Genomic DNA, 107,551 nt, shown 5'->3' on the forward strand with positions numbered 1-107,551 from the left:
ACCTCAATGTAAGTCTCTACCTTGAAGTATTAAGTTAAAACCAGTGGCTATTTCTTCTTGAGAGAAGCTTCAAACCAATCCAGCAGGGAATCAACCAGACCACCTCAGGTTAATCTCACTACGACCTAAAATGCCCATGAAGGATTAAGTCCAGTGTACACCTGCCGCTGATTTTTAGCACACAATGTCACTTAAAGTGACTGCGTTATTTTAAAATCACAAATTATAAACATAACTCTTAAGAGCTGATTAATTACCCGCGTTATTCAACTATAAATAAATCTCTGATGCAGGACTGCTTAGAGTTTAGCTACAGAAGTGATGACCCTTAACTTGTCCATATTTGCAGAGCACATTTTTTATTGTCTTAACATGCTTTTTTCCTTGTAAAATTGGAATGATTTTATATGATCTGATTTACGTCCACCTCTAAAAATAAAGTTTTACTTACAGAACTAGAATTAGGACTGAAAATGCACTCTAACATCTAGCAGAGTCTATGCGTGTCCAGCTATTATTGTAGCAGATATAATCTGTGTGAAGAGTTGTGTAGCTGTCAAGGTGTGTATGTGTGTTTTTAAAAAAAGCTTCACACCAAGATGAACTCTCTGACACTCAAGTACAGTTCACATTAGAATGGACACAGAACCCCAGGAATTGGAGAGAGTGGATAGATTCTGTCCATGCAATTCACACCTCCTCTGACCATTATTACAGCCAAGTTTGGTTGTCTTAAGAACTAGCTGCCCTGTCAGTAGCTGCTGGGGTAAAATGACCAGTCTAAACTGAGGAATCTGTCTTCAAAACATACCTTTATGCGTTTGTTTTTTAAAAAAATTTCTCTCTCACAAAACTGACTCTGGCTTCAATAAGACCCAACATATGGGAAGTACCAGTGAAAATCTGGTCTGATTAGATATCACTTTTCACCTTATTTTTTGTGTTTCTGACAACTCTCATGTGACTACCATGTGCATGTGGCCTTAATGACTCATGGTGAAACATCATCATGTGCATGAGGCAAAAGGTTCCAATGCCTTGCCTCTCTGTCAAAAAAAGGGGAAAAAAAGCGAGAAAGCTGGCGGTGGATGTCATCTTAAAGTAAAGAACTTTAAACTAAGACGAATTACTGAGAAGAATACACTGGTGTCTACCACAAAGCAGACTGCGTTTTGTATATACACTTTGATGAACAAGATATTTTTGTCTCTTAAATGACCCCTTATGACCCCTTGCCAAAACATTACCTTTATTTAACCATATTCGGACACTACAGGATTTTTTCGGTTTTTTTTAAAAGTGCGGAAATGCAGGTGTAGTCTTTAAAATTACTAGTTTGCTTTAAAACTTAACATAAGTGACTTACTCAACTTCTGCCTCATGATCTCAGCTCCTGCGTGTCGACAGAAATCAGCGTTTGAACACTAAACATTTCACGCCGTACCGTGGAGCCTGCAGTACTATCCTGCTGCCTAGTGGCGCAATTAGGAACCACAAGCTGCGATGTAAATTTTCCAGCAGCATTAAAACCGTTGCAATTTGTAATATTTTTAATGTCTTTGTTTAGTGTCACTGTCGCTCTCGCATTGTTTGTTGTTGTTTTTGTTCATTTTTTTCTTCCTATATATGTGTGTGTGTATTTATATATATACATGTCTTACTTGTAATTCTTTTAAGATCTCTTATTTTGCTTACTGTCATTTAGATAGCTATAACTCAGTCTTCTATTCTGTGTATCTGTTACTGTTTTTTGTTTTGAGAATCAGAGAGCAATAAAACAAATTATTATAATAAAATTCCCAGCTGCGCGCCCATGCTCGCTGCGCGACGGGTTGTAAGTCCCTCGGCGGCACCCGTAGACTGACGGTAAAGTCAGACGTGTATCTAAACGGGAAGTTCATCCCTAAACAGCCGCTTGATCAACAGTGGTATGATCGCGCTTTGTTACAGTGTGATAATATACTAATGAATTCAAAAGAGGATGTCATCCGACTTAACGTTAGACTTCGAAAATCATCGGCAATACCCTGTGATGGATAGTGAGGCAGGCATCATCTCCATCGATCAAGAGGGAGAGTGGGGTAAGCAACAGCGGAGCTCACATATTCTAGAAAGACCCATAGAGAGAAGCAGTGTAGCTGACCCAGGATATCAACAGAGACAACACGTATAAAAGAGGAGTTTTTATAAGCCGGTTGTTTTAAAGACACAAGTAGGAGGTTTATGTGTTGTGCTTGTTGTCACATTCCTAAGTCTAAGTTAGCCATTTAGCATTAGCCATGATGCTGTGATGATGTAACAGCAAGTAATTGGAGTTATAACCAGCACTGTAACTGGAGACAGGGCACACTTCACACTGCATTGTCTGATTATTATTACAGATATGTAATACTAAATATTGATAATATATAAAGTGCACAACTTAACCTAAAAAAACAAAAACACGAAGAATGTAGATTTTTTTCCTCATTTTTACTGATTTATTTTAATAATCGCTTTTAAGGTCTCGAAAAGTAAAACTTGTTAACAATTTATATATTTAATGTTATCTATTATTATCATTGTTAATGCTATTTTGTATTAGGTTACTAATAATAGACTTGCTGTTTGCACTTACTTGTGTTTTATGCTGAATTGTGTAATAACCCGAGGAAGAAAATGTAGAAGAAACAAATCAGATGTTAAAAATGAAAGTGAAACAGATTTGTTAAAGTGTGACCATAATAATCTTGTTTGGCCTGTTAGAGTTTATGCTTTGAAAAAGACAAAAAACAAAGATACATTTTTAAGGGTACATTTTTTGGTGTTAGTAGTTTTGTCTGTAATTGTGTTGTGCATGCATGTTTTTGTGGCACAGTCTGAACTGTATTGATAGCATTTCCAAATTACACATTGCCTGTATGGGCTATTTACTGAATATGGCAGAACTAACTAAATACAGTAAATTTGATCATACCAGCTTGTCTCTTTTACTGGTAGTTAACCGCAAGAAAAAAGCAAAAGCCAAATGTGGCACTTACTTATTTTTAAGATATTTTTTGTAATTGTTTTGTATTCATTTCTTCAATAATCTCATGATAAAGATTTCTAATGGAAAGCAATTGTCTGTGTTCTGTTCTCATTGACATACAGACTTAAGCCTGTTCGATGAGCTGGAGAAACTAGGCGATGAGCTGCGGGATGCAGATGAGCTGCTTGAGGCTCTTGATAATGCTGTCTATGTGAGTAACTCATCCTCTTAATATGCAAATAATGGGGAAGTGAAAGATCTGCCCAGTGGAAATCTGAAAAAAATTGACTGTGTGGTGCTGAAGGTAGAGCCTAAGATGGCTACAGCCACATTTTGTTATGCAAGGATAGATCATGCACCAAAAAAAATAAAAAATTCCACCTACATCGTGCATGCAAAAAAAATACTGTAGACTCAAATAAATGCCCCAGAATTCAAACGTGTTTAATTTTATCAGCTATAAATGATACATTTATTGGATTTTCCTACATGCATTTGCTTCCATTCTGATTTCTCAGGAAGTCCATTTTTTTCAAAACCATATGTTTGATTTCTCAGGCCAATGGTGTTCCAGATCTGGACTTTGACATCAACATTCCTCCATGGAATGAATTGGATACATGCAGCATTTCCACAGGTACGTTGTGTCACACTGCAGCACAAAATAAGGACTATATAAATAAATCTAAAAGGGATATTATTCAGGGATAATATAGCTGTTTTACTACATGCATGTAACATTGGTGCGTCATTATTTTTCAAACTCGTCCACCATGCAGTAGGTTTAATGGTCCAACAATACAAAAGTATTGAATGGTTCAATACTTGAGAGACGCATTGGCTTATGCTGAATAAGACTCGCACATATTGCCCATTGTTTCCATGTCCTTGTGCATCCAGATGGTGAGGTGAGCGTGGACTCTCTGTCACCTGCCCACACTCTGAGCTCGGTGCCCTCTCCTGCCTCAGTGGAAGTTTTGTCTCCGTGTTCCTTGCAGGTAAGACACGGTTTTCAACTCTTTGTCCTTCCTGGTTTTTCTGCATTTGAATTGCATTTCCAATGCAAATTGCACTTTGTTTCACAATGTGATTATTTACATGCTTGCCCCTCCTTTGAGCAGTTGCAGCAACAAAAATTTTCATCCAGATGGCGTTCAAACAATGACAGCTGCTCTTTCCTTTTGGATGGTGATGCGCACACTTGAGACACTTATTACCAAAAGCCTTAAACACCTTGTCAGATTAATAATTTGCCATCCATCTGAAATGTGCTCCAACGTCTCGTTAAAAACAGAAAAAAAGGTGCTGACAGCTTCAAGCATATTAGCATAATTTAGCAGGCAGATGTTTTCACAGCGTGTCAAAACAAGGACAAGGGTTACATCTTTTTCTGGCCCCAACACAGTCTGCACGCATTTGTCTGCTAAAGGAATCGTCCTGACTTCTCCAAGGACACATTTGTCTGCTGGAGTTTTTGAGTACTGATAAGGACACTCTATCTGTTTTTATCTGGCGTGCCTTGAGCACACATAGAGTACAAATGGCTTCACAAATTAATTTATAGTGTCACGGGTGAAACGTATTTAAACAGTGATGTGACTACACTGATCATGTCCTCGAAGATACACGATCTAAATCTCATTTGTTTCTTCATTCAGGATGAGGCCCCGTCTCCACAATCGCAGCCGTCTCCTCTTTCAGTCTGCTCAGAGTCCAGTGGCTTTTCTGAAATCTCTTCCCCACCTAGAAAAGCTGCAAAGAGGACCAATCAGGTTGTACGAGGTGAGGCAGCTTCTGCCACCACACGTCTGCTAGCTATTCAGCTTTTCTCAATATTTAGACATTTGATTACTAAAACAGGGAAGATTTGCTATTTTTGCACCACAATATGGGTTTGCAAAACTCTGGGATGTCGTGTCCTGAAAAAAAAAAAGTCCTTTAAGAATAACTTATAACTGTAAATGCATATTTGTTTTCCTGAGCTTAGGATATTTATATGAATACCGTTTCCTTGTCTAACTACTTCCATCCCTGTCCTTTGACATATGCACACATGCACACCAGCCAAGCCAGTTCAGCCGGTCAAGAAGCCGATTCAGATTGGCCCAAAGGTTTCCATCCAGCCCAAACCACTGATTACAGCTGTGCCATTGGCTCAAGCAGCAGCTCCCATGCAGGCCAAGACAATCATCATCCAGCCCCTGCAGACCACTGTGCTCCCTGTGGTAAAACCAGCTCCAGTCAACATCAAACCAGCACCCCCTGCAGGTCAGGGCTCACACTGCAACACATCAAAACATGCTTCTCCCTGCACTGTATTGCATCAGACCAATGCATTAGTCATATTAACTGGCAATTTGATATGTCTTACTCATAATACTTTGTAACTCATAATTTAGAGATGATATTATATCAGGATTATGTTGTCAGTGTTACTGAATCTTTTGTAAGTAATAATTTAATTGTTGTATCTTTGCCAGTAGGTGGTGCTTTAACCACAGTTTTTGCTCTGTGTGAGGCTGTTTCTCACTATTTTGCTTGATGATCAATGCATAAGAATGAAATTAGACAGTAGATTATCTTAATCAAAATATGTCCATATTTGCCTAACATTTGAAAAAAATATGCTCTTTTTAAATCATTATTTTTTAATAAATAGCCGAACAAGCTTGCTTTCTAACCAAAAAGTGAGACTGTTTATGGGCTGCTATGTGTTTCGTGCATTAGAGTCATTATTACTGTTGTTTCTTTCTGGTTTAGCCTTTCTGGGTGACCAGTCAGGCCCTCTGTGTTTGTTACATCAGCAGCATCTAAGCCAATGTAAATACTTATGTCATTGCTTGGGTCCCAAATGGGTGGAGCATCTGACCTCTCTCGAAGTGAATTTGAACTTGGCTCCGCTGTCTGCCTTGTAACGGCCAAGATGGCAGATGGTTAAGGCCAAGACATTCAAATGCAAAGCCCCAGATGGAAATTTATTCAAGCGTGCTCAGTGCTATGAAGGGTATTGTTTTATGAGCTCATCAACATTCACAGCTGAGGAGTAAACCTCCTCAGCAACGGGACGATTTGAAAAAGGAAAGAAAGGAAATGAAACTGTTTATTGATTATTTTCCAACAAACAAACATGCTGAACCAAATGTTTGACTTTTTTTTAGGCCTATGAATTCTTACACATGGTGGCGCAGGACTTCATTAGCAGAACTGGCAAACACTTGCACAATTAGCATTGACAGGTTTAGCATTAAAGGGGAAGGTGGCGGGGTCAGCTTGATGAGTGGTTCCTGGCACACTGCTCTGGGAGGCTTCCTTAATTTATAGTGACAGTCTTGCATTATGTTTTCCTTGTTTATTTCATTTGAGCTATGTTGTACTTCAAGTGTGGGGACACGTGCACATTTATGTCTGTTTAAGCTCATAAACATCACAAACCTATCACGGTGGAATGTGCGAGTTTAAGACCATGGGTCAAGATGGCAAACATCTTCTCCACCTGTAATTTAACAAAAAAGTCCTGTTAAAGAGAAGGAGGTGTATGTGGGTCACCAGAGGCAGGGAGGAGTTTGGAGGAACTGGAGTGTACCACCTGCATCTTTCTTTTGTGTATTGTCACTGTACAAGACGAAGGCTGGATGAAAAAATAAATGCAAAAGCAAAGTAATCTTCATTAGTCGATGTTAATCACACAATAAAAATATGATTAGCATGGTTAAGACCTTTAATTTGAAAAGCCTGTGTGTCTCTCTCTCTCAGGTCACCCTCTTTTGCTGTCTCAGCCAAGCCAGCTACTGCAGATCCAAACACCACAGGCCATCTCTGGGAGTGTGGTCACTATGCCAGCACTCAGCCAGGACTGGTCTGTACCCGTCGCTGCTCCACCAGTGGTTTCAGGCACACTTTTGACCCCATCCTCAGAGGATGATGTGAGTTCTGAGCATTCTCTAAGAATCTTCTTTTATGAGAGTTTCTATATAATCACCCAACACTGAGATGTTACCACTTCTGGTTTAAAAGCTCTTATCCATAAAATATACAGGAAAAAAAAAATCTTTCTTATTTTGTGTGTCATGATTATTCATCTTTCTCTGTATGCTGACTGTTAACTTGTTTTTGTGGGGATTTGTTGGGTGTTTACTCTAAAATCAGGTGCATTAAATGCAGGCACATGTGGTGGTATAAGTATAAGTAGTATAATTCTTGTTTGTTCCACTTTTCATAGACAGGTTACAAAGTGCTTTACAAACTAACTCCAGAGTTGGAGTTAAAAGTAAATATAAAATTAAAAGAAATATATATATAAAATTAAAAAATGAAACTACATTCCTACATAAAACTACATAAAATTAAAAATATATCTGATTATCGTTCAGAGCAAGTTTACTAAAATAAATAAATAAATTACATGCTTGTAAAACATTTTTATTTTTACCCTGTGTGTTTTAGAAGCATGCAGGCCTTTAATGAGTATTTCAACGACAGTGGAGGAGTATCTTAAGGATAGGTAGGATTTTTAAGCTCACGAAACGCTGTGATGGTCGTAGTCTTTAATTTGCTACCTAACTTCAATGTGCCCAAGTAATTCACAGGAATAAATGGTGCCTTCAACACCTGTGTTTGTGTGCGCGTGTGTGTATCGACATGCAAGTACTTGCCTGTGTGCGCTTGCATGGAGCAGCATTGTTATGCATCGTGAGTGTGCGTGCAGTTGCTCACTTTGTGATGCTGTGCTCCGGGTGTTTACGCTTGAACTGGATCCTGTCCAACCTAAACTCCCCCATTTAAACCTTTTTTTTTTTAGTATTAATTTTAATCTCACAAACCATTAACTTTGATCTTTGGCTAAAATGGTGGAAATGAAAAAGCATTTATAGCTATTATTTATAATAATGAATCCATTTTTCCACACTGAGAGAAAAGTTATTACTCTGCATGGACCATGCCAGTCACTGAAGACACAAATTGCTGCTTTTTTTTGCATAGAGAGTGAGTACCAGGCACGTTCATTTACTTTATACCAGGGGCACTCAAAGTGCCAGTGTAGGGAGCCAGTTTATGATGGAGGGCTATAGAAATCCACACGTGAAACACTTACTTTGCAATGTCACTGCTCAGAGGGTGGTTTGTCTTGGTGGTTGTCATTTTTGTGCGAGTTTTGTAGTTTTTGGGAGGTTTTGTTTTGTTTTGGGTTTTTTTTTAAACCACTGATGGCATTTCTTGAAACCAACTCTGTTTCTCAAGACTTATGGTGGCTAGAGCAGAACTGAAAGTTACATGAACTTGTTCTTATGCAGCTTCTTTCTACTCTACATGAGCATTCGAAGTACTTTGTGGTATGAAATGTAGAGAATCACATTCTTTCTTTGTTGTGCGCAGAGGCCAAATAAAATGTTAACAACGGCCACCATTTGTGACCACAGACCACACTTTGAGAACCGTGGCTTGAGACCACGTTATGATCTGAAATGAATGATTTTCACTTTGTAATCAGAGATAAATCTTAAGGAATGCTGCAGAGCACTGAGACGACACAAACATGTAAAAATGCAAATAGATGATGAGTGGTTTTTTTTAAAATTTGCTACAGTAGAACAGATTAGTTTGAAAAGGACAGGACATTGCTTTCAGTATTAATGGCAGAGGGTGTATTCTTTCGTGTGATGCGTTCAGGGGTGATGCCAGGACAGCTGCGGCGATTCATAAATGGTTGGTTCTCCCTGGTTGATTTTTACGACAGCGTATACATGCAACCACGGCCCCGTTAACTGCAGCAGAGACTGCCCCAGCAATTTAAAAGACATAAAGTAAACTTGTAGTATTTTTTTATTGTTTATGGCACATTTTTTGGTCTCTTCATAAAGGGTCACCAACTTTTACAAGTGCTTGTCTTATTTTGTGTGGGCGTGTTTGTCGTGGTCTTTTAAAGACCTGAGGCTAGCGACTCGCTGTGACTTTTAGCAAATTCGCTGTTGTTTCGGGCTTTGGCCTCCAGCACAGCAGTTACTCATGTCTTCTTCTCATCTGACCTTTATTGGGTTGAGAAACATGTTCTCACTCTGTCTCCTCTTTCAGACTTGTTTGTTTTGTTAGCAGGACTTCCACATTCACAGCACGTCTCCTTAGCATTAGGCTGAACAGCAAAGTTGCAAAAATGAAAAGTTAACATATTTTGAACCTTTGTTAATTATGGAAAACCATGTGTCACATTTGTGGAATGTCTCTAAAACCATGTGTAGTGATTTCTGTGGTGACAGTGGGAAAATGTATCCAGATTTCTGCTGTTATTATCTCATGGGGCAGTGATATATGTGAACATGAAAAACAGTTCACATCATCTTAATTAATATTAACCTGGTTAATCGGGTAAATTAAAAAAAAAAAATTCTGAAAAGCGTCTGGGTTTGTTGTGTTTTTTTAAATGAAATTTAATGGTTGACCTCTAGCTGTAAAAGCCGTCCACCCCTAAAAGGGCGTAGAGGAACTTGTCCAATTATCACGGGCGTAATTCAGTCGAGAGAAGCACTTTTTGTGCCAGACATCGAGAGAAATGTCGAGGAATTCCAAACCTCAGAGGCCAAAACAAATACTCCTCTCAGCCATTTGTAAAGCCAACCAAGTCAATAAAGTTTATAATAGGTGATTAAAAGAAAGGGTCTGTAAACATTTAATTGTTAGCAGGACAAAGAGATCCAAAGTTTTGAAGTTCACCTTATTTACCGAGAGAAAAAGGTAGTGGAAGTTTAAAAAGCTCACCTGAAGAGCCTTTTAAAGGACAACTGGGGCAGTTTTTACACATTTTTGTTAAGGATGGAATGTTTTTATATTTAGAGCAATTTCAATGGAGTTAGTTGTTTCTGTGGCACAACAAGGAGAATGTAAGAGGCTCGACTCTTCGTGAGAGAGCCCTGCAGCTGTGTTCACTCATTGTGGTTTGGCTGCAGCAGAGTGGTGGACTTGATAGGCTTGTGGCTGTGTAAAATACCTGTTAAAGATGGCATGCTTGTGCCAGGTGTTGCTGCATGTTGTATCTACAGTAAGTCTGTGTGTGTCGCTGATTCTGGTCTCCACAGTACTGTATTTTGGCCTGCGTAAGCCTGGATGTTAAACGGCTGCAAAGGATTACATGCTTCTGACAGGTGTTGTGCAGTGCGACAGCTGTAAATAGCCATCAGGGATTGGGTCCGTGTAGTGTAATGGGCTCCCAAATGGCAAGGGATTTAGATGTATGTGTGTGTGAGTGTGTGTTTGTGTGCATGTGCATGCATGCAAGGGAAACCAATCCCGTCTGAAATTGCAGGCCTCAACAAAGGTTCCCATTAGTAGGATGGAAGGATTTATAGGCGTGGGCCCCAGGAAGGCCTGGTGGTCCCTGCGTACAGCTAACTCAGATATTTATGCATGTTTAACTTTTTTTCATCAGAAATATTTCTTAAGCTGGACAGCTGAGACTGAGCTTGATTAAAAACATTGAATCCACTTACTGGCCACTTTTTTTAGGCATACCTTTCTAGTACTTGGACCCCTTTTTCCTTCAGAATGGCCTTAATTCTTCATGACATGGATTCAACAAGATGCTTGGACCTATTCCTCTGAGGTTTTGCAGCAACATCACACAGTTGCTGCAGATTTGCTGGCTGCACTTCAATGTTGCAAATCTCTTGTTCCAATACTTTACGTCTCAGACTTACCCGTTAGATTGAGATCGGGTGACTGTGGAGGCTTTTTGAGTAAACTGAGCTCATTGTCATGTTGAAGAGCCTTGTACCTAATTCTGTTGGAAGCAGCCATTGTAAGATGCATACACTGTGGTAAAAACATGTTCAGTAACAATAGTGTGGTAGGCTTTGGCATTCACACTTGGTACTAACAGGCCCACAGTGTGCCTCTGGCCTCTGGCATTAACAGGGCATTTCCACCCAGAGAACTGGCACTCACTGTTTTTTGGACCAATCTCTAAAAACTCTAGAAATGGTTGTGTGGGAAAATTCCAGTAGGTCAGCAGTTTGTGAAATACTCAGAAGTCACTTAAATCACCTTTCTTTGCCATTAGCAGTTGAAGAAAGTAGGCAGTGAGTAAATAACACATGAACACTTAACTTAAGACCCCTTTTTGTAGTCTCACCGTACAAGCACTGTGCACGTCACACTGCATACTGCTGATGGGGAAAAATAGTAGTAGCTGTTGTATTTTTTTCAGAAGCACAGCACGGTTAATCGCTCACTGTTTATATATAATTCCGAAATTCTGTCCTTAAACTGCCAGAACTCTGATCCAGGATTATTATAGTTAACTAAAATTGATGTGTTCATTGAGAGTCAACTGATTTCCAAAAGTTCTACTGCCTGTACTAATTTTCCTAAATCTTGCCTCTGGCTCATGCCCTCCATACAATAATCATTACTAACTAAATTAAAACTAAACATTTTTAAACAACAAAAATTCAACTGAAACAACCAAACACACTCTGGAAACGAACTGAAACTAAACTGAATTAATAGACTTAAAGAATAAACAAAAATCACATTAGAAAATACACGACTATAATAACTCTGCTCTGATCCACTCGCACCCTATTAGCAAACTTTATGGCTGAAGTAGGTTCATCATTCTGCTTGCTCTTTGCTCAACATATTGCAACCACATTGGCTGCGACAGATCTGTAACTCATCACCTCTCTCTCCCGGCTTCCTCCTGCATTAGCAAAGATGTTTTCTTTGTTGGTACTGTGCACATCCTTTCGACTGTTGGGGGACTTGTGATCTCGGCGACTGTCTGCGTCACGCTCGACTGAAATGTCACCTATAGAAACCATTTCACAGTTATGAGGGTTTATGACTCCCAGTAAAATCATGAAACATTTACGCCCTGACCCGTTAGAGGAAGCCACTATCATCTGGATAGATTAATGGTTAATCACAAACTTCCTTTTGGAATAATCCTTGAACTGTTGAACTGAATGAGGGGTTCCTCACTTGCATTGTGGCGATCAGACTCCTGTATGCTTTTCTCTCGTCACCCATATTCATCTGTTGAAGTGCTGTTGACCAGGAGTTGGGATGATCATGCAATTAGATGCATTCACACGGCGCTGATCAGTAAACCAACAGCTGTCTGCAGCTGTTGCTGTATGAGCTGTGCTGTGCTAATGGGCATTTTCCCCCCTTGTTTGCATTTCCCACTGGCATTCAAATAGTTTGAGTGTGAACGAGTATCACTGTTAGCCTCTCAACCCGCCAAGCTTCTTGAGAAATGCCACTCAGCCCCCTTTTTTTTTGCCCCTTGCCCCACATCTTCCTCCCCAGCCTCATTGTGGACGCGACGTGAAGTTCCCCGTGCTCTTCACTCCCTGGTAACTGCTTACTTGCAGTGTTCCCAGGCTCGGGCTAGTGGCACGGCTCCCAGAGCTCGGCTGGGAGACAGAAGAGTTTCTCAGGAGACAGAACACAAATACAGGGATCCAAATAACTTAATCACCAGCGGGGCTATTAGACCCTGGATCTTAGAGACTTACCCTTAGGAGGACGTTCGTGTTTGGAGAAGAGGGGCGGCGAGATAGCTGGGGAGTGAGTGGACAATGAAGGTGTTTGGGTAATCTGTGCCACTGGTTCTGTTAATTTGAGAGAGGTCATGTTAACATATGCACTATTTGGGTTAGCATGCGAGACTTTGATTTCAGTTCTCATCTTACTGACGTCAAGTGGAAAGAATCTAACTACTTGAGCGTGTCTTTATTTATTTATTAATTTGTTTATGTTGATATTTTTTAAGTCTTGAGTCACACAAACGCCTCAGATAAACAAATCTAAACTGGAAAAAAAAATGCCAGAATTGTATTTATTTATTTATAGTTTACCTTGAGAGTTAAAGCAATAGATGCTGGCTGTAGCCGTTCTTATGTTTCCACATTTAGACCACTAACATATAAACTGTTTCTGTGTTTATGTGCCTGATGTGAACCCATTTATCAATGAGTGACACCTTTTCTAAACACACATATAGAATAGAAGCATTGCAGGTGACCTTTTATGCCCCTAGAGGATCCTGGTGTAAATATTTTACTTAAAGCATACACTTAAGGGCTCTTTGGAGCGATGTTAATGCCAGGATTTGCTGAAGAATTGTCATTAACCTTACAATACATCCTTAATGTGTCTGTTTATTATTCTATCACTGAAGTAAACTAGAGCACCAGCAACAGAGGGAGTCTCTGGGTGAGAATAACACAGTCGGCACTGGCTTTTATGTTGGGTTTATCTTTCCTGGTTCCATTTATTTTCTGCGTTCATGCCAATCTCTGCAATTCAAACCTCTGCCTTCTCCCACCTCTCCTTCCTCAGTATTTTTCAATATACCTCATGTGTTCCAAGTGTTAATGAATGAGTGTTGGTTCAAGAAATCGACAGAGCAGATGTCGGAGCACATGTATGTGAAATGAAATGGCAGTAAATACAAATGAATATAACGTACGTCTTTAGAATTGAGTGTAAAATGATGTTTAGTTTCCCAGAGACGCTGTGGTCAGAGTAATTATGTTTATGGGCAGTCCCATCTGTTTGTTTTGTTTTGTTTTGTTTTTATTTTGTGTGTTTTTTGTTTCTTTTTTTGTTAATCCCATCCTCGGTTCTTGTTTGGACTTGATGGTCGACGGTCAAAGTCACTGTGAAATCACAAAGCACACGTTCACACGCTTATTTCCCATAATTATCAAAAAAATACACTCGAGAGATTAAAGATCAACTACTCTGGGAAATAATAATGTTTTGCCAGCAGTATTCAGCACGATTACTCTGGAACAGAAAGTAAGTTCTGTACCAGTGGTGACTCAGTAGAGATGTAGTGATTGAGTAAATCTCCTCTGATGCTGTATTTATGATGTCTGTAATGCATATTGGATGAGACAGCTGTAACCTAACTTTTTGGAAGCACGAGATGTTTCTAGTTTTCTCCTCATTCCCAAGACACTTTTGGATCATTTTACTAAAAAGAACTGCTCATGTGATTCAAAAGACTTTTTATTTAAGTCAACTATCACACAAGTCAGAAGAACCTGTGGTCTGCAGTCCAACAGGTGGCTTAGGAAGTAACTGCTTCTCTTTCCTGTTTGGATATGTGCTGAGTCGAGGAAGGATAAAATATTGGCGTAACTTCAATAATAAATGATGTCCTTGTTTCTGTTTTTTCTCACATTCCCACTGTAGTCCAAGTTGTCCCAGAGACAGCAGCGCATGATAAAAAACCGCGAGTCAGCATCCCTGTCTCGGAAAAAGAAGAAAGAGTATTTGCTCTCGCTGGAAGCTCGCCTGAAGGTGGCGCTGTCTGAGAACGAGGTGCTCAAGAGTGAGAACGGCAACCTAAAGAAACAGCTGGAGGGCCTTCTGAGCAAGGTGAGATACGACCAGCGCTTCCCTCACAGTACAGGCACATGTGCACATGTTGGAAGTAGTTTTTACTACAATGGGCTTCCTCGCTTTCTCTGCAGAATACAGTGCTGAAAGCAACAGCACCCAAAAGGAGAGCGGTGTGCCTCATGGTGGTCGTGGTGTTCCTCGTTCTTAATGTTGCACCAATGAGGTGAGCGTGGGACACTGAACAGATGAATGCTTTCACTTGCCATAAAAAGTAATTTGATACAGTGTTCGATGGCTGAAATTTAATTCAAACCAAATGAGTGCTGATGACGGCTGATATTGTCAGGCTGCATGAATATTTCTGCCATGATTATTGACTGAATAGAAATGGGAAGCCCCATGACTCACAGTGGGAAGCACGCCCTACATGTAAGATATTATGCAAAAAACGTTTTCCTTTTCAGACGATGTCTTCAACTTTTTAACCGCCCCACTCCCTCAAAACGAAGAAAAATCTCTTTTATCAAGTATATTGAACAAAAAGTAAAAGGAAATAAAAGGTGATTATCGGTTGAGCTAATATTTGTGTATATTAAAATCATTGACTTTGCATGATAATACTTTTGGGGGTTTCCCCGTAAGACTTTACTACTATCCTCTGGAGCCAAGCACCAGAGCATAGTACTGAGTAGTATGTAGTCCATTAATGCACATGCTGTAGCCCACCTTTATCCTGACCAAAGCCAATCTCTTGGAAAAGAAAGTGACGATTAATAGTTCATATGTGCCGTATTGTTCTTGTGTGTACAGTTCAGTCCTCTGATGTTGCTGCCAGAGTTTATAGGACTTCTTGACTAATGGATGAATAACTCTCAAAACACTGCGATGGGCTGGGGCAAAAGTAAACTGTTACCACTTGTGAAAGTAAAATAAAATCATTCTGGCTTCAAACATAAGAAAGAAATGTAAAAAGCATTTGCTCATGGTCATTTTTCTTATCTCTACTTGTAATATTAACAATTGGGACAAATTGTAATGAGTTATATAAAACTACACCAAGGGGGGGGGACTTGATTCCTCTCAGCTAGCAGATGGAGGGGTTGTGTAACTCAAGAGCGCAGTTCACCTCCAAGTGTATTGAAAAATTTTCTGTTCTCATTTTATAAAAATGTTTATTTCCTACTGGGAATAGCATTCTCCACGAGGATCCAAGCATATCTTTTCTGGATCTGAAACTTCTCTTTACTAAAATCCACTTTCTTTTTTCCTTTTTATCTAGAGGTTAAACATGGATAAGTTTCCTGGGACTGCGAATGAGTTTGCTTTTGCGGTTGTATTCACAGTATCTGAAGTGTGTGTGAGCCTCTACCTGTGCTCACATCTGTGGCTTTTTGTGTTTGGGCTCTCCTCTGGAATGTAAAAAATGCCCGCTTTGAGGTTAGATCCCTTTGAAATGAAAATGCCACACAGCGTAGTAATACCACTCAAAGTAACTGTGTGTATTTTTGCTTGTGTGCATGCGCCCTTTGGGTTGTGCAGTCGAGATCAGAGTTCAGATTCTGCTCGTGGCTAAAAACAAAAATCCCTCCTGTGCACAGGATGTGGGTCACGTGCATTTCAGCGGTCATCTAAGTCCAGCACCAAGTTCTTTTTTTTTTTACATTTCTTTTCTTTTCTAACTCAAGTGTCCTGATTTTACCTCACCTGCGGGTTTTTTGTTTTCCTTAACTGACTTTTTTCTTTGTCATCAGTCTGTTTCAGGGTGGCCCGGGCTCTTCGCTCGAAGTTGCTTCCATGCAGCACAGTGGCAGACACCTGTTGGGTTTCTCACCAGAGGCAGAAATTGAACGCCTGATGGGTCCTGACGCTCTTGGCAGCAGGCCGTCTGAGATGGGCGACAGGTAATGAGCTAAACCCCCTAACTGCCTTCACAACAGCATGTTTATCCAGTATGTAAGTAGACCAGGATGCACCTGTGCTCAGTCTGAACCGGTGAAGCTCATTAAGGCCCATGTAAACACAAGTGGCAGCTGATCACCTACCTTGTCCAAACAGCCGTTTGAATGCCTCCAGCGTCCTTGCTGTAGTCTAGTAGTTGCGCTTTGAATTGCAAGGTGAGAAATTGGGGTCAGTTCTTGTTTGACAGAAAGCTGTATATTGTTAATAGTTTATTTTTCTATGTGCTTATGTATATATTCTTTGTTTTTTCTAAATGCACTCCAGATCCTGCAGTTTGTAAATTGCATGAATAACATTCCTGTTTGGTACCATACCTGACTCCCCATGTCATGAAAATTATGTTTTGCAAGGTGGTCAAACATCTAACGTCTCCAAGGCATCCTGCGTTGTGTGTTAGATCTCTGCCTAGGCTTTGTCACATGTTAATGCAGACTGTTCTTGTGTAGTATCAAGTTTCTCAGCAGCATTAAACACAGCGCAGGCAGGAAGGAACACATTAGCCTTTGCAAAAGGGGTGACAGCACCTAACCCAGCAGTGAGAAGAATGATTGGGGAGATATGTGATCTAATCTTAGGGTCCCAGTGAACAGGAAGCTGCTCATGTGCGTGAAGGTTAAAACGGGCCCCTCTTACTATCAGGCCTCTTTGGTCTGACATGTTGTCTCATGGAACCATTTCCAGGACATTAAGAGACGGGAAAATGAGGCATAGTCAACAAATTGGCTCACATTGGTGAGGCCCAGGGGAGGGATTACGTCACTGACTTACATTTTTCTTAACAAGCCCCGCACAGGTGGGCACTTTCTTTGGGTAGTCTACATCGGCACCTCGAGCAATATAATCATTCACTCTCTGTAACTCTAACCAGAGTCAGGGAGTAAAATCTGCAGGGTAAAGTCAGGAGGTGCTGTGTGGTGCTAATCATTTCAACTTAAATGTGGTAACGTTTGATTGTTTTCATCTGTCTGTGTTCAGAGTCAGACTATATGTGACCATTTGGGTGGCAATGCTCAACTCTGTAGCATGTTTATGATAATTGTGCGCAGGATTTACAGCAGCATGCGTCGCTGCACTCGCCCCTTTGATGCAAGTATATGTCTTCATGCATGCATTCAGCAATTGGATCACTGCCACCTCTGCACATGTTGAGCAAAAAGAACCAAAAAATTTTTTTATTAGTTCCTAGTGTAATTATCACCACATTAAAGCCATGATGAATTCCAATTTGGTGCCACTTTGTTCTCTGTTACTTATTCCACCATGGGTACTTTGCCTGCAGTGAACTGCATGCAGCCGTATTAGTTCTTGCTCTTTATTCACAATATTTTTAGCAGGTTGACATAGATTTTTGAGATCTTAGTGGCTGTGCAAAGTTTTGTCCCTTTCGTTATTTCACATCTCTGTGCTTTTTATTCTGTTTTAGATCTGAAGATAAAGCCCTGATGGTGGTAAAGGATCCCATCTTTGTCAGACCGTCTCCGCCCTGCCAGCCTTCTGTCAACAGGACCAAGTGCATTGAGTAAGTAACTTAATTTCATATACAGCTTACTGTCCATATGTTTCCCCTCATGCTAAAATGCAAAGACGCACTGTGTTATTTTGGCAGGTTGGCCCATGAGTTGAGGGGTTGGGTCCACCGTCACGAAGTTCAGCAGACCAAATCGAGACGAGAGAATAACAGCAACCACAAACCCACCAGGACGATTCTGGTAAGTCACAGCAGCGTGTTTTGCAAAACAGTAAAACACACGTAATGGTCCGTGCACAAATTTACGTGATATTTGTTGCTGGCAATACATATTGCAAACTAAACCTCATTTGGATTTCAAGCCATTCCACTTTAAAAGTCTCTTGGCAACCCAAAGCCTGTCTTTCACCACTGTTTCACCTCCAGTCACACCTACCCCTTTTTCTGCCTCTCGTTTCTCTTTATTGGGCTGAATTTAATCCGGCAGCCCTGAGAAAGTAAACATAACACTTAGAGGGGAGCTATGGGATTAGTGCCCCCTGCTCCTTTTTTCCATATTTTTTCTTTTTTTTCCAAAATCTGTCACAGCAGGTCCAGTCTACTAAAGCCGACCATCTGCCCACTTCGTATATACACACATTGTTCTTATCTGCATTAACAGAAAAGGTGGAGGTGTTTATTGCCTGTCTGTATTCAGCTGTTTTACCCTTTCGGCCTTTGGAGTTGAACAGTAAATCTGCTCACTCTGATGTAACATGTGCCTGTGGATCACCACCTGAGTCTTTATTTCTTCATGACAGCTGTAAAATTTCTGAATGAGATGTAATTTATCAGGAGAAAACCTTGACACGTGTGTGTGGATCTCTAGGAGTTTTGAAAGGATAGTCTGCTTTTATGTAAGCAATATTGTTTATTTTTACTGCTCTCTTTCATGGGCATTGATGTGGTTGCACAGATTCTAGCTAATTGTCTGGTTTTTCCCTGACAGAAAACAGGAAATAAGGAGGACGAAGGCAGCCAGATTGTGACGGTTCAATACACAGAAACTACTGCGGAAAAGTAAGTAAAGGCCGGCTACAGAAAATTTCAGGTGTTTGTGTTTTGTTTTAATGAAGTTTGATTAGTTGATGCACCTGTAGACATAATAACCTGCCATGTTTTGGTGTTTTAGTAGAATTTGACCAAAGCGTTGCTTTAAATAGAAACTGGAGCATTTTTGGCATTTGTCCCCTTTTTTTTTTATGTTTTACAGTTTTATAATATTCGATTTATGATGCAGTGATTTTTAAAGGATGGCCCTTGCACACCGCTTTAGAAGTTTGGCGATGAACGAGAAACTTTTCTGCTGCACAGTTTAGATCACACAGATGGTGTCAATGGCTTTTTGGCGCTTTTAAATCTGGCTACAAAATATCTGAGTTCATAGGAAAATGAAAGAAAATCACTTTCAGAAGTTAACCTCTGTAAAGCCAGATGAAAAAAAAATAACACCAAAAATAGGAGGAAGTACTCAAAAGTAATTTGCCAGGTATGTCGTTTTGTACCCATGCTGCAGTGAGATAGCGAAGTAGCAGTTTTTAGGCTTTACTTTGTGCTCCAGCAGCAAATTACTGGGCAAGTCTGTTATACTGAGGCACAGACCACTGTGATGTTTTAGTAGTTGCTGTTTGAGTTGATGGTGTTTGAACAAGCAGAAATCAAATAGGACACTGTGATATAAATCATATAGTTGAAATTTTCATGGAAAGTGGCCAGATATATTACAGATTATCCTACATTTACTATCTGCAGTTAATTACAAGTATGCATGCTTGAATGTTTGTAGGTTTCATTGCTACCATATTTCTCTGACGAGTGTTTTCATATTTATCTGCGTTTCTTCCACAGGAGTCCTGGCAGTGAGCTGCAGGTGTACTACGCCCCTCGTCACACGTACACCGACTTCTTTGATGAGCTGAACCGCCGCGGCGACACCTTCTATGTCGTGTCTTTCCGTAGGGTAAGTTTGGACTTGTTTCTAGCTGAGGTGAATTAGGCACATGAAGCAAAATACAGCTGGAAGTTTTTACACATCAACACTAAACCGATTTCATTCTGTCTGAATCTGGTCAGATTGTGATTTGTGATTAAACCAAAATTAAGCAAGGGATTCAAATTTAGTGCAATGTCTCTTTTCTTCAGCAGAGAGGTTTCTTTTGAACCAAAGGCCAGTTTCCAATTTGCAATATTTGTTTATACTCAAATATTGCTGTCAGTTATCTTGATCTTTATTAATTTTTGCGCATTTGAGACTAAGTGCCAGGGGGGGTACTGGTTATTACTGTTACCTCAGCTCTGCTCAAACCATTCTGTGTGGAGTTTGCCGGGCTTCCATCGGCCATTCCAGTTTTCTGGAAAGCGTGCTTGTTTGGTTTTATTTATTTTAAATTGGCCTGCAAGTTCATAGAACAAAGCACTATATAAATGTATGGTTAAATGTGGCTTGTAGTCTTATCTTGATGATATTCATATCTGCCTTTCATCCCTTCATTCTAACCAGGAAAAAGGGAAATTAGTTTGGTTCACGGTAAACTTTTTGCTTTGAGTTTTACAGGAGTTTCATTCTTTGCCATCTCACTGAACAACAAAAACGCACAGCAGCTTCCAAAGTGATAGCACTGAGATATTGGTTATCAAAAACTCTTTTGAAGCTGGAAAACACCTTTTTGTTCTCTCTTTTCATTTTTTTCTTTTTTCTGTGGTTGGTGATAATTAAGCTGGACTGAGTTTAACTGGAAAGGCTAAGAATGTTCCTGCTCTAGACTGCTGGATAATCTCGGTGAAGGTAAGATCAGGGTTAGTCAGGGCGGTGAGAATTTTGACATATGTATCCAAAGATCGAGACACAAAGGTTCGGCTTTAGGTTGGCATAGTGACGACAAGGACAAAGGGAACAATGGTGTACCCGAGGTGAAGGTCTTTGCAGGTCAAGTAGCCAGCCTTTAGTTTGTAGCAGCTTTGTGATGCAGGGGGAGGAGAGTGGTCTGCTTTCTCCAAGTGAAAAGTAAAATACAACTTTGTGTCAGAAACCATTAACATTACAGGTAATAATCTCTCTCCCTCTCTCTCTCTTTTTTAAACTTTCATTCACAAAAGTTTTTTGGCAAAAGGAAACTTTGTGGATATTTTACAAACAATTGAATAGTTTAAACGTAAATTTAGGGCAGCTGTTTAGTTTGCTTAACCAGTCATTCCTTACAAAAAAAAGGCATTAAAAAGACAGAAAATAACAATAATGAAGCGCTTCAGTGGATTTGTTAGATTTAGGAATTTGTTTCTTAGATTTTGAACTCTTTAAAGGTGAATTGCACTTTATTCAGGTGTTTCTCTTACACTTGCATTTTCCACATTTTAGCCCATTCCTCTTTTTTCTGTGTGTTTTCTGATCTTATCTTGATTTTATTCAACTGGAAATAGCATTCAAAAATACTGTTTTTTAATGAATATGACAAAAACATAAGGACGAAATGATAAATAGACACTTCATGTAAAGTGTTTTAGTTACAGGCCAGTCATTCACTGTGACCGTCTTTTAATTCTCACAGACCTTGTTAGCTTTTCTCTCTCAGTTTATTTGCCTGTATTTGGTTTCCTGGGTTTCGGGGTGTGTGTGTCTGACAAAGCAGGAATGCTTTTGCTTTTTTTTGTTCCAGTTGGTATGATGTTATTACACGACTGCCAAAGTTCTGGATTAAATTGTTTATATTTTAAAGCCAGTCACAAAAAAATTTGAGTTTTGTCCCTTGAGACAAAAGTATTCTTTCATTATGGTCTGTTCTTGCACCTTCCAGCAGTTGAAGTCACTCTGTGCAGTAACGGTCACGTTTCGGTCAAGGCAGCTTAAGGCCGTGCAGATGCGTTACCACCTGTGTCTTAATTTAGGTAGTAAATGAGGTAAGACGATGGAAAACACAACTCTCAGCGAGCTAAAGAAAGAATGGTCCTGGCGTGTCTTACTCTGCCGTCGTTGTGTGGCCCTGTGTCACTTCTGATGCTGTTGTGGCGCCTGTGGCTTTATGTAAGTGTGCTTTGGGGCGACGTGATGGAAACACTGCCAGCTTTCAGCCATTGCTATGGCAGCATCAGCTGTCATGTGGACTTGTCAAGCCCCTGATGAGGAGCAGTAATGTGGCTGGTGTTTTCTGTTTTTCCTTCCACTCTCCAATCACAGACACGCCGTCATTTTAACACATAATTTCACCTTTTCAGCTTACATTTAGTTCCCATGAGCATAGATCACAACATACACTAAACCGAAACAAAATTCTTTATGAATTTTTGCACCATTTTGATGAAACGTTACAGAAACTACGAAGCACATTCTCGTATTCACTGTTATGAAAAAGAAACTATCCTATTTATTTTCTGTAATCCATCTCCTGGACCCATATTCCTGTCTACCGTCACCTTAGCAACCGTCATGTCACTCATGCAGAGTTTTGCAAGCCCAGCATGATGACGGTAACCTGTTTACATTTGGTCTCTGGGTGGCTGGTAAGCCACCAGAACCTCACAGTTACCTGCTGAGGTTCACTGTTGTTAACGTTACACCGGTCACATGATATTGTCTTTAGCAGGCGTCGATGTAGCTGTTTAGGTTTTCTCAGCCTCTATGGGTTCACAAATATGTTTTTGCCTCACAAACTGGGAAAAGAATAAGAACCATCTTTTGTCATCCTGTTTCATTCTTAATCTCCTCATTTTCTTTGTTTTTGTTATCATTATTATTAATATTAATTAATTAATTTGCTTTGCTAGTTTTACTCATCTGTTAAAATGTGCACTGGATATAGATTAGTTTTAGACAGCAGTGGTTCTAATAGCTTTAAAAGTTTCAGCTTGGAGTCATTTTGTTGAACAAACGGCTTCATGCTCTGATAAATAATACAAGCAACTTGTAACGTCTTCCAGCTTCTTCCACCTATTATCTTGCCCGTGATGACAGAAGCCTCGTTAAGCTGCTGAAGCTGATCGTGTGTATTCTTTAAGAAAAGGCTCTAAACTCATTGTAAAAAGCATCTTTATCATTAAACACATACAAGCCAAATGTTTTGTTTGCTTTGAGTTTGTTGCGTTCTCCAATTTCCAACCTTCTCTTCTTTGTTCTCAGGATCATCTCCTACTTCCTGCCACCAGCCACAATAAAGGAAGTCCACCGAAGATGTCTGTCGTGTTGCCAGCCATGAACATAAATGGTAAGAAGTGCAGCACAGACACAACAGTTTGGACGTGCAGCGTGATGTAACAGATAAAAGGCAGCCCAGGTTCACATTCTCAATCACGTTTGCCCACAAGAATGCATTACTTGTGACCTCAGACATTTACAGAAAAAAAGGGTTAGAAATTCTATTAGAACAAGAGTTTTGTGTTTTAGTTCTGTGGTTGTGTTTTTAAGGTTTTAGTTTAGAAGCAAATTAAACAACAGTTCAGCAAAGAAATAATTGAAGAACATTGGTTTCTTGCCTGGAGAGCATCAGTTGACTATTAAACCTACTTGAAAGTCTAAGCACTTTGCTCAGAGTACACTGGTCAATTCATTCATTGTTACTGAGTCACATAATAACTTGTCATTTAATAATCAAATAACTTAAAGCAAATTTCATGTCCGCTTCAGATGGGAGAGCAGAGACACAGCTCATCTGACTCAATTTACTCTTGAAAACGCTCTTGCGGTCCACAACTGTGGACAAAGTGGGTGGCAATCAGAGCGCGCTTGGTTGCGTTCTGGGGGCTGCTTTCCACCAACCCGTTTGGCTTGTAGTCGCTCATTTTTTTTCACCACCTGCCTTCAAAAACAAACACTGGATCAGCAGAAAGCGTAGACTTGCACTTGTGCATATTCTCAAATTATTGACAATTGGTGTATGCGTGTTTTTGACATCCATGACGTCATCGAGACTTTCCTTCACGGCTGTCAGATCTGCAGGATTATCAGTGCATTCTATCAAAGTCAGGTCATTAGATGCTTCAGTAACAGGTGGCCTGATTTTCACAAAGCACGTGTAGAAGTGAGCTGAGAGAGAAACGCGCTCAAGAGGGGCTGTGTTTATGTCTGATGTAAGCAAATAGGAAGACACCACACTGTTGTTAACAGTTGAACTGTCATTTTTATTTGAGAACCTTTTTGTTTTCCTGTTAACTTCATACTTGTGAGTGGAGAAGCATCCAATTTGGTTAATGTTTCAGCTAACACTGGGAGGAGTGAGTGGGTGAAATGTGAGCCGCTCACTCAGCAGGAGAGACGAAGCCATTTCGATTTTTTTTTTCTGTGAGATGGGTGTTAGGTGAAGATAGATGAAGGTAAACATTGTTCTTGGTTGGTCTTGTCAGGGAGGAATGTTAAGGTCCAGGCCAGTCAAATGAAACCATTGAAATAAGCAGTAAATAGTGAAATCCAAGATGTGCTTGTGAGCTAATTGTTGAAATGGCCAAACAAAGGTGGCATTTATAAAGAAACGTCAGGTCTGGAAAGATTCTCGATTGCTCAACAAAGGTCTCAAATTTGCATGATCTGTCATGGACGCTTGAATTGAGTTACAAATTCAAAACAGCGGGTTAATGCCTGTCTGTTCGTGTCTTTGCGTGTAATAAGTTGGCTCGATGATGTGGTAGTTCCTAGGGAGAGGGCTAACACCCGTTTTATGTTCAGAAATAACACAACTGCTCCTGCCTTGTGACTGAAAAGTTAGGACTAATGCAAAACCAAGACAGGGAAGGCTGACAAAGCAAAGGATGCAGTAATTCTCCTGAAGCACAATCTCCACACGGTCCTCTTTCCTTTTAGATATGGAGCCCCATGTGCTGCACAGATAGCAGCCTTCAAGTAGCATTTTAGATTTATGCTGTCCTTGTTTGGACCTTTGAAGTGATTAAGTGCAAATGTATGCATATTTAGTTGGGTGAGACCCTTAGAGAAGGAGAAACACTGTCCTCTTACTGGAGAGTAATACTGTACTGGAAGATAATTCTTTCCAGCTCCCTGGTGCTGCTCTGCTTTAAGAATGCCTTCCTTCTCTAGTCACTAAATAGTTTTCATCTGGAGGAGATGGAGAGGCTTGGCTAATCTGGAGTGATCATTTAGTCTGTCTTGGTCAATAACTGAACATTAAAGATGGAGTTTTTGATCTAACGTCCACACTTCATAGAGTTATTTAACCTAGACATATTTGATTTTCTCTAAAAATGTATCAGCCACAGCAGTGGCTCCTTATAAGGGCTGCGGGGTGTGTTTATTCAGTAATCCTCTGAGTTTGAAAGGAGCTCAATCAATTGAAAGCGACGTGTTTGAAAGAGGAGAATTTTTCAGGGTTGACATCACTTACAGGTGGATGGACGTATGAGACGCACTGCAGTCTATTTTTACTTCTGTGAGATTATACATGTGCACTGTAGCCAACAGGCTGCCTTTCACTGGGGGTTCAATGTACAGCTCTACACTGCTGATTGACTTGAGGGTCAGATTTTCCTACTTCCCTAATCTAAACAGCAGGGCTCAGAAATGGAGTTCACTCTCACCAAACCGAATGTTTAACTCAAGCCACTCCAGAAAAATAAGACTCCAGTGACTATAGTGATTATGTGTCTTTAGAAATGAGTTGTTTGGTCCATCATTGAGCGCTGCGGTTCAGATGAATCTTAACCACTTGTTGGTTGAATTCAGTAAGGCTTCAGTCATAGAGACCAGTCAGTGATCCCCCTGGAAACCTCTGGTTGCTAGGGAAAAATGTGGATTCCCCAACTTGAAAACTTGAAATATTAGGAAATGGAGAACATTTCCCTTCAAAATAAAGGTTTTGCTGTCCCATAGCAGCCAACGCATTTTGAAAGGTGCAGCTTTTTTACTTTGAATGCAGACAGACTCTGTATCCAGAACGGTTGGCACAAATGGCATTTTCTATGGAAATGACCGCAGCAACCTGCTAGCGGGTTAAAAAGGAGGATTTCGCTGCAGCAGCACCACAGCACTACCAGCAACCACTCACAAACCAGTTGCAGAATATAAACGTTTCCTTAGTGATCAACAATGGCCAAGTTCTCACAGACTGCAGGTCTCCGCCAGACAGTTTTTCCCCCTCACAACTCGCAGTTACTAAGTCAAATCTAAGCGCATTATTCTTTATTTCTAATGGTGAGCATTACTTTTTTTGCTTCTAATTGGCTCTTACATTCTACTGTAGAATGATAGCTTGTAGTTTAGCAAGTTAAAGCCGAACATACTGGAAAAGTTCATTAAAACTGGACTGATGGTTTGTGTGAATGTGACCCTCCATTTATTTTCATTGTCCTAAATCACATTATTTAGTTTGGGACCATACTTACTGATGAATAATGCTTCCTTTTGATGTAAACAAAATAAAAGGCCTTCCTTCATGAACATATCCTTAGAGTTTGTTCCAATCTGGCAGCCAACGTCCTCCTGAGATGCACTCTCAGGTTTCCTCAGATGCACCGCTGCCAGACATCGGGCCTTTATCGGCGTAGACCAGCTCGCTGTGACGCTGAAGGTTTCTGAAACAGATCCAGATGGTACCAGTATAAGGAGGAAATGAGACCACGCAGAGCAGGATGGCAGATCTGGCAGCCTCTTCAAAGACTTGCTATTTGAAAGCTGTGTGTTTGTGTGTTTCCTCTTTCACTGTTCAGGCCTCACAAGCTGTTAGTTAAAAAGAAGTTACACAGTTTGGCATTCTGGTGAAAGACTGATGTAAACAGAGTCGAGTATTACATGTAAGTCCTCAATTTGGATAATGATTTAGGGAGTAGCCCAGAAATGACAGGGTCATTGCTGTACACTTAAAAAGTATGGATTTCATTAAGGAATAACAAAGTGCGACTGAAATAGTGAGTATTTGTATTTACAGGAGCACTATTTGGCAAATAGAACTAAAATGACTAAAATCACAGCATGTTAGCAGGCTGTTTTTAGCATTAAGTAACCGCTTGGCTGAACAAAAACAGTATTTATTCATCTAATGTCTGCTAACCGTTCCCAGTTTATTCAACTAAGATCATTCTGCTCTCGTCTATTCCCCGTCACCTCTGGTGTACCCCAAGGCTCAGTTTTAGGCCCTCTTCTCTTTATAATATACATCCTCCCTCTAGGTACCATCTTCCGCAAATTTGATCTTCAGTTTCACTGTTTTGCTGATGACACCCAGTTATATCTCTCTTGCAAACCTGATTCCTCCTTCCCACCTTCTTCCCTTACGGAATGTTTATTTGAGTTAAAATCCTGGTTTACCTCTAATTTTCTAAAGCTCAATGAGGATAAAACTGAGATCCTCCTTATTGGCACCAAATCCAACCTTTTGAAGGCAAACCATTTCTCACTCACCATCGATAACTCCACAGTTTTCCCTTCTCCTCAGGTTAAGAGCCTTGGTGTCATCCTAGACAGTTCACTTTCCTATAAATCTCACATCAATAATCTCACCCGTTCTGCCTACTTCCATCTACGTAACATTAACAGATTGCTTCCTTCTCTTTCCACCCAGTCTACGTCCATTCTTGTACACAGTCTTGTTACCTCCCATATTGACTACTGCAATTCTCTTTTGCATGGTCTCCCCCAAAAATCCCTCCATAAGCTTCAACTGGTTCAGAACTCTGCTGCTCGCATTATCACCAGAACCCCCTCCTACCAGCACATCACCCCTGTTCTTCAGGAACTTCACTGGCTCCCTGTGAAATTCCGGATAATTTTCAAACTTCTTCTGCTCACCTTCAAGGCCATTCATAACCTCGCTCCTTCTTACCTTTCTGACCTGTTAACCACCACTTGTTCTGCCCGTTCACTTCGTTCTTCTTCTTCTATCCAGCTTACTGTACCTTCCTTCCGCCTCACCACCGTGGGAAGCAGAGCTTTCAGCTGCTCTGCTCCCAGGCTGTGGAGCTCTCTGCCCCCAGAAATAAGAAACATTGGTTCTCTCCCCCAGTTTAAATCTCAACTCAAAACTCATCTGTTCAAATCTGCATATTCACTGTGAATCCACTGTTTGTTCATTTTATCTTGTGCTTTTATTTTATTGTTCTTATTCTGCCATTGTTTTACTAAGTGTTTTATCCTATTGTAAAGTGTCCTTGGGTGACTTGAAAGGCGCTCATAAATAAAATTTATTATTATAACAGCAGCTGAACTCTGCAAGCAAGTGGGCACATAAGTCCAAGTGTAGCAGCAAAAGCCGCGTTCCTTGCCATGGGTGGATTTTATTGCTTTTGAACGTAAAAGGCGAAAAATGTGTAAACTCACTGTGATAAGTCCAGCCTCTCAGAGGCACGGGACCTTGAACTGATCCAGCTGCAATATACATGATTCATTTTTCCAGTCTCCTTCAGACCTAAATTGAGAGGGTCATAAAGCGACAAATCCAGATGCAGAGAATGACTTCCAGAGATGTCTGCTGAAACACTGAAGCTATTGGAAAAGCTCTGGTTTCAGTGCAGGTGCAAAATCTGAGTTTTATCAGCAGATGAAGTCATGCTCAGAATTACCGGTACTAGCTGTCTAATGATATGAGCATCAGTGGAATCTTCCATCTTGAGAAGGAACTATTTTATAGCCTCTGTACAATCAGATGAACTCCCACTGCCTCCAAATGTATGTCCTGATGAACGATTAGGAAGCTGATGGCTTACACAGGTATCTGGAAAAATGACCAAAGCTTTTTAAAAGATCTTTGCAGGCTGCTTGGATTGGGTGTGATGCATATGGGGAATTTTATCTCAACCCCCACACAAAAGAAGCCGCAAGTTATTTGAGTTGTTTGTTAGTGTGAATATATAAGCGATCCTTCAACATGTTTTAATTCCCATTTCTTCCCAGAAGAAGTTTATAAGAATGTCCAAAAAGGGTGTTTTTTCCGCCCCAGGCTGAGTGTAGATATCTTGCTGAATACCACAAACCATGAACCACTTGTATGAAGTCCAGTATCTTTTTCCAAGTTTAAATTTCCCAAAAAAAAAAGCAGATTGCTTGTTTGTAAGTCAAGCTTTCAGATGACTCTGTGAAACATACAGTATTTAACGTTGTCTGCACTGTACACCATCTGCTTTCCCCGGGTTTCTTCAAACACAGTAGCCTGACTCATCAGCGGCAAAAACTTTCTGACTTTTCAGCTTTGCCAAACTTTCTCTTCGTCTCTCAGCCCAGCAAGAAGCATCCTGACTCATCATCTGCAATCACTCTTTCTTTCTCCCACACTCTCGCCAGACTTTTCTTCTTTCCAGTTCGCATGTCCTGCTCTTGTTTAGAGATGTTTTGTTTATCTCCACGATGGAGAAATCCAGCGTGTGACTCACCTCTGGACTCCATCTGTGTAGCCCAGCCTCCACCCAAACTCCCTGCAGTTATCCCCCCTACCTAATGTCAACTGTCTCAAACGATACTCAGTACACTTCCACTCGCTCCACTCGAGCAAACACAAAAATGAAGGTACGCTAACTTTATTTGCAGATTTATTTCACAACCTTCTTCTCCCTTTCTTGCCTTACAGACAGCATTATAAGGGACAAAGACTTTGAGGTGATGATGCAGATTGACTGTGTAGTAACAGACACCAGGATCCTCCACATCAGATCTTCCAGCATCCCGCCTCTGCTCCGGGTGAACCGCTCTGACACGTTTTACCAGAACTCCCCAGCAGAGAACAAGGTTGCGCCTCCTGTCGGCGTGCTAATGGGGTCTGCGTAAGATCATCAGCGACTCCTGCGTTCTTTACACCTCCTCATTAAAACTCATAAACGGAAGCACAAGATAACACCTCAGTTAATAATTTTTCTCATTTTTATTTGTATGAATGTGCTCTGCAGGAAACTAGTCATTGGAGGTTACAGAGGAAGCTCAATTTGTCCTCACCGTTCAGCCCCTTTCTGGCTGATTTCTGGAGCTGGACTGTAATAGGGTCCAAGCAGCAGCAGACTAGCTCCTTGTGTGGCAACACTGACTTACCCGTGTAACCCCAGATGCTTTATGTAAGGGTAATTGTTTAGCGGCAGGGGGCAGAGCATTGAACCTTGAGTTACCCCATCATAACACAAATACTTTTACCCCTTACAGCTTACTTTCAGTCGGCTCTTTTTTTCTGCACAAGCTCCAAAGCTCTGTGTGCGTGTATGTGTGTGTGTGTGTGTGTGTGTGTGTGTGTGTGTGTGTGTGTGTGTGTGTGCTTAAAAAACATTAAATACATTTTAAAAATGCATTTTTATTTAAAATGACCTGTTTGTTTGTATCTGATTGCTACAAAATGGAGTGCTATAATCATTTCTTTCTGTCTCTGAATAAAGCAAATCTGATCAGTGATGTATCAGACATGACAGATGAGTTATCTGCAGCAACAGAGGCACAAACTCAGGAAGTTAAGTGATCTTTGAACCCTATCTGGCTAATTGCTCTGTTATCTGCTGGTTTCTATTGCTGTTGATGAAGATTTTCACTAGTTAATTTTTTCGGGTCTTCGCTGTGTTTCTATATTCATGGACAGGTTTGGATACTGTACATATTTATTGCTGTTATTATGTAACAGCACACATCTGTGGTTTAATCCAATTCCCTCATTTTTTTTCCTTTGAAAAATTCAGTAGTCAAGTTTTTTTTTTTTCTTTCATTTTTATTTTGGTGATTTTTTTTTTTTTATGGTTTTTTTTTTGTTATTCCTGTTGACTCCAAAAAACATGTTTTATATATGAAATAAAAAACGGCAGAAAATCTATTTATGCATAAAAACTAGTTTCTATTCATCTTGAAATTTTATCCCAGAGCATAAAGAAAGCTTCATCATATCTTATAAAAGCTCGTTTTTGCCACTGAATTAAAAAACATTCAACAAGTTTCAGTTTTCTGTATCAAAATTTCAACTTACTAACTCGAACTTATGAGACGATAAATCCTAATTGATATAATGGCAAAAAATGCCCTTTTCAGTTGCATAAACACTTAATAGTTACACTAAAAGGCCTGATGTTTAACCTCTGGTTTCAAAAAACAAACTGTGAGTACTTCTCCGTCCACACAGCTCCTGCTTTTATTTACTGCGTTTGAGAACAGTTGCATTTTTGTGCAGAATTATGATGGTCTATGATCTGTTTTGCTAATTTGAGGGTAAAATTTGCACTATTAATGCAGAACATTGGATGTACTGTTCTGGCTTTTAATTTCTTATTTGTTTTTTTGTCGAGCTATGAATAGAGACAGATCTTATATAATAAATCACATATAATAAATATAGCGATAAAGCGAAGTCGTCTCTGTATCGCTGTGCGTTTCTTGTCGTTGCAGGATTGTGCTGTGCTTCTTTTCTTTCTTTCTTTGCCAACAAAGGCCTTCTCTTTGTCTGTAAATTCCTTTCTGCTTACAGAAATACATTTGGGTCACCACAGTGTTTTCGCTGCATCTCTGCTGTATATGGGGGCAAAGGAAAAAGTACAATGAAAAAAACTTGTTTTATTTTTATTTTTTGTATGTGCAGAAACCAAAATAAACACTGGATTTTCTGTAGCCGTGTGTTCGTATCTGTTGAGCTGTTAGGGGAAACCCTAAACAGAATACGATTGATTTTTTTTCCTCAGGTAGAAAAGCTGTTCCAGGGTATTTTCTCCCACAATAACTTTACAACCAGTAACAGTGGTTTAAATTACAGGTTTGAACAGTCATTCATTTTATGTCTGTATTTATGTTCTTTTCTTTTTAGTCCTTTCCTGCCTGGTTTCCTTCTATCCTCATAGCATTTGAGTTTAATTAATACTTGCAAGCTATGATTAGAGCCACTTAGGTGTTATCCGTGTTTAGCCAGACAATGAAGACATTTTCTGTTAGCATCTCAAAACTTTATTGCAGTCTCCTCAAAGCAGTCTGATATGGAGGGAGTAAGCGCTTTCATGTGAGGAAGGATGTGTGGCGTATAAGGCTGAAAGTTCAAAAAGGATACAAAACTGTGTATGAATTCTGTTTCTTTGAACAGAGCTGTCGATCAGAAACATTTCGACATTATTCAGCTACTCTTTTATAACATTCCAATGTTCATTCACCGGCCACTTTGTTAGGTACACCTGTTCAGCTGCTTATTAATGCAGCTGATCAAACTGCAGAAACTGAGTGCATTTAGGCATTGGGGAAACGACCCTATCCAACTGAAACTGAACATTACAATGGGGAAAGGTGATTTAGGAGACTTTGCAGAACTTGGCGTGGTTGTTGTTGCCAGGTTGGCTGGTCTGTATATTTTTGCTGAACTACTGGGGTTTTCCCACATAGGCATATGTAGGCTTTATAGAGAATGCTCCAAAAAAAAGAGGAAATATCCTGTTTGCAGCAGTTCTAAATGCCTTGGCGATACCAGAGATCAGAGAACTGTATGAGCTGTTGGACGGCATCAGTAACTCAAACAAACACTCATTAAAACCGAGCTATGCAGAAGAGCATGTCTGATTGCACATGTTGTACTTTGAAGCAGATGGACTACGACAACAGAAGACCATGCTGGGTGCTGTCACCAAAGAACAAGAAACTGAGGCTACAGTCCCCACAGACTAATCGACATTTCACTATAGAAGATTGAAAAGAACATTTCTTAGTCTGAGCCTCCATTTCTGCTGGAACTTTCAGATGATTGGGTCAAAATGTGGTGTAAACAACATGAAGGAGCCATGCAGGCTGGTGGGAGCCAAAAGGCTCTCTTCCACAGCTCTCTTCCAATTTTGTGCCCCTGAGTATTATTGCTCACCATATCCATCCCTTTATGACGACACTGTACCCATCCTTTGGTGGCTGCTTCCTGTCACAAAGTTCAGATGAACTCAAAGTAGTTTCTTAAACATGACAATGAGTTCACTGTTACTTCACTGTTCACTTGTTAACTTAAAATGGCAGCAACAGCCACCAGATCGCAATCCAATAGAGTGCCTTTGAGATGTGGTTGAATGGGAGATGCATGCAGGTACAGCTAATAAATGTGCAGCAAGTGTGTGTTGCTACCCTGTCAATATGGACCAAAATCTGAGGAATGTTTCCAGCATCTTCTTGAGTCTGTGCCATGAAGAATTAAAGCAGCAGTGTATACCTAATAAAGTGGCTGATGAGAGTATAGAGTGCAACTTGATGTGTCGACTGAGGAGTAAGTCTTATTAATTTATTTTAAGTAGAAATACAAAAAAAATCTTAATAAGAACAATTTTGAACACAATATATTGAATTTTATACATTTGGCCCCTCGCTTCTCTCCATACATGAAGCCATGTGGACTGATCTACAATCCATAAACCATAGTATTAACAATTACACTTAGAACAGATCCTTACTGAGCATCAACATAGGCAAACTTTATGTTGTATGTGACTTGGTGTCCATTGTCCCATGCGTACAAAACACCCTCCTTAGGATTGTAGTCAATCTGTGTGGTGAGGGTGTAGTTGTTGATGAAGGGCATTCTGGGAATCATTTGAGTGTTTGTGTGTGTGTCGAAGGCATATTCCAGGTTGGCGTCTCTTTGGTTATAGCTGTCAACAGCATACAGGACGCCACACACAACGAAGCAGTTCCCGAAGTGGTTTCGCTTGAGCCCCGTTCTCCAAGTGGTCTCCCTTTGCATGCTGAGGTCTGAGGGGTCCAGTCGACTTAGGACAACCACTTCCTGTAAGAAGCCCTCATCATCCAGTGCCGGGTAGATGATCCACAGGCCGCTCTCGTCCACAGCAAAGTCGATGTCCGAGTGGCTACGCCAATCCCAAGGCGACGATGAGTCTTCATACAGGGCATCGTGCAGCATGGTCCAGGCAGCCACGTAACGCTGTCGTAGGTCAAACTTGATGATGTCACGGGAGAAGGCGCGATTGTAATAGAAGGCCCCACCATAGACCACATGGCCTGTGCCAATCCAGTTGTAAGGAAGCTTGTAGGAGTTACTGAAACGGCCTTGAAAAGATACGTAGACGATGAGATTTATTACATCTTATCAAAAAATGTAAAATTAAAGCTAGTTCTAACTCCAAAAAGCACACATTCTTACCTTGCTTGAAAACTTCCAGGTTGCGGAATTCCAGAAGGTTGTTTCCGTAATAGAAGTTTGTCACATAAATTTTGCCATTATCAGATTTTGGATCCTTCATCCATGCTCCCTCATTTCTGCCATAGGTGTTGTGAGTGACTGGCTCGGAGATTGTTGCCAAAGTGTCCTTGCACTCCTCTGTAAAGAAGACAGAGAGCTCTGAGGTAAGTTTTAAAGGCACTTTAACATCATCCAGACCTACGTCAAAGGGTCTGAAAACAATTAAAGGCTTTTGTTTTAACCAGCTTGAATCACGGAAAGGGGAGGGGTAACACAGAGAAGAGAGCCCTATCTTGTAAAGTTCGGTCATTCACAAACAAAGATCAGTTTCTGTTTCTCTAAATGAAAATGTGAGGTGAGTCCGTACTTTTGAAGTGACATATGCTGACAATAATTTCTGGCTATACACTGGCTCTGGCTGCAGGTGGACACAGATGGCACAAAGTTCTTTATTATTTACCGGGTTTCTTTGGCCTGGATTCCTCATGCCTCTGCATCGGTTCGTCTAGTTCCATGTGTCCTTCCTCTTCCCAGCTGATTTTGTATCTCTGTTTGACCTGAGCAGCCTGTTTGGTAGTGGTGGTAGTGGTGGTAGTTGTGGTGGTGGTGGTTGAAGACGAGGTAGTTAATGCTGCAGGAAGCAAAGCTGTTGGTGTCTGTGGCAAATCTGAGCCTGAAAAGTCAGTGGATGTTGTTTCTTCTGGTTGTTTTGTAGTAGCAGCCTGTGTGGAGGTAGCAGTTGTGGCAGCTGTTGTGGGATGTACTGGTGCTGTGGTCGGGTCAGCGTGGGTTGTGAGGGTCATAGTAGACTCCAGGCTGGTAGTTAAAGGCTTTGTTGTTGGATTTAGTTCAACAGAGCCTGGATTAGCTGAAGTACTGTCAGCTATGGTTTGCAATTGGTCTTTTAGCTCCAGACCAGAGGGTTCCTTCACACTGGTGGGTGTATTTGTTGTTGTGAATGCTTGTGCATTTTCCTCCGTCGCTGTATTTTCAGAGGCTTGGACTGAGGTTTTGTTCTTTTTCTGCTGACTAATACTTAAAGAAATGTTTGCTGCTTCAGTCAGCGAAGGGACTGGTCTGTTGGTGATTGCAGCAGTGACTGTTTGAGTGGTCTGAGGCACGAAGTTTGTGGTCCTTTGTTTGTTTTCTGCAATAGGTGGTCCAAGGCTGATGCTTCTCACCGTGGATGTGTCACTCTGTGCAACTGAAGACACATCCACTGATGTGGTTCCCATGGCACTGATAAACCTTTGATGAGTTTTTAAGGGCTCAGTTTCTTTTGTGTTTTTTGATTGGCTGGTCTTCTTAGGTGTGTGCAAAGGACCTGTTGTTTTTGGTCGAAACAATCTCAGTCCTGCTCTGGTCCAGGGCCGAGGAGATCTGGGTTGAAGCAGATTCTCTTCGATAAAGAGGTTATCTGGACCGTCACCGCTCAAACCATGATACTCAAAAACTAAAAGAAAGAGAGGAAAAAGATTTGAGCACCACAAGAAAATGTTAGAAGCAGAGTTGAAATACAATCAGAGTTGTGCTGTTTGTTAGCTGAGAGCCAGCAAAGCTTCTGTGACCATCTCTCACTGCTACGACACATCCTGAACTGTACAAATGAATATAATTATACATCCAGAATAAACACTTCTCTCTAGTCTTCGTTGCTTTAATGCCACTTAAGGTAACAGACAGATTGCACTCACGGTTCTCTCCAGGCTCCCCATCATCTGCCACCATCGGATCAGGCTCAGATTTATAAAAAGTCATTCCTCTGATAATCATTCCAGATGATCCAGCCTTTGACACCTGAGAAGCCTCCTTATTAGCGCTATTTTTGAGGGTCACCTGAGGTCTGACCTCAATGATCTGACCAGAGCCGTCTGTGTGTAAGAAGGGTTGATTTTCCGCAATGAGCTTCCCGTCAAACTTTTCCTGTTAGACAACAAGGCACACACAACTTCTGAGGAAATCATTCACTCTATATTAAGAAGAGATCAGTTACGACCCTTTGGCTATAAACTGTACAAACAGCTGTCAAGAATTTGGATTGGTGTAACAAAGAGATTTGTGAAATCTTGAATCATAACATGTTATTCAAAAAGTATGTTATGTTTTTTATTTTTCACTACCATCAAAAGAGAATTTGGAGTTGTGTAAATAATGAGTCAGTGTGTGGCAAAAAAACTGTGTTCAGATCTAGTGAGAAGAACAGCATGGACAAGCTGAAACTCCAACAAGTTACAATGATCCCAAATTATCCCAAAGTGCAGAGGAAAGCTTTAATCAAAAACCTAATCTAAAACATTTGCCTTGTTTTACTGTCACTTTAATAACCTTGTTGGATGTTTCCTGTAAATTTTCTAGTGAATCAACTGTGTTTAAAGTCCAAGACCATGCAATCCTCCTGGATGGGCTCTCAAGTTTATACTCAAGCTGTCAGGGACCAGGACCCAGCGGTACGCTCTGTGGTCTGAGGTCTGCTATCGTCCTGCCAATCCTTTCAATTACATCAATAACTTTCTTTTACACATTTCTGGGCCTTAATCATGGAGACAATGATTTTTATGAAGGACTTTGTGGAAAGAACACGTAATTGTTCCTTTTGCTTTGGAGGAATGTTAGCAGGCTAAACAGAAACATCTGACTGTGATCACTTCTTTGATACGTGTTTCCTTCAGTCAAAGCCTTGCATTCAATATGAAATATCAGTGGTGCAAATTAAAAGTGACTCCTGATACAATGTTATCTTAGTATATTACCCATGATGGCATGATATACTGCAATCATGCAGTACTTGATGCAATACTTACTGAACAATGTAGGTATTCTCATTTTTAGTAACAAACATTTGCAGTTGAAAAGAATTTTATTGTAGCTGTATTTAAATAGTTAATAAGCAAACAGTTATTTCACTAAATACAGGGAAATAATTACCTGTGGAACCCGGTAATTGTTTAGTTGCTACTATGTTATTACAGCGTCTCCATAGATTAAGCCTGTGATATCAGTATTGTCACACTTACCTCTGGGTCTTGATTGGCTGCTGCCCTGCTGACCTCACCAACTGTCTTCCCATCCTTATGCTGATTTGGAAGAGGAGTAGGTGGGCTTTCAGTCACACTTCCTTGAACAGAAGTACTTTCCCAAAACTTCACCTCATCCACAGATGGATTCAGAGACACCAACTGCATGCAAACATGATGAAAGGTAAACAGACTGGTTCTTATAGAGCGCTTTACTCTCGAGTATTCAAAAGACTTTATACAATTTGCCTCATTCACTTTTCTCTATTTTCTAACATTTACACCCCCCCCTCCCCCATGGATGTATCAGAGAGAAACTTGGGTTTAGTATCTTGCCCAAAGATATTGGCATGCACACTGAAGCAGCTGGGGATTGAACCCCAGCCTTCGAAGTTGTAGATCAGGGGTGTCAAACTCGAATACACAGTGGGCCAAAATTCAAAACTGGAACAAAGTCGCGGGCTAACATTAATATTTATTGAAAAAAAAAAATCTTCCTCCAGATATAAGAATGAATCTTTTCTTATGGACTCAAACAAGTTTTGCTGAAAAACTGAATATGGAACAAGCAAAGCTTAATACTAAACAATATATATATTAGCTGTATAATACCAGTAGGCCAGCTCTAATAGTAATTTGGTATGGCTTCGCGGGCCAGAGTTTGACACCTATGTTGTAGATGAAGCTATGCCCTCTGAGCTACAACCATCCCGACCTTGGGTATGCTAATCCTAGCAGAGGAAGAAAAACTTAGGGTGTCAAAGACCTCAGGTCATCAGTAGGACTTTCAATTCAGAGACTGCAACTGGAAGTCCTGACAATAAACAATCATGAAACCAACACAGCTCAACAGAATTCAGTCATCATTCATTTGAGTATTTTTACTGCTGTGATGTGTCCAAATCTTTGTCCTTATTTATGAAAAGGACAAGTGCTAAAACAGTTTAAGAGCTCCCTTTCAAGAAATCAGCGTGATCAGCATCTTTGTTCACTATTTATGGCATTACCACACATCTCTACAAGTGACCTATTCATTTGCTATAAATGAAAATAATTGCTATGAATATAACATTAGATGTGCCTGAGTATAAGCCATCAGGCGAGTAAGCTGTTTGGGGCTGTATTTCTGGAGGTAGAGCAGGTCATCTAATTAAAAGGTTGGTGGTTTGATCCCTGGCTGCTCCAGTCTGCATGCCAAAGTATTCTTGAGCAAGATACTGTACCCCAAGTTTCTCTTCGATGGGTTCATTAAAGTGTGAATATTAGACAGAAAAAAGCGCTTGTGTGAATGAAGCACATCGTATAAAATGCTTAAGTGGAGTAAAAAGTGTTAGTTAGAGATGAATGTACTTTATGTAGGCAAAATTTGTTGTCTAATTTGATGACAAAAACTAAAAACTTTCTTGGTTTGTGAAATGAATAGGGAATAGTTAGTTACAGTATTTTACTTTCCCTTTGATAATATTCACATTTTGCACCAATTGTTACCAAGCAAAGACAGAGTTTGCTATGGTGCTAAAGACAGGCAAATAATTATCTGTGGAACTCAGAAGTTATGTAGTTACTATGTTATTACAGTGTCTCAATAGGTTAAGGCTGTGATATATCCATGTTATGATGTTACACTTACCTCTGGGTCTTGATATGCTGCAGCTCTGCTAAGCTCTCCAACTATCTTTCCATCCTGAGGCTGATGGGGAAGCGGAGTCGGGCTTTCAGTTAAACCTGTTTGACTAGTAGGACCTTCCCTGGGCTTCACCTCATCCAAAGATGGATTCAGAGACACCGCCTAAATGCAAACATGGATACATCAAGCTACTAACATAAGTGTTATATTTTTGTTAACGATCAGCAATCATAACACTGGCAGAGGAAGATAAAGTATTTTGTTAATATATTAATATGAATTAAATCAGGAAACCAGTCAAAGTTTTAAAGCAGCAAAAACAATGACACACATAAAAAAAAACATCTTGTAGCCAGTTGTAGACCTCGTTTCAACTCTGTGGTTCAACTTTGGTAGGTGCAGGCTCCTATCTTTATTTTTTGGCTAACAGACTGACAGCACACTCTGACAGGTGTTTTCAGTTATGAGAGTTATACTCTCGTCTGCATAAGCATGCAACCCTCTGGTTCATTTTGCTGCACCTGTTCGAGGGGAAAAAACTTGATGGTTTATGTTGCTATTGGCTCATTTCAGTATATGGAGTTTAGTGAGTTCAGCAAACTCCCAACTGCTTCACTTGAAGTCCATGTGAGAAGAGCATAAACATTCAGGTAATGTATTAAATGTGCTGCTTTTAGGTAATTTGGAACTTCTATATGTTCGTGCTGTAATTACAGTTTTGCTCTTGTGTAAGTTTATAGATTAAAGCCCAACAAACACGTACTGTATAAATATCTCTGGTAATTTACTGACTAAGAAAAAGGATCCAAAGATCCAAAGAAAAGCTCTGGCAGATAAAGTTCCACATGTAACAGAAATTCTGAGCACTGCTTCCTGGTCAAGCTGAAATCTGAAAACAGCACCTAAGGGAGTCTTTAACAGGACCTCCAGAAGCCACCACTACAAGCACACCTGTTAGGGAGAGTTAGCATGTGTTTCCTGTTGCGCTACCTTTTCGATGTGATCCACGCGATCAATGAGCTTGTTGGTAACGGAGTGCAGCTTCAGTAGATCCATGCCATAGAAGGATCCCTCCAGCAGCTCAAGTATGGTGGACAGCTAAAACAACAACAACAAAAATGATCAAGTGAATTCCGTCAAAGTTAAAGAATTCAAAACATAGAATGCATGAAGTAGGTACATCCCCAGTCCATTCAAACTCTGGTTGTGGTAAAATATTGATTATCCTTTTCGGAAATTGATAAATATCAGACATCCATGCCACCAGGGGTCCAGGTCCATCTACAAATCAACAGTCAGTCGCTGGAGCATGAACACCTGTGGATACCGGAGGCTCTGGCATGATAAATGGTCAGGAGGAAACTTCACCTTGACATTTTCGTTCCCAGCTTCCCTAAGCTTTTTTAGCCTGTACTCTCCCTCGCAGGGGTTGACCGCTGATGGTGGGGCGATGCAGGCGCACTTGCACTCCGGTCCAGAAGTGATGGTCTCCACGGTGTAGAAGTCCTGCGCAGACGCGCTCCCTTCTTCTATCCGTCGACAGGCGCTCCTGCTCAGGGGTCTGACAACACATTTACACCGACAGTCAGAGCCTTCCGACAGGGCTTTCACTTTGTCATAATCACCCAGCAGCTATAAAGAGAAGAGGACGGATGTATTTTCCACCAGCAATCAGGAACTTTTCAATTTTTGCGCACAAAGTGTAAAATGCAGGATATAAGGAAACAAATTAAATGAGCTATTTATCCTACCTTGGAGAGAATGTTCTGTCGGCCTTCTATCTCCTCTTGCAGTCTGTCATTTTGCTCTGCACTGCTCTCAAGTTGGGACCTGGGATTTTCAGCCAGGGGCTTTGGCGCTCCAGATCCCCATGGAAAAAACGCGCAGCTTATCACGATGACAAAGCCTAACTTGTACATTATGTGAGGCTCGTAGTGCGCAGATAAAAGAAATAACAAATAGCCCGTCACCAATAGATTCAGGTGCACGAAAAAGTCATAGCCTACCTCTGATTTTAGAAATCAGAGAGTGCGTGAAAAAATGACATCAAATATCCGGATTAGGCTTCATGGGTCATCTTTTTCAGTCACAATGAACGCAGACTGATGAGACTGAAGAAAGAGTGCACCCTGTGGGAGAGCAGCCGGCATCTGGTGCTGGAGCAACGCTGACAGGAGGCGGGCCTGATCAAACTGGCGAGGAGGAGTTGAACTGCTTCAAAAGACTTCAGAGACATGATGTGCAGCTTGTTAGTGTTAGTCATGATTAAAACGCAACTCCCAAACTCGGATTTTATTTCAGGTTCAATTTAATTTGCAGTTCCAGATTAAAGAAGATGTAGTTTGACTTCATATGCAAACTTTATGCTGCTTTTCAAAATGCCACCAAGCCTTTTCACAGACGCTGGAGAAAAGTTTCAGATGTAGATTTGCTGCCCTCTGGTGGCAACAGTGTTCATTCCAGTCACAAAAGACATTTAAAATTCTTCAGCGTTTATTTTTTACTTTAAGGCACATATAATTTATGTACTTATCTTCATTCTTTATCCCGTAGTGTAACGCGTACATGTACATATAGACAAAAAGGACTTTGTATGTTCAGTTAAGGCATGTCGGTGCCATGCAAGTTTCCGAATCACAGAAGACATTTGCAATAACAATTAAAAACCCCATTGCCGTGATACCAAAAGAATTGTTCTTCCTTCTATCTTGTGACTCCAAGTATTTATTAAAACGCAGAAATTACCTTCAAAATTTTAAATATAATGCAGAGACCAAATAAACTTACAATTATCTGTTCATAATTACATCTGATCAGAGAAATTACTTTAAATCCCATACCATAATGATTCTCATTCATTCTGGAAGTCCACATCTGTATATTCAATATCCTTGAGGTCTACTACCTCCCAAATGATCAATTACCCAGCTTAGTGCCCAGATTAAAAGTTCAGACTAGAATGAATGCTTCTGCTCTCTAGCACCCTTCAAGCTCTATTCTCTGCTCTGCTGCCACGGGGAGGATAAGGTGAGAAATACGACTCCACAGTCCACCATATTTGTCCAGGTCCATCATGTCAAAAGACACTGGGTGGCCATGAGTGAGGAATTTTTTTTGAAGGTGGTCATCCACCATCTCCTCAACAGCACACAAGCTAATCTTAGCAGGAATCTCGTCTTCTTCCCCCAGCAGTACAGTGAAGATCAGAAAAGTGTTCTTGTATGCGGCATTCTCGTGATCGCAATAACGATAAAAAATTAGCGTGGAGCCCGGAGGTAGCTCTTCAAAGCGATGAATGACGGCTACAGGTTTGTCTCCTTCAAAAGCTCCCTGCAACTTCCTGTCAATGTCCAGTTTGACGTGGTCACTGTCCTGGCTGGCTTTGCTGGCTCCATCTATGTGGAGGACGGAGGCGTTCAGGGCAGAAGAGTAGGCGGAGGCCAGGTCCCGAGCTAGGCAGTTCAGCGTCTTCTCAGCTCTGAGGCCTGCAGTGAGAATCAGACTCACGGGCTCTGTGGGCTGTGTGGTCTGAAGGTGTCTCTTAAGGTGGATCCTGCCCCTATTCCAGAGCTCAGCACGCTGGTTAGGAAACCGAGTGTTTACTTTTTCCAGCTGCCTGAGGAAGACGTCTATCTGCCGTACATCATTCGTCGGAGGCGGAGATTCTGGCTGAAGAAAATGCTGCAGCGCGATAGCAACAATTGCAACTATAGCCACTGCTAGCAAGTATTTTCCACTTCCTACGGAGAAAAGGCCTGTGTTATTTAAACATCTACTTCACAATAAAAAAAAACTATTAAAAAAAAAAAGAACAAATGTACGAAGATTACCGCTAGTAACTTGTGGATCTTCAGTTTGACTAGCCTCTGGGGTGGTAGGACCGATGTTTTCAACATCATTACTGCGGTCATCTAACTGCTGCTTGTCCTGTGTTGGGCTCTCAGGTTCTTTCCGTCTTTCTTCTGAAGCAGAAAAATTGTTCACGGGGAAAAAACAAGTTTACACAAATAAAACATGGTAAAGAAAAGAAAAAACAACTTACACACTTCCAGTTTCCTCGTGGAGTCATAGAAAGTTAGCAGACTGAAGCAAAAAGTTTAAGGAACAAATTCTAGTCAGTGATGTTCCAAAAAGTTCTGACTCACCATCTCCAAATTGATAATCTGAGTTGTTCGTGGCTGAGATGTTTTCATTAAGCTCAGGTTCTGGTTCATCGCCCTGGTCATTCGCTTTGTCATTCGGGATTTCTGAAGTGGTTAATTCTGATGGTTCGTTCGTTGTGACGCAACTTTCATCTAACGAAATAAAAACAGTTTAACTTTCACAACATCCTAAGACTTTGGATCTCTAAACATTTCTAAACATTTCTGATTCTTGTGTCCCAGAGGATTAAGCAAGTGCTTCATCTTTAAATATGACTAGAAAACTTTTATTACAGCAGTAGTTTCTTTTTTAATGTTAGAACAACGAGGCTAAATGTATGTTTTAAACCAAATTAAATATAGACTTTGTCTTTCAAATAAATCCATAATAATATCTGAATCAGCTGTTACAGTACTCTGACAGGAACACTAACCTGATTTTGGCGCTATCGTGACTTGTTTCTCATTTTTTGGTAACAACTGTTTGCCATCAGTTTGACTAGGATTGCTTTTCTTCTCTGTCTGTGTGCTGTCCTTACAGCAGTAACGAAACTTACAAATGACTAAAAACTAAGACAAACAATGCTGGTTGATGATGTTCCAAAGTGGGGTATATAATATAACTGATTGTTGACTAATATCTGAATTATGTGCTGTAACACTTGGACAGAAACACTGACCTGAAGCAGTCTCTTCTGTTGTGGCTGATTCCTTGTTGTTTTTTGTCTCTTTTTTGCAGTCACCACCATTTTTAACAACAGCTTGGATTGGTGGAACAGTTGTTACAGATTCCTCTTGTGTCTTGGTTGGATTTGTGTCTGATGAAATAAAAATAGTTTAACTTCCATAGCAACCTAGGACTTCTGATTCTTAATATTATTGTGCCCCAAAAATCATCTTGGATCAGGCATCTGCAGCATCCTTAATGGAGATTTCTTTTAACAAAGCCCAGGGCAACAGTAATTCCCCTTTCAAACTTAGAACAATAAGACTGACAATAGGTGAGATATGGAACATTTTCAGAAAACTTGACCTCCGACCTTGACCTTAAGTTGAGGTTTTATTAGATGCACCTATGGTATGAATTCCAAAATCCTATGTCGCCTCATTCTCGACTTATCACATTCAAAAACTTGGGTGCTGGCCCCGCCCACCCGGCAGGGTGAGGATGATACCCCATTAGCTTTTTATGGCTGGGGGATAAAAATCATCCTGATCATTGAAAATCTGTTCTAAGTCCAGCAGCAACAAAAAGAAAAGCTGCGATCTGTTGGAACACAGGAAGACAGAGTCCTGCTTTTTCTTCCACTTCTTCACCTTCCTCTGTTTTTTAAGAACACACTACACACCATGCTGAGTATGCCAAGTTTGATCTCAACAGTTCTTTGGGAATCACCTGTTTTAGTGCAAAATGCCCATCTTTAGCATTTTTTTAGAGCTCTGGGGGAAAAAATTATATGTTTTTAGCAAAGTAACAAAGGTCCTGAAAATACGATTCAAAATCAGTTCTTTGTTGTCTGTTACAACAGCGGCTCATCCCTTGAAAATGAGTGAAAAAGCACTCAGTGTCCAAAGAAACGTTTTAAAACTCCTTCAGAAAGCCCGGAGAGCTCTGTCATTGCTATTTAACAAGAAAGTCTGCCTCCTTGGAGGAAAAAAGAGAGGAGGAAAAATGAGGGGTGGCTCAAGACTTATGTCTATAACAAGACTTGTAAAATGAATATGGCCATTTTAGGAGCACAGCAGTAACAAAACTTACAAATGACTAATAACTAAGACAAACAATGCTGGTTGATGATGTTCCAAAGTGGGGTATATAATATAACTGATTGTTGACTAATATCTGAATTATGTGCTGTAACACTTGGACAGAAACACTGACCTGAAGCAGTCCCTTCTGTTGTGGCTGATTCCTTGTTGTTTTTTGTCTCTTTTTTGCAGTCACCACCATTTTTAACAACAGCTTGGATTGGTGGAACAGTTGTTACAGATTCCTCTTGTGTCTTGGTTGGATTTGTGTCTGATGAAATAAAAATAGTTTAACTTCCATAGAAACCTAGGACTTCTGATTCTTAATATTATTGTGCCCCAAAAATCATCTTGGATCAGGCATCTGCAGCATCCTTAATGGAGATTTCTTTTAACAAAGCCCAGGGCAACAGTAATTCCCCTTTCAAACTTAGAACAATAAGACTGACAATAGGTGAGATATGGAACATTTTCAGAAAACTTGACCTCCGACCTTGACCTTAAGTTGAGGTTTTATTAGATGCACCTATGGTATGAATTCCAAAATCCTATGTCGCCTCATTCTCGACTTATCATATTCAAAAACTTGGGTGCTGGCCCCGCCCACCCGGCAGGGTGAGGATGATACCCCGTTAGCTTTTTATGGCTGGGGGATAAAAATCATCCTGATCATTGAAAATCTGTTCTAAGTCCAGCAGCAACAAAAAGAAAAGCTGCGATCTGTTGGAACACAGGAAGACAGAGTCCTGCTTTTTCTTCCACTTCTTCACCTTCCTCTGTTTTTTAAGAACACACTACACACCATGCTGAGTATGCCAAGTTTGATCTCAACAGTTCTTTGGGAATCACCTGTTTTAGTGCAAAATGCCCATCTTTAGCATTTTTTTAGAGCTCTGGGGGAAAAAATTATATGTTTTTAGCAAAGTAACAAAGGTCCTGAAAATACGATTCAAAATCAGTTCTTTGTTGTCTGTTACAACAGCGGCTCATCCCTTGAAAATGAGTGAAAAAGCACTCAGTGTCCAAAGAAACGTTTTAAAACTCCTTCAGAAAGCCCGGAGAGCTCTGTCATTGCTATTTAACAAGAAAGTCTGCCTCCTTGGAGGAAAAAAGAGAGGAGGAAAAATGAGGGGTGGCTCAAGACTTATGTCTATAACAAGACTTGTAAAATGAATATGGCCATTTTAGGAGCACAGCAGTAACAAAACTTACAAATGACTAATAACTAAGACAAACAATGCTGGTTGATGATGTTCCAAAGTGGGGTATATAATATAACTGATTGTTGACTAATATCTGAATTATGTGCTGTAACACTTGGACAGAAACACTGACCTGAAGCAGTCCCTTCTGTTGTGGCTGATTCCTTGGTTTTTTTTGTCTCTTTTTTGCAGTCACCACGATTTATAACAACAGCTTCACTATCTTTGCTTTTCTCCTCCATCGGTGCGCTGTCCTCACCAGGAACATGTTCTTTATTACAACATTGTACCTTATTTTGCACCCTTTCTGCAAAAAACACATGTTTGAATTTTCATTAATTATTTTACATTGGTGCAATAAATATATGTGCTATCCTTACAATGCTTACTCTCTCTCTCTCTCTCTCTCTCTCAATCTTTTCAAAAGGTTCAAAAAAGTAAAACTTAATAGTGATAAACATGTTCAAGATAAACATATTTGTTCTATACAGATCTTGGTTATAACTGATTTTTTTGTATTTATTTACATTTCATCACGAGAAACAAATAACATTTTAGTTCAGAAACATGCTATAACTGAAGTAAATGCCAAATATTAACCGTATATGTGTTCAGTATTTCTTGAAATAGAGATAAACATTAGTTATGTCTGTACTGCTTTAATAATGCAGCGAGTCGACCACCAAACAGCAAACACTGGCTGAGCAACAAAGAAATATTAGAATTTTACCTGCTGCGTTCTTACTGGGGACTTCCTTTTCCATGTCTTTAGATAGATGATCTTCCTTTTCTTCACTCAGGGTTCACTGGATGGTTCAAGCGTGAATAAAACAAATAAACATTACTTTTTTTTTTTTTCGTTTTTATGCGAAGCCACGAGTTACAGTTTGTCGTCACATGTTCAAAGGTCCAAACAAATATTGTAAATCTGCTTACGTGCATGTCAACAGAGCCAAGCTCAAAGGCAGTCTCGCTAAAGTTAAAGAAGAACAAGAACAACCATTACGCTCCTCAACTTTTCAAACTGTCACTAAATAAAAAGGAAATATGAACATTGCAATTTGGAAGTATTAATTTGTGGCTGTGCTTTCGTGGATTTGCTAAATAATGTTTTGCTGCTAAATCGAAACTGAACTTGCTGCGAGGTGACAGTAAGCAAGCCGAAGAAAAGCTAGTATAAGTTATTACGAGAGAAATAACTACTCGCCGGGAACTAAGCTCTAATGACATGCACGAAACGTAAATTGTTGGTAACCTTAATTAAATAGAGCTAGTTATTTAAGTGACAAAAGATAACTAAGCTAGCCCAGCCAGAGAGATGCTAATTTAGCCAACAATTACCAAAGCATTACTTGGGTGTTACTGTAACAAAAAAGGCCTTCGTGTAACTCAAAAGTCATAACGATACGTGGGCTTTTCTGATTACTGCTCCATACCAAATATGTCACGGATCATATCGCCGTAGATCATACGCTTCCTTAGCTTTCAGTTAGCATATGTGACACTCATAGCAGACTAAAATTCTGAAGCGGAACGTTTATTAGTGCTTTTGTTTCTGTCGAGATAACTAAACGTTGCACTATTTTCCGGACGGCAACGGTGTCCTGTCAAGAAATGTCCCCCCAGCTACAGGGAAGTCCAGTAATTGTAGCTTGTTTGTGCGCGCGATGTTACGTCGCATTGTTTAGTTGAAGTTGTTTGGCATCGCTCAATTGAATTTGAGTTACAAATGGATACCAGAGACTCTGAAGATAAGCGCTCTCGTCCCATGACTAGATCGACACGACGGATGTCAGGTAAAGGTTAGCACTGTTCGAGTGATATGTCAATTAACTAGCTTAGCCGTCGTAATTAGCTCCCTCATACTCACAAGTTTAAAAGAAAATCAGATTTGGATCGGTGCTTTGGCTAATGTTAGCAGGCTTCACCGGTGTAAATGATCCTCAGATAGGAATCTGTATTAAAATTAACTTAATGTTTCAGTTCCTGGTACGAGTTCAGGCACAACTTTAAAACCAATGAGTTATCTCGTTACTTTGAAATGCTTTGCTATATATTAGCCATTATCTATGTGAGGGTTTTTGTTGTTGTTGTTGTTTGTTTGTGTTTTGTTTTTTAGCGCTGTGTCTCGAAACAGTTTACAGCAGCAGCGAAATTAAAATCACAAACTGACTTTCGCTTTTAGCACTGGCGGTCAGTGACAGGGATCAACGTTTCATTAAGCCGCTAAACACACTGATATATGGGCAAACTGTGAAAAGCAAAGTTGGACTGACTTGATATTGAGTGCAACTAGTCTGTGGAAATATGAGTTTTCCTTTTAAGAGCATTCTGAAGTCAATGACAGAGTAGTTCAAAAATGAAAATTCACAGGCTTTTACTGTGAAATCCAAAATAAGATGGCATTGACGGGGCGCTACTAGAGTACAAGGGTGTGTCATTTGGATGTAACATTAGACTGTGTAAACAAGACTAAATAATATTTGTTATTATGTACTTAACATATCTGCAAATTAACTCGAAGCTTTTATTTTGCAATTAGGTTTCGAATGCTTTTATTTTGAAATGAGGGTTGATGTTGAAGCTACATTTACTTGAAGGTGGTTTTTATTTTGAAATCAGGTTTCCGCGTCTCTTGCCGTAATACTAGAATACATAGGGAACACAAAGCAAAATGGAGGCTGGCTGGACACCAGTTCTGTTTCAGGGTTTTTTCTTCTTTTGGCTGCTCCCGTCAGCGGTCCCCACAAGGGATCATCTCCGTCTTTTTCACCCTGTCCCTAGCTCTGCATGTCCTCCTTCACATCATCCAGGAATCTCTTCTTTTGTGTTCCTCTTTTCCTCCTGCCTGGCATTTGCATTTTCAACCTCCTTTGCCCAGTATATTCACTATCCTTCCTCTGCACTTGTCCAAACTATCTCAGCCTTGCCTCTCTATTTCTCTAAATAACTTATCCTGAGCTGTCCATGTGATATACTCATTTCTAATCCTGTCTTCCAAAGGGTCGAGTTTTGAGGCAACTCCTAGGCAGCCTATAAGGAGGACCAAAAGAAAAAAAGCACAAGCTGACGCTGCTGATGCTCCTACATCAGTTAATGGTACCAAAGATGTGGAGCCTGACTTTGAAGATGGAGGTTAGTTGCTGGAATTAAGTATTTGCCTAATTTTAATGGCTGATTACCCTTAGTTACCCTCACTGTTCAAGGCACTGTTAAAAAACAAACAATCCGTGTCTATTATTTATTACCTAACAGAGTCCCCTAGCAAGAAGAGCCGACTGGATGCTGAAGAAGCAGTGTTTGACGAGAGCGCTGAAAGTAAGATGGATGTTGAGGAATCATCTGGAGACATTCAGAAAAATGAAGACCAGGAAATGGATATTGAACAGGATTCCTTTAAAGTCACTGATCTGCCAAACATACACAAAGGTTTGTACTACAACTAGTGAATATTCATTATGAAATAAATCATAGAGATTAGATAATATTCCCTTTTAATTTATTTTTATTAAATGTAAAGAACAAATGGATAATACAGTAACTTAAAACATAGGGAGGCTGTATAAAGTGTAAATAAAACAGGACTGAATTAAGTTATCAAAACCCCACATTTAAATGTCCAAAGATTGATTCTGTTCATCAACCTGTTCCAAAATCTTATACACAGTACATTTGCTAAATGACTGAAACTATGACTATGCAAATGTACTGTTTATAAGGTTGGGGAAACCTGCAGTCAGCTGAGATTGAAGAAGTCACTTGGATGAGTGACAAAACGTTTCTCCCTCTGAAAACGCTACGTCCAGATGAACAGAATCAGACTCTGGAGATTTACTTACCTGGATGATTAAGAATGCATCACATTTAAATTAAAAAAATTAAAATAAAAACAAAGGCAAACATCTTGTACCAATACTTTATTTTCACTATATAAGCCATATAATAATATACAAATACACTTTGTGTTAAGTTACTTTTCTTTTATGACTTTAATAGGATTTTATCTTAAAAATCTTCTGCTTAACACAGATGCTCTCGGAGATAGGAACTTAAATCCCCGTGTAGTGCTTGATGAGCTCTACAGACCCAGTCTTAAGACTGAGGATCCCAACTTGATGAAAGCCAAGAAAGGTAGAAAAATGCTCCATCTTCCTTGACATTCAGAGTGTTAAATTATAGTTTAAGTTATTTGACCTAACCTATTTTGTTTAGTTTCAGCAACACCAGCACCTAAAGCACCTGCACCCCCCACCAAGCCTGTCGCACAGATCAGCACGACAGTGAACAGACATGATTCACCGGCTCTCAAGCAGTCCAGCATGGCAGACTACAAGAGGACGATGATGCTCAAAGGCCAGAACGCTGGTATTGTGCTGCTCATATTCTGTATAGAAAGGTTGAGCGTCTGCGTGATGAATTTTGATCTTTGAAAAGATGTTTTCTTTTCTAAATTCAGCCTCATCTTCAGATTTATCCAAAGTTAACCACCTTACCCCAAGTGTGCATCCAAGACGTGTGAATAACGTTCCAAGAAAAGAGACTATTCATTCCAAAGAATCTGGTATTGCTGCTTTATCTCAGTATTCTCTCTCTGCAACACCTGCTATAGTGGTGACACCTGTGCATCAATATAATCATGTTTTCTTTTATTATAAGACAAACAGAAACCTGTTGCTACCAAGACATGCCCCAGAAATTCCTCTAGAGGTAAGTAAGTAATTTTAATTATTATCTTTAGACCTGATGATGCTTTTTAAACATTATTTATTAACTTTGTGTGTTCTTTTGTTTCTGTGTTATTAAAGGGTTCACATGGTGTTTGTGGGGTTTAGTTCGCCTGGTAGTTCTCCTGGTACTATTTGTGATTGGGACATTGCTGATATACAAGATCGTCCCTTTACTCCAAGACATGACACGTGGTGGAGGGCAGTCATCCAGGGCTGTGAAGCCAGAAAGGTTTGCTGATCAATTGTCTGATCTTCAGACTCACTTCCCCAGTCAGCGCCCTGAGTTGTGGAAGATGAGCAAAATCCACCTGGAGAAGCACCTTAAATCAGCCCATCCCTCTGAGCCAGTCAGTCTGATTTTCACTGCAGGACAGAAAGCTGAGAGGACACTGCAGTGCCTTGCTCGGGGTCTGGCTGCTTCCTTCTCATCTGCCCTCAATGCCTCTTTCCTTGACATTGATGGAAAAAGCAAAGCAGGCCAGGACAGTGATAAGGTGAAGTTAGACATTGACAGTCAGCTGCAAGCAGCGTTTGAGGGAGAAAAACCTGTGGCCATCATTCATCGTTTGGAAGAGCTGCCACCAGGCTCCACTCTCATTTTTTATCGCTACTGCGACCACGAGAATGCTGCATATAAGCGGGTTTTCTTGTTGTTTTCTGTGCTGCTGCCTCAAGATGAGATCCCGAAGGAAAAGAGTGTAAAAGAGGTGGAAGAGATGGTGCAAGACTATCTTAAGGAGAGGCTGGTGGACACCGGTGGCAAAACTTCCTTCAATATAATGAATAATGATAAGTTTGGTGGTCTGTGGAGTCGCATCTCCCATCTTGTCCTGCCTGTGGTGTCTGAGGTGGAGAAGAAAGGATGCTAAAAAAACCAAGCTGCCTGATTCTTCTTTGCACTGTACGAGGAGCTACGAGAAAGGAGAAATGAAGTATAATGTGTGCTGTGATAATTCATTTACAGCATTCGATAATTGTGTTATTCTCTTTCTCTCAGAGATTACATTGTACTTAAATTGAAGTCAAACGCATATGATTTGGTTCGACTGCACAAAAGTTTAAACAGTTTTTACTCATGCATGCATGTTAAAAGAGGTTACAGTGTTACACCATCATTCCACTTCACAAGTGTGGCGATAATCTTTTCTCATGTGCATGCAATCTACGACACACAGACTGACTGAGCTGTTTAATTTTTTGTTGCCTGTTAAAGCGTGCATCGTTTCTCAGCAGCTTTTAATGACCATCTCATTTTTTTCATCATCCTCAGCTTTTCTTTACTGGAACAAAAGAAAAAACAAGCTTTGTTTTCAGTGAAAATTCATATTTCATCTTTTATTCTGCTGTCCAAGACAACCAGGTAACTTCATTTAATTGTTTATTTTTTGTGTGTGTGCTGGAAATGCTTGGTTTTGACTTAAGTGTCCATCTTTTTGAGTAACAGCTTTTTAAGGTGAATATTTTATATTCTTTGCTTTTTTCTAAATATGTATATTTGTGTCATGTTTCCTGGATTGAGGTATTTTTTAAAGCTGTGTATATATGTGGATTTGATATTAAATGGTCTTTTGAACATGTTGTCACTTCACATTGTGAGCTACTCGCAATGTGGTTTATATTTGTAAAAAATATTTTGGATAAATACTGATTAGCTCGTCCCAGACTGTGCCTTAAACACATATGAAGAATACACTGTATTTAATTAGAGTAAAAACTTTCTCCAGTCATTTATACTAGCGCACATGACAACATGTGAACTTGTTTGTGCTGTTTCCTGTCATACATCTCATTCCTCTTGTTATTCTGAGCACTCATAAACACCTGAATATTATCAATAAAGATAATTTTGATACATAGAGGAGTGAATTGTCTAATTGTTTATGTTAATAATGAGCTAGGCTACTACTGTTAGCTACAAATATGAAACTGAGGCTACAGTTCTTACTGGCTCAGCAAAACCAGACAACTAGACTGTAAAAATGGTGCCTGGTCTGATGAGTCTATTGTAATGTTGCGACAGTAGGGTCAGAATTTGGTATAGACAACGTGCGAGCATGGATCCATCCTTCTTTCTCTCAACGGTCAAGGTGTTGGTGGCGATATAATTCTTGGCATATTTTAGTCTTAACACTTGTTGAGCATTGTTTAAATGCCACAGTCTGCCTGAGTATTGTAACTGTTTATGACCACAATGTAGCAACCTGCATTAAAAAACATAACACACCATGTAACAAAGCTCAGTTAACCTCAAACTTGTTTACTGTACTCAGATTGCCTCCACAGTTACCAAATCCTGATCCAGTCCAGGACTTTGTGAAGGTAAAAATGTTCTAAATGGAAGAATGTGTGGGGAAAAAAGTGAACTTTATTTTTAAAATTTCACTTTCAGTTTTCATCTTCACACACTTGTGTTTTAAATTTACAGCTACAGAAAACACATTCACAAATGTTTAGATTGATATCTACACAAATATACCGAAAGCTGCAAACTTGTAATTCAAATTAAATTTTTGGGGGGATGTGATGAAATGAAATTTAGATCATGATAAATGTGTAGCAACTGCGTGAGGCTATGATGTTAATATGGCCCAAAATCACAAAGAATTAAGACAGCAAGGTCTCTAATAAAGCATCCACTGGGTGTAACTTATCTTTACTAAAACTTTAAGTCTCCAGCTGTGAAACGAGGACTTGACATCTATTCAGCACATGAAGAAGTCAAACATTTACTAAGCAGGAGTTACGACTCACTTCTTAAGAAACCTGACAGTTCAAAAGTCCATTTCAAGATTATGTTTACAGACACTATGTTTTGTATAGATAACATTAAAATTAGGTTTGACACAAAGTATGAATATGTTTTTACATTTATTTAAATGTGTCCAAATGAAGATATACACAGGGGTGGGACTCGATTAAAAAAAATATGTAATTAATTAGAGGCTTTGTAATTAATTAATCTTGATTAATCGCATTTAATCGCACAAGAAAATTTACCCCAAGTGGACAATAGAATAAAATAATAGACATGAACATGAATATTGTAAACTCAAGCTTTTTTAATTTCTGGGGGGGCATTTAAACTGCATTTCAATTCAAAACAGAGGAATAAAAATAATATTTCTAACCAAAATTGAGCAGACTTAAAAATAAAGTGCTATTTTAAGTACTTTAAGTGCATTTTCATGATTTTTCATTAAAATAATTACACAAATTTCAACATAAAGTGCAGTTTAAAAAATATCCCAGAAACATAAAAGGTTATTTGACCAGGAGGGCCTCACCGCTGATCCAAACTTCTCCTCACTCTCCCCTTGCAAGACTCTTTAAATCCTTAAAGCGTGGGTCAAGCACAGTAGCTATCTTGAGCCACTGATGGTTTAGTGTAGCTACACATTGGGATAGGTCCTTTGTGAGGGCAGTCTTACATTTCACTGTGTAGTTTGAGTCATTATCGGATACCTCCATGCTGTGATGCAGGTGGCAGAAAGCAGGTAAGACCACTGAACATGAGACATATAGCTAACCTCCAAGAAGCTCTGTCACAAACCTGTGGTAGACCGTTCAAGACAATATTTATTACACAATAACTGTCAAGTACAGAGCTTTTTGAAGAAACCGTAACAATAAGTTAAAAAATAGTTTTATTTACCTGCATGGCTCAAGGACAGTCGTCAGCTTTTGGAGTTTACCAGCTCTGATGGAGTTAAAATGACTAGCTTGTGCTTTTGTTTGTCTAAAGCAGCAAAAAAAGCCTCTTGATTCTTAGTAGATGAGAAACCATATCCAGCGTGGAAACATCCTGTACGAGTGGCTCTTTCTGTTGCCCCAGTCTTGTTTGCGCCTGGTGTAGTTCCTCCATAGACAGCAGGGCTGTCTGTAATGCATCTAATTTTGCTTGCTTTTCATTGTCATAAAGCTGTTTAATTTGACTTGAAATAGTCTTTTGGCATGGCATTTGGAAAGTTGGATCACCTGAACCTAACTGTAGCACATTTTCTAACCCCCTGTCTTCTACCACTGATAGTGGTCTACAGTCCAGAGCAATCCATTTTGTGAGAATTTGCAAGTTTGTCTGATGTTGACTTACTAATTTTGGTCCTGAAGCCAGTCATTTCATCAACTTTTGTTGGTGAACTGGGACTGCTAGTGCTAACAGCTCCCATAGTTTCTGTGTTTGCTGCAACATGTTTTGCATTTAGGTGGTACCATAAGGTTGAAGTGCTTCGGTGGTATGCAAACTTCTTTTTGCATAGTTTGCACAACACGTTTTTATCAAGGCTTTCATCGGATAGTCTTTGAAATGAAATTTGCCTCCAATCAGTTCTAGCAACACGTTTTCTTCTGATTCTTGTCGTGTCCAAATTCATAGGCTGCATCCTCGTGAGGACCAGGTCTTCGTGGTTTATGTGGGTCGGGTCCTCTGAAGGCTGGGTAGCCTGGAAGTGAGTGGCTGTGAAATTGGATGGTCAGCCTTCAGTTTTGGCGTTACCAGCTGTTTCGGTGGATTTTAATAAACTTAGCCGTCTGCTCCTTGCTCACTAAAATATAACAGGACACTAGCCTCGAGATGTTGGTGTAACAGACGTCTCTGAAAACGTTGGAGCACTTTTGCTAATATGTGATGTCTTGATGAAAAGAGCAGATATTTGAAGTTTACACAGCTACATTCTGCCCTGAAAATATCGTAAGAGGTTTTTTTTGTGATCCAGAAAGAGTAATATTAAAACTAAGTAGCTGCCGCCATTGTTGGAAACTGGAATTGGCTGAGCCGCGCTATGAATTCTGGGATATGGTGGACCACGAAGGATACACCCGACCCCTCCTTCAAATCTGGGGAAAAGGAGGACGCATTTATTATTATAATTAATTAACCGTAATTAACGCGTTAAATTCCCACCCCTATGAATTAACACTTGAGTTATAAGCAATTATCAAAGCAGAATGAATATAGTTTATCAGATGACTACCATTAGATGTGATTGATCCCAGTTTCAAATTCAAATGTTATTTGTCACATACACAATCATACACAGTACAACATGCAGTGAAATGCTTACTGCTGTGCAATTCTCGACCTTAAAAATACAAGAATGACCTCAAATTAAATATGGAAATTAAAAAGGTTTGCAAATCAGCAGTGTGCAGATTTACAGTGAACAGTAAAAAAAAAATATTGAAATACATTATTTTGTTATTGAGTGCATGTACAGTGATGTGATATGCAGTGTTGGGAAGGTTACTTTGGCTCTGGATGGTGCATGAGTAGAAGTTCTTGAGCATCTTCAGAGTGTTTGTGTGACAGGTCCTGTGTGATGTCAAGCCCCAGGTATGTGAAATTGTCTACTCTCTCCACTGTTAAATATATATACTGCCTAATAATGTCTGTTCTGTGTGGCTTTTCATTAGGCTTTTTTTTCCTTCTTAATCTGACTGCAAGAAAATGCCTCCAAGACACAGCAAGGCTTTGAAATGGCAATACACAGGTGGTCTAACTTCATCCTCGAAGTAGTGCTTAACTTTGATGAGAATTAATTTAACCTACTTTAGGAAAACTTCCCTTGAAAATGAAAAACAAGCCCAAAGATTTACTTCTTTTTTTTTCTTTTTTTTGCTGTTTGTCTGACACACTACTAAAAATATAAAAATATTTTAAGGACTCTTCTATTTTTGGAATGTATTTTTTTATGTATCTGTATTATATGATACATACACATTAAAAGTGAATCTCTGTCCAGAAAATACACGCAGTTTACTTTTTACTCACCGTGAGCATCATTCATTATTCTCCCCAGTAATTAAGGTTAGGATTTTTTTTTTTTAATTCCAATCCATTCTTCTTTTGCAGCATTTAAATAACCTTTATCAGATTTGTTACAGACATTTCAAAAAAGTGTTTTGCTTTTCTTTTACAAATGTGGGGATTAAATTGAGTTAAAATGTACAAAACAGTGATGTCATGTTTTGTGACAAGGACCCAGGCACAGAGAGACTTGATGAATTTAAGAATTTCATGATTTAATAAAGAAATTTGCATACTTGCACAGAGATGGTAAAATGATGATGACTGATAACAGAGACGAAGACAACAGACGATGAGGACAGGGAGGAACAGGGGTTTAAATGCACCAAGGAGACAGTCAGAGAGAACTCGGGACAACTGGAGACATTTAGGGATGCAGGGACTGACAGAGACGGGGAAGACGTCTCACTGTGACGAGTAAAGTTTATCTTGCCTGGCTGGGCAGCTCTCTGGGTGCTCAGCACCCCCAAAGCTCTGATCCTAGAATCGCCCCTGTAGTGTGCTAAAGCAATATGCAGTCTGTGTAGTCTGCCTGGTGTATTGAAAAATTACGAGATACAATAAATAAGACCCTCAAGCACTACTTGCATTAAATGAGGAAGCAGCAGGTAAACAGTGTGATATGATCAGTGTGATGTAACCATACTATATATAAACTATAAGAGAAATCTGATTGTGATTCAAACAAACCACAAAACTATTGTTTCTGACAAGTAAATATACCAACAATGATGGCTATAGAAAAAGAAATGGCTCCAGCGAAGAGGATTACTGACACAATATTAACAACAACATCTCTGAGTCTCCTCTGCTTGTTTCTCTCGCTCATTCCTAAATGGCCTGTAACAGAAAAATACGAATATTATTATTCCTCATTAGATTTCATGCTGTATTTGATGCAGATTCTTATATTCAGACAGGCACAAGGCATTCACCTCGTTTTTCACTGCTCAAAATGACAATCCAGATTACATTCAGGAAATCCCATACTGTGAAAGCAATCATCACTTTCAGAAGCCAAGAGTCCCTCATGTTATTTCCGCACTCATTCTCCATAACACCAAGAAATATGACAGCAACTGGCCCAAAACAAACATGGAAATAATATCAGAGCAATGTAAAGGCAGTGGCAACTAGTTCCACAAAAAAGTCCAAACTCTTTTTTGAAGGTGTAAAGTTAATACTCTTAAATTTACAAGTATAAGAATTTTCTTACTTGTAAATATATTATGGAAACCAAAACAAACGTTGGCAGCGTATTCACAAATCTTCCTTCTTGAAGAGAACGTGAAAAATGAAATAAACATTTTGCACAAATGTCAGTTGATATGTTTGCACATGCAAAGTGAAGTTAAACGTACCTTTCAGGACCACTTCTAATCCCCAGAGACAAAATTACTATTCCAGTGAAATTAATCACTATCATCACACACACAAGAGCAAAGAAGATGACCTAAAAAAATACATATACACACATTAAAAATACATGTGGGAAAAATTAAACAGATGTTGTTATTGAGACGTGTTTTACACCACCAGCTGTTGCTCACCTTGAAGGAATCACCGATACTAAACAAGATCAGGGATGAGATTTCAACAGCCACACAGAGGACGTTGCCTGCTACCTTACACACCTACAAAATTTAAATAAAAACAACAGTGCATATTATAAGTTAGACAGCCTTGAAAGCCCTGAAAATCCATATTTTACCCTATGAAAGCAGGGGTAAGTTCCAGCACCCCGTGAGCACCAAAGGCCCCCAGCTCTTACCTTATTTATATGATGAAAAACAGCCTCACTGGCCAGTAAGACTTTGAGTATATTGGATATTACCTAACAAGACATGAAGTAGAACACAATTACATTTCTTCTTGTTCTTTTAAGGTGGGGCTGAATAGCATTTAGTGCGTGTCTTGAGTATCGTTAAATATGCTACTTACTTTCATCTCTGCCACCAAAACACAATCAAAACACATCAGTGCAATACCTGCTCGCTGAAAGTAAATCAGAAACAGGGAGCAGTGTTGTCAAAAAAAGCTCTTGCAAGGTTAATGAGTCACTTTGTGTACAGTGTCACAAAATCAAATCCACCTGTGGGTTCTTACTTCTTCTATGTTGGTGTTGCACTTTGTGGTGCTTGGTGTAGTAGTTGTTTCTGGTGTAGTAGTTGTAGTAGTAGTGCGCTGAGGTAAGGTGATATTCACATTTACCCAGAATTTTACCTTTTTCTGAAGAAATGTTGCTCTGAAATATGTTAGAAGGGAATGAATGCTGATATAATTCATTTTCTGTTGCATTGCAATATTACAGAAATCTGAAGCAGGTCAGGTTCGATTTTCACCGTGGACGTCAGCCATAGAATATCAGAAATTTTAAAGTCACCTGAACATAATGTCCTGCTCTGCTTCTGTCGCAGTCCAGTTAACTCGGATCAAAGTTTTTTTGTGATTATGTGTGTGACTAACAGCTGAATCCTGAGAAGAGTGGCAAAACATAAGAGAGCTTCAGATTTACAAAAAATGAAAACAATAAATCAAATTCCAACTACTTACTTCCAAAACACCGCATGTCAGGAGTTGAGTGTTGCCAGACTCAAGTAGAACAAATCTTCCAGTAAGACGTGTTTCATCTGCAACCTCTCGAGCCTCTAACATAAACCCTCTAAAATATGTGGATTCCTCGCTCTTGAGCAAAACTTGAAAATTGTTTCAAAAATTCATCCGAGCAAAGATTTGGGAAAAAGAGAATGAAGAGAAATTGTAATAACTTGTAAAAAAAAAAAAAAAAAGTAAATTACAATTACACCAGACATTGCTGTGATAAACAAATTTAACAAAATAAAAACTACAGCGTTCCCTGTACCTGTAACAGGCTCTCCAGGATAGCTGCCGGGCACATATTCAACCATGAAGGGGGGTTTTGTGGTTTGAGGAGCTGCACCATTATGATTGGGTAACATTGAGTCACATGCTTCTGGGAAGTAACCCCCTGAAAACCCATGCAGCTTTGAGATGATGTTAAGACTAATCAGAATCCACATCCACATCTGTCAAATAAATATCACAGTGATACCCAGGTCATCCATTGGCACTCTAAATATTTATTTACTTCTGCAAGTATTCATATACTTCCAGCATGTAGACTTCTAGTGGCAGATTACACTGAAAGTGTTTGCTTTTAAGATGCTTGAGAGTATAATTTCATTGTCATTCATAGATTTGCAAGCATTGAGCAGCCGACACATTGCTGGACATAAATGTTAGGTTAAAACTTTTTAGCCTTTTAACTACTGTTTGATTACAAATGCAGTTTTGGTGGACAGAGCCAGCATGAGGTGTATGTGGATTTCTCTAGGAAAACTATTAAGGGGGAAAAAAGCCGTTTTAGAGAGCTCTCAGTTTTATCCATTAAACTAGAAAAGGATTTCAACATTTCTCTGGCAAATATTAAACACAGACTGACAAAAACAACTGAATAAGAACAGTTTCTTACCTTAAAGTAAATGTTTGTACACCACATCTAATAATGTGAATCAGAAAGCTAAGAGAATCAAAATAAACCTGAACATCTGAGTTGACAAAGAAAAATATCTCCTCTTTGAAAGTCCCTCTAAGAGAAATAGAGGAAACCCTGCAAATGTCTCAGAAGAAATGAATCCACCCTCCAGGACAGTTACAGTTGTTGCAATGTGTGTTAGTGGGCGGTGCTACAGCTGTAATTGAGGAAGCTGGAACATTGTGATAAACAAAACACATTTCCCTTCACTTGTGAAATGAAAGACATATCTTAGATTATTTTCCTAGTCTCTTACTTCCTCTGTGTGTGTCAACATCCATATCACTAGTTCAATTAATCTGGCTCAGTGAGCAGATATACTGTTATGTGTAAGGCTTTGGATCGACGTTATTCAGTCTTTAGTGGACCCTACTGGTCTAGGGTCCATATATATTGTGCTATTGTACTACAACCAATCAGAAAATTATGAAGGATCTGAGCTATGTAAATGTTGTCATTGTAGATGTGAGTCACTATGATTATCAGTGTGACTCATAGTTAATCATGAACAAAGACAGGACCATACAGGTTTCAATCTGAGGTACATGAAGCTTCTTGATCCACACCTCAGATCAAGCAGTCGTCCAGTTTAAAGTTAATCTACAAGAAGAAAGAAAGAACAAACAAAACGAAACATCAAAAAATGTTTGGCATGAAATTTCCTTTATAACGACCCAAACATACACCGTAGCATTTTAAGGAATACAGCAGTGCTTTAAATCATAACCCATCTAAAGGTATTTTTCATGATGTGGTAAAACATGAACAAAGGGCAGAAAAACACACAGATTGCATTTTGTTTGTGATGTGGAAGCATAATAGTGGTCAATCAAAAGTGATTATTGTGCAGTCGAATTTCTTTGGAAAGGGTGTGTCGAGATCGTAATGAACACTGAGCTGTGACTTGAGATGGTGCCTTCAAATGCTACAACATGCCTCGGTGTTTGCCTCGGTGTTTGCCTCGGTGTTTGGGGGGGACATCCCTTGGCATTGCTGACTGTGGATATGACATCCTCGACATTTTGTGGGTGATGCATGTGTAGGTCATGCCGCTGCATTTGTAGATGATACCACGGGGGTTTAAATTGGTACCATTACGTTTGGGGATGATCCCATTGCTCTTTAGGGTGATGCCACAACCTGCCGCAGTGTTTCGAGGTGAAGCTATGAGCTGCGTCTTTAACGTGATGACATAACATACCATTGTTGTTTAAGGTGATGCTGCGACTTTCCATGTCTGTTTGAGTTGATGTCACAACCTGCAGTTCTCTTACGAACAGAAGTGACCTCGTTTTCTCATATATGCTACAAATACTGTCAAATACTGCTAAATACTGTCACAGAGTGTCACAATCAAACCTCTGCCTGAAAAAGCCATTAATATTTTTTCTCTAAATAATTTAGTTGCAATGAATATTTAATTTTCAAGATAGCCAGATACAGTGCCATGATTTGTGTTATTCCTGGCAATACTTTTATGCAGTTATAGTGTCTTTTAAACAGAAATCTAGATCCACTAGAGGACCTTTGTGAAAGTAAAAATGTTGTAAATATGAGAATGTGTGGAAAAAAGTGAACTTTATTTTTAAAATTTCACTTTCAGTTTTCATCTTCACACACTTGTGTTTTAAATTTACAGTTACAGAAAAAACATTCACAAATGTTTAGATTGATATCTAAATATACTGAGAGCTGCAAACTTGTAATTCAAATTTTACTCATTTATTTTTTGGGGGATGTGATGAAATGGGAGATTTAGATCACAACAAATGTGTAGCAACTGCGTGAGGCTATGATGTTAATATGAACCAAAGTCTCTGTTACACACACCTTGTTCAGTCTGTTTCACAAAGAATTAAGACAGCAAGGTCTCTAATAACGCATCCACTGGGTGTAACTTATCTTTACTAAAACTTTAAGTCTCCAGCTGTGAAACGAGGACTTGACATCTATTCAGCACATGAAGAAGTCAAACATTTACTAAGCAGGAGTTACGACTCACTTCTTAAGAAACCTGACAGTTCAAAAGTCCATTTCAAGATTATGTTTACAGACACTATGTTTTGTATCGATAACATTAAAATTAGGTTTGACACCACGTATGAATATTTCTTTACTTTTATTTAAATGTGTCCAAATGAAGATATACATTGAAACTGCGAGAAGAGCATTAGTACGGCTCTAAGAACAACAGGAAGTTACAGCAAGTTTAATCATTTTCTAGGCAGTTGATAAATGCATCTCTGTATCTTGGCAGAGTTTAACTGGGTGAGTCATCAAATAGACCATAGACATAAACAAAGGCTTCAGTTTGCAGCACATGCTGTAGTTTCATGTGGATGAAACTTGTGAGTGAGTGGTCCACTTCCTCTTTACACCATTTATTAATACTTGAGTTATAAGTGTTTGTCTAACCACACCGTGACTTTCAGGACATAGAGATGGGCTGGCTGTTATAGCTAGAAACTCCTTAAACATGTCATCTAGTGAAGACCCCTTCTTTTAACTAATTTGATATTCAGATGATGAAGACTAATAACACTAACCTTTTCTATCTGATATTAATCTATAGACCACTTGGATTAGCTGGGATTTTCTTTGTGGAGTTTGGGGACTTTTTATTGTCCACCATCAAGCTGGAAAGAATCCTGCTGGTAGGGGATTTTAATTTCCACGTCAATGACAGTTTATGATACGCTGCTTCTGATTTTCTTAATCTTTTAGACTTTTTTGTGACAGAATCAGATTCACAGAATCATCTGATTCTGTCACTGGCTCTGGATATCAGACCAGTCTGTCGTGAGGACATTTTTAAAAGCGATCACAAACGTCTTTTATTTGATCTCTACTTTATCTGTGATCTGAAGAAAAAGAAGGAAAATAAAAATATATTTCTATTTCCTGTGTGCCCTTTGTTCATGTGAAGCATTTACGACTAATTACTGACTCTGTGGTGGAAGAATTTGGAATTATTTGATAATAATCTACCTGAAACTGATGATATGGAACAGCATGTGGCCTCCTTCAATTCACAATGTCTAAAAACTCTTGAAATTAAAGATCTCCCTTCCTCCACTTCTTAAGCTGATTGACAGCTTTGGCCACCTATCAGGGTTCACCATAAATTGGAAGAAGTCTGTTCTTATGCCGCTGTCGTCTGGTCTGGGCCCTGACTTCCTGTCTAGTTTGCCCTTTAAGGTCTCCCAGGATTATTTTTCATACCTGGGTATTAACATCCCTAGGAACTCAAAACTCCTCTTCAGGCTTAATTATTCAGTTCTAACTGATGAGCTCAAGTGTATGATAGATAAATGGAAACTTCTCCCACTTTCAATGATTGGCCGTATCAATATAATCAAAATGGTTGTGCTCCCTAAATTCACGTACCTATTCCAGAATGTTCCTATTTTTCTCAGGTCTTCCTTTTTCAAAGCGTTGGATGCCATTATCATGCCTTTTGTTTGGGCCTACAAGCCCCCCCGCATCTCGAAGTCTCACTTGCAAAAGCCCTCGGACGAGGGTGGACTGGGCCTTCCAATTTTCAGACATTATTACTGGGCCTGTAACGCCAGAGCCTGGGTCTTGTGGAATCTGCCTATAGTTGGTGATGCTGTGGGATGCGGGTCCAGCCCTAAATGGCTCGAATTGGAGCTTAGCACTGCTATCGAGCACACTGGAGCATCCTTGCCAGCTATCTTATTTTCAAAATCGGTTATTAAAAGTACATGTGATGACTTTATTCTTTGCAACTCCATAAAAATATTGAATCAAATTAAGAGAATCTTGAACCTCCCGGTAGTGTCAACTTTTGCCCCGATCTGCCACAATCCTAGCTTTACGCCTAGTACAATGGATGCTGCTTTCAAACAATGGCCTGTCAAAGGGTTAATTGCTATAAAGGATCTTTATATTGACAATCATTTTGCCTCCTTTGCTCAGCTTCAGACAAAGTACAATCTCCCTACAAGTCATTTTTTTCGGTACTTACAAATTAGGAATTATGTCAAGCAAGCATTCTCAAATTTAGATACCATTCCCATACAGCATGTCTTTTACAATATAATGAACGAACCTCCCACCTCAAAACACTTAATTTCTCGGCTTGTTAACCTTTTTTCTTCGGCAGCCCCCTCTTGCCATATTAAAGAGGCTTGGACAAGGGACACTGGTTTGGTTATCACTGACGATTTATGGGCTGAAGTGTTAAGCCGGATAAAACTATGCTCTGTTAACGCCCGGCTTCAGTTAATTCAATTTAAGGTTGTCCATAGACTGCACTATTCCAAAACCAAATTGAACAAGATTTTTCCTAACGTTTCCCCCAAATGTGATAAATGTAAACTTGTGGACGGTACTCTTGGCCATCTTTTTTGGTCCTGTTCTACGCTTACAGCCTTTTGGACTAGTATTTTTGGTTTCTATAGCATTGTTTACGATAGGCAACTGTATCCTGACTGTCTTATGGTGATCCTGGGCTGCTCCAGCGACTCCTTGGAACTTCCCTTTGCTGTTCAACAGGCCCTCATGTTTGGTATGGTGATTGCCAAACGTCTCATTCTGGGGGAGTGGAAATCTGCCTCCCCTCCCTGCTTCAAGAGGTGGCTCGAGGAGATGGTCTCCTGTTTATACTTGGAAGAAATTCGGTTCTCTACGTCTGATTCCATGGAGAAGTTCAGGAAGATATGGGGGCCCTTTATAGACCACATTAAGAAGGACAGTTCACGCCCTGGGTCCTGACCATGTTGTTTAAACTGCTTTCATTCTGAGCTGTTGCCCATAACTGTTATTGCATAATTGCTATCGGCTCCTCCTAGCGATCTTTGGATTTGATCTTGTGGATTGGACTCACTGGATTGTGAGTTGTTTGACATGTATACCAGTTGCTTTTTTTTCTTCTCTGCTGTTCTTAATAAGTGCTGGCTGTGTACCCTGTTGTGGGGTTTGTTGCTCTGTTTTTTTGTTTTTTGTTTTTTTTGTTTTTTTTTGTTCCTGTGTTTTGTTTTTGTTCCTGTGTTTTGTTTTTGATTTTGTTTTGTTGTTATTGTCTTTATTGTCTGTGTTCCTCTGTCCCGCTGTTTGTGAATGTGTAAAAGTTTTGAAACTTGCATAAATAAATACATTAAAAACTCTTGAAATCAGGAAAGGTGGCACTGTTAAAATAAAAATTCCTTTTAGACCAAAGTTCTGTGAGAACGTTTTCATTGTCCTTGATCACCATCCCAGTTCTGTAGGCCCTTCGGAGTTTGTCCCTCTTTGTCCATTCATAGCATAACAAAATGTTGTTAATTTCTCCATTAAAACAGTTATTTTAGTGACAGCCACGCACACAAAAATTCCAATTATTTTGACTTACTATCTAATATTAAATATATAACAAGTTGCAACAAATCTCCTGTCAGAGCTCCAACAGTATATTCAAACTTCATGTGTCCCTTGAGTGCAACAAAGCTTTCATATTTTCTATATTATCCTTTTTTACATTTCTGTATGTTTATCATGTTCTTTCACTTTGGCATTATTAATAATTAATTACACTTTACATGCAAGACATGCTTCTGGCAAAATAATCACTTTTTAAAAAAAAAAATTAATGTAAGCTAGCCTCAAGGGTTACCATTTTATTTTAAAATTTCTTGTACTTTCTGCTCAACTTCCACCAGGTGTCACCTTTGAGCACGACAAATGAGCTCTGCAGCAACAACAACATTGCAGGTGTTGTGCGTGTCATTTTAACAATAAAAGTGAATATTTTTTTCAGCAAAATAAGTTATTTTTTTGTGTTGCAGAGAAAACAGTGTTTTTAGTGGGAGAAATGTTTTGTCACTCATTCAAGAGACTTATTCAGTCTCAGCAGACTGCAGGTTTCCCCAACTTTATAAGCTTCAACTGTGGCTTCTTCCCAGAGTCTGAACACATGCGTGGGATTAGGTTAATTGATGATACTAATTTAAGGATGAATAGTTATCTGTTTCTATATTTTTATCTAATATTTTTTATCTTTGATGCTTATATATCTCATTATTTTATATTCCATAATTGCCACATCTTTTTTAATCACACATTAATATTCTATCTTTTATTACACAAATATGTATTATAGAATAGAGTCTTGAAACAAAATGCCACACCCATACAACACAAGCCCCCACCTTATGAATGTTTGGGGGATGCTTTCTGCGCTGCGCTGTAGATGGCACAGCAAGGTACAGGATATTTAAGGTGTTTGGTAAAGGCTGACACCAGCCAAGAGGAAAACATCTCCATAGAAACTGCAAAAGTAGGGAGGAGTTGTTTTTGTTCTGATTACAGGGAGATGTCCGCTCCAGGAGATTTAAGATGACCCAAGGGCCGGACCCAGCTCCAAATAAGGGGAGAAGCCAAGTCTGAACCATGACTTTTAACCATTCATATTACTATTCTGTTTCTGTGTCTCATAATAAAAGTGTTTACTGCTTGGGTACGGTGCTCTTTTTCCTTTTGGCATGCTGAACAAAGGAGGAGACACGGTGCTGTTATTAACTTGAACCTTTATATTAATACATTTTGAAAATGTATACTTTGGGTTTACTCATTTTCTCTCATAAGAAAAATTAACCCAATTCAGGGCTCCAGGATGGATGGAATCTTGATATTTGTTTTAATTATATTATTTGCTTTATTATTAGGTTATAGCATCACCACAAAACTGCAACAGCTGCTGGGGCAGCACAGGCGTAATGTTGCAATACAACCATCTTACCCTCTGTCTCACCTTCCATTCTCAAACCGTGGATCGTTCACTTGTTAGTTAAGTGAGCTAAACATTACACTATGGACCCACTCACCAGATGTCTTGAGGTGATGATTATATCTGCCCCTTTGCATTTCTTCATATTCATTTTCAAATTAAAAGTCCTTTACTGTTTTAGTGAACAAAAGCTTAGTTTTGTAACAGTAGATCTGTTTTGTGTATTTGTCAAATCCTTTTTACTGATAAAACGAAACAGTACATATAAATATCTAACTACTTGCTAGTTGCCATGTTATGCCATGTATGTATGTGGGTGGGTGTGTGGCGGGGGAAACCAACAAGCTCCAACTTCACCAAGTGAGTGGATATAGTCATATACATGTGCTTCAGAGACATACCTAATCATTCTTAGCATTACACCTCAGCTCGCCAGGTTATGGCCTTACCTTAAATTGGTGTCTATGTCTAAACAGGAAAAGAAATAGTTTTTGAATCATTTCTGATTTCTAAGAGAAGTCCAATGATCAGGCTCAGATTTGGGTTTAAAAAAAGTTTGTTATTTACAGTTTTCAGTTTTAAACAAGTTTTTTTGCTACAGATTTCTAAAATATTTGTGTTTTCTTGTTTTTATGACTGGTAGTCTGATGCATTAGTTAAACACGCTACTAAACTCTGTGTTTTTTGTGTTTATCAATGAATATTTCTGGAAAGTTAGATATCATTTTGAGGGAAATCTGTGTAAATTTATTTATTATTCTAAAGTCATAGATATAATTGACTGACCTACACAGGATTTCAGGACTAACTCTAACCCTCGGCTTCATCACACTCATTTTAATTTACCTTTTGACGTTTTGATGAGCTGCCTCAGCTATGTACACTTGTAATAAAATTATGTCTGTAAAAACAAACAAAAGAACAAACTAAGGTATATGTAAACATTTGATGGTTAAATTCACGTGTTCCTACATTTTTAGAGTCTAAACCGACACACGTATTGTCTGTCTCACACAAAAATATGTAGAATCACTTTATTTCTTCCATGTGTCACCAATAGGTTGGATGCCAGTTTATTTTCAGGGTCAATGATGTGGCAAATGTATTTATTTTTTCTCCACATCTGGAAATGTGGATGAAAATACAGTAAAATAACTCCAGTGCTACAACAACAACAGTCTTTTTAAGACTCTTTTTTTTTCACACTCTTTTGAACAGGAAGTCTGCAAATCTTGAGATGCATCACCTTTCAAAGGTTAACTGTATACCACAGACTTCCTGGACCCGAGAAAGGGATGCATACTTGACTCCACAAAGTGCTGAGATCACTTCCACTTCAGTGCTATTATATTGACTTTTCCTAGACTCTGAGATTCAGCTCATCAAGCTAAAGGATATTTTGGCCATAGTCTTACAATTTTGTAATACTGAGAAAATACAGATATTTGTGGATAGTGGTTTAGCAGATATAATAACAGAATATATTATGTATATATATATATGATATGATAAAAATATATGATTAAAATAAAAAATTATATTGGTTAAACATGAAATAACGTAAACTGTTTCATGGTAAATTAGTATGAGATCACAAATTATAACAATACCAAATGAAAAGCTAATGTTGACTCAACCTAACTTTGTGTCATGGTCCTGAGTCTGTTGAATCAGTGTTTTTGTTTGGATTAAGAGTCTCTTATGTTATGGATAAATTCTTATTCGGAATTGCTATTACTTAGGTTCTGGTTTCTGTGCTCCCTCTGTTTAGTGTCTGTGTCTCTGTGCCTGCACTGGTCCCACGTCTCCTGTCTAAGTTATCCCTGTCCTTGTGTTCCCTGTGTACTATGTCAGTATCAGGTCTCTGAGTCTGTAAGTTCTGTTGGTGTGCTTCCTGTTTTACTTTGAAGGTACGTGTCTGTATTCTGTGTTGCTTCCCTTGTCTCATCCTGCGCAATTAGTCCCAGCTGTGTTTCCCTTCTGTGTCCTGTTTGATTACCCCACTGTGTATTTTAGTCCCGTCATGGCCTGAGATTCAGTTTCAAAGCTGCTACTACATCCCCTGAGTTTTTGCAGCCTCAATAAAGCTGCCTTCTTTAGTTCACTCCTTCATTGTCCATGAGTCCAGCATTTGGGTCCAATCTCCTGCCTGTCACACAGCGATTCATGACCCTTTGTGTCCAATTGTTGTATGCTTTTCATGGTATTCTAGCAGATTATTGTTTGTCACTTTATATAATGTCTATTCAAAAGGTTTTTGTTTTTTGTTTTTTATAGAAAAGATGTTTCTACATGACCGTCAGTCATATAAAAAGTTTCTGGGCAACTGCACCTCATTGTCTTAACTGGGGAGATATGAGTTGGAAATTTCACTAAGAAACAAAACACAAGGATACAAAATACAATAACTAAGTTTACTAATAAAACCCACATCATAAAAACAACACAGGGTCAAATAATTACTTCACACTATGTGACACAGACACAGACACACACACACACACGATAAAAGCCTTGAAATTGATTGCCGGGTGCAACATATGACATATGGAGCAGTTCCTTTTTTTTTTTTTTAATTAGATAAATTTGATATGAGATATGAAATTTTACTAAAGGCACACTGGGAGAGAAAAAAAATTAACAGGGCAATTGACATATGCAAGAAAATCAACTGAGTAGCTAGTACATTGTTCTACGTGATATGAGGTTTTCCATTCTAACCTGCAATAACTTTAAATGACTCCTAAACTTCACATCAACAAATGCATAACAGATGGGATTCAGGCAACAGTGGGAGAAAGCAATGAGCCTGCAAGCGTAGAATGCATAGTCAAGCTGGGTGCTTGCTTCACATTCATCTAATGACGGGACCACATGAGCAGGCAAGACCCTCAAAAAGATTACAACATTGTACGGCACCCAGGCACTGAAGAATAGAGCAACTCTACAGAAGACTAATTTGACTGCTTTGTTGCTCGTGTGAGATCTTGTTCTTGTGATTCTCACAATTATTATGAAGCAAAAAGTCATGACTACAAAAGCAACTAGGAAGAAACCATTCTGTTGGATGACACCAACAGTTTCCCACAGTGGATCAATATATTCACAGCCCTGTGAGTAATTATTTTTGTGGTAGACCTTGGTGATTGAGCTGAAGAGGAGGGAGGGCATGGCTGCTCCAGTGCTGATTATCCAAATCAGGACAGACAGAAACACCCCGATGGAGTGTTTAGGTGTGCTGAGGTCAGACAGAGGATGGACCACAGCCAGGTATCTGTAGATGGTCATGATGGTCAGGAAGAGAATGCTGCTGTAAAACCCAGTGAAGAAGATAAAAGTCACAACTTTGCAGAGAATTTCAGAAAACACCCATCCCTGGACGTGGTAAATGGCCCAGAAGGGAAGACCGATGGTGAAGACGAGGTCAGAGAAGGCCAAGTTGAGGATGAAAATGTTGGTCAGAGATTTAAGTTTTTCATCCAAAGCCAGGATTATGAGCACAAGAATGTTTCCGACCAGGCTCAGTGTGATCACAACAGAGAAAATCGGAATGGCAAAGGATCCAAATATCACCATTTCACTCTTATCACAGATTTCATCCTCGTAGTCATCGTCATAGCTGAAGTTACCATAGGTTAAATTGGCTGGATTTGCCATTTCTGTCACACGGGAATCTAGGAGACAAGGGTATGACTTTAATGACACGTTGCAATGGATTTCTCTTTATAAATACAAAAGAATATTGTAAAGACAATAAATAAATAACGTACCTCTTGCTTGATGAAATGCCAAACGTCTGTTGGTTGAAACGCCTTCTGCGGTACCTTTATTTTATTATGTATTTATTTATTTTTTGCAATGGGATGAGACACTCGATGCTGACGTTTCTGCAGTGTGCCGAGCTACTTAAGCGCCGATGTTTCTAAACACTACTTCCAAGTGTGAGTCAAACACCCGCATCACGTGACCGTGTGGTGACGTGGTGCTAAACGCAGATTTTGGTGCGTTTAGCCACACTTTCAGCAGATGACTTACCTTGACATGAATGACTGAATTCACGTTTTAATACCATCTCAACTGTTTGCACACGCGCATGCATAAGGGTAAATACCAACTGTGTCGTTACCATTTTTGCCGTGTTGTGAAAACTAGTGTGGACTTTCCGTCCACTTAATTACACAAATTAGTACAAATGAGAAAAAGAAGCGAACTGCTGGGTGAGCGGAACGAACTCAGATCAGCGGAGAGAGAGCGGCACATTCATTGAGTTACTGTAATAGAAACCTGCTGTGCCTTCAAAGAGCAAAATAAAGCAGGAAATCATTTTCAGCTCTTTATCCCATCTATTCTCTTTTTCTCGACTTTCAACAGAAAATATAAAATATTTTGTTGCATTAAGCGACTTCATCTTGAGCCAGAAGCTGTTGGAAAAAAGTGTGAAAGCCTAAAGACAATACAAGAAAAGACACATTAAACTTCACATACACCTCCTTTTTTAATTCTCACTGACACATGTGTTGTAAATATCTCACAAACAAAGGTGAAATCAAAACCTGAAACTCAGACTGAGTCAGACGTCATCACGTCACAAGGTACAGCATCCGCGGCACCAGAAATGACAAATAAAGTGAGGGAAGGCTTCTTTATCCTCCGATGAGCCACTTCTGTACCATGACGTGTTCAGATTTAAAAAGGAATTGACCAGTGTGAAATGGACTGTTGTAATTGGTCAGAATAAGCATACCATAACATAATGAAACGTATATTTTAGTTATTTAGAAGGAAAGCAAATGTAGTCTTGTCTATTTAAATATTTATCTTTGAGGAAACTGTGACCAAACCAATAAAACCAAAAAATAAAACAACAGGGCAGCTTCTTTAACAGTGTGAGGAACAAACCTAACGAAAGTACCAGAAAGCTTCAGTTAACCATTTCTTTGAGGATTACAAAGTTCGGGAGTTAACAGCTGAAATACTGTTTGTTTGTTTTTTATCACAAAAAATATAGCAGTGTTTGTGCAACTGAATTACTAAGCGACTGAAACAGCCTCTAATAACGGGAGAAAATATTATTTTCTGATGCACATTTTCATTACAGTCACAGTTCGTTTTCTTTAACAGTCTCATTGTTTGGTGCTTCTCCAAAACATCTGTCAATCATTATTATTTAAAGCCTGTTTTTTTTTTTGTTTGTTTGTTTTGTTTTGTTTTGTTTTTTTAGCCCTCTTTAGAATTATGCAACGCTTAAAAACCACACCTGTGTAAACTGTAAACTGTAAATTCTAATTGTAACTCTTAAGCGTATATTTATTATTTTCTTCTCTTTTTTATATCTAGCTTGTTTTGCACTGATGTAACCGGAGGCTCGTCATCTCGTCTCTCTGTATGCTGCACTGGATACAGCAGAGATGACAATAAAGTTTACTTTGACTTTGACTTAACTTGTGTGTGTCATTGTTTCACACAGCAAAACTGGCCAGTAGGTGTCACTGTGGAAATTGATTTCAGATATTTGGGAAACCTGGATACAACTTCAGCTTTAAATGTTTCATTGTTTCACAAAGTCTCTCTTTGCCCATAACTGCTAGTTTGATTGTCATGGCCACACCAGCTTTGCCTTCAATCCAAAACGACGATAAAATCCAATTTTCTGGTCTGAAAAATTAGGCATATACGGCGGTGCTGCTTTGTCTTCCCATATGGAGTTTTTGGTTGTTATTTTTTGGTAAAAATAATACTTTAAAATAATAGGTAGGTTATGTAGGGGACAGCAGTGTGTCGTGATTTATGAAATTAATCATCCTCAATTTGCAAACACTGAACACATTTTAATGACCACCAAATGACTTTTATTTTTAGCAATAATTAGTTAATACAACTATTTTTTTGTGTATTTTGAAACTCTGTTTTGTTATATTGTAAATAAGCCTGTTTCTAATGCAGTTTGGATCAACATTTGCCATTTAAATGTGGTACAGGCTATAAATAAAAACAACAAAAAGGTTTTGACATTTTTCACAATGCATGTTTGAGGTATGCTTTATTATTTTCAAATAAATTATTTTACTTCACACATACTTCAAATGCAAGTTGCTATGTACAATGAGATGGGAGGCCATTTCCATTTTCTTTTAATATAAGACATTTTTACTAAAGGCACATGTTGGGAAAAAACAAAAAAGCAATACATGCAAGAAAACAAACTGAGCGCCTAAGACATTCATACATTGAAGTTTTGCACTCTGACTTACACTTACTTCAAAAGTCTTTATATTGCTTTGCACACAAAAAATAATAAAACATGGGGTTCAGGCAACAGTGGAAGAAAGCAATGAGCCTGCACACATAGAATGCATAGTCGAGTTGGATAATTGTTTTACTTTCATTTAATAGTGGCACCAAATGAGCAGGCAACACCCTGCTCATTTGGTCATTAAAATGTGTTCAATGCAGAGAGGTCTATTAACACATAGTGAGTGAGAAAGGTGACTGGAAAGGAAAAACTCAATGCATCATGGGAATCCCCCGGCAGCCTACGTCTATTGCAGCATAACTAAGGGAGGATTCAGGGTCACCTGGTCCAGCCCTAACTATATGCTTTAGCAAAAAGGAAAGTTTGAAGCCTAATCTTGAAAGTAGAGATAGTGTCTGTCTCCCGAATCCAAACTGGAAGCTGGTTCCATAGAAGAGGGGCCTGAAAACTGAAGGCTCTACTTTTAAATACTCTAGGAACAACAAGTAAGCCTGCAGTGTGAGAGCGAAGTGCTATAATAGGGTGATATGGTACTACAAGGTCATTAACATAAGATGGGGCCTGATTATTTAAGACCTTGTATGTGAGGAGCAGGATTTTGGATTTAACAGGGTATAAATGGTTTAACTATTGATAACCACGAATGTTTTGATCCACAATGAATCTCTGAATATGCTTTTAATTTCTTTTCTAAATTATTTTAACATCTTACTCACATGGGAAGACTTTTTTACTTGATAGCTTTTAAACAACACATCTCTCAAATTACCAAAGAGTTTAAAGACAGATGAAAACCTGAGTTTTGCATGAAAGAACTGGAAATCAAACTCATGTCAGAATCTTTCAGCATGAATGGACAGCAGAGGGCAGCAACACCAGAGAGGGAAGAGGAAGAGGCGACAGATCCAGAGAGAGGAGAGGTGGCAGCCACGTTGGAAAAAAGAGAGGAAAGTGCTGTAGCTCTAAAGAGGAGGATGGTGCAGCTGCAATGTCAGGAGTCATGGCTTGTGAATGAGCTAAAGCACTTTTTAGTATTGCTTAATGTTAAATTGCTTTAATGGCAATCTGTTTAAGTGCAATTATTAGGACATATAGACATAGGGCTCTTTTATTTAGATGTTTCCAATTCAGACAAAGACTTTGTCATGGCACTGATGAAATGAACTACATCATGTAGTATTTCTATGAGTAAGACAGATTTGACAGTATCTGTCGTAGTCTAGTGCCTCAGGTTCATTGTTATGCTAAAAAATGAAGCTGTTGCCAATCATTCTTCGCTGCATACGAGCTGTTGCCACTGATTTCCAGTCCAGCTTCCTTGTTGAGTTGTTTATTATGTGTAGATAAAGCGCTGATTTACCCCCAGAGTTAGGTGCTGTTTTTATGCTTGGATGACTCATAGGTCAGAGTTAAGTGGCTTAACAGACAAAAAAAAAGTCTGGCTCCTTGAAATAAAATATAAAGAAATGAGGGGTTTCTGGAGAGTTTTGCACAGTTTTGACTTTATAATGCAAGTCAAGCATTGGAAAAACTAACAAACAACTCAAATCCAAAAAAATAAGATGGAGGCCACATCAGCAAAAGTAGGAAAACCAGCTGACAGTTGATATTAATTCCACCAACTAGACATGAAAATCAGTGATCTATCTTTTTTTTCTATTCTGTTTAGAACACAAAGTGTTTAATAAAAAGAATGCAGCACCAATCTCTGTTTTAACTTAATACATCCAAAGCTGAACACTGAATATTTGTGGCTTTGGTTTTATTTTTGCTTCGGTATATTTCGATGTCACGTACAAAAAACGAAGAGGTATAATGTTGCCATGGATACGGTGTGACATACTACTCAACCCCTGTTTTGTATCTTTTAATTAATTAATTAACATTTTGAAAATGTCAAAGATAACACAGTTTGAGAGGCATTAGTAAGAAAGACGAGGAAATTCAAGACTTCAGGATTTGTACTGCCTTTTTAGATTTACTTAAATGAAGCGTTCAATGAATGATCATCATATAAGCCACATTACTAATAATCCTTAGTTTACATGATGGGCAAACCAACAATTTTTAGGTTAATTACGCAAGTAAAATACAAGGCTATTACATTAACAGAATTGGAAAATGATCTTTAAACTTTGTATGGTGTTTAAGGCCATTGTATTATTGTAGGCTCTACCTACGATATAAATCGCATTAAGACAACTGTTTTTGTGATTTGACACTGTATGAATAAAATTGAACATTCAGTGTATAAATAATTAGAGATTTTAAAATAAGATATTAAATACATAAAGTAAAAAAAATCTGTCTGTTTAAAGTTAATCCATAGGAACCGTTCGAAGATGATATAAAATACTGTGTGGTAAAAATACCCCAAACATTGTTTTTAGGAATATAACAGTGTTTTCTATTACAATACATGTAAACGTAGTGTTGCTCTTTATTTTGCAGTAAAACTTGAGCACAAGGCCATAGCAAAAAAATATTCATTTTTTATTTTGAAAGCATGACTGTGATTTGTTTTGATCTTGATATTGATTCAGCTCTATAACAGTCATTAATGGACAGTCCAGTTTCTTTGCAAGTTCAGATTTGCAATAAAATCTGAATGTTCTAATGCGATGCATCTTCCCACCTGAAGATCCACTACCTGCAAATTAACGAATCACACATTACATCACACTGCATATTATGGACTCGTCGTTCTAAAGGTTAATTCTTTAGTCCCTTGGTTATTCTGTTTAGATTTTGTTTATTAGATTTCCCCCTGTGTTGTTGCCCTCTGTGTGTCTGTGTTTATATAGTAGTGTAAGTCCTTGTGCCCTGTTCCCCCTCCTCGTTTTATTCCATCATGTTTATCCATGTTTCCCTCGCCCTCTCCCTCTCATCAGCCTCTTCTCCACTCCCGCATCATGTTTCCTGTTTTATCGTGAAGGTCCCGTGTTTTCATGTTCATTCTGTTCAGTCTGGTTTCCCCGGTCTTGTTATGGTTACTAGTGTCAGCTGTTTTCGTCGTGCGTTCTCACTCCCTCGTTATCTTTCTGTGTATTTATGTCTGCATCTCCCTCAGTTCCGTGGCGCGTCCTCCCTCTTAGCTGTGTGACACTCCCTGTTTTTGTACCATTAGTATTTTCCCAGTTTAGTTTTTGTAGCATTTTGCCTTTTTCCCAGCAATAAAACTGTGTTTTTGCGTTCACGTACGGTTTCCATGAGTTTTGCATTTGGGTCCTTCTCCTGCCTGCACACAGCTAGTTCATGACAATCTACAGAAGTTTATGTGACATAACTAAAGTTTTATCTGTCAAGTAGAAAGAAGAGTCTCACAAACATGCATTTTGTTTGTCTTTAATAGATACACATTAAAAAAATTAACAAAAAATACACTTTGGCTGTTAATACTTAATACACACAGAACTGTCTAAATGTTCAGCTGATCAACTCTTTGACAAAAGTATTATTATTATTTAAAAAAACAAAAACAAAAAAACAACAACAGCTAACTAACAACTATGTACAACAGCTTTTATTTGCTCCTTTGCCCCAGGTGGTCACCACAGCTGGTAGCTCCATATGTTTGATTTGGCAGAGTTTTACACCAGAAGCTTTCTTGACACAGTCCCAGAGGGATTTGTGAATCTGAATTTTTTGGCTGCTAAGCAAAGGTGTTAACCACTAAAACACTAGAGGTGCTAAATAAAAAATAAACAAACAAACACAAAAAAACCCTAAAAATCCCACACAGAAAACTATTTACTATTGTTAATATAGTGAAATGAATATATATAGTGAAGTGAAATGAAACCATTTGATAGCAGTGTAGTAGTCAGGGGTTAGGTTTTGAAGAAGCCAAGTGAAAAAATAATCCTAGAATATGGGATTATACTCAGATCTTATTATACAGATACAATTTTTCTCATGCATATATGTGTGCATTTTTCATACTGTTAAATAGAATTGAAAAGGAGAGTAAACACTGAAGATTGCCTTGCAGGATTTAGCTACATGTGTCAGAAGTAACAGTTTTTATGTGGTTGTTACTACACAGGAATAGAGCACAGCAGAGAAGCAATCATATGATAGCTGTTTAGACTGTGGTTGTTTGGAGCCTCTGCAAGATCTGTGCTGTTTTCAGTCTGTTGTGTTGGGACTAAACAGTTGATTTAGTTTTCAATGATAATAAAACATGAACAGGACTTTTGTATAATTATAATTGGATAATTAAAACTGAGTTTGTGATTTAATACATGTAACTCAGAGGTCCTTAATGTTAGAAATGTACAAATTCCCTGACTGTGTTAGAAATCTTTCTTTTTTTATTCACTATGAGAGGGAGCACACTGTGTGACAGTGCATCAGTTAGATAACAACATACGTGTAGGTCTTGCTTGGCTTCCTCAAATTATTGCCCCAAAATAATATTGCACGACTCTACTGTTTGATAGAGACTTGTAGAGAAAGAAAAACAGCGTGGTTAATTAAAATGGTCACTGGTATTTGTATTTATTGCATAAAAAAACCCTTAAAACATGAATCGACTGACTTTGTCTGTAGTTTCTATAGGACATGATTTTCTGACAAATGGCACCATAATGATTATTGTAATTATGCACAAATTTGCATGTAAAATACCTGCTGATATTTACCTGCTGATCACTTTACTATTATTATATACAAGGATTTTTGCCAACATTACAGCACAAGGGTTTTAAACTAATCAACTGCATTAGCTTGTTCTATACAAAAAGTTATTGCATGAATTCAGTATTGCAGTATTAAATGCAACATCTGTTTGACTAAATTTATTTTTACATAAAAAAAACACACATTTAGGTAACTATCCAAGTACTGTATCCTATAGAGAAATGTTACGAAATGTTAACACAGATGGACACACAAGTACAGCTTGCTATGTGCCGTGCTGTATAAAACAAAGTTCCTCTCTTCTGTAGATTAAATGAATTTTGTGAAATGCACACTGGACTTATAATTATATAATCAGTTATATTACAGTAAATGCAAGAAAATGAACTGGGCAGCTAGTACATTGATCCATGTGAGACTAAGTTTTGCATTCTAACCTGTTGTTCCTCGACTGGACTTTGTCGTCGGATGAATCGATGTAGCATTAACTTTAAATGACTCCTAAACTTCACACCAACAAATGCATAAAAAACGGGGTTCAGGCAACAGTGGGAGAAAGCAATGAGCCTGCACACGTAAAATGCATAGTCAAGCTGGGTGCTTGCTTCACATTCAATTAATGATGGGACCACATGAGCAGGCAAGGCCCTCAAAAAGATTACAACATTGTACGGCACCCAGCCAATGAAGAACACAGTAACTATACAGAATACTAACTTGACTGCTCTGTTCTTCGTGTGAGATCTTGTTCTTGTGATTCTTTCTAGTATTTGAATGTAGCAAAAAGCCATGACTGCAAAAGCAACTAGGAAGAAACCATTCTGTTGGATGACACCAACAGTTTCCCACATGGGATGACTATATTCACAGCCCTGTGACTCTTTATCTTTGTGGTGGACCTTGGTGATTGAGCTGAAGAGGAGGGAGGGCATGGCTGCTCCAGTGCTGATTATCCAAATCAGGACAGACAGAAACACCCCGATGGAGTGTTTAGGTGTGCTGAGGTCAGACAGAGGATGGACCACAGCCAGGTATCTGTAGATGGTCATGATGGTCAGGAAGAGAATGCTGCTGTAAAACCCAGTGAAGAAGATAAAAGTCACAACTTTGCAGAGAATTTCAGAAAACACCCATCCCTGGACGTGGTAAATGGCCCAGAAGGGAAGACCGATGGTGAAGACGAGGTCAGAGAAGGCCAAGTTGAGGATGAAAATGTTGGTCAGAGATTTAAGATTTTCATACAAAGCCAGGATTATGAGCACAAGAATGTTTCCTGTCAGGCTCAGTGTGATCACAACAGAGAAGAAAATTGGAATGGCAAAGGATCCAAATATCACAACTCCACTCTTATCACAGATTTCATCCTCGTAGTCATCGTCATAAGTGATGTTTAATAGAGATTGGCTGTCATTAGTTGACATATCCATTTCTGTCAAACCACTACCTACAAAATAAAAATAAGTAGATGACTTTAGTGACATGTTACAATAGATTTTTCTTTGAGTAAAAAACAGCATGGAGAAGATTTGAAATAAAGTACCTTCTGCTTGATGAAATCGATAGCTTCCCAGATGAGACACCTTCTGTGGCAGCGTAAAAAGAGAATCATTTATAAACTCGTGACATTTTCAGTTTCTGCTTCTGTTTTTGTGGCCACACCTGTTTTCTCATATAGTAAATAGGTGACCTGTGATCTTTTTTGGTTGTAGCATGATCCGCATATCTGTGAAATGAAATTTGCCGACTTTATAACGATGGAGCTCAAAACTCTGCAATTGTTTCTTCCGCGTCTATTTTCCCCCCAGAATATATCATTAGGTAAAACAAGGAAATATACAACTTCAGGATACATTTGTTTTTTAGATTTTACAACCCCAAATCTAAAGAAGTTGGAACTGAAATGTTCAGTTAATTTTTATTTCAAACATGTGCGTTCACAATCATTACAAAATATCATTCCATTCTTTTGTTTGAAAAGAAGTAGGCAGACGTATACACCTATTAGTCCCTACCACCTCAAATTTGACCTCTCATTGATTTAATTTTCTTTTAGCCTTAAATTAAACAAACAACATATGAAGCAAATGTAAAGCAAAGACAAAACAAACAAATAAACAAATAAATAAATAAAACAAATAAACAAGCCCCACCACAATAATGTCAATAAAAGAGAATGCAGTTATTTGCATTCACAAATATATCTGAAGTGACTCAGATATCAAAGGTTTCAGACTGAGAAAATGTACGGTTCTAAGAAGAAAAAAAGGTCTCTTTGAATTTGATGGCAGCAATACATTTAACAAAAAGTTGGGATAGGACCATGTTTATCACTCTGTAGCACCCCCTCTTTTAACAGCAGTCAGTAAATAAGTGAAAACTATGGAGACTAATTTCTGGACTTTTATGAGAGGAATGTTGTCCCATTCTTTTCTGATATAAGATTCTAGCTGCTTAACAATTCTGGGTTGTTTTTGTGTCATGATTGGTCAGATGTTTGGTGAAGGACCTGAACTGCAGGCAGTGTAGTTCAGCACCTGGAATATACGTAGATGTGGTTCATTTAGCATTGCCTCGCTAAACTTTTCCAAAACCTTCCCTGAGAAAAGATGTCAATTGTCTATGTCTTTTCCTTTCCTATCCCCCAGTCATGTCTGTTCCAATTATAATAACTTAAAAGTTAAGAATGAATGAAGGAATAAATAAATATTTTTTAAATAAATAATAATAAACATCAATCAAGTGGACCAGTATGGTAAAGCCATACTTTTCAACTTGGAAAAATGAATCTGCTGGGAATTTTTCTTGGCCTGCAGATAATAATTCTGATTGCTAAAGTGCCAAACAGGACAAGCACAAACAAACAAACAAACAAACAAAGATGTCAAGCTGCTCGTGCCATGGACACTAATATGTACCCTCTATCACTTCTACCTCTTCTTAAAGTCAATAAAGAGTTCTTTTACTGATGGCATGAAGTTGGCTTTAATGTTAGTTGTAAGGTCTTGGGGTTGTTACAGCTTCACCTTGATCACAAACTACGCCACCGTCGAACTAAAACATAACATAAAATTCAATGAAATAGTAAGACGAGTGAAATAAAGACATAAAATGATCTATATAACATACAAACATACCTCGCTGGCTGACCCATGCTTTGAGGCAGAAATGAGCACTTTACAGATACTTTTAAGAAACAACTTTCTCTGAATTAAATTGGCTTCACTTGCTTCAACTTGCCATGTTCACACATCAACATGGGCGTGCATCTCCCTCAGGTGCACCAGTGGAACCAACATGCAGTACAATAGTTCCTACATGAGAATTTTCACAATAAATGACCTAATGGCATATAAAATATGCATAGTGCAAAACAAAATACATTAACTGAAAGTAAGGCTGTAAAACCCTCATACCATCAGAGATGTGCTGATCACAAGCTAGATGATCCCACTCCTTTAATTGCTGTCCATCCATCCATTATTTGCTACTTCAATAAGATTTTTTTTTCTTTTTCACCGAGTTTAAAAAAAACAAACAAACTACAGCAAACACTGCACATTACATTTCTAACTTGTTAACAGCTCCCTGGCATAGACTATCCCAGGGAGGCTGAGGCTGAGAAATGTGATCCCTTATAGTTAGAGCACACCCTCCGGTCCCCTTTCTTGAAGATGGGAACCACCACCCCGGTCTGCCAATCCAGAGGTACTGCCCCTGATCTCTATTCAACATTGTAGAGGTGTATCAACCAAGACAGCCTTGACTTCAGTCACCTTGGACACTAAACTTCCAAACTTTACACAGTATGTGGTTTGTCCTAGAGAGAGAATTTTAGACCTACTGCACTAATGTCAAGGACGAATACAGTTTCTCCCCCACTGGGTAGGTCAGATCATAAACGAATTCACCTCACCCCCCCTGCTCTACTCCTACTGAAGAGCGAGCCTGTGACCACTAGAAGTATTAGGAGGTGGTCGAAGGAGGGTTTAGCAGAACTACAGGGCTGTTTTGAGGTGACTGGGAGATACTCTGTCAACACATGGGAGCACTCTGTGAGGACATCAATGGGTTTACTGAGTGTATCACTGACTACATAACCTTCTCCTCCAACATCATTGTCCCAGCTCAGAGTGTCCATTGTTACCCAAATAACAAGCAGTGGGTTAACATGGAAAGCACTCTGCAATGACAAGAAGAGGGCCTCCAGAGCAGGTAATGGAGAGAAGCTGAGAATGGTTCAGGCATTATTATAAGGCAAGATCAGAGAGGCTAAGGGCAATTACAGGAGAAAGCTGGAGTGTATATATGGTATCACTCTTGGCTGGAAGCAGTGCTTAAACAATGGAAAAAACACCAATTTTGTCTAAAAATCTCTCATGTTTAGCTGTTTCCCACTTTTTCTTTGGTCATTTTAGCCTTTTTGGCCGAAATATAATATGTGTATCTTCAACATTGTATGTCTGACAAGGAGATCAGCAGCAGATGGGACTGTCCTCTCCCCTTTCCTCTTCACCCTAAACACCACAGACTTCAGCCACTCCAAAGAGACCTGTAATCTTCAGAAGTTTGACTCTGCGGTGGTTGGATGCATCAGTGAGGGTGCTGAGACAGTGTACTGGGCTGTGGTTGACTCCTTTGTCATGTAGTGTAAGCAGAATCATCTGTAGCTCAACATGACAATGACCAAAGACTTGATTGTGCACTTTAGGAGAACCTGTGACCCCTGTTTCAATCCAGGGGGTCAATGTGGACATTGTTGAGGACTATAAATACCTCGGAGTACACATAGATAATAAACTGGACTGGGTTACAAACACCACTGCACTTTACAGGATGGGCCAGACTCGTCTCTATTTTCTGAGGCGGCTGAGGTCTTTCAACATCTGTCGGAGAATGCTTAGGACTTAATATGAGTCTGTTGTGGCCAGTGCCGTCCTCTATGCTGTTGCATTCTGGGGCAGCAGGTTCAGGGTCACAGATGCCAACAGACTCAACAAACTGATCCACAAGCTCAGTAATATTGTGGGGTTGGAGCTGGACTCCCTTAAGATGGCGTCGGAGAGGCAGATATTGTCCAAGATAAAGTCAATGCTGGACAATACCTCCAACCTACTCCATGACGTGCTGGCCGATCACAGGAGCACGTTCAGTGAGGGACTGAGATTACCCAAATGCACCACTGAATGACACAGGAAATCATTCCTGCCTGTGGCCATCTCTCTTTACAACTCCTTGTGAAATAAGACCCTTTTCCATTGGTGCTTACTCAGATTGACTCAGCACAGTTCGCCATGGTTTTCAATTAGGTCATAGTACCTGGTACCAGGTACTTTTTTAGTAGCTGCTCACCCGGGGTTCCAAGCGATCTAAGCAGGTACTAAAATGTGGTGTTGTCAGACTACATGCCACCGATTGGCTGGTCAGTGGTGTCACTCAATGAGTTATGAGAGCATCTCATTCAGGAAAATCAAATCCGCCATTTTTGAAACCTGCACATGAGGGAAATGCCTACAAAAAACAACGCCGTTTTCCCCTGAAAAGCCGCAGACTGAGCAGCCGGTATATCCTTGTCTCAGCGTCCACCTTTTTTGTAGTATTTCTGTCACATATTAATTACATGGGACGAGTCGTGGAGATCCATGGCGAGTCAATCCAAGTAGGTACTAATGGAAAAGGGGCTATAGTTACATACTTTTGCGCATGCTCTACAGTGAAAATAGCAAATAACAATGACAGGACCACATGAGCAGGATTTTGATTCTGATTCAAATGGCATTGACCTTTTCTTCCTCTCAAAATCTAAGCAGGTAAAAAACAAATAATCAACAGGATCACAAACTATTATAAGTAAGGGAAATACAGCGAGTATTGTAGAGTAAATGAAACGTGTCATGGTCCTGAGTCTAACGACTCAGTGTTTTGTGTTTCTTTACATTATTCTGTGTTCTTGTTTATTCTGTTATGTCTTTGGGTTTGGTTTGCCATTCGTTAAGGTTTTGTTTTGTGCCTGCCTGCTCCCACTTCTCTGTGTTCCCTCTGTCTGTCCATGGTGTCACTGTGTCTGCTTGTGAGTCTGTCTGTTTAGTTCAGTGTCTTGTCTGGTTCTCTGTGTCTGTTAGTTTCCTGTTTTATTCTGAAGGTCCTTGTCTTATGTGAATGTGTTCATTTTACGTTTCCCCTGCCTCGTCAGCTGTGATTTCTCCCAGGTGTGTTCCCCTCCTGTCTCCCATCCCCTGATTACTGCTGTGTGTATTTAAGCCCTGTGTGTTCTCCTGCCTGTTGCTGGTTTGTCTGCGTTATTTGGTGTTTTCTGGTTGGCGTTTCGCCCTTTGTTATCCTGTGAATTCTCCCTGCAAGTTACCCTTGTGTTCAGATTTTGTTGTTTAAGTTTTAGTTTTCCCACTTTAGGTTTAACTCAGTTCTGTTTTTCGCCACCCCCGCCTTTGTTGTTTTACCACGTTCCTTAAATAAAGCTTCCTCACCTCAGTTGTGCCGCATCTTGGGTCCTTTAATAATTCCATACGGCTCACCTCGCGAACCGTGACAAAACGACACTTTTAGAAATGAGAATTGATACTCACTACACTTTCACTTCAATGTTCAGGCACTTCTTGAAAGTAGTAAAATTAAAGCAAATTCTCTGGCTTCTCAAAGAACAGAAAATTCAAATTTTGCATTCACAGCCACAAATAGGGAGACAAACCAGAATCTTCAGGGGTTTTTTGTTTGTATTTTGTTTTACCTCAACTATAGTAATATCACCAAAATGTGTTTCAAATTATTTGTGCTCCTGTGGAAGCTGTAAAGGTTTAAAAATAGGGTGTAAATGCTAGAAACAGAAGTCCACATTAGATGTCACAATATCTGTTCTGCGGCACACCAAATTATTAACAAAGAATGGCTTTCCAATTTTTGAAAATTTATTTCAGAAATCACACATGATTTAGAATGAAATGTATATTGAAAAATTACAAGCTTTCTGAAGGACATTCATATTGATTCATGCTATTAGATTCAAGAGTCATTTCATTGTCATTCAGCACAACCTCAAGGACGCAATGCAGGATGAAATTACGATGCACAAGCTCAGACTAAAACATACAGAAAAAAACTCAGTACAAGGTTTAAAAATAAGTAATAAATACATAAATATAAAATAAAAAAAACAATGGTACATATTTAAAAATAAATAAAAATCAAACATTGATCGAGAGATGTTGCTGTGCTGATTGCAAAGATTTTTTTGGGCAGATTTGTAGAGTATAATAATCTACCAAACCTTTTCTAATCACAAAGCTGCTCGGCTGACAAGTAAGGAAAGGACAAGTAAAGTGGGACACTCGTGGAACTAGGGACACTAGGTCACATGACCACACTGTTTGCTAGGCAAACAAACTATCCAGTGCTTATCTAGAGCCCGCCTACAAGCCCCGCAGTGATTGGTGGGTTGATCGAATGTCGCTTTCTCAATGGGGTGACGTCCTGTCAATCAGGACACTCCTAACAAGTTTGTGTGGACGCATTAAACGCTCTGTGTTGGTTGTTATGGGTTGAGTTGAGCCACTAAAAGTATGTTAAAGTTGTTGTTCTTTTGTTATTTTTATTAAGCAGCTATGTAGAAACATGTCAGATTATTTAAGTTAGCTTTTCCCGCTGATGTCAGGGTTATTTTTAAAATACCCGTTAAATGTGTCGAAGCGAAAGTAACGTCACCGTGACAAACACACAAAGGAACGTGATTAAGAGTTTCATATATCAGCTGTGTGTCCTAAGGTATGGTTGTAAGGGGTTTGGAGAAGCGATAGTGAAGAGTTAGTTACAGCTGTTACCAGCGTTTTGAACGTTGTTACCAACAGACTCACATTACCTGGTCAGGTAGCATACAAATGTAACGTTAAACCAAAACGTACGTTGACGACACCACAAATGCTCGTCGTGCTATCATAATGGGTGTTATCTTACATTCCCACGTTTTAGACACATACAATACTAATTACAAACCAATTACGAAATGCCTGCTGTAACTAATACCCCTGACAGGATTATCACGTTATGTATTAACTATCTTTGGTTGTGGTTTTCATGTATTCATGTACAGCTCAACAATTTTAATAAATACTATAAGCCGATCTGCGTCGTTTTCCAGCATACCACCCCAACGAGGTTTACTCTGTGTGTGGGCAACAATCTTGCCTTTACAGTTGATCCTTCAAATGTTTGTTTCAATTATCTGAGGCCTGCACTATAGAATAGGATTTTTCTTTTATTCATTGAACTTCACTACTGCTGGACGGTTCCTCTGACCTCTGTCCTCAGATCGTAAGAGGCTCTGAAGTTTTTTAATAGCTTATAAAGTTTTTGTGTTAGATTTTTTTAACCTCATGGCTTCAAACAATTTGAAAAAAGCAATTTTATTTTTCTGTAAGCGTTAATGTATGATCCTAAAACAGAGCAGCTGTTTGAACTTGCTGGCCAAATTTGCAGATAGCCTGAACATATGCTTGAATTTTTAAAATATATTTATTTTTTACTCTCAGACTGTTAAACACCACCGAGGCTGTAGGTTAAAGAATAAGAACTAAAACTGTACTTTGAAAGTTAATTTAATAAAATACTCAGTTATAATCCATCAGATTCTCCTGTCTGTAATGACAGAAACATGATTTTGATAAGACTGTTAACTTACACAGTCAACAATCTTTCCTGACTTCAACTAGGTTAAATGTTATTAATATAGCACCTCTTTTCTTTTATTCTTTCAGTCTGTGCTGTGTATAAACTGCAATGTATTTTCTCATAGTACAGATTCATCTTACTTTTAATAATCAGCAGCTCTGTTGCCAGTACACTTATCAACAGTTGTAACTGATTAGATGAGCTAACTTAGTGAATTAATAACCTGCTTATCCTGATTGCTAATGTTAGGAGAAGTGAATCCAGATAACAGAAAGATACCGTCCGCGCATTAAACTTGCTTTGTAGTAGAGACCTATGAGGATGTATTTATGTTTAGCCTTTTGTTGAAATCTGATATCCACAGTATATACGGTGCTCTGTCACAAACTACTGTACCTCTGTTAGATTGAATTTCTGGCCTAAACTGCATTTGCCGCAAAGATGTTGAGAAGTGTACTCATCCTCACACACGTTTGTGTGGATCATATGTGGCCATAAGAGAATAAAGAGGGAGCTGTGATCCTCCTTTTTTTCCTAACTGGTTCTGATTTTCTGATTCAGCAGACTTTATACGACCCCGTGACCCCTGGTTGCCAGGGAGCGAGAGGTGGGGCCATGGCTGCGGGGACTAGGGTCGAGGAGAACCAGCTCCAGAGGATTATCCGAGATTTGCATGGTTTGTCAGCTTTGTGTGTGTGTGTGTTTGAATGTGTGTGTGTGCAATTACACTGGCAGACGTCAGTTGTTAACTGACATGGCCTGACTGAGAAGAAGAGAAAGAGAGTTAGCAAGCTGTGATTTCAGGATGTCTGCCTTAGAGTCAAGTCTGAGTACAGTTTAGCAGAGGGAGACTGACTGACTTGCCCTTGCCAACAAACCATTTGGAAGCACAGGCATCTGACCTCATGTTTGTGTCGTAAGGGTGTGGTGGCAGCCTCTGTCAGCATGCAGCGAGACAGAGAATGCGTGCTCAGAGTGCATCCATCACGGGTGTCTTTCCAGTTTTTACGATGGATAAGAGGCAAGTTTTTATGTAAAAATCAGCTTTACTGGAAGAGCGTGACAGTAGAAGTGGTTAGAGTTATAGGTACCAGCACTATTTGAGTTTGTGTGTTACCAAAATGTACACTTTGCATTCACTCAGTTTCCTGTCTTAATAAATTAGCTGAATGAAGACATGCTGCTTCTTTCTGTTTTTAAGTTTACTTTATATAAAATGTATGAACAGTTCCCAGTTTTCCAACATAATCTACCTGCTTTGCCAGTGATCGGTTTGGAATTATTTTCATGTCTATTTCAGAGTCTGTTGCAGAGCTTGCAAAGGAATACAGAGAAACTGGGGAGCCAATCACAGATGACAGCACCAATCTCCAGAAATTTGCCAACAAACTGGAGTACCTGCTGCAGGTGAGGTTACACAGCTAGCTAAGGAACAACAGGTAGTTTCTTAGATGAAACATAATAAGAAAATTTAAAAAATGGACAGGAAGCTAATTAACTGGAGAAACACAGCATTTTACATGACACATTACTCAGTGATCTTATTTGTCCTTAACTAGTGTCTGTAAATACTTACCTTCCCATTTGACTTCTCCAGGCACTAAATTGAATCAAGAGTCAAAAACGCTAAAAAATTCTGCTGCCTTGATATAAATTTTTTTTAAAAAAAGTCTTCTTCAACAGGAAGTTTAGGTCCAAAGGGTTTTTTGACAGTGACAACTTTTTGTAATTTTCCATCTCTGTATTTCTTAAAGTGCAACCTTTCACCTTTAATTTATGGGATTTGACAGAAAACTTGCATTAACTGTTTATCATACATCATAGACCCCATTTTCAGAAGCTTAAAATTAACTGGACAGACTAACATAATTTTAAATATAAGGATTGTTTGTATTCTGATCAAATGCTTTCCCTGCCTAAAGTCTAGAACCCATGGACATCACTAAAAGCTGTGTTTCCTTCCTTCAGAAGCTCTTCTAAGCTTTTATTGCAGCTATCCTACAGTTGTTGACGTTTGTGGATTTCTCTGCCTTCAGTTTTGTCTTCAGTTGGATATTGCATGCTCTATTTCAGGGGTTGGGAACCTCAGGCCTCAAAGGCCGGTGTCCTGCAGGTTTTAGATCTCACCCTGGGTTAGGGCTGTTCGATATAACGATATATATCGGATAACGATATAAAAACGTCTATCGTTTCATTTTACGCTATCGTTTGTTTCGTGGTGTCACAAAATAAACTGTTTACGGCAATATTTTTTCATGGTTTTGATGGTCACTGGAGTGGCTATATTAATTTCTTAAAGTTCTCTCTCTTATATTTAATATAACCACACTATGGACGGACAAGCGCCTGTTTTCATGCGTTGTCGTTAGCAACAACGACGGTAACAGCATCGCGTGTCCACCTGTTTATGTTCCACATAAACCTTTCACAATAAAGCTCAAGATCCTGTTGAGACTTTTCAAAATAAACTGAATCACGTGAAAGATGCAGAGTATTTACGGATGAGAATTAAAAAAGAGCCGCCAGGTGCTAAAAAAAATAAACCTTAGACTCAAACGTTAGAACAGGCTTTTCCCCGCAGCACGCCGTGTAATAAATACTCACAAAGAAAACGGCGGCCGTTACAACTTATGTCTAAAAATGTATCGTTTCATGCATCGGTTAAAACACTCGACTCCAGCTACATGACGCGCAGCTGGAAACACTTCACGCAAGACGAGCTGCCCGAGATTCACAGAATTTACAGAAAATGTTACATTTTTGTGATTTATATCGTTATCGGGACGATAGATGTCTTATATCGGGATATGAGATTTTGGTCATATCGCACAGCCCTACCCTGGGTCAACACACCTGAATCAAATGATTAGTTCATTGCCAGGCCTCTGGAGAACTTCAGGACATGCTGAGGAGGTCATTTAGCCATTTAAATTAGCTGTGTTGGCTCAAGAACACATCTAAAACCTGCGAACACCGGCCCTTGGGTTCCCCCACCCCTGATCTATTGGGTTGAGATCAGATGACTTGACTTGACCTTTGAAGAGTATTTCCCGACCTTGAGGAAACCCTTGGGTTTCTTTTTCAGTGTCCTTTTGGTTATTATCCATTTGTACTGTGAAGCTCTGATCAGTTTCGGAGCATTTGGCTGAATCTGAGCATAGAGCATGGCCTTGTACACTTTCCTTCATTCTGCTACTTCTGTCAGCCATCACATCAACAAACATCAGTGTCCTCGTTCCACTGGCAACCATACAAACCCATGCCATAACTCTGCCTCCTCCATGTTTGACATGTGATGTTGTATGCTCTGGATGGTGAGCTATTCGTTTCTTTCTCCATTCTCCATCTTGCCATCATTCTGGTATAAGTTAAATGTTTCATCTGACCAAAGACTTTTTTCCTGTTCCCTAGAACTGGACAGACCGTTTCAGATGTTTTCTGTTAAAGTCCAATCTAGCTGTTCTGTTCTTGAGTGCAACTAGTGGTTTGCTGCTTGTTGTGAACGGTCTGTATTAACATTTATAAAGGCATCTTCTGATTGCAGACTTTGACAGGGATACACCTAACTGTTCGAGATTGCTCTTGACTTACTTAGATGTTATGAAGGTGTTTATCTTATTTGTAATTCATTCATCATCCGCTTTAGTCGTCTTCTGTGGCCGTTCAGGCCTTTTGGTGTTATTGAGCTGGTAAATGCATTCGCATGTATTGGCAACTGTTTGGACTTCAAAGTTGAACAATTTGAATCAACTCCAGAACTTTTATGTCTAATACAGGCTTCATCTGGCTGTAAAACTATTTATCAGTCAGGTGTTCAATTACTTTTGAGCCTTGGAAACTATACACACAAAAGTGGCTTTAATTTGTTAATAGTTAATAAAATGCTTTTAAATTAAAGCTGAAAGTCTGCACTTTAATCACATCTTGATTGTTTGATTTAAAATTCCAGGTTTTTACAGTCAAAACCGCAAAAGATGTCTTACAGCCTGTGGACCTAACTTTATGCTTCTTTCACCATTTTTGCTGCTGTGGAAATCTCATATAGACTTCAATTCAGGATAGTTTGGGTGCCATGTCTCTTTCTTACAGTTTCTGATACCTTCTTTCAGTTTGACCAGAAGGAGAAGACCACATTTCTTGGCACAAAGAAAGACTACTGGGATTACTTCAGTGAATGCCTGGCTAAGATCAAAGGAGCCAATGACGGTATCCGCTTTGTCAAATCCATCACTGAGGTGAGATTTGTTAATAATGACACCACTAAAGCCACTTTCCGCAAATGCACTGCAGCTCTGAACTTTCCTAGACATCACCAGATTGAGGTGTCCAGCACTGTCGGGTCAGACCTTAAACCCCTATAACCCTTACAGTGCACCCGAGTGAGAATAGAGCAGGTAATAGTCATGAAAATGAGTGGGCATCATGTGTCCTCAGGCGGCACATTAATCTCAACCATCTGAAGCTGACTATTTACAATTTTGTGCCAGGTGTGAGAAACGGTAATGAGATGTGTGGAAACAAAGTAACATAGTTCTGCTTGCATGGTGACAATATCAGACAGGCCCTTTAAACATTCATGCTAGTTACATACTTCAATTTTTGCCTTGCTACTTAGAATCTGAAGAATCTAAAAACTGTGTTTATCCCGAGGGAAATTCTTTTGTCATAGACATGTTCACTGCGGCAAGAGGGGAAAAATGATTGAATAAAATAAAATAACTATGAATGCAAGTGACATAATGTCGGTGCAATGAATAAAAATAGAGTACCAGCATATAATGGGAGAATGAGAAAAACATTCAATAACATACAGATGAATAACGATAATAATAATAATAATGCACAATCTGAGTAAAAAGACATAAATTACATTAATATAAATCCTAAAAAAGTCGTCTACAGCGCGAGAAAGAGTTGTACAGTCTTATTGCAACAGGTAAGACGGATTTCCTGTGGGGGTCAGTTCTGCATTTAACGGCGATCAGTCTTTTGCTGTGTGTACTCTGTATATATATAAATATATAAAACTCAGGACACATTTTAGTAGTTTAAGTGGCTTTAATTAACAACATATTGTGAATTTTTTTGTTTGCTTTTTAATGTGTTTCTTGTTGTCAGTTTTATATTATTTGTGCCTGTCTTTCAGTTACACAGATTTTGTATGGTTATTTAGAGACTAGAGTTGTTCATTTTGTTTTCGGAAAGGCTAAACAGAAAGATATTTTTCTTTGTAGTCTTTGACTCCCTGCAATGTCAGTACATGTTTTTTTAAGGACCATGTGTAATAATCTCTGATTTGCTTTAATAGCTAAAAACATCTCTGGGGAAAGGAAGAGCATTTATTCGCTACTCCCTCGTACATCAGCGACTGGCTGACACGCTGCAGCAGTGCCTAATGAACCAGAGAGTCACCAGGTAAGCCTGTCACAGCCCGATTATTTCTATGCTGACATTAAAAAATAAAAGAACACACATATTTGATTTAAATCGACAAGATTGTTAAAATTGAATAGAGCCCATGAAACACTGGCAGAAGTGAGCCAGCTGTTTATGGCTGACAATCATGGAAACTGAATCAGATGTTGATTTTTCTGTTTGATGTAACGTTTGACGTCATCGTTTTCTGTTCTCCTAATGAACGTCCTAGAAGTAGCTCTCCTACGAAATAATAGTAGAGTATGTATAACAGTCTAGTTATTATGAAGTAAGACGCTTTCAGTTCAGTCACTTACTTGAGTGAAATGAGTGTGTTTAGTGCGGTAGACTTATTTTAATGAATAGAAAAATGCAAAATTCTCAATCTTAATTTTAAAGAGAAATATGGTTGATTTTTGATGCTACAGACTATTTACTACAGCCTAAGAAGCTTAACGTGTGTGTGTGTGTGTGTGTGTGTAATTTTTCTAGGTGACATTTCCTTTCTTTAGTGTTTACTTTCAAAAGTATATTATTAAAGTTCAAATTTTAAACTTAATTTGTTGTTTGTGGTTTTGCTGTGTGCTGTCACTTCTGTCTCCACAGTGACTGGTACTATGCAAGAAGTCCCTTCTTGAAGCCTCACCTTAGTGTGGACATCATCAGTCACCTGTACGAGCTCAATGAAGTCCAGTTTGACGTAGCATCAAGAGGTTATGACCTCGATGCCTCCTGGCCGACTTTTGCAAGGTAACAAAATAACTAATGAAAATAATGTAAAATTAAAAGAACATTAAAAGGTGATATATCTCTGCCTTTGAACCCACTTAGTCAGGTTGTCTGGCATTAATCAGTATTTTCTCATTATCTGAATTGTTTTATAATTAACAGGAGGACACTGGGAAGTGCAAACTCACCTGGCCATATGTGGAAACCACCCAGTCGCAGTTCCAGTATTAACAGTCTGGCCAGCTCTTACTCCCAGGTAACTGATGTCTGTCTCTAATAACATCATTTAATTTTTTATTAACTTTCAAATGATTGCAAGATTTTCATTATTCCGTTTCTTCTTCCTTTGTTTCCCTTGAAACCATAAAGCAAGCATCTGAGTTCCTTTCCAGCCCTGACTATGGTCAGGGTCTGCTGAATGACCTGAATGAGTCGCTGCCTGCCTGCAGAGAAGATGTCAGTGAAGTTGAAGAACTTCGACTTGAGCTTGACCGTTCAGAATTAAAGCACCGAGAACTCCAAGATAAGATGCAGCAGCTTGGCGAGGAGAGTGAAGAGCTGAGAGGAGTTGTTGTAGATCTGCAGAGACAGCTGGATGCATCGCTTACACTTAATGAGCAACAAAAAGGCTTGCAAGAAAACTTTTATGCTCTGCAGCAGAGAGAGACGGCTTTATCCAGAGAGGTAGAAGCACTCAGAACTGGGGAACAAGCCAAGCAGGCTGAGCAGCTGCTGCTTCAGGAAAAGCTGGCTGTTGCTGAGGGGAAGAACATAGAGCTCATGGCCAAGTTGGGCGGGTTTCTGAATGAGAAGGGCCAGCAGACGGCCAAGTCCTTTGATTCTGCACAAAAGATACATGAGTTGCTGGACAGGTTGAAAGAAGCAGAGAAAGGGAAGTTAGAAGCAGTAGCTGAGGTTGAGAAGAAGAGGAGGCAAACAGAAAGGCTAGAGGAAGAGCTTAGAGTCAAAGAGACATCTGCAAAGGATGCTGAAACAAAACTCGGAGCATTACTTTCGTCTGTGTCTGAGGAGAAAGTCAAGTTGGAGGAAAAAGTGGAGGAGCAGTGCTTTACAGTTGACAAGTTGCAGGGGGCCTTGGTAGTGAAAGAGAAGGAGGCTAGCAACCTACAGAGGCAACTGCAAGACCTCCAACGATCTCTAGAGGAGAAAGAGAAAGAGGTAGTAGAGGTGAAGAAGAGGGCACAAGAAGATAAAGATGAGATGCAGAAAAATATTGGTGACTTGAAAGAGTCTTTAGAAGCAGAAGTTGCTTCCCTTATAGAACAGCTTAAAAGAAAAGAGGTGGAGCTAGCCTCCAGCCTTGAGACACTACAACAGCTGCAAAGCAAGAGCCAGGGTCTGATCACAGAGAGAGACAAACTGAATACTAGGATTGCTGAGCTGGAGGGGAATGTCAAAGAACAAGCTACGAAGATAGAAAACAGCAAGACAGAGTACTCCGAGCTAGAAAAGGAGATGGCAGGAAACAGATCGGTGCTTGAGGCTGAATTAGCAGCTTTAAGAGCTTCTGAGAAACAACTTAGAAGCCAGCTGGATGACACCAAGGTGACAGTAGATGAAAAAGAAAAGCGACTGCGTGAAGAGAACTGTAAGCTGGATGAAAGTCTGCAGCGAGCCACCATGGCTGCAAAGCTCTCAGAGACCACACTGAAGCGTCTGGAGCAGGAGAATCAGAGTCTGAGGGAGGAGCAGAACACTGGGAAAGCAGCTCTTAACCTCATCCAGGCAGACTTGAAGAATGCTCATGGACAAATTGGAGAATTGGAAAAAAACTTAGGAGCTTCACGCAATAATGAAGCCAGTCTTCAGGAACAGCTCCAAGTCAAAGAGGCCCAGCTCGAGAGTAAAGAGACTGACCTTGTTAAGTTGCAGTCCAGGCTAAAAGATTTGGAGACCAAGGAGAAGGAACTTGAGATTGCCAAAGCTGATGCTGAAGCCACCTGTGCTAAACAGAGTGAAATGCTTAAAAGTGTGACCTCTGAGAAACAGGTGATGGAGATGGCGCAGTTGGAGAGGAGTGCTGTCGAAGCCAAGGAAAATCAGGAAATAATCGGAAAACTAGCTGTGGTTGAAGTCCAGTTGGAAGTCAGGATGAAAGAAGTGTCCAGACTCCAGGCAGAAGTCCTGGACCTTAGGGTGCAGGTGCAGAGATCTGAGGAAGAAAACTTAAAATTAAAAGCACAGCTGGAGGTGACAGAAGCCCAAAGAAATGAGCTCAGGACCCTGACTGAGCAACTTAAATCCCAGACAGAGGCACTGAATCAGAAGCATGTTGCAGAGCTCGTGGAGTGCAAAAAGAAGGAAGAGGCACTCATTGAAAAGCATGATCACGAAGTCGCTGCTCATGCCGAGCTAGCCATAGCTGCAGCTGCCATGCGAGAAGAGTTGTCTACCCTGAAGGCAGACAATAGTAAGCTAGCTTTAGAGAACAACGAGATCCGCGAGGGTTTGCACAGGGCAAACACCGAGATGGCAGAGCTGGGGATGACCATCTGTAAACTCAGTGCAGAAAAAGAGGAGGTCAGAGGGCACTGGGAAGGCGATTCTGGGAAGATTATAGAGCTGGAGAAAGGGGTTGAGCGACTAGAGAAGTGTATGGAAGAACTACAACTGGAGAATAACAGTTTAAGAAAGGAGCTTACACAGAAAGAGGCACTTCCGCAGACTATCGTGGAGCTCCAAGAAGAACTGGAAAAGACTAAAAACCAAGTGCAAACCATTAAGGACTCAAACAGAGAGGAGATGGAGGCCATCAAGTTCCAGATGAGCTCAGAGAGCATGAACTATCAAGTGCAGATAAAGGTGAGATGAATAAACTTGTTAATCATGTCTTAAACCAGCAGTAATTCATTTTAATAACTGAACTCGGGGATAGACATCTCAGTCAGTTCATTGCTTTCACCAGAATATCTCAGAAAACCGTTCACGTGCACCAGTGGATTGAACCCCGGACTTTCTCTTCAGCAGCACCTGTTGTCATTGTTAATTCAGATGAAACAACTTCAGAATATTTGGTGTACATGTTTCCTTCTGGCGTCCTCTGGCTTTTTCATCTGGAGCCATGACTAGATAAAATTTCAGTTGGTCTCAGAGCTTTTGATTTATGATCAAAAACATTCAGCTCCAGCTGTACTTTGCGTTTAGCACTAATGAGCACATTAAACCTTTTTTTAGGTAACACCCTAGAATAAAATGACGATCAGTAACAGCATGTTGACATTGTTATTATAATCTGTTAGCTCATTATCGTTTAGTTCAAAGACACGAGCATGGCTGTGAAACCCTTCTCTTACGCTCACATTTCAGAGTTTGAACGAACAGTTGGACAAGGTGACGGCCGAGCTGCAGGAGGAGCAGAGGAACAAGTCCAGCTTGCAGGCTAAAGTTTCTGAACTAGAGGTTTGTATTTTTCAAATGCAGTCTAATCCAGCCATTCATGGCAACAACACAAGTAGATACAAAGTCATGTTGGAAAAATACTAGTTAGGTCACCAAGAATTCTAATATTTAATATATAGCCTGGAGCAGACATCAACATTTTAATTATGATTGGAGCAAAGGAAGCTAAACGTTACATAAAATATGACAAATTCTATTATTTGTTTTGTTCCTCAGCAGATTTCTTTTAAGTCTCTTTTACTTTTATTCTTTTCACAGGTAATGACATGTTTATTGTAAGACCAATTTTTCTTTAGTTGTAAAAGTGGAGTAGATACACAAGCTCTGTGATCCTCATCAGATACATGGCTTACCTAAGTGTGCTTGAGGTCATATGTTTGTGCATGAGGTTAGGTGTTTTAATGCAGTTGTGGCCTTATATCATCAAATGTTGGTTTAACACAGGTTTCTGTTGTTGCTCCCATTTATTTTTCTATACCCTCCTATAGAGCAAGAGGGCTTTGAAAAACAAAAAAATATAAATAGGGTTGTTTTTTATATGGAAAAACCTTCTATAAATAAAACAAAAATTGCTAATGGATACACTGCATGCATTTGTTTTACGAAGGCTGAGAATGAGGAATACTTGCACCTAACGAGAGAGAAAGATGCTCACATCACCAAGACAGAAGCAACCATTCTTGAAAATGAAAGCGAGATTGAGCAACTCAAAGACGCAGCAACCAGGTACATTCATAATCAGTAATACTTGTGAATTCCAACTTTTAATGGAAAAAGGGATCTCAACTAATTTTCTTGTGTCTAAAGGGCTGAAGAAGCACTCCTGGCTGCACAAAAGACCTGCGAGGAATTAAAGGAGAAATTGAAGACGGCGGAAGCTGACAAACAAAGCAGTCATCTGAAGATGACTGCAGAGATCGATGACCTCAACAGAACCAAGACGAACCTTGAAGAGCGGCTCATCGAACTCTTAAAGTATGACTATTGTCTCTTGTAGTTCTTTGCAAGACTGTCAGTTGCAACAAGGAGAGAAAATTTTAGTGAGGAAAGGTGTCATTAGGTCTGAGGAGCAGGTGAGGGGAGGCTTCTCTAAATGCTGAGCTAAATTACTGAGATTGGATTTGACAGAAAGACTTTGATGGAGACAAGAGCAGAAAATGTTGGTGAGAGACTCTACTGACATAAACAACAGCTTTTTGTGTGCCATTATTCACTGTATTCAGAAACCTCAAACGCTTTCATACTCTGCATAAAATGAAACACAAAAACAGTGATTCATTCAACTCCAGTGGGATGTGCCCACGTTATTTCTTCCATTTGTGCTCTTTTATTATGCACGTCTTCATTATTTGTCTTAGTTGCATCGTTTCAGAAATGGAGAGATATTCCATGTTTCAGTTTGTATGCGTTCTTTTGCATAAAAGCAGCGAAGTCCAACTAAATGACAAATTTTGTTCAGCGAGTAATTGTTCACGATACTTCAACTGCTTTGAATATTGAGTTGCAATTGAGCCAAATCCATCCCACACAAAAAAATTTAAAGGCTAGACTGAAGACAAGACTGAAATCTGACATTTCATTGTCATTTTTGTGCTTAAATCAGGGACAAAGATGCTCTGTGGCAGAAGTCTGATGCTCTGGAATTTGAGCAGAAACTGCGAGCAGAGGAGCGTTGGTGGCTGGTGGATCAGGAGGCCACCAACTGTCTCGATTGCAAAGGCCAGTTCACCTGGTGGCTGCGCAGACATCATTGCAGGTTTGGTTCTGCACCAAGGCCTACTCTCCTTTTCATGTTTGTGCATACCCTGATTTGATTTTCACACTGCATGTAACGTAGAATCAAATCCACTTTCACACTCGAGTGACGATAAAAATGTGGATTATGGGTAAAATATTTATATGCATGTATGTTTAGTTATTTATTTGTAATGTTGTAGGCTCTGTGGCCGCATCTTCTGCTACTACTGCAGCAACAACTATGTTGTGACCAAGCAAAGTGGGAAAAAGGAGCGCTGCTGCAGGCACTGCTACACCCAACATAGTGCAGTGGTGGAGAGGTTCACGGCAGCAGAGTTAAGCCCCTCGGATGTGCAGCCTCCTCCACCTGGAGCTGGACCTCAACCACCTCCCGAACCAGCTCCATACATACCAACTCCCAGGGTCACAGGTGAGAAGAAGAAACATGTTTACTCACTAATTTCACAAATGTCCACATGCACCGATAGTTTATTGGTGTACGTATCTGACCCTCACTCTTCATGTAAGCAGAAGTGAAAGTTTAGTTGAGGAAGGAGGACAGAAACCTTTACTGTGAATTCCTGTGCAATAGACAAATGGGGAAGATGATGACATTTTCATTCAGAGAAAAACGCAGTTTGGCTCAAATTCAGAAAAAAAACCCCAAACTGCGTCATTCGTCTCAATTCAGTCCTGTTACATTTTTCCTTTTTAATACTTGCATGATTTTTTATTTACTCCAAACTGCACATTGTTCTTTGTTGCATTTCAGTCATTTAATCTGCTATATTTACCTGTTCGTTCTCAGTGTCAGATCCTAGTAACGCATCTGAAGCTTTTGACATCATCACAGAAGAGGAGGTAAATGGTGTGTACGACAGTGATACCACCTCTCAGACCACTGCAGGGTCCCTGGAGGGAGAACAAGACCGCAGGCATCCAGGAGCGCTGGATTTGTGAGTGCAGCGTCTATGGGCAGACAAAGCGGAGCGGATGCCGATGAGTCATTGCTCTGCGTGTTGTTTTCAGAGTCAGCGTGTCACTCTGTCATTAACTGATCAGGGTCCTCAGGTGAAACTCAGCTGGAGAGATCAGTCAGAAAAAACACAAGATACCAGCTTTTAACTTATATTATTAACAGTAACATCATCGTTATCTGTTTAAAACACATAACTGTTGTGAGTGTCTCGCTTTGCTCTTAGAAAAGACTATAAACGTGGCACCAGCCGGCTTGTTAATGTCCAGTTGATACAAAACTCTTCACACACTTCAAAGCAAACATTTCAGTGTTGAATAACCATCGGATGGCGTTTTTGTCAACGTCCAGTCCTGGTTTAAAAAACCCCACTGACATCACTTTGAGAGGCCTCATGAGAACGAGGCATTCAATAATTATTTTCTAGTAATCTTAGTTGATTAGAATAAAACAAAATAAAACATTGTCCACAGCAAGAATAAAAAGAACAAACATTTACCTCAGTGGCGATGAACAAGCCCAGTTCTTATCCATCTGAGCTTATTGAGTTGTTGCTCAACTAGTTTATGTTCCCTGGATTTATTATGCTGACATCACAGATAGAAAAGTTAAATCCAACATGCAACAAATGAAACAGCAGATGGCTGCAAACATGAATAACCTAAAACTGTTTTGTTTTTTTTTAAAGAAGAGACTCTGATAATGCTTGTTTTTGTGCACGGAGACGTGTGGCCATCTGTTCACAATCCTGCACTAACCAAATTAGCTGTCAGTTTCTAAAAAACAAAGAAAGACAGTTGCATTTAATTCCTTCGTTGCAATAATCTGAATAAATGTATCACTTTGTTAAAAACACTCTGTTCTACATGGAAACAGCGACAACATGCTTCCGTCTGTGGTTCAGTGTTTGCAGGCCTACCGCGACCGGTTGTGACCAGGGATGTTATGTTGGGGTTTCGATCGTGTTCGCTGGGTTGTGTTTACAGATAAGAGAAAAGAAATAAAGGAAGCGGTACCACCAGATTACTTTCATTTTCTGGAGAACACGTGTGTGTGTACTGCTCTTAATAGTTCTTAAAATAAAGAAACTTTTATAACAAAAAAAGTGCTTTATTAGTGTAAAACAGGTTACTTAACCAGCATCATCATAACATTTATGCAGCAAAGATGTGAGGTTGCTGAAAATCAATGTAATTGGCGTTGTTAACATTAAGCATTTGTGTTTGGGTGAAATGAGGTAAAACATGCAGAAATGATCCATTAAAATGCAAAAGTACTGAACCGTGGGTACAAATCTGAGTCCACTTCAAATGCATATGATGTTTGAGCATGTCCCAGCAATATTTAAAATGCAGATTAAAATTAGCTGCACTCTGTGTAGATGCTGTAGAGTTTTATGTGGATGCGAGTTATTTTGTTTAATAGGTCTTTGCCACTGAAGTGTTGCACAACAGTTTTCATAACTATTGTTCTCTGCGTCTCGTTTCGGATTTTGTAGAAGCACAGGAGAAGTGACCCCTGATGACGAGCAAGTTCCCACTGTTCAGGATTCAGAGATCAACCTTCTCAAATCAGGAGAAGTCACGTGAGTTTTCATATGGTCTAAATATATATCATGCCTAAACTTAGCACAAAATTGATTATTTCTTTGCTGTAACAATCCTTCTTGGCAATAAATCGTATATGGCTGGAAAACCTGAAGTCAGAAGTTTGCTATTAAAAGGTATCCTTTAAATATCTATGGGTTCTGGTTCTGGTCTCATCCCTAATCATAAACCTTCATTATCATTACAGGGTGGCTGTCTCTCTCAGCATTGATGATATCTCTAAGTTTGGTGAGAGTTCCCGGGAGCTCTTCATTAAGTCCAGTAGCTACAGTGTTATTACTGTTGCTGTGATTGATTCTGGGCCAACTATAAGTTGGATGTTTTCCTCCGAGCCCAAGAGCATCTCCTTCAGCGTGGTTTACCGGGAGTCCACTGACACTCCGGTGCAACAGTCAAAGGTACAGTTAACTTACTGTGAGCTCAGGAAATCTCTGTTTACCTTTTTTTTATATAGCCTCTTGTGGGCCCTCAGAGTACACGGTGTCTACACCTAAATACTGTGAGCATGTGTTGATGCGCACATCTTGTAAGTCTGCCACTGGCAGCGTCCAGAAAAGCAGCTGTTGCAGATTACATCATTTTAAATGGAAGGAAATCACAAACCTGAATGAAAGGCTTTCCGGTTGTTGCAAAACTCAAATACCCCACACTCACAGGTGATGATTTAAAAGCAGAAGTTATCACCAGACCCAGTGTGTGCTTTCATGGTCACCCCTACAGACAGCACGGTCTTTTTGCTTTATTTTTCAAACATTATTGACTGAAGAAAACCACTGCAGGAAGCCATTGTTGCTCAGCAGGGTGAGGTGCACATTCTTTACTTAAAATGTCAGAGGTTTTAAATGAGTTGTGACCTTTCATCTGGCGTTCTATCAACTCCCTCCCTTGTCGGTATATCCTGATGTTTGTTTGTTTGTTTGTTTTTTTTAATTTGATTTGGTTCAATTTTGATGATCGTCGTATTCTTTATTTATATTTGTTATGAAAACCTGCGGCAGATCTTTCACCTGTGCACTGAGATTATTTTTAAAGGCCTGTTTCTGTTCTGTTCTCAGGTCCTGATTCCTCTCACTCGCTGCGTTTCCCATAAAGAAACCATTCAAGGACAGCTGAAAGTTCGGCATCCTGGTCTCTACACCCTTATCTTTGACAACTCTTTCTCTCGGTAGGTCATGATAGGTTAGAACAGTTTGTTCCTCTTTTTTTGCAGAAGTGTGTAAATTACAGAAATGCCATTATGTGTGCCAGCATTTGTGTTTGGCTTTTATTTAAATTTTTAAATTTCTTTTCAACCAAAACTATTCTTCAACAGGTTTATCTCCAAGAAGGTTTTCTACCATCTGACCATGGAGAAGTCCATAATCTACGATGGCAGCGACTGCCCATGAAACTCTCACTCTCACTCTGCCCCCAGAGACGTCATCCTGATGCCACTGTCAAACCTAAAGGAGAACTGACATTATGGCTAATCACTGACCACTTCCTCTTTTGTTTCCAAAACCAAGTATATTATTCCAAAAAATGCTCTTTACCACTTTAACAGTGCGGTGTTGGTGTTTTGAGGTATGTTTATTGGTAAACTGTGGCCTATGCAATATTGTCAAGAAAGGTTTTAGAAGGAAAAATATCTATGCAACTTTTAGGGTATTTAAAAAAAATACATGCAACAAGTAATATTCATGCCTTTAGTTCAAGTATATTTAGTTAATTAAGCTGGATTTTTTGGGGGGGTTTGCCAAGTTTGGTAGTCTAAGGTGTAGTTTTAGTTTTGCTTCTGTTTTAGCAAAAATGTTGTTATGTTAAGGAACGAAGGTCCACCGCAAGTAACACTAATATGACATTTGATAAGATTGTTCAGAAGCAACAAATACTTTACCATAAAAGCTGTCTATGAAGACAGAATGATTTTCTTTTTTTTTTAAATACAATTTGTGGTTATTTTTAAATGTTTCGTGCAATCTTGATGGTGCAAACCATTGGTTCACTTTGTCACTTTTTTGAACACTGTGGCAAGAAAGAAGCAAAGCAGAAATGTGTTTAGGGGGCCTGGAAAAAGCAGTTACTGCTCCACAACATGCCATAAGCACTTTGTGCAAATCTCAGGAGTTAGAAATGCAATTGTCCTTTAGCGGATGCGTGCCCCATTTTATGTTTTTGGAAAATGTATTTTTTAAAAATAGAAGACTGCCATTTTGCTCTCTGTGTATCCAGGTTATGGAATAAGATGAAGTATATCTTCCTAATTAGTTTGTTTTATAAATTACTTGCAAATTTTATTTTAATTGTGTTGCTTTTATGAGTGAACTGCAGCATGGGGACGGGTAAGTCTTATGAGGTACAAAAGAAAAAAAAGATTGAACTAAATTTATGCTGTTTCTTCTTTGTATCAGTATCCAAACTGAGTCTTTGCATGACTCCAACTTTAAATATATTGCTGACTAGTAACAGGCTACTGTACTTTTTAAGTGCCTTGTAATTCTAACTGTCAGGGATGTTTGATGTTCAAATTACACATTTTTAGTTTTGTTGTCAACTTAGAACACATCATCTGGTATGAATTGATATCACTCTGTTAACTGATACTTAACTAACTTTCTGTGTGAAATGGCATCTAAGTCATGTTCTGCACATTATACTATAATTTTTATTTTATCGGTGTAAATGTCTTTTTGCTTTTTTTCCCCTTATGAATCTCTGGAATCCTTTCATCTTTGCTCTGGATGATACATTTTTTCTTGTGATGAAGTAGGATGTTCATTTCTGGGTATTTTTTTTTTGTTTTTTTGTTTGTTTGTTTCTGAGCAAGGCAATAAGAAATAGCAACTTTGGTCACTTTTGAACACAGCCCTACGGTCTGGGTCAAGCAAGTATGCTGCTTTTTGTAGAGGCCTGTTTCCACTATAGTCAGGTCTCTTTTTATCAGCTTTGATGGGTGTAATTGATGCAAAAACTATGCAAAGAAGGTGTTTTCTTTACAAAGCTGCACTTTGTGAAAAATATATTTAATTTGTTACAAATTAAATGAAAATCTGTTTTTATTATCTTTTTCAACAGTGCACACAGGGACAGATTTTTCTACTAGCTGGTTTTGAATGATTACTCTGGGGGAATAAATTGTGTGGTAACCAATGCTACAGAGACTTGAGTGTAACTAAGAGACCTGTCAAACAGCCTGCAAACATGAATAAAATGAGAGAAATGATGTCTCTGACTGCACTAATCTGTGTCTGATTTAGTATTTCAAGGGAACAAGATGAGCTCTTTAATGTGTTTCTTAACATTACATCCATGTACATTTGCTTTCTGTTGGATGACCTCTCTCTAAAGACAAGAAAGTGTTTTTCTGTGTTTGATGAGTAACTGAGTTCAAAAGCTGCTAGTTAGTTCCTCTGTTGTAAATCCTATATCCTCTATTCTGATATGGCTTTGCAAAACAAAGAAACCACAGAGAGTGTTTTTCTCTGTTAAAGATGAAATACATAGCTGAAAAAAATTAAAGGAACTCTGAGTCATCACAGTTTTAATTCAATTTTATTTATATAGCGCCAAATCACAACAGCAGTCGCCTCAAGGCACTTTATATTGTACAGTAGATCGTACAATAATAGATGTTAGGAAGCAGAGACCTAAGCAGCCTAATCCTTATCTCTCTTGACTGTTTTTTTCTCTATTTTTGTCTTTTGATAATGTCACAGTGTAATTACTGGCTGCGTGAAATGGTACAGGCAGCCCATTCAGATTGCACAGGTATTTCAGATCCCACAGGATGGCCCGTCAATATCTGCCATCACAAGAAGCTTTGCTGAGTCTTCTAGCAGAGCCTCAAGAGTGTGGAGGAGATATGAGGAGACAGGCTGTTACGCTAGGAAAGCTGGGCAGGATGGTAGAAGGACATCAGCTAAGCAGTACAACCAATATCGACTCCTTTGTTAGAGAAGGAACATGAAGGGCAATGCCAGAGCCCTGCAAAGTTATTTCCAGCAGACTACACATGTCCATATTTCTGACCAAGCTGTCAGAAATAGACTCTGCGGTATGACTTCCCATCCTTTACTGGGACCTGTATTACAGATGACAGCGAGTTCACACTGAGCATATGTGACAGGCATGAAATAGTCTTGTGAAACGATGGCATCTCAAGACTCCCTGTAGAGGACCTTGGGCCCTCATACCTCCCTCAGAGATTCTGCGTCTGACAGTTTAGCCAGAAACATGTACAAGTGCCCCACTGGCAAACTCCTGTGCTAGTAGTCAGAGAAAGCCTTGCAATGGCACGTATGGATGTGCTATACTGGAGAAGTTGGATTTCCTGTGCAATGTAAATGGGCTGCAAGCACTATCTCATGCTAAATCTAGAGAAAGATCAGGAGGGATGAGGAGAGATTGTCTTCTCGTTTCTTTTCTTTTCTTTTTTGCAAGAAAACGTGATACAAATTATCAAGAAAACTTGAATAGAATAACCTTGAAGTTTAACTGACTTTGTGTTTATACTGAGTGGTGTCCCAGAAACGATGTGGGCTTCATAGATAATTGGCAAACCTTCTGGAGGAAACCTGGTCTTGTTAGGAGAGACGGCATCCATCCCACTTTGGATGGAGCAGCTCTCATTTCTAGAAATATGGACAAATTTATTAAACCCCCCAAAATATGACTATCCAGAGTTGGGACCAGGAAGCAGAGTTGCAGTCTTACACGCCTCTCTGCAGCTTCTCTCCTCCTGCTACCCCCCCAAAAACCCATCTCCATAGAGACTGTGTCAGCTTCCAAAAAGACAAAAAACAAACTAAAAACCAGCAACAAACAACTTAAACATAAACAATTACAAAGAAAGAACAGTACAGTATCCACATCTGAACCAAAGAGTAAAACAGTGAAATGTGGATTATTAAATATTAGGTCTCTCTCCTCCAAGTCTCTGTTAGTACATGACTTAATAATTGATCAACAAATTGATTTACTCTGCCTTACAGAAACCTGGTTGCAGCAGGATGATTATGTTAGTTTAAATGAATCAACACCCCCGAGTCATTCTAACTACCAGAAACCTCAAAGCACAGGCCGAGGGGGCGGTGTGGCAGCAATTTTTCACACCAGCCTATTAATTAATGAAAGACCAAGACAGACTTTTAATTCATTTGAAAGCCTGATGCTTAACATTGTCCACCCCAGCTGTGAAACTCAGAAACCAGTCTTACTTGTTACCATCTATCGTCCACCTGGGCCTTACACAGAGTTTCTGTCTGATTTCTCAGACTTTATATCTAATTTAGTTCTGAGCTCAAATAAAATAATTATTGTGGGTGATTTTAACATCCATGTAGATGCTAAGAATGACAGCCTCAACATGGCATTTAGTCTGTTATTAGACTCAATTGGCTTCTCTCAAAATGTAAAAGAACCCACCCACCACTTTAATCACACTCTAGATCTTGTTTTAACATATGGCATAGAAACTGAACATTTAACAGTGTTTCCTGAAAACCCTCTCCTGTCTGATCATTTCCTGATAACATTTACATTTACAATAATTGATTACACAGCGGTGGAGAGTAGACTTTATCACAGTAGATGTCTTTCTGAAAGCGCTGTAACTAAGTTTAAGAATATAATCCACCCACTGTTATCATCTTCAATGCCCTGTACCAACACAGAGCAGAGCAGCTATCTGAACGCTACCCCAACAGAGGTTGATTATCTTGTTAATAATTTCACCTCCTCACTACGTACGACTCTGGATACTGTAGCTCCTGTGAAAACTAAGGTCTCTAATCAGAAGTACCTGACTCCGTGGTATAATTCTCAAACACGTACCCTAAAGCAGATGACTCGTAATCTGGAGAGGAAATGGCGTGTCACAAATTTAGAGGATCATCATTTAGCCTGGAGAAATAGTTTGCTGCTTTATAAGAAAGCCCTCCGCAAAGCCAGAACATCTTACTATTCATCACTGATTGAAGAAAATAAGAACAACCCCAGGTTTCTCTTCAGCACTGTAGCCAGGCTGACAAACAGTCAGAGCTCTGTTGAGCGAACTATTCCTTTAACGTTAACCAGTAATGACTTCATGAACTTCTTCACAAATAAAATTTTTATCATTAGAGAAAAAATTACCAGTAATCATCCCACAGATGTAATATTATCTACAGCTACTCTTAGTACCATTGATGTTAAGTTAGACTCTTTTTCTCCAATTGATCTTTCTGAGTTAACTTCAATAATTACTTCCTCCAAACCATCAACGTGTCTTTTAGACCCCATTCCTACAAAACTGCTCAAAGAAGTCCTGCCATTGATTAATTCTTCGATCTTAAATATGATCAACCTATCTCTAATAATCGGCTATGTACCACAGGCCTTCAAGCTGGCTGTGGTTAAACCTTTACTCAAAAAGCCATCTCTAGACCCAGCAGTCTTAGCTAATTATAGGCCAATCTCCAACCTTCCTTTATATCAAACATCCTTGAAAGAGTAGTTGTCAAACAGCTAACAGATCATCTGCAGAGGAATGGTTTATTTGAAGAGTTTCAGTCAGGTTTCAGAGCTCATCACAGCACAGAAACAGCTTTAGTGAAGGTTACAAATGATCTTCTTATGGCCTCTGACAGTGGACTCATCTCTGTGCTTGTCCTGCTAGACCTCAGTGCAGCGTTCGATACTGTCGACCATAATATCCTATTAGAGCGATTAGAACATGCTGTAGGTATTACAGGTACTGCACTGCAGTGGTTTGTATCATATCTATCTAATAGACTCCAATTTGTGCATGTAAATGGAGAGTCCTCTTCACACACTGAGGTTAATTATGGAGTTCCACAGGGTTCAGTGCTAGGACCAATTCTGTTTACATTATACATGCTTCCCTTAGGCAGCATCATTAGAAGACATAGCAAACATTTTCACTGCTATGCCGATGACACCCAGCTCTATCTGTCCATGAAGCCAGATAACACACACCAATTAGTTAAACTGCAGGAATGTCTTAAAGACATAAAGACCTGGATGGCCGCTAACTTTCTGCTTCTTAATTCAGATAAAACTGAGGTTATTGTACTCGGCCCTGAAAATCTTAGAAATATGGTATCTAACCAGATTCTTACTCTGGATGGCATTACCTTGGCCTCCACTAACGCTGTGAGGAACCTTGGAGTCATTTTTGACCAGGACATGTCCTTCAACGCACATATTAAACAAATATGTAAGACTGCTTTCTTCCATTTGCGCAATATCTCTAAAATTAGAAATATCCTGTCTCAGAGTGACGCTGAAAAACTAGTTCATGCATTTATTACTTCCAGGCTGGACTACTGTAATTCATTATTATCAGGATGTCCAAAAAACTCACTGAAAAGCCTTCAGCTAATCCAAAATGCTGCAGCAAGAGTACTGACAGGGACTAGAAAGAGATCGCATATTTCTCCTGTTTTGGCTTCCCTTCATTGGCTTCCTGTTAAATCCAGAATTGAATTCAAAATCCTGCTCCTCACATACAAGGTCTTAAATAATCAGGCCCCATCTTATCTTAATGACCTTGTAGTACCATATCACCCTATTAGAGCACTTCGCTCTCGCTCTGCAGGCCTACTTGTTGTTCCTAGAGTATTTAAAAGTAGAATGGGAGGCAGAGCCTTCAGTTTTCAGGCCCCTCTTCTGTGGAACCAGCTTCCAGTTTGGATTCGGGAGACAGAAACTAT

At 39.3% G+C, this 107,551-nt stretch overlaps 8 protein-coding genes across 10 annotated transcripts; 3 read left to right on the top strand and 5 right to left on the bottom strand.

The window, feature by feature from the left end:
- Positions 1-1,848: 1,848 nt before the first annotated feature.
- atf6 (activating transcription factor 6) lies at positions 1,849-31,314 on the top strand. The gene is made up of 16 exons (XM_084920564.1): positions 1,849-2,081; positions 3,133-3,221; positions 3,569-3,647; positions 3,911-4,008; positions 4,669-4,792; positions 5,075-5,278; positions 6,764-6,933; positions 14,207-14,392; positions 14,488-14,579; positions 16,108-16,257; positions 17,739-17,834; positions 17,922-18,024; positions 18,772-18,842; positions 19,671-19,782; positions 22,933-23,017; positions 29,315-31,314. The coding sequence occupies exons 1-16, from the start codon at positions 1,982-1,984 to the stop codon at positions 29,509-29,511; spliced, it is 1,956 nt and encodes a 651-aa protein (XP_084776690.1). The 5' UTR covers positions 1,849-1,981; the 3' UTR covers positions 29,512-31,314.
- A 307-nt stretch (positions 31,315-31,621) lies between these two features.
- olfml2ba (olfactomedin-like 2Ba) lies at positions 31,622-40,680 on the bottom strand. Its single transcript, XM_084920563.1, has 9 exons — positions 40,252-40,680; positions 39,869-40,132; positions 39,491-39,598; positions 38,504-38,662; positions 36,874-37,035; positions 35,554-35,782; positions 34,320-35,312; positions 33,821-33,997; positions 31,622-33,726 (listed from the first exon to the last, which is right to left on the bottom strand). Exons 1-9 carry the CDS (start codon positions 40,417-40,419, stop codon positions 33,110-33,112), a joined length of 2,877 nt encoding a protein of 958 aa, XP_084776689.1. The 5' UTR covers positions 40,420-40,680; the 3' UTR covers positions 31,622-33,109.
- A 110-nt stretch (positions 40,681-40,790) lies between these two features.
- On the bottom strand, positions 40,791-47,144 carry LOC146362167 (torsin-1A-interacting protein 1-like). Its single transcript, XM_084920567.1, has 8 exons — positions 47,030-47,144; positions 46,324-46,399; positions 45,727-45,900; positions 44,525-44,662; positions 43,323-43,460; positions 42,646-42,795; positions 42,331-42,462; positions 40,791-42,240 (listed from the first exon to the last, which is right to left on the bottom strand). Exons 2-8 carry the CDS (start codon positions 46,355-46,357, stop codon positions 41,477-41,479), a joined length of 1,530 nt encoding a protein of 509 aa, XP_084776693.1. The 5' UTR covers positions 46,358-46,399; positions 47,030-47,144; the 3' UTR covers positions 40,791-41,476.
- Positions 47,145-47,176: 32 nt separating this feature from the next.
- LOC146362168 (uncharacterized) lies at positions 47,177-52,176 on the top strand. Of its 2 annotated transcripts, none has more exons than XM_084920565.1 (8): positions 47,177-47,395; positions 48,597-48,728; positions 48,849-49,022; positions 49,623-49,724; positions 49,806-49,958; positions 50,050-50,154; positions 50,250-50,300; positions 50,399-52,176. In XM_084920565.1, exons 1-8 carry the CDS (start codon positions 47,323-47,325, stop codon positions 51,187-51,189), a joined length of 1,581 nt encoding a protein of 526 aa, XP_084776691.1. In that variant the 5' UTR covers positions 47,177-47,322; the 3' UTR covers positions 51,190-52,176. The 2 variants fall into 2 exon arrangements, with proteins under 2 accessions (XP_084776691.1, XP_084776692.1); XM_084920566.1 differs by having other exon boundaries at positions 47,177-47,389.
- Positions 52,177-56,820: 4,644 nt separating this feature from the next.
- LOC146362169 (uncharacterized) lies at positions 56,821-59,170 on the bottom strand. The gene is made up of 11 exons (XM_084922383.1): positions 58,987-59,170; positions 58,677-58,819; positions 58,507-58,598; positions 58,230-58,368; positions 58,065-58,118; positions 57,895-57,957; positions 57,674-57,757; positions 57,485-57,576; positions 57,340-57,398; positions 57,059-57,202; positions 56,821-56,963 (listed from the first exon to the last, which is right to left on the bottom strand). Exons 1-11 carry the CDS (start codon positions 59,168-59,170, stop codon positions 56,821-56,823), a joined length of 1,197 nt encoding a protein of 398 aa, XP_084778509.1.
- Positions 59,171-68,806: 9,636 nt separating this feature from the next.
- Positions 68,807-70,346, bottom strand: LOC146362170 (chemokine XC receptor 1-like). The gene is made up of 2 exons (XM_084922678.1): positions 70,177-70,346; positions 68,807-70,080 (listed from the first exon to the last, which is right to left on the bottom strand). Exon 2 carries the CDS (start codon positions 70,061-70,063, stop codon positions 69,086-69,088), a length of 978 nt encoding a protein of 325 aa, XP_084778804.1. The 5' UTR covers positions 70,064-70,080; positions 70,177-70,346; the 3' UTR covers positions 68,807-69,085.
- Positions 70,347-77,134: 6,788 nt separating this feature from the next.
- Positions 77,135-80,570, bottom strand: xcr1a.1 (chemokine (C motif) receptor 1a, duplicate 1). Its single transcript, XM_084920839.1, has 3 exons — positions 80,435-80,570; positions 78,841-78,883; positions 77,135-78,744 (listed from the first exon to the last, which is right to left on the bottom strand). The coding sequence occupies exon 3, from the start codon at positions 78,725-78,727 to the stop codon at positions 77,696-77,698; it is 1,032 nt and encodes a 343-aa protein (XP_084776965.1). The 5' UTR covers positions 78,728-78,744; positions 78,841-78,883; positions 80,435-80,570; the 3' UTR covers positions 77,135-77,695.
- A 4,227-nt stretch (positions 80,571-84,797) lies between these two features.
- Positions 84,798-103,076, top strand: fyco1a (FYVE and coiled-coil domain autophagy adaptor 1a). Of its 2 annotated transcripts, none has more exons than XM_084921556.1 (18): positions 84,798-84,869; positions 86,538-86,652; positions 87,277-87,383; positions 90,086-90,211; positions 91,285-91,391; positions 91,998-92,141; positions 92,283-92,376; positions 92,490-94,943; positions 95,448-95,540; positions 96,148-96,266; positions 96,348-96,515; positions 97,144-97,296; positions 97,478-97,707; positions 98,086-98,233; positions 99,752-99,838; positions 100,048-100,258; positions 100,916-101,025; positions 101,173-103,076. In XM_084921556.1, the coding sequence occupies exons 2-18, from the start codon at positions 86,592-86,594 to the stop codon at positions 101,246-101,248; spliced, it is 4,488 nt and encodes a 1,495-aa protein (XP_084777682.1). In that variant the 5' UTR covers positions 84,798-84,869; positions 86,538-86,591; the 3' UTR covers positions 101,249-103,076. The 2 variants fall into 2 exon arrangements, with proteins under 2 accessions (XP_084777682.1, XP_084777683.1); XM_084921557.1 differs by having other exon boundaries at positions 86,541-86,652.
- Positions 103,077-107,551: the final 4,475 nt, after the last annotated feature.

The sequence above is a fragment of the Perissodus microlepis genome, chromosome 23, assembly GCF_051167445.1.
Source record: "Perissodus microlepis isolate ML-2025 ecotype Zambia chromosome 23, ASM5116744v1, whole genome shotgun sequence".
Taxonomy (NCBI): domain Eukaryota; kingdom Metazoa; phylum Chordata; class Actinopteri; order Cichliformes; family Cichlidae; genus Perissodus; species Perissodus microlepis.

Coding starts and splice junctions, on each gene's coding strand:
- atf6 (XM_084920564.1), top strand. CDS start 1,982: ATGTCATCCGACTTAACGTTAGACTTCGAAAATCATCGGCAATACCCT. Junction 19,783..22,932: donor ATGTCGTGTCTTTCCGTAGG/GTAAGTTTGGAC, acceptor CTTTGTTCTCAG/GATCATCTCCTACTTCCTGC. Junction 23,018..29,314: donor GCCAGCCATGAACATAAATG/GTAAGAAGTGCA, acceptor CTTGCCTTACAG/ACAGCATTATAAGGGACAAA.
- olfml2ba (XM_084920563.1), bottom strand. CDS start 40,419: ATGTACAAGTTAGGCTTTGTCATCGTGATAAGCTGCGCGTTTTTTCCA. Junction 38,663..39,490: donor GCGTGGATCACATCGAAAAG/GTAGCGCAACAG, acceptor GTTTGCATTTAG/GCGGTGTCTCTGAATCCATC. Junction 37,036..38,503: donor CAGCATATCAAGACCCAGAG/GTAAGTGTAACA, acceptor GTTTGCATGCAG/TTGGTGTCTCTGAATCCATC.
- LOC146362167 (XM_084920567.1), bottom strand. CDS start 46,357: ATGGAAAAGGAAGTCCCCAGTAAGAACGCAGCAG. Junction 43,461..44,524: donor AACAGAAGGGACTGCTTCAG/GTCAGTGTTTCT, acceptor TTATTTCATCAG/ACACAAATCCAACCAAGACA. Junction 42,241..42,330: donor AGATCCACAAGTTACTAGCG/GTAATCTTCGTA, acceptor TTTTCTCCGTAG/GAAGTGGAAAATACTTGCTA.
- LOC146362168 (XM_084920565.1), top strand. CDS start 47,323: ATGGATACCAGAGACTCTGAAGATAAGCGCTCTCGTCCCATGACTAGA. Junction 47,396..48,596: donor ACGACGGATGTCAGGTAAAG/GTTAGCACTGTT, acceptor TGTCTTCCAAAG/GGTCGAGTTTTGAGGCAACT. Junction 50,301..50,398: donor CCCCAGAAATTCCTCTAGAG/GTAAGTAAGTAA, acceptor GTGTTATTAAAG/GGTTCACATGGTGTTTGTGG.
- LOC146362169 (XM_084922383.1), bottom strand. CDS start 59,170: ATGTGGATGTGGATTCTGATTAGTCTTAACATCATCTCAAAGCTGCAT. Junction 58,369..58,506: donor GAGCAGGACATTATGTTCAG/GTGACTTTAAAA, acceptor AACATATTTCAG/AGCAACATTTCTTCAGAAAA. Junction 57,203..57,339: donor TTTCCATAATATATTTACAA/GTAAGAAAATTC, acceptor GTTTTGGGCCAG/TTGCTGTCATATTTCTTGGT.
- LOC146362170 (XM_084922678.1), bottom strand. CDS start 70,063: ATGGCAAATCCAGCCAATTTAACCTATGGTAACTTCAGCTATGACGAT.
- xcr1a.1 (XM_084920839.1), bottom strand. CDS start 78,727: ATGGATATGTCAACTAATGACAGCCAATCTCTATTAAACATCACTTAT.
- fyco1a (XM_084921556.1), top strand. CDS start 86,592: ATGGCTGCGGGGACTAGGGTCGAGGAGAACCAGCTCCAGAGGATTATC. Junction 86,653..87,276: donor GATTATCCGAGATTTGCATG/GTTTGTCAGCTT, acceptor TGTCTATTTCAG/AGTCTGTTGCAGAGCTTGCA. Junction 98,234..99,751: donor CATCCAGGAGCGCTGGATTT/GTGAGTGCAGCG, acceptor CGGATTTTGTAG/AAGCACAGGAGAAGTGACCC.